This window comes from Thamnophis sirtalis, unplaced genomic scaffold (assembly GCF_051295495.1).
Source record: "Thamnophis sirtalis isolate CommonGarterSnake01/CBP01778 unplaced genomic scaffold, rThaSir2_p1.2 scaffold_7, whole genome shotgun sequence".
In the NCBI taxonomy this organism is placed as follows: domain Eukaryota; kingdom Metazoa; phylum Chordata; class Lepidosauria; order Squamata; family Natricidae; genus Thamnophis; species Thamnophis sirtalis.
The window spans coordinates 52386552-52527492 of NW_028261387.1; the positions used below are offsets into that span (position 1 = coordinate 52386552).

Below are 140941 nucleotides of genomic sequence, written 5' to 3' on the forward strand. Positions count from 1 at the left end.
AAAAGCTATTAGACTGAGTTATGAGCCAGGACGTTTCTAGTACAAATTCCACATCCGTTATGATTTTATTAAGTGGCATTAACCAAGCGGTAAAGGATATATACAGAAATTTTTATTTTGCTTAATCTAAAAAGTTTCATTAGCTTTGAACAAAAATGTAGAGGCAAGATTGCACACTTTTTGATAAATAGCTGTGGAGCCTAAGGAATCAATAAAGAACCTACTAAGCCCATGCTGGATGCAGGCTGCCCATTTGTTATATTTCTTGATTTTATGACTTCCACACTTACAATAATAATAATATTAATATAATTGCATGGGAAATAATTCATGCTCCTAGTTCATTACTTGCAAGTCACTCATTCATTGCCTTGTATGAGTGCTCTGCTGCTTAGAGACACATTCCATGACATTTTAAAGTCTAGAGAGTGGCAGAAAAACTCCAGTAATGAGAATTTGAGATTGGTGTTATTCAGACTTCACCCAAAAGATACCATGGACTTCAATAAAAAGAAGTGAGTGAGAGATATTTTTTAAAAAGAGAGATAAGTGAAACAATAAGGGAAGAGGGCATACCACTTCAACCTTCTTTTATGAAAATATCACACTGATTATTTTCTGTTATCCGATATACATATTGTTATCAACTTTTCATTCAGATGTGGCTGTTCTTGTGAGTGGAGGTAATTATAGAAATGTGAAATTTAGCATAATGGGAAAAAATATTGCTGAATTTCTGGCTTGTTTCTTATTTCAGGAAGACAAAGTTTCAATGTTTTTACAGACTCAGGCTTTCTGAAGTAAAATAAGTTAGGGTTGAAATCCCTTTTCTAGAATGTTTGCGTTTTTAATTCTAATCCTCCCCCAAATTGGGCTTCATTGAATCTATTTTGGTTCTTCTTGGTGATAATGGTGCAGTATTATTTTCTACAATAGTAGTAGGTTTAAGAAACTTTTAAGCCTTGTTTTACATTGTAAGGTGGAAAACTAGTCATCAGTTAAGCCAAAATCAAAATTTATTAAAAGGCATGTAAATTGTAATTACTGCTGATAGCCATAGAGATCATTGCAAGACAAATATTTAGGAGTCAATCATCTGCAGTGCAGAGTGAACAGGTTAAAGTTACTACCAGTTGGACATGCGGTCGTAGTACTACCAATGTAATTCATTGTTTTGCCAGCAACAGAATAACAATTGTTTCTGCTGTTGTAAGCAACTTTATAATAAAGGTAATTTGCCTCTTGCTTTACAGCTCATGGATTTATTACAACAAGATTTAAGATCCCTAAAAGAATTACAATCTCAATTTTTAAAAGCCAGTGCTACCTCTGAATTGTCTCGGGCTTCGATTTGTACCTAAACAATGGGATTAATCTCCCTAGAGGTCCATAATTTCTCCACCGTATCATTTCAGATTTTGGTTAAAGTATAATTTCTGTAATGGATTCCTAGCCCATCTGATCCTGGTAGAAAAGTTTTTATGGAAGAAAGGCCTTGTATTAAACCTTAGATACTGTGATATCTTTGCTCATTCTGGAGATGAAGCAACACATATTTTATTCTGACCTAGAGCAAGACCAAATTATTTTTGTCTGTTTAATTAATTTGTATACCATGCAGTAACTCCAGGAAATTCACAAAGTAAAAATAGCAATAAAACAAAACAATGCAACAGTAAATAGAAGAAACAAAAGAAAGCCCAATCCAGGAAAGGTCAGATCCTATTCTGAAGTGGCTTCAACCACTTCAATCCAGGACCCAAGCAAAGAGCCAGGTCTTCAAGGCTCTATAAAACACCAGTAGATTCCTGGGGGAACTTCAATCTAGAGAGCAGGTGCTGCAACAGAGAAGGTCTGGATGGATGGCATTTTTCAACTGAAGGAACCCATCTAATAGTTCCTCCATGCTCCAGCAGCTCAGAAAGATTATATTCAGTGCAGAGCTGGTATTAAGCAGGTTCTGACCAATTCTGGACAACCAATAGTGGAAATTTTGAGTAGTTTGGAGAACTGGGAAATACGACCTCTGATTGGCCCCGCCCTCATCTATTCTCTGCCTCCTGAGTCCCAGCTGATCATGAGGGGATGGGGATTTTGCAGTAACCTTCCCCTGCCATGCCCACCAAGCCATGCCCACTAAGCCATACTATACCACGCCCACCAAGCCACGCCCACAGAACCGGTAGTAAAAAAATTGAATCCCACCACTGGTTCAGTGGTTTCAAGATTACTTCAAACAGTTCCTTCAGAACTCTGGATGTAATCCATTTGGTCCTGGCAATTTGAACTCATCTAAAGTATTCTCTTACCATTCTCTTGCCTATCTTGACTTGAATTCCTAATCTATCTCCCACAGTACTGCTTTTGTTAGGTTGGACTATTTTTTTTTTCCTTCTGTGTGAAGAGAGATACAAAGAAGGAATTAATCAGTTCTGATTTCTCCCTGCCCCCCATCACCTCCTTGCCATCTTCTTCTATTAGTGAACTTATTTATTATTATTTTTATTAATTAATTTTTAAGATTTATTGCAAAATCTTGATTCTTGGGGACAATCTGCCCGGGTCTAATATTGTGTTTTTTGGCAACAACATGGAAATGGTTTTCTACTGACTTTTTCCAGAATTCTTTTTTAAAATTTCAATCTGATTTACAGCCCTAGAATTTCCTATTAGTCTTTAAGTTAAAGAAGTAGAGTCTGAACCTAAAACAATTACCTGCATTACAATTTAACACAAAGAATTCACCACTGAATGTATTTTGATATAAAGCCAGATGACAATGATCTCCTCCATTTCTACATTTCCTGATTTGACACAGCTGTGGGTCTTTTGTTTCCACTCCCATTCTCCCACTTTTACACCTCTGTAAAAGGTGTAAGGAATGCACACTAAAATGCACCCAACTGTTTGCAGTAGTACTTCCTGCACTGAGGGGGAAAAGTGGTGGCAGTGACGAAATTTACCTTGTCAAAAAGTGCATTTGCTTTTGTTTCTATTGTCAGGATGGCCGAACACATGTTGGAAACCACTGGCTACTATAATGCAAGGCCAGGCTCTGGTCATTCTTCATGATGACTGCTTAATGGCCTGATTCTTTGTGGTGATTGATGCAGTGATCACAGTTTGTTTCACTTTCCCGTACAGGAAAGTAATGCCTGCTGAACATTGCCAACCGCATATGTCACCACAAGTGGCTTGCTCCGGCCGGCAGTACTGCCAATTTCAAGTGGATGAAAGATGGCTGGTATACACAGTAGGGACTTTAAACAGCAGATATCCATGTTTCCTGCAACCAGCTGAAATCAGAAATAAAAAGATCTTTCCATGCAGAGCAAAATGTTCCCCATGAACAACTGGCCATAATAGGCTGTAGGTAAGCTTCAACTGCGATGATTGATTGATTATATGCCATCAAGTTCTTGTTGCCTCTTAGCAACCACATAAATAGAATTTCCCCAGAACAATCTGTTCCTGACCTGGTCTTTCAGGTCTCTCAATGCTGCACTAGTTGCTGCTGTAACTGAGTCCATCCACCTTGCTGTTGATTATCTTCTCTTTCTTTCCATCTTTCCCAGCATTAGAGACTTTTTCAGAAAGCTCTGTTTTCTCATAATATAGCAATAGCACTTAGACTTATACACTGCTTCACAGTACTTTACAGCCAGTGGTGGGTTTCAAAATTTTTTGGAACCTCTTCTGTAGGTGTGGCCTGCTTTCCGGGTCCACTGTTGGAACCTCTTCTAACCAATTCGGTAGATTTGACGAACCGGTTCTACCGAATAGGTGCGAACTGGTAGGAACCCACCTCTGTTTACAGCCCTCTCTAAGCGGTTTACAGAGTCAGCCTATTGCCCCCAACAATCTGGGTCCTCATTTTACCCACCTCGAAAGGATGGAAGGCTGAGTCAACTTTGAGCCTGGTGAGATTTGAACTGCTGAACTGCAGCTAGCATTCAGCTGAAGTAGCCTGCAGTACTGCACTCTAACCACTGCGCCTCGACTCTACATCCGAAGTAGGATAATTTGAGCCTGATCATTTTTGCCTTGCATAAGAACTCGGGGTTGATTTGTCTGGTGATCCATTGGTCTGTTTTCTTAGCTATTCACGGTATTGTCCAATAAAATTCTACTATATTCAGCCGAAGTTGCGCAGTGGTTAGAGTGCAGTACTGCAGCCACTTCAGCTGACTGTTAGCTGCAGTTCGGTGGTTCAAATCTCACTGGCTCAAGGTTGACTCAGCCTTCCATCCTTCCGAGGTGGGTAAAATGAGGACCTGGATTGTTGGGGGCAATATGCTGACTCTGTAAACCGCTTAGAGAGGGCTGAAAGCCCTATGAAGCGGTATATAAGTCTAACTGCTATTGCTATTGCTGTATGTCACACATAAGAGTCATCCTGAAAATTTCCTTCTTTTTTCCTTCAAATGACCCTGCCCTTTTTAAAAATAACCCATTAGTCTATTCAGCAGTTATGCGCATGGCAATCCTGAACTGCCCTTAATTGCTTTGTAATGTTCCCCTTGTTGGGCGTCACCTTAACTACAGGTAGTCCTCAACTTACAACAGTTCATTTAGTGACCGTTCAAAGTTACAACGGCACTGAAAAAAGTGACCTGTGACCATTTTTCACAGTTACAACTTTTTCAGCATCCCCATAGTCACATGATCAACATTCAGATGTTTGGCAATTGATTCATATTTATGACTGTTTGTTGCCGTGTCCCAGGGTTGTGCAATCCCCTTTTGTGATCTTCTGACAAGCAAAGTCAATGGGAAAACCACATTAATTTAACAACCAGGTTATTAACTTAATTGCAGTGATTCATTTAACAACTGTGGCAATAAATGTAAAATGGAGCAAACCTCACTTAACAAATGTCTCACTTAACAATATAAATGTTGGGCTCAATTGTACTCGTAAGTTGAGGACAACCTGTACTGATTTCTTTGGAAACAGAACAGATGCATTTGCCCTTGAATTGATTCTGGCTGTAAACCCAATCAATGGAGTCAATTTTTCTCACAGTCCAAGAAGAGGAACAGACCAAGCCCTGGGAAAGACGCTACCTTTTCTGTAATTTTATTTCTTCTTTGGAAAGCACACCTTTATTTTATGTGTTGTGATCTACGACTCCGTCATTTTGGCTCTTTTGTTAAAGGTTGTTATTATTAAAGAAATGAATTGGCAATGAGTTGACAAAAATATCTAATCAAAATTTAATATAAATGCAATTCATATCCATAGGCATTCATACATACATACCCAATGTGGTTTTCCTTTTCAAAGTAAGCAATGTGGAAATGCAGAAAGCAAGAAATAACAAGACAAATAAATTAAACATGAGATAAGCAAAAGAAACATCACTAATTCCAGACTATGCCAACACTATTCACTTCTCCTTATCTTTCTTTATCATTGAGAAGCATTCCTTGCTTTTATTGTGTCCATATTCAGTTTTGCTCACTGTTGATTGCTTTTTAAACTTCACATCTTTTTTCTCTGAAGATCTGATCAGCTCCATCTAACCACACTCTTAATCTATATCCTCTCAATTTATTTGCATGCCTTTAGATATTTGTTCCACAATTCAATCTTCATTCGTTTTCTATAAATCAACCAACTCCCATGTATCTTTTTTGTACGAGCTGGGAACAGGATGTTTAATCTACATAAATTCAGCATCTGTTCTCTTCTTGTTTTATCACATGAATTCCAAACATATTCAACTTTTGTTTCTCTGAACCTATCTACTCTCATTTCTATATAACTAAGTAGATACCACTCAACCTCTTGACACATTTACGCTGATTAATATTTTTCCATCTATTTACCCTGTTGCTGTAGTTTTTTTATCTTTTATATATAACATGCAATTATTAACTCCATTTTCTTTGTCAAGTACAATCCTTTTAAGATTCATACTTCTCAGTGCATCATACAGTCCATTTAACAATCACTGTAAAACATTTAGGTTCTTTGCCAAGATGGTGACACTGGCATATAAAAGTACCGATGCATTCATATCCAAAAATGAGTTGTGATTAAGTGACCATGGAGGTGTTGCAATGGCCAGGAATTCAAGAGTTGGCTGTAAGCACTACTCATTCAGCCCCATCACTATTTCTGTTACTGAATGAGAAATTGTATGATTACTCATACAATCAGAATGCAATTTTGATAAGTTTACATGTTTTTTAAATGCTATAAATTGAATGCCATTACAAATTCTTCTTTGTATTCAACATTTCATTTATGAATCAGAATATCAAGATATTAATGTGATCTGAAAACTCACCTTCTTTCTCACACATACTGTCTTCATATAAAGCAATATAGTAATCTAAAACTAGACTTGACATAGGTGCTATCAGCTCAGAGCAAGTCCCACAGCATTCATTCTGCAAATGAACATTCAAGATCGACGCTATATTCTTTCCAGCTAGATTTCTCCAACTGGTACTTTTCAGGTGAGTTGAACTTCAAACTCCCATAATTTCAAGTTTTTGAATTATAGATCCTTAAATTTCAACAAACTTGGTGGAAAGTAGATTGAGGAAGCCACTTTAAAACAGTAGCACACATTTGGTTCAGCCCACTTTGGTTGACAGAGAGTGATACATTTACACACAACAACATGGATATTTTACATATCCAGGATAATTCCAACCTGCCTGATTACGTCATGTCCACCCAACAATGCTTAATAGGAAATTGAATATATCATTTTAAAAGAAGATTGAGCAAAAAAGAAGGAAAGACTGAAGAAAAGATAATTAGGTAATTAGAACAGAAAAAGTGATGTACTTGAAACAATGCAGCAAATTTCTATCCATCAAAGGCAGTAAACAACGCCAGGAGTATGACAGGCAGAGGAAGGCAAATAGGAAATTAACTACAACAAATAATTATCCTTTGGCAAGATGACTTTCATATACTTAAGATCACCCTCTGGTAGTAAAAGAATCCTGTGTCTTTACAATCAATACAGGGCTAATAGGATTATATGAGACCAATATATTAATTACAGTACTTTCCATACCGACTAATCTCTTAGAGTAGCCAAATGTCCCCACTGATCTCTCTACATTATTAATAGCCTGTCAATGGTGCTGTGAGGTTGGGTCAGATGCAATGGATGGCAAATGATAAGTGGTGTCTTTTACAGCATTCTTCCTATTGCCTACTCCAGTTAATTCTCACAAATAAGGGAAGACATCTCAGATTTACTGCTTGTATGACTGGATATTGGTGGAAGCTCTCTGACAAGGAATGCATTGGATCATCCACCTTTTTGCAGTTCACCCTGAAGGCTGTTGAGTTCATGGAAAGAGAAAAACCCCATCTGGGAACAGCATTAAGTTTCACTGCTTTGGGGACCATTTGCTGCGACAGGATCATTAGGAGAAGGGAGTAAATGAAGGAAGCTGGGTTAGATGGCATGGTTCAGAGAAGTCAAAATTTGTGACTGACTCTAGAAAGAAGCTCCAGCAGGAAAAATACCATACAAATCGGACCTGCCAGCTACTTGTGACAGATTTTCCCCTACGTATACCATCAGTGCTGACAGAAAAGCTGAATAACTCATTTCTGAAGGATCCTTGTAGCAATTAAATGAAATCAAGACTGTGGAAAAGAGGACAGATTTCCCAAACCAGACACTGCTTTTGACAGCCTGTTTTCATATTTTTACTATGTTTATATTTCACTTTTCTTCTACAAAGCTCAAATTTTTTCTCTACCACCATTTTTTCCATACTACATAATTTGATTTAAAAAAAGTTAGCAGAAAAAGTATGGCAGACTCACCTAAGAAGACTCCCATGGATTTGAATTTGTGACTCCTCTGTCATTATCCAATAGATACGAATAATATCCATCCTCCATAACAAATATTGTTTCTCTGCTGATTGTGAATGATAGCAGGTGCAGTTCAACAGATTAGTGAAATTTGTGGAAATTGTTATAACCACTATATCATTCCAGCTGTAGTTCTAACCCATGTGCCTATATTTAGCATGTTGTTCATAGGATTCTTTAATAAGATATGAAGGCTATAGAGTCCTTGGGTTATGACAGCAACTGAGACTGAAATGTCCACTCCTAAGCAATGCAGTTGTAAAGAGCAACATCAAATGGCCTCCTCACTTAGCAATGGCAATCCTGGCAGTCTTGCATGAGTTGTTAAGCAAGAATTCACATGATCATAACATGGGAAGTTCCAGGCAAACAGGAAGGGGGCACTACCAGCGGATGCTGGGACCTGCAGATGGGGGGCTGAAAAAGGGGCGGGAGTGAGAGCAACTTGCAGAAATGACTTCCAGTTTCCTGCTGGCTTCCCCATTTACTTTGCTTGTGGGAAGACCGCAGGGAACATTGGAAATCATGATCACATGACCACAGCTTATTCTGATGTTGATCCTGAGCTGGATGCTAAATACCAAGATGGAAATCTCATGACCATGGGGATGCTGCAACCGAACCAGTAATAAATTCCTCTCCTTCAGTGCCATTGTAACTTTGGATGGTCACTAAACAAATGGTTCTGATCCAAAGACAACCTGTATAGGCACAATGAACATACAGAAAATGTTTCTCCTTTTATGTATAGTGAAAATATGGGAGGTAAATAACTTTTAGCATTTTAAGTTACTTCATCGCTTTTTCAATATTGTAGTTCACAGATTTTTGATTCTCCTCCTTTAGCACCTTCATTGTACCTGAAACTCTTCACTGATAAAAGTAAAATTTAATAACAAAAGCAGTCATTTCACTACTGAGTACTTCTATCTAAATTTCAATAATTGCAAGGGGGGAAATAGGCAGGATACAATAAAGATGAAGTGAACATCCTTAGAGACAATGCTGCTTCTGCAGAAGATGGAGGGTAACATAACCATCTTCCAGTTGTCATTGCATTTAGTTATGATCATTTATAGTCCCAGTGATTAGTGGTTATGAGAAGTGAACTCAAATGCAGTTTGGAGGGGTGACTCTTGTAATAGGATAAGATGAGATGCAAAGCACTGATGCAAAGTAGATGTGCACTAAAATGAAATAAACTGAATTAAAGTGTAGATGGACAAAAGCTTCCAATACATGAAAGGGGAAAAAAGCCTTGAGAGAAATCTATACTTTAATATGGTGATGAATATTGGAATCAAAGTACAGAAATCCAATAAGAGAACTCCAAAGTTACAAAAATATTTTCCCCATAGATTACCTGTTAAAAGCCAAAAAAGTATAGTTTGTTAAACTTTACCATAAAGTTTATTCAGAAATAAATCCCAATGAGTTTCATGGGACAGCATCTCCCTCTTTCTCTCTCCCATCTATGGGTGATCTGCAACCTTTGAAATGTACATTCTCATTGGGCAGAGATGAAAATGAGGCCAAAGTAGACTTTGCGCCAACCTGATCAAAGGCTTTGGTAGCATAGGGATGCAGTGGCTCAGTGGCTAGGATGCTCAGCTTGTTGATCAGAAAGATTGGCAGTTCACAGTTTGAATCCCTAGCGCTGCGTAATGGAGTGAGCTCCCATTACTAGTTTCTGCCAACCTAGCAGTTCGAAAGCATGTTAAAAATACAAGTAGAAAAATAGGAACCACCTTTGGTGAGAAGGTAACAGCATGTTGCGTGCCTTTGGTGTTTAGTCACGCTGGCCACATGACCATGGAGACATCTTTGGACAGTGCTGGCTCTTCAGCTTTGAAACGGAGATGAGCACCACCCCCTAGAGTTGGGAGCAACTAGCACATTTGTGCGAGGGAAGCCTTTACCTTTACCTTAGCATAGGAGATGCCCACCTGGAAATATTCAGAATTACAAAAAAAAATCCTGATGGTAATGTACAAACCAAATCCCTACTGTGACCGACCCCAGAAGCAACAATTTGCTCACTGATATATTCTCTGCTATGTGCTAACCTTTTTTCTTTCTTTCATATTTTTAGCTTTTAAAAAAATGTATGGGCAATTAGTATGTTGCAAAGCAAAGTACCAGCCTCAAGCATAACCTGAATTTCCAAAAATATCCTATCAGGAGCAATCTTAGAAAATAAAATGGCAGATGGCAGCTGCCCACTATTTGGCTTGCCTTCTGGCAAATGGGTGTTTTGTGACAGCCCACACACCATTATATCCATTTTGTGAGATACTGTAACAGGCTCTCATGTTCTAAAAGTGCCTAATGGCTCCCAAAGGTCAAGGACCTTGCGGTAGAACGCTGTCTACAGGGGCAATCCCATTTGGCATAAGGATTTTATCATCCTGGCTCTCAAATATCAAAGAAGAAATGGTAAAGCTTGGAAACATGCAGGGTTTTTTCTTAAAAAGCATCCAAAATAATTGAGGAATCAGCGCAACATGTCTACGTTTAGAAGATATTCAGGCCAGATAGGAGGATGTAGCTCACTGTGCACCACCAGCTTATGAAAGCCAAAGCTATACCTGGCAATGGCCACCAGGTTTGGCAGCTTTAATTTGGGTCCAGACATGTTAATGAGGAATAAGACAGTCACTGGCTGCTAGTCTTGGTGTTGATGTATTATTTCCATCATCAGGTGATGAATGTATGTTAATTCTCTGCTTTCCTTTCTTGCTGGGAACTTTTTGTCACAACCGGGCTGTGGAAAAACAGTATTCGTTTGTTTCTTAACAGATTTAAGAAGCGGCCACCTCCCAAAGAAACACTGGGGACTACCAAATTGAAGACAGGCCATATCATACTTTCACTGAATTTCCACAGAAATGAAATTTTGTATGTAAAACTGACATAATTCATAGCAGTATTTTAATAGCTATCTAAAACAAATATCCATAGTTTACTAATAAGATACTAAATTAAAAATTTTATAGGATTTTTCTTAAACATCTGTGGTTTATGACTTCTAGAATTTAAAAAAATGGAATAAATTCACATTTTAATAAAACATTCAGAAATAAAAGTTGAGTATTTTTATTTCTCAGATTCCGGAACTGAATTACCCGTTTAGAATCTCTTTGGAAAGTCTTGCTCTGAATAAATTCAATCCTTTTTCTTTCTTTCTTTTTTTTCCTTTTCTTTTCTTTCTTTAAAGATGCATGGAATTGCTTCTCTTTTAAATTGTTTGGAAACGGTGTGCAATAAATGTCCATTGGGTCTTCTGCATTTTGGTTTTTACATTTCTAACGAACATGATATTTTGTTTTTTAAATTAAGAAAAATCTTCTGGATATAAATATTCAATATTTATGTTGAAAATATTCTCCACATTATTGTTGATGTTCAACCTGCATGAGCTAAGCTAAGGCATAATAGACATCAGTTATACAATATAAAACTTAAATGCAAGTCTCAAAATGTGAGCAGTCAATGAACAATTTTCACAGAATATAACAAAAGCTGTTGTTAGTAATAGCAATAGGGTTAAGCAGTGTGACAACATTTCTAAACAAGTAACTAAATCTCCAATAGAATAGAAAAAAGAATACTTGCCATATTTTGGAATGACTGAGTCAAAAATCAAATCCTAAACTTCAATCCAGCTGAAATCTTGTAACCCAACCTAGAAAAATCAGTTTGCCTCCAAAATATCAGTGAGTTGAAACAATTTGATAAATTAGAATGAGCCAAAATACCACTTAACCAATGGATAGAATTGATCTACGGGTACAGGAAAACTTTAGTTGAATTTACCACTGCTTAAGAAGACCCTATTGATTACTAAGTCTTAAACTTCATGCATTTTTTTTTCCAACAAAGAAAATGAATGCTGGCTTAATGTACTCAACAAGGACATGCCACAATACATATACTATTTTGTTGCTTCTTTAATCCGTATCTCTTGATTTTGTATACAGGACTTAGATACATCTCATACCACAGGTAGGTGACAGGATCCCACAGGATTATGGAAAGTTTTAGAGTTCACAATCTTCTTTCACCCTGATACATGTGAACAGAATATTAAGAAAACCTTCTATTAATATGCCATATTTTCCCATCCTTAGACATCCCCATGTATAAGATACATACCAACACCAACTTTTCTTACCCAAAATTCAGAAATCAATATTTTAAGCAATCAGAAATCATGAGGCTACTTTGCAGACATAAGGTATCAGTAGTTTTGCAACTGCAGTCCTCCCCCCCTTCCCCTGTGTTATAAGAGGCCCCTTCATTTTTAGGTAAATATTTTTAAGAAAAAGTGTCATCTTATACACGGAAAAATGCAGTGTGTGTTATTACAACAATATGAATCATAAAAAAGCTAATCATAAATGACATCCTTGGATCATTCATCCATTGAGAGTTGACAGGTATCTTTTGAACACTACATTTTCTCGGCAATAAAACAGCATGTCCTGTCAGCCAGGCATTCTGGCACTTGTCTTATCAGTATTTAATTGTGTTTTGAACTGAAAACAATCAAAAGGTATCCCACCCCACTCTTTCCTAAAGTTTTTTTTAAAAAATAATCAGAAAGAATAGGATAAATTCTCTTCCAAATCTACCACCATTCATGTTTAATAAAGTTTTATAGATATAAATGAAAACTTTTGCTCTAATCTATTGTCTTCCTCATATATTGTACTATAATTTTCATCACGACAGGGCTGGATGTGAATGACGGGAGATGTTATACGAAGAACATATTGGGGAAAGGTATGAATTAAGAGAGAATATTCTTTGTCAATGACCAAGTAGAAAGGCAGGACACTGAAAATCACTGAAAAAGTTTCCGCCATTGTTGGAAAAGCAGAGATGTACAGGGTTGTCTTTGTTTAGCAGTCACAATTTGGACCAGAAACTTGGTCATTAAGCAAAGAAGAGAAATTATGTGATGGCAAGTCTTTAGTTTTCCTTTGCTTTACAGCATCAGAAAGGTACAATCTTGCACAGCTGGTGAGTCCAAATGACAAGGAACTTTTCATGAAAGTACTCACTTTTTCCCCATTGTCAAACCTGCAGTCGCTGTTGGAGGCAGTTGCTAAATGAAGATTTGATGTATGCAATTCCTCCTCTAACTAGATTTTAGCTTACAACTTGATAGTTGATTGCATATATCAGTGGTAGTCAACCTGGTCCCTACCACCCACTAGTGGGTGTTCCAGTTTTCATGGTGGGCGGTAGGGGTTTGCTATAACTCTGCTTTATAAATTTTATAAAGTAAAGTTACTTCCCTGCTTTATAAATTACCATTAATATGGAACCGGTGGGCGGTTAGAAAATTTTACTACTAACAGAGTTACAAAAGTGGGTGGTAGGTATAAAAAGGTTGACTACCCTTGGCATATATTATATGCATACATTGGATTACTAAATGGCAAAAATTAATGTTTAAAGTTTGGGATGACAAAATAAAGCCCCAATGAAATTCAGAAAACCCATCCAATACTAACCCATATTTTAGGGAGAAGATCCAGATGTTCAGATTTTTTTTAGTTCATTACATTTTGAATAGCTTTTTAAGAGCATTCTGAACCATAATCAATCAAAAGATCAGTTTGATTTTGAGTATTCTTTTTTTCTCTTGGAGCAGTGTATCTAAATATTTAAACTTGTTCTCAGCGTCTATCTGCATTTGGATGTCTCCTATCTCCTCCATCTATCTGACGCCGTTTCTTCAAAACCATTTCCCATTTTTAGCCAAATCATTGCTTCTGCATTATCCTTTAAAAGCAGTAGCCAAGAAGATCACTGCAAAAAGATAAGAGTGCCAAGTCTGTTTTCTGTAACAAAGCACTAATACAAAATCTCTTGTTTTGTTCATAGGTGGCCCTTTCATATAATGAAAATTGTAGCTGTCATGATCATCTCTACTTAACTAAACCATGATTTAATCAGTTAATCAAAATACCTAACTTCATATGATAACCTAAGTCATTAACTAACCAGGCAAAATCCCCACAACACATCAAGATAAATGTAGCTTGTGAGTTTGTAATGTGGGGTATCATGTGGAACCAGATCATGTGCCCCTTTTTAGCCTGTGATTTTATAGCGTAGTACAGGGGTATAAAACTCATGTCATCACGGCAGCATCACATGACATATCGGGACTTTCCCCCCCTTTGTTAAACCAGTGTGGGCGTAGGCAGTGCATGATGCATCGGGCCTGCAGGCCATGAGTTTGACAGCCCTGGCATAGTGAATCAACCAGCTCATGTGCTCCTTTTGCACTTATCCTCAGCATTCAATACAATCTATATACCATATTTTCTGGCATATAACACAGCTTTTTAACCCCCCAAAATTATTTAAAAATTGGGGGTCATCTTATACATCAGGTATAAGAAAGGTCATACCAAAAAGCCAAAACAAAAGAAAAAGCAATGCTGCCAAGCAAAAAGCCGTGTCGCCACCAGCGCAGACGCCGGCCTTTCAATCGATAACCACGGTGCTCCTTGCCTGGGCACGTGGATGGATGAGCACTGGGATGGCTTAGTAAGGTCTGGTTGGCGGTCTGGAGACGGAAGGTGCTGAGCTCAAACTATGAAAGCCCGGCAGCGGGGAGGCCTTAAGCCGGCTTGCGGGCACCTGAAAGTAGGGGGTCGTCTTATATGCCCAGTAGCCTTATACGGCAGAATATACGGTATATATATAAAAATTGTTCTGTGTGTGTGTGTGTGTGTGTGTATGTAAAGTCTCCCTTTATTTCTTTATCAGCACAAATACAACATATATGTGTGTGTGTGTGTGTGTGTGTGTGTGTGTGTGTGTGTGTGTGTTGTATTTGTGCTGATAAATAAATAAAGGGAGACTAGTATAGATCTATTTCAAGCTATTTAGCTCTCATCAGCTAGCCATACCCTTACTGGGAATCAAACCTGTGCTGTATTGCATCTTAGGCAGATGTGTTAACCACTAAGCCACAGAGCTCGACTCCTTATCAGCCAAACCAGGGTGAAAGGTATCTATTTAGATTTTACAACCCCCGGTATGCCCAAATATGGGAGGAAGATCTCTACTTCCATTCTCTGTCCTTCGGCTCGTCACAAGAGACCATCCAGACAGAAACCCAATATTTTTACTGTTGCCTTTTTGTTACATTTGTTGTATTTGTGCTGATAAATAAATAAAGGGAGACTAGTATAGATCTATTTCAAGCTATTTAGCTCTCATCAGCTAGCCATACCCTTACTGGGAATCGAACCTGTGCTGTATTGCCCAGTATATATATATTCATAATTCTGGAATGCTTCCAGCAATTTCAACCAAACTTGGTTCAAAGATGACTTACTCTCTGGAAAAAAAAATACTGTGGGGGTAAGACACCCCTAACAGCCCTCTCTGTGTGTGTTCTGTTAAGATATAGCCTGTTGCGCCCTAAAATGGCTTCTACTGTACAGCACAGTGGAGTTGCAATGGTAATGGCTTCACAGTACTCCACAAGGGGGCTCCCTAAGTAAGGGGGAAAACTCAACATTAGAAATTACATTTGGTCAAGACATTTCCCCCCTATAAATAAATAACAGAACAACACTGGGTTATCAGCCAGTCTAGTATAATTCTCTTCCCTGCTATCATCTACCCTGACTTAGGTTGTGATACTTTAGCAGTGAGGACAGTGATCTGCACAGGCTCAGAAATACATACATATGAATACTGGCATTAGAAAAGAGACAGCAAGAGACCTCCAGTGAGAAAATGGCAAACTGAGACCCTAGAGACACAGGAAACAATTGCAAATGATGGCTGGATACTGGATCTTGACTGCCAAACTCTCTCCAAACAAAGGAGAGATCTCGAGATTGTCGATATGTACTCTGGATAGCTGTTTTTTGTGAACAGATGGCAGGAACTAAAATTTTCACAGCAGCTTGCAAATAGCTGGGAGACACTGAACTCACTGCTATCAATGTAGCCTTTATGAACTCAAGATTCAACCAAACCTCACTTCTAAATAATTTTAGATTTTCCTTTTAAAAAAATTGCTTTTCGAAAATTCTTCAGAAGCTCATCAAATTCATTGGGTGAGTTTTTCTTCAATTGTTTCATACATTTTAATTATGAATTTAAGGTTTTGTAGGGGGAAAAGTGACTATACAATAAAGGGTTATCATAGTGTTGATTTTATACATTTTTAACTAGATTAAAGTTCTAAATGAACTTGCATTAAGATTTTGAAATTAATTATAAGAATCCTTCCCATGGGAAACTTCATATGTTTACATGTTGAAAAAAAGAAAGATGACTTTGAAGGTTGATCAGTAGAGGGCATCAGAGGGAAATAAATATATCAATGTATCTTTTGAGAGAAATCTGTGACTACAGGTAGTCCTCAACTTAGAACCATTCAGTTAGTAATCATTCAGTTTCAATGGCAGGGGGGGGAAGTGACTTAGGACCTTTTTTCACACTTATGACCATTTGCAGCCTTCCCATGGTCATGTGATCAAAATTTGGATGCTTGGCAGTTGGCATGTATTTAAGTTAGTTACACTATTCTGGGGTCATCTAATCACTTTTCTGTGACCTGACAAACAAAGTCAATGGGGAAGCCAGATTCATTTAACAACTGTGTTACTAACTTAGCAACTGCAGTGACTCATTTAATAATTATGGCAAGAAATGTCATAAAATGGGTCAAAATTCACTTAGCAACTACCTTGCTTACTAAAGGAAATTTTTAGCTCAATAGTGGTCGTAAATTAAGGACTATCTATATTGGATTCAGAAAAATAATTTTAAAGATATCTGCTATTACTGATATACTAACTAGATGGTCTAAAGGAACGTGGTGGCTCAGTGACTAAGATGCTGAGCTTGTTGATCAGAAACGTCAGCAGTTCAGCTGTTCGAATCCCTAGTGCCGTGTAAAGAAGTGAGCTCCCGTTACTTGTCCCAGCTTCTGCCAACCTAGCAGTTCGAAAGCACATAAAAAATGCAAGTAGAAAAATAGGGACCACCTTGGTGGGAAGATAACATCATTTAGTAATGCCAGCCAAATGACCACGGAGACATCTTCGGACAGCACTGGCTTTTCAGCTTTGAAATGGAGATGAGCACCGCTCTGTAGAATGAGAACGACTAGTACAGATGTGCCTGTACTACCTTTAAACTAGATGATATCATGGAAAAAGAAGAATTTCCACCAACTAAAGCTGAAATTGATTTAAATGTGGATTTTACAACAACAGCTTATAAGGAGATAGAAAAAGATTGAATAGACAATACACAAACGTATTAATTGTTGGATATACATATGACACTGTATGATTTTAATGATCAAAATGACATATAAATACTAAATCAGAATAGTGATGCGGATGACCTTTTTATATTGGATTTATAAAAAGAAAGTGTTGAAGTTGTCAATGATTTCTTGAGACAGAAAATATGAAAAGTGATGTGGATAATCTCCTCACATTTGATGTACAAAATGAACTTGTTAAAAATTGTCAATGATTTAGGGAGAAGAGGCAAATAGAGCATGAAAAGGAAACAGATGTTGGACAATATATGAGGAGACTAAAATTGTGAGAAAGGGGAAAGTATATGAAGTTGATATATTTGATCAAGGCTAAAATTAATTGGTTGTTATTTCTAGTAATGTTTATAGATTTACACTAACTAGAACCAGATGACAGTGTTTTAAGGATTTTTTTGGTCAGATTAAGGGGATTTGATTAAATACAAAAATAAAATAAAAATGTAAAAGGAAAGATTCAAAGTGATTCAAACCCTTCGGTTTTGTTAGCCGCCCTGAGTCCCTCAGGAATAGGGCGGCATACAAGTTGAATAAAACCTCAAACCTCAAATATAATTAGAAATAATTACACGGTTGCATCTTCTAACCCTTCAGGAACTGTTGCTAATGTAGGATGGAGTAAAGAGGCTTTGAAGATTTGTTTAAATCTTTGAATGGGGAAAAATATGGGATGAAGAGATGCTGGTTGGTTGCATTTAAGAGATGATAATAAGCTGTTAATGCTAACTATACTTGCTGGAGATGAGCAAGAATATCTTTTCTTTTTTTCGTCATTCCTGCACATTTTAATTTTTCTAATTTTTAAATACTTTATCTTTTGTTGTCTGTATTACTTTTATCTGTGTAATATAAATCCAATCCTTAATAAAAACTGATGTATGTATGTATGTATGTATGTATATAAAAAGCGTGACCCGTCAAAACCGCGGAGGATAAAATCGTGATCGACGAAAGCGCGCATGTGACGTCATCACAGCGCGACGAAAAAAATTAAAAATTGAAATAAAATTAAAATTAAAGCAAGCCGATTCACATAAAGGTAAGGGTTAGGTTAAGGGTTAGGGTTAGGTTTAGAGCGTTAGCGTTACGTTTAGCGTTAGGTTAAGGGTTAGCGTTAGGTTTAGCGTTACGTTAACGGTTAGGTTTAGGGTTAGATTTAGGGTTAGGTTTAGGGTTAGGTTTGGGGTTAGGTTTGGTGGGAATAGGGTAAGGTTTTCGCTTTATTTTTACATTTTTCGATCACAGCGCGATGTTTTTGTCACGCTGTGATGACGTCAAATGCGTGCTTTCGTCGAGCGCGATTTTGTACTCCGCGGTTTTGTGGTGGAACCTATAAAAAGAACCAGGCAGCTAAAGTTATAAGGGGAAGAGCAACATTAACATTTCAAATGAAATTATGTTTTCAGACAGAGTGCTTTCGTTTCAGCTTTTAACATATTCCGGCCAAGAACATGTAACCAGGGATTGTCCATCTTGCTGTGAATCATAGCAATTAGGAGCAGCAGCATTTGCACACACACAAAAAAGGAAGACGCTGGTCAAACTCCTTCAGCAAGACCTTGCTCGGTGGTCGCAATTTCGAAATCAAATATTCGACCAGCCAGGAGCAGGTTCGAAGCCGGAATTTCCTTGCTTGAGACGGGATTGGGGACAGAGATCGGCTTCATAACGATAACTACTACTAACCCGTTTTGTTTTCCCCGGAGGGACCCAAAGACCCGCCGTTGAGTGAAGTGTTAAAAGGGAGACGGTCTCCCTGAAGCGAGAAGGGCGCCAAAAGAGACGGGTGGCAGCCGCGCAGCTGAAGCCCCTGAATTATGGATGGAGCTGCAAGTCACTCTGCCTCCAGCGCTGCCTGGTGCCGGCAAAGGAGGGAAAGGCAGAGTGGGAAAGGTGGGGGGGATCCCTTCTTTAAGCCCCTTGGACGCTGCTGGAGGGCGGACGCGCGCAGGGAAGAGGGAGGGGAAGGGAGGAGCACATCCTAATGCAGAGATGCTGCAGTGGCTCAGGGCGCGCACACACCACACGGGCAAGCGGGCAGCAGCGGCGACAGTTGCAACAGCAGGAGGAGGTGGTGGAGGAGGAGGAGAAATAGGGAAAGGCTCACCTGCAAAAGGAGGACCGGCAAGCAGAGCAAGAGGCGTTTGCTGCTGCGCCGGAGCTTCTGAGGCGTTCCTTTGCCCCGGCGCGCCACGCACAAACACGTGCCGATCCAGCCACTCTGTGCCCGAGGTAAGAGGGCGGGCGGCTTGTTTATTCTCCAGACTTTGGCTTCCCGGAAGCCATGGAGGCTGTCGGCTAACTTTCAAGACCCCTCTTGGCGGAGCCGGTTCTTGAGAGGGAGGGAGAGGGAGAGGGAGGGAGGCCGGGCGGGTGTGCAGGCAGCCGAGCGAGAGCATGACATCAGCGGAGCATCCCACGCAGGAAGAGATGGCCGGGGCGGGCTCAAGAGCCCCGCTCGTGCCGAAATCCTGTGGCGGGGCGTCCTGGAAACGGACAGAGGCGCGGCTGCGAAAAGAGGAGAAGCCAGGAGACCAGGGGAGAGAGGAAGGGAAGGGTCCTGGAAAAAGTATTTGCTCAGCCAGAAGCGGTGGTGGGATGGGGGAGAAAGTGAGGGCTCTTGGCTGGGACCCTTGACTGGCATACGTCGAGGGGGACCTAGGAGGACCCCTTTTGCACCTTGGGAGAACCCCACGAGTTCTCAGGATACGAGAAGAGCAGAGTCTGTCTTCCTCTCCTGGCTAAGGTTGAAAAGCCAGGGGAGTGCAGGTTTCTGAGAAGTGCGGGTGTCCCCCTTTTTTTGTGTGTGCGTGTGGTGTCTTGTTAAGCCCTCCTGCAGAGGGCAACTGGAAATGTGGGCAGTGGCTGTGGAAGGAGTTTGCGGGAAGAGGCATTTTGTGATGAGGCGGCTTTTGTGTAGCGGAGTGGTGAAAAGGGCTCTAGTGCCAAATTGCCTTTCATCCATCGATTGCCTGTTTATTTCAGTCCTTCTTAAACCAGACTTGCACTTCTTGTGATCTGCCAAGCTGAAGACTCCATCAGGGTTTGAAGGAGATCAACCAAAAGCTAGGAAAACTTCTGGGTTTGGTGCCCAGAACTTCTAAGCACTGGGGAAGGGGTGATGGTTAGGTCTAGACAGAGAAAGGGAGCAATCTTTGGTCACTATATACATTTGGCATGGGAGGTCATAAACTGTACAGGTTGTCCGTCAGTTTTGAAGATTAAGTGTATTAAAATGAGAAAGAAAGTGTCCCTCTCCACCTTGAGCTCCTTCTCATTTTGCTTTTCTGACCTGAAAGCTCTTGTTTGTTGAAAATAATTTATCAACCATGATGTCCACACATCTGTTATCACTTTATTCCAAGAATAAGATATGTTTACCTCTTTACGTTTAATATCTTTGGAGTGCTGTTCTTTACAAAATATTTTTTTCAATTTATCTCTTGTTAAATCTACATATTTGTGCCAGATACTAGATGTATCCTAGTGCCTAATGATAAGACAACAGGCTTCCAAAACTGAGATTTGTCTTTAAAACTTAAAAGCTGGTTTAAATGGAAGAGATTCCTTCCATAATTGGTTCCCATCTTTTCCTTTCCTGTTGGTTACAGTAGGAGGGAATTTTCCTTAGCTGGAAAGAGGACTTTAATTGGATCATGCCAGGAAGCCCATGTGTAGCATTTCACTATTAGAAACTTCATGTATCATGTGTTTCAATGATATTTTCCTGCTGATTGAGCTTCCCTATATCAATGGGGATTGACAAAATATCTTCCTCTATAAGATCCTACCTTCCAATAATAAATGTAAAAATTTATCTTAGCATTTAAGGTGCCATAGAACTCTTACTTATTCTAAATGGGCTAACAGAAGCTTGGAGGTATGAAGGTTCAACCAATTTGTGGATAAACCAGATAAAGACATTTGCTTAAGCATAAGCCTCTAAAGCTTCACAATATCTGATTCTGATTTATTTATTTATTGATAACTCAAGATGGCAAACATATTTCTTCTTCCTCTTCCTCCAAAGCCAGCCAGCCAGCTTTCATGCCTGAGACAGGAAGAGAACTCATAGTCTCCTGGTTTTTAGCCTTGTGCCTCAATCACTAGACCAAACTAGCTCTATACATGATGTACTTTACATTTTCCTTAAGTCCAATTTTAGTTTTATATATTTTAATTCAAAAATGTCAGTGTGTAAGATTTTAATCTAGCAAATATCAGCAAATGGATAAATATTGCTTGCTTATAAAGCATTATTTATAAAAAGCAAATTCCAAAATCTCCAGGCCGTTTGGAACTCATCTTACTGTATATCATCCACCACACACACTGAAAGAGCAGGCTTTATTATGACATCCTCATCTTCCAAGCAATGCTCTGCTTATTTAACCATTAGGTTTGATCTACAGTTGTTATCTGGATGACAGAATGAAGTGGTCTTGGGGTTTCACTCTGTTACATTCCTCTAAGCATCATTTAGCTGCCTGGCTACCAGCAAAACCACTCGGCCCTTTTCCTTTATTAATGTACACGCAGCTACTAAAAATCCTGCTAAGAATGTGTAGCAAGAAGTGAACTAGAAACATACTAGAAATATGTAGCAAACAGCCTGAAACATGAATTAATGTGAGCAGAATGCAACTGCTGGATGAAAAATACATTACCTGATTAGGTAAGGTTGTATATAGAACCTTATAGTAGGGATATAGTTAGGAAAGTTCTACTATACCGGAGTCCTGAATCATAGATATTGATATCTTTATTGGTATAGCTAGTGATGATTCATTGGGATTTCAGGCAACTCAAAATACAGGAGAAATTTGAAAGTCGTCCATCTTTTTGTTTATTTCAACTCATTCCGCATCTACTACAGAGATACGCATGTGATTCAGGGGCTATTTAGGAATGGAAAATTATGTATTAGTTTGACTGCTATATATTTTTTAAAAAGCTTCTGACTCAGTAGGAGCAGCCTTTCCCAGCATGAAGACCTAATGACAAAAAATCATGCCCGAATGTAATTCTGTCAGAAGGTGGGCTCCTACCACATATAGTTAATTTGCTCTATTTAAAAAATAGCACTTAACATGATGGAAAATCTGCAAGTTTTTTCCCATCTTAATATTCCTTTCCTTGATGTTCCTTAATTCTACAGTTTATGCCAAACTTGAACATTATTATTTTAACTTGTCCTGCATCTCTTGTGATCCTAATTTTTAATTTACTGAGACAATGATTTGGGATTTGTTAGTCGGAGAGTAGGTGAGAGATGATCCAGCAAATGTAAAAAGCTATCAGTTTAGAAAAGTTAGTCTAAGCAATCAACAGTATCTGTGATTGCTTGTGGAGTATAAAAACATGTTATTTTCTGTAGCAACCATATCTGACTGCCTTTCTTTTTCTTGAAATTGCCAGAAGCTATACTTTTTATGGAATCAAATGATCCCATCTGCTTTGTGCTTGTTGTGAAAATCACGGCTTTCTTTTCTGGTTGGATAGGGATGCAGCCCTGTTATTTTTAAGCAGCATTATATTTGTTTAGCAAAAAATAGCCTAAGTTAGAGAGATTTTAATGGAGAAAGAAATACTACTGAGTCCTGTAATAAAAAGGATTCTGTATTTCATAAAGTATAGCAATTATCCCTCCCCCCCTCAGAATGGCAAAGTCAAAACATGTTTGCACTTCGGTGAAACCTCTGTCTAGTAAGATCACGCCATTCATAAACACATGCAACTGAAGTATTTTTCAAACCTTGCTTGTTTGTATGTTCAGTCTTTGAAGCCAGATTTGGGGAAAGCTCTTGCCATAAAAGAGTTTCTGATGATCCAAAGGCAGGAATAGATGCCTAAACCAAATGTCAAAGCATTATTAACTTATGTGCTGAAGTTTAGTTAGCGAGAGTGGACAGTTCTTTTGAAAAGGGATTTTAGGAGAATCTTCCCTTACTGTGAACCAACAAGAACCATGACACTCTCCATTACTTATCTTGCTCTTCAGGCCCAAATCCTTTTTTAAAAGTATTGACTTTTGTGTATGTCATTTTGGTCTTCCTTTTCTGGAAATGTGATACTGTATGGCAGGAAATTATATTAGGGAAAGCCATAAAATGGTCATATAATAGAAACACGGGACTGCATTATATTGTTGAATTATCTGTGGGGGGAGCATTATACTTATTAGCAACTCACATATTATCAAAACAATATTTATTATTGAAAATGTTATCAAATCATTTTCATTGGTATGTTCTTGAAGCTGAGGATGCTCCCAGATAACAAATGTGGATAATGTTCTCTATAGTGTCCCTATCAACATGACTGTAACTAAGGAACAACATCAACAGAGCCATCTGTTTAAATGTGGTCATCAACAGAGGTCTTGAAAAGGAGATTAATTCTCTCTTTTTCTCCTCTTTTCTCCATGAGGTTTTTTTTTTTTTTTTGTAGTTTTTTCTGGAATTTGAAATAGCTCATCATTAGCTTAGCTATATACTTCATTATTTACTTTAGGGATGTAAAAAGAGATTGGATTTGAAAGCATTTTAGTTAAATCTCCCAAGCTGAAGTTGATCTTCCAAATTTCTCTTTTCTCATGGTCCTCATTCAGTTACATGTCCAGGCTAAACACAGTAAGGCAAAAGGAAGTGGTGGGAGAAACAGGTTTTATGTGCATGGCAATCTTGACTTCATTGACCAACTGTGCAGACATTCCTGAGTCAGTCAAACTCTTTGTATGGTGCCACATGTGGCTGCATCACATTCTATATTCTCCTGTCATTCTGAACAGTCTCTTAGGGCTTCCTTATTTCTTTTACTTCAAATCTCTTTTAGTCTGTATTCACTGCTCTTGCTTCTTAGAGTTGTTCTGTCCTCCTGTTGTCATTCAAGCAAATTTTCCTGAATTGTTTCATACTCTTTTCTACTTTTCACTCCCCATAAACCATCTCATCTGCTTACTGTAGCAGCAGCAATCTCAAATGTCTCAAATAATCTTAAAGTTTATTTATTTACTGATCTTTTATTTATTTACCGATTATTTTTTGCTGTCATCTTAAAACGTTACTTGCAGAGAAGAGCAGAAAGAAATAATTTAAATTTCGGAAGCCATATTTTCAAAGTAAGTAATAAAAAGCAGCATTTTAATTATTTAAAAGTTTATTTCTCTTACTATTTATTTAAAAAGAAATAAAATTGAGGGACCAGTGGTGTCAGAAATGTTCTTAGTCTTATGGATCTCTATCTTAACTCATGAAGTCAAATTCATTCTCTGAGAATAAATCATTTCCAGTCACTGTGTCAAATTGATTTTATTGACCTTTTTGTATCTTGTTCATAATCTAAAATTAGCTTCTATTTAATTTAATAATAGAAACAGTCTCCTTCTCCTGTCCACCTGTATGCATTGCTCTAAAGTGAATATGGATCCAAATAAAAGCTAGATTGTCTAATTTGAACAGAGGAGATCAAAGCAAACCCAAAGCTTCAGACTCTGCTAACCCCTTCTCCTTTCCACCCCCTTTGATTATCATTTTGCCATATTAAAGGTGGTAGGGAATTGAAAAGGTCCTCCACTCCTTGGTGACCTTGGATTGATCAATAAGGGCATTAGCCTACTATGAATGTTGTAATTATCTTGAAGCCTTTACAGCCTTAAAACAGATGAATGTTCCATGGCCTTTATGAAGGGAAGCCAACAGACATTAATCAGTATTTGATTTGGATCAGCAGTCAGCTTCCATTAAGAAAATAAAAAATAAAACCCCCCAGTGATCTGCAGCACACAATAAGTAGAGCCAAAGATAAATCATTGGTGCATTTTTGAACTATTTGAAAAGCAAGTAGGAGAATTAAACAGGTTTTGGTTCTGCTCTTTCAGCCAATGAGAAAATCTGTCACCAGAAGCATCCAAATGGCAAGGAACTGCTCTGGAAAGGAAATTGGTAGTGCAGCATCACATGAGGAAAAAATATTGAGGCTTTACCACCATCTGAATGATAGCAGCCTTCCCACATGCTCATGAAATAAAAAGATCCCTTCTTTGTTCTAGCTCACACTTACAAAAAAGACAAGAGGCCAAGATTGAGAATACATAACACAGTCCTCACAAAATCACTAAGTCCCCACAAGTATGATCCTGTCCAGGCTGAAAGTACAATACCATATCAATCAGAATAGAGCTGTAAGGGACCTTGGAGGTCTTCTAGTCCAACTCCCTGCTCAAGCGGGAGACCCTATACCAGGGGCCCCCACCTTTTGGGCACCAGGGACTGGTTCCATGGAGAGAGGTTTTTCCATGGCTTGGAGGGGGCATGGTTTTGCATACTGCCTGCATCCCACAGATGGGGCTTTGCTTGTTTGTATGGCCTGGTTTCTGGCATGCCGTAGCCCGGTGCTGGTCCACAGACCACAGGTTAGGAACCCCGGTCTTATACCATTTCAGACAGGTGGCTGTCCAGTCTTTTCTTAAAAACCTCTAAGGATGAAGCACCTGTAACATCTGAACCCAAGCTAGTTAATTATTCTCATTGTCATCAGCAGAAAGTTTAGTTGAAATGCAGTGGAGGGTTAAGAAATGCAGGTAAGCAAGGTAGGCTGTCACAAATGTTGGGGTTTTTTTTACAAGTAGAGAACTGTCCACACGGGGTTTTACACTTGGACCCAATTCAGCTGGTATTCTTTAGCATTTGGCATAGCAGCCACTCTCAAGAAAACAGTTGCTTCCAAATAACCTAGAATTGCTCTGCTTTACTCTCTGTTTTACTTTAGGAATCAGAGGCTAAAGAGTCAGTTAAGGAGCTTGAACAAAGGAGTTCATAAAGATAATAGTAGAAGATCCATTTTAGGTCCAAACCAAATGCTTACTCTCCAGTCAAGGGTGGGATGGAGGAGGGAGAGTTATTGTAGGTTCTGTTGCTATGCTTTCCACCAGGGCCCTTTTTCTTCTTTTGGGTCTGAGCTAATCACAGCATCATCCTTCAAATGCAACACATCATAAATGCAAATATTCCAAATGACCAAGTATAATATGTAGACTTTCTGATTTTAATCTCTCTCACACTTTGTTCAGAATGTATTATGTTAAACCTGTCAGCTATATTGTCAAACTCATGTGATATTCATTGCAAAACATTTTGTATCTACTAATCCTCTATGATGAATTATCTAACTAACTCATTGTTAGTTTGGTAAGCCACAGCTACAGTCTATCCTGAATAACATCTGCTTCATTTCACATTTAAATTGTAGGTAAGTCCTGTTGATGACAGCCCAGAATGATTTCCAAATGGTTATATGTGGTATGGAGTTGTTTTGCATGCTCTCCTATATTTTATTTCAATATAGCAATTAACATTTTAAAAATTAATCTATAGGAAAAGCCATTTCCATGTTTTTGGAATATTTTCAAAGATGAATTACCTGAATAGCTTAAACATTAAAGCGAATTGCAGTATGGAGGTGTTCAGAAATAGGCTTTATTTCATGATTATGAAATTAATCCCAATTTATTTTACAGAAAGCTCTTAGATTGAATTTCATGAATTTCATCTCATGTTAAGACCTGAGATGCATTTTAATGGTGTGCCTTTACTGTGGGTTACATATTCTAGGTGTGATTTTATATCCATGATTATGGGCTTAGAAAGATACTATTCAGGAAAGCATAACAGAATTGTTATTGCATCTTGCTTGCTTACTGTGAATTCCAATTTTTCTCTTTTTGTACAATACAATGCAATAACAGAGTTGGAGGTCTTCTAGTCCAACCCTCTGCCTAGGCAGGAAACCATTTCAGACAAATGGCTATCAAACATCTTCTTAAAGACTTCCAGTGTTGGGGCATTCACAACTTCTGGAGGCAAGCTGTTCCACTGATTAATTGTTCTAACTATCAGGAAATTTCTCCTCAGTTCTAAGTTGCTTCTCTCCTTGATTAGTTTCCATCCATTGCTTCTCGTTCTACCCTCAGGTGCCTTGGAGAATAGTTTGACTCCCTCTTCTTTGTGGCAACCCCTGAGATATTGGAACACTGCTATCATGTCTCCCCTAGTCCTTCTTTTCATTAAACTAGACATACCCAGTTCCTGCAACCGTTCTTCATATGTTTTAGTCTCCAGTCCCCTAATCATCTTTGTTTCTATTCTCTGCACTATTTCTAGAGTCTACACCTCTTTTCTACATTGTAGCGACCAAAATTGAATGCAGTATTCCAAGTATGGCCTTACCAAGGCATTATAAAGTGGTATTAACGCTTCACGTGATCTTGATTCTATCCCTCTGTTTATGTAGCCTAGAACTGTGTTGGCTTTTTTGACAGCTGCTGCACACTGTTGGCTCATATTTAAATGGTTGTCCACTAGGACTCCAAGATCCCTCTCACAGTTACTACTATTGAGCAAGATACCACCTATACTGTATCTGTGCATTTTGTTTTTCTTGCTTAAATGTAGAACCTTTACTGTACATTTGAGTTCTGCTTTGTTACCCAACTATTTATAAGAATTCTTTTATAAGAATTTTTCCATAGCATAGGATGGTATTGAACTCTGAAATCCCCAGTGATCTTTGGTACTGTCTTGATCATTCTGCAGATTGCTATTAAATCTGAATTGCAGATTGTGGAGATCAAGATGTTCAGATGATTTCTTAGAAGAAATACACAGCAATTATACAAGATCTTTAGCGCCAATGTTTTTTCCTGTTAATGGTCAGAAAAGAACATCCAGATTAGCTGTTTCTATATCCATATGAAACTAAAATGAAAACTCTATATATATATTTAAAAAAAATAACCAAATTTGAATACTACTCAAAGGGCTGCAGCATTGTTTTCATAACTCTATTCAGGAATTTATCTTCTGGATTCATCAGGGCACTCTCTCCTCTGAACAGATGAAAGACTGTGGGGTTTGTTTTAGAAATTAATCACTTTTATGCCAATCACTTGACTCTTGTACTCCATTTTCCAAACTGTGTAATTTAGTAATAATGAACACATTTGCATTTATGCATTTTTAATTCTACATCTGCTACAACTCTATTTTTCTGATTGTGTTTGTGTGCTTTATTTATTCCTAGAATGGAATAAATACAATTGGTTAATTTCTATGGATGCTGTTGTTAAAGATATAAGAGTAGGGTTAAGAAAAATGGAGAGTCCTTGATCTCTCTCTCTCTCTCTCTCTCTCTCTCTCTCTCTCTCTCTCTCTCACACACACACACACACACACACACACACACACACACTTTTACATTTACATAATGAATTAAAGTACATATAGCAGTGGTTAGGGTAAACTGCTCTGTTTGGACAAATCATTTTCCTTCAGCTGCTGATGTATTTGCTCATTTTTATAGGTAAACTTATCCACTGTCAAAAACTGCATCAAAATAGATTAAACTCTAAGCTACCTGAGAGTAGGTTTTCTCTTGATTTTTTGTTTTTGTTTTTAATTTAAATTAATTACATAGTTGTCCATGTCATAGCACTAACTCTCAGTAGTATTCAAAAATTCAAACACGGGTGACAGCATACAACCTATGATACCCATCGCAGCATACAAACCATGGCAAGGATAAAACAAATGTCTAGGGCAACAGCCAGATCTTAAACAACTTGTAAAAGACTAACAGAGTCCCTCTGGATATGCAGGGAGTGTTACTCCACAGCACAGCTGGTGCAACACACAACTCCAGATCCAAAAAGTGACATTGTTTGAGAGGCCCAGAATATCGCTCTCTGCTACATTTTGTGAGCTAAACAGAGACAATGGGAGAAAGGCAGCACTGCAAATATCCTAACCTATGCCATTTATTTAGGTGATAACTAGTACTTGAATTACATCCAGAAGCCTATTGGCACCATTGTAAGTCATGGGCGAGTGGTGTTCTATAAAAAAATAACATCAAACGCCCCAAACTCTCCATACCAAATACAGATAACAGCTTTCAAGCACTTTTCAGAGGCAATCCTTGAAACCTAAGCATGAGTCACTAATAGAATAGATAAACTGTATAAAGCCAAAGCTACCACCTGCTCTTTGACTAAGGGTTGTGAGTTCAAGAGGATCCACAAATTGTGCATGAACTTTGATTTGGGAATGCACCCCCACACCCTCCAGACAGATTTTAATATGAAAAGAAGAGCTTTACAACTTGTTAGAGTCTTGCCAGGGTTGAGCTCGAGGCTCTTCTCACTAAGCCACTGGGAGAGCAGCTCAACAGTTATTTTTGGTTTTCTCTGAGACACAACCATTTTCTCCTTTTTAACACTCATTCCTCACAACAGGCAACAGACCATCTACAAATTTTCTGTTGGGCTCTGGTTATTGTAATATTGGTCAATCCAATAAACATTCTACCTACATACATAATTTTATAGCTCCACCATTTATACATTACTACCAAATATAATTATTGGTCCTTGATATAAAATTCTTCAGATCTATATACCTTTTTGTGTCATATAAATTAATATTAATTATATGTTACTCAGGATCTCAACCAAGAACATGATTACATTTCTTATACAATTAAAGCACATTAAACAGCTCATATATCCTTGATTTTTTCCCTAACTGTTGAGTCATTTATTATGCATTCTGTTTATTCTTATACATAGCAATTGCATATTATTTTCAGCATATATTACTTTTGTCACATTCAGTCATCAATCCATAATTGATTTTCCACAATGAAAACCTATTCACTTTATCCAATGTTTTCTCTACATCAACTAGAATGCAGTACACTTTTTCACAATCATATGCTTCTCACTAAGTTGCTGAAAAGAACAAAAATCTCTCTGTACTTGCTTTCTACTCTGTAAAATCACACTGCACTTTTGAGATTTTGACCATCAAGACCAATGATGGATTCCTACCGGTTCAGCCGAACCAGTAATGGTTTGGCAGCCTGGAACCAGCAGTGACCCACGCCTGCCACTCCTCTGAACCGGTTCTCATACAGCGGTGCCATCTTGATTTTCAGTTCTGCACATGCACAGAACAATTTTCATTGCATACATTTAATTTTTTTTTCATTTGTTAACATTTTATGCATGCACAGACCTATTTATGTGAAAATTTTGCACGCATTGAACTGGCAGTAATGTCAGCAGCAACCTGCCTTTGATCATGACCTCTTATAGAGATCTATTCCAAACACTTTCCCAAAGGATACTTAAAAAGTAATCTCCCTGAGATGCGTGTGTGTATGTGTGTGTGTGTGTGTGTGTTTATGCAGCCAGAAATCTTTCAATTGATGATGAATCATTCAAAAATATATGTTTGTACAATGCAGAAAAAATGTGTCAAAACAAAGATGGTTTTCAATTAAAACCATGCTTCTACAGTATATGTAGCATTGGTTTTAACTATGATTTGAGGGAGTGTTTTTAATTGAACAAGAAGCATCCTATAAACATCTTGATACCAGTAATCATGGTTGAATAGTTGGAACAAATTTAGAAAATACATTCTAATTTCTTTGGGTTAAAAAGGTTTGTGAAGCATAAAGTGGCCCAGTTATTTCGTACACAACTGAAAGACTTCAATAAAACATTTTAAAACCTTGAAGATAATTCTATTTTTGTACTCCAGTGTTTTTTCCCCGTGTTTTCTTTCATAGCATCATCACATGTATATTAAGACTGATGATATAAGCAAAGCAAACAAACAAAAAACTGTTGAGATATTTTTTGATCCAAGAATAAAGATTGAAGATTTTTGTAAGTTTCTGGCTGGAAAGGGCCTTTTGGGTTATTGAATACAATTCTATTCTCAGTGCAGGAACCTAAATTAAACTGTCCCTGATAGAAGGCTCTTTACCCTCTGTTTGAACAAACCCAGAGAGTTTTTATGTCTGAACAATCAGTTCCATTGTCAAACTACTGTTATTGTTAGGATTTTTTCCATTGGAATTTGCCATCATGCATTTAATCATGCCTGGAACAGGCCCAAAACTTCAGCTGGCACTGGCTATTACCTCAGTTCCTTGATCATCATAGACCCTTCCTGTATCCCATCGGTGCTCCTTAAACAGCTAATCTTCTTTGACCGTTAGTGGAACTCTCCTACATTTTCCTAAACTGTCATTTGTTAATCCAGAGAATGGAAGCATTAGCATTGGCATTCATCAGTCCATCTCATTTCTCACAAGATGAAGACCAGTTAAGACCATACCTGTTGCCGTGTGGCATTTTGAAAAAAAAATGCCCTCCAAACCCAGGGTATTTTGAAAAGAATGAAGTGAATGCCTTGAGACTTCAAAAAAAAAATTATGGGATCTATTGTGCCACTTAAAGACCACCACCCTTTCCCCAAATGATCAAAATGCTTTCTGTTATGTATTGAATATATAAGTTGTGTTAAGCCCTGCTAAAGTGAAACTACCCTTTAGATGACACTGTTAACTTCAACTATTTTGGAGGGAAACTTAGAACATTCATATTTGGGCAGGCTTTTTCAAGTATTATGATTGGTTAAGGCCAGGCATGAAATCCTCTTACCTTCACTATGGGTTCAGAACCAGGAGCATGCGCAGAGCATGCGTAATGATGTCTGGGCAGATGGTCGGAACCTCCGGTCGCCACCATTACTGGTTCACCCGAACTGGTGTGAACCAGCAGAATACCATCTCTGGTTAAGGCCCTATGGGCCCAGAGTAAAAGTTACAGGGATTTGCCTGCAGTTCCTCAGTTCCAGTTTTAAGTCAATAAATGCTGTTGTATCTATTCTGGTCTGTTCTTGCCTACTGAAGCTCACTACACAATACTGTCTTCCATCCCTCGAAGCCACACAACTGCTAGACTGTACGTGCCCCATTTGACTGCACACTTTCCTTATCACAGAAATCATTCTGGTATGATCTCTCAGGGGAGGAAGAAATGAAGTGACTTCTTCCAGCTTTAGAAAACAAGTATTTCATTTGCTTCAGCATGCTAAAGCACATCATTTGCCATCCACAAAACAAATTTCATTGCAATATTCAGAGACTGTAGGCATCTTCACATCTTGAAGTTTTTATTTTAAATATTTTAAATATTATCTGTGAGTGTGACAACCTTATGTTTGAAAGCTTATATGAAGAGCTAGACCAGTGGTTCCCAAAGTGGGTGGTACTGCCCCCTGGGGGGCGGTGAGATGACTTAGGGGGGCTCTAAGAGGCAAAGGAGGTGGCCAGGGGGGCGCTAAGAGGCAAGGGGGTGGCAGGGGGCGCTAAGAGGCAAGGGAGGTGGCAGAGGAGTGCTGGAGGTGGTCCCCTCGCAGGGCGCAATTCTGCTTGGGGTTCTGTTGGCCATCAGTCAGCTGAGCACTTCCGGCAGGGGTGAAATTCAGTCTAACGTCCCAAAGACTGGAAGGATTTTTCACTCGCTCGCTCATTCAGGAAGCATACAAGCATGTCAGGCCAGGGGCGGGCAAAGCAGGGGCAGAGAAAGAAGAGAAGAGCCTTTTGCCTGCATTTCTCCTCTGATATGACTCTGCATGTGCTGTGCACGGAGAAGAGATGCGGGACTGAAGGGGGCTGTCCTTGGGCCTGCATTTCAGGGATTGGGAATTGGCGCTGCATTACGCAGCGAGTCCGATGTCACTGCACAAGAGCGCTCGCCTACCTGCCTGCCTGCCTCTTGCGCTTTTATAAACGGCTTTACTTCTAATTCTCTTTCAGGGGCTGCACTACGAGCCGCCTCTGCAAGGATTGCGCCATGGCCCGCCTGTGCAATGGAGTCCCCCCAATCCCTCTTGCACCCACTCCACACGGGCGCGCCACTCTCGCCTACCTCTATCCCTCCCACCTTAGAAATGCAACACAGGTAAACATACGGCAGCAGGGCGGGGGAGAGGCTAGCCCCCCTCTGCCTCCTCCCTCCATTCATAGAGGTAGCCTTAAAAAGCGAGGAGTGGGAGGAAGGGCACTTGGGTGGTTTCTCAAACTTTGAGTTGCAAAGTAATCTTATTGAAGGCTGAAATATACGGGATATTGTGGAAAAGGGATAAACATTTCCAACATATATTAAAAAAGTGGTCTAAATACTGTTTACAGTTGGATATTGTCACATACAGGAAAAAGCAAAGCAAAACAAAACAAAATTATGATAGAACAACGTCCCATATTAGAAGAAAATGCTGTCCAAATGTTCCAGTATGCCAAACAAGATGTTTTATAACCAAATGGAGTCAAAACACTGCAGTTTTTTTAATAAAGTGCCCTTCCTATCTTGATATTTATGCACAGTGAGACCTTTGTTACAGATAAATCTGGATACTGGCATCACTCTTATGTTGTATAAGTATACCTGAGCTGCAAGGCTTGTATTTTGCCATAGTATCATCTACAGCTCCATAAGTACTACTAGGGTTTTGACCAGCTGCTGGGCACCAATGTATTGAGGAATATGGAAAGACTGATCATGTGGGGCAGTGTAATGTGCATTTCTGAAATGGCAGATACCACAGAACAAAGTCTTCTTCCATATCTACCCCCACACTATCCTGTTATTTTGAAGAAAAAAAATGGCAGCAGTGTGTGTGTGAATGATCAAGCATGTACTGTATTACACAGAATTTACTGAACAGTGAAGTAGTTACTAAATTTTACTGAGTTTACTAAGTTACTAGTTACTAAGGTTCTTGATAAATGACTTTGAAAACGTGGTATCACTGGATCATGTTCAACAATTTTGTTGAATTAACGTTAAATAAAAATGTTTTTAAATTGGATTTTGAATAAATGTGCAATTAATTGTTATAGTTTTGAATTTTACTGTTACTATCTTCCTTCCGTTGTGCAAACCGCCCAGTCACATGATCCCCCCAGCCACGCCCACAGAACTGGTAGTAAAAAAAATTAATTCCACCACTGGGTGGGGGGCACTGAGGATCAGTTTGTAGCACCAAGGGGGCAGTGGACTGAAAAGGTTTGGGAACCACTGAGCTAGACTGTCCAGAAAGCTAAACTGACTGCTGATTTTTCCTCAGCTTTATGAAACAACCTTAAAAACTGATACAAGAAAATGGCTTCTTTGTAGGAAAATTGTATTCACTTGTTAAAGTGAGGGTGTTTTGTCTTCTCCCTTTTAGGACAGACACTAAGCTATCATTCATATGACATATGGATGTGTTTATCCAATTGAAGTTTAGCTGCTTCCCTTACAGAGATGATGTGGCTCTTGTCAGCCCTGAGTGAGTCCACATTCCCACATTCTCCTTTGTGGTTATAAGAGTTATGGGAATATCTCTTAATTGGATTTAGCAGCACTTTTTTTCCCCTCCTGCTTAACACATTAATTTAGGTTGGATGATTTTTATCCACTTGACTTATGGGGCCACAGCTGGCAGAAAGTTCACACATCTTAGCTGTTACTTAATTTAGTTGTTAAACATCCTGAGGCACCAAAGGTTGGCAGATGACTGCACGCATTTACCCTCATTGCCAACCAACTATGAACAGATGGGACCAATGCCACCCTGGGACTATATAGCAAACATTGACCAGTGAGGCAGAGCCAAGCAAACAGGGGTGTCTAGCCTGACTTTAAGTCAAGATGACAATGTTTACAGATGACTCAGGGGAAACTATGTCCATCATAGGCCAAAATACCTGCTACATTTTAGTTAGTCTCTTATGTTTTCAGGTAGATAATCCTACACTGATCTATAACATGGAGGAAAATAGAGATTTTGAAGGAAAAGGATGCCGATTTAAGTATCATTTTAGAAATCATTAACCTTGAGTACTAGGGCCATTTCTTACCCCAGAAAGCAAAGGAAACTAAATTCAGGGTCTGGACTTTCAGAACAACAAGTCTGACAGTTCAAACTATTGTCAGCCATGGCCCACTGACAGGCAGGAAAAAGACAGGATGGTTAACAATCTGAAAATCATTGCAGTTCTACTGTTTTCTTTATGATGTGATTGACTATTCAGCCACTTACTCCCTTGGCACTATAGTCTGTTTACCTATATATACCCAGGGAGAGAAGAGACAAAATTCACTCTAATTCATGCACAACATCTATATTTTATAAAGCAAACAAGTGAGAGACAGAAAGAACATAATTATATACTTGCTCTCTTTGGATTTAAATTTCACTAGCTAAATGCAGTTATTTCTTTACTGATTTGACCTTCTGAGCTAAAACAGGCAAGATTCTGATTTTTTAAAAAGTCTTTTAAATAAAAAAAATGTGGAAGGATGCATGATGAAATATTGTCTATTCACAGATACCCTACCTTTTGAATATCTTAGCTCTGTTTTATTCAATTCATAGCTGTTCACAAACTGTATAAAGGTACAGTTTTAAGATAACATTAGAAGAATTTCTAATCAGATCACATTTTAAGAGCACACAAACATACACAAACAGAGATAGAGAGTGAGAGTAAAGATTTTGTTGCTATGGTGGAGATAAGTCAGTAGGGCTCAGGTGGCTGATTCTGCTAATCCCACAACAGTCACTCTGTAATATTGTCTTTCCACAATGTAAACCAAGCATATTGAGCGTGACAACGCACTAGAAGTAAACAAATTGTATTCCATCTTTCATTTGTGGCTCATTCCATAGTCACTGCTTGTTTTCTTTTACAGGGCTTATAATAGGATTATTCACATGGCTAAGTATAATTTCTACATTACAGTTTAAAATAATGTGCTAAAGAGTTAAAGCAAAACATCTCAGAATTAACCCATTGATGTGCAAAAGGCAAGAACATTTTCAAATTGCCCTTTCTTTCCCCTCTCTCCTGATTGCAGCTTCAAATTTGCTTGCCTTAACATTGAGCAAGTGTTTTTGCTTACTTTTCTTTTATAAGAAAGAGCTGAGTGAGAAAATGCTAAGCAGGTGGTAAGTGTAGCCCTGGACATTGTGGATTCAGCAAGCCTTTCTTGCATAATATACACAGAGGAAGGCAAATAATGATGTAAATACAAAGTAACATTTAAATTAAAAAATTAAAATTTGGAGAGCTGCTTCAAGTAGGTGAGTTGGGTGTTAATTAAGGTGACCAGATTTTCAGATTGGTAAAGAGGGACACCATTGACCGGGGGGGGGGGGGGGGGGGGGCTTGTTTAAAAATTTTATATTTTGTCAAACATGACCCCAGGACACTGAAACCATCATAAATACAAATCTGTTGCCAAACATCAAAATTTTGATCACGTGACCATGAGGATGCTGCAACGGTCGCTAAGTGTGAAAATGGTCATCAGACACTTTTTTCAATGCCATTGTAACTTTGGTCACTAAATGAACTGTTTGAGGCTTGCATTATAATGCCTTATGCCAGCTTACATTTTCAAGAGAGAGAAGCTAAACTCCTTGTTAGAATTGAAATAGAAATGAATAGAGTAGAGTAAAATAGAATAGAATAGTTTATTAGCCAAGTCTGATTGGACACACAAGGAATTTGTCTTTGGTGAATATGCTCTCAGTGTACATAAAGAAAAATAAAATAGTAAGATAGTGGGATCCTTGCTGCACCAAGCCTTCACTAATCCTCTCACTTTCATCAAAAACAGTAAAAATCAATCATGCTTTTTTATTTCTATTTATTATTTTGCTATGGCCACATATGAATGTATATGCACATTCCAAACAGATTTTCTTACTAAACAGCCACCATTCTCATCCATAGGCCACTAAATGCCTCACCAACCTTTTCTGTATTCTTTCATTTCCTTCCATCCATTTTATTTATTTAATACAGAGTAGATTAGGCTGTCAGACTTAGTCATTCTTCTAACATGACAACAATTCTTACCAACAAGGATGGTATTGGCACATTTTAGCTAATGCAACCTAAACATAACCAAAGCCTATTTCACTTCAAGTATGCTAACTTTATTCTATGCCTTCCCACGCATTACATGGCTTGAACGTTCGCGGATCACCACCAAATTGCACAGGTGGTTGTTCTACCAGATGGACATCCTTACTTTTTCTCGCAAACGGGAGAGAGGCTGCCTTTCCTAGTCTAGCCCCGTAACAACAACCCTACGAGGTAGGCTGGGTTAAAAAAAGCGAGTGTCAGGGAATTCTGTGACTGCACCACCTCTTCGCTGCTCTCGCTTCTCAGGGAGCCCCCTTTCCTCTTGCCGAGCAGCCCGTTCTCGGAACAAAATGCCTCCCCGCCACCGCTGTCCTTACACCAAAACGGAGGGAGAGAGCTTGCACAGTCCGCCGCACGCCGCCCTTTCCCAGCGCAACCCCTCTCGGCACCGTCCCCACCGACTGCCAGGTGTATCCACCTCTGAGCCTCTCTGCGCAGTCACCCCCTTCCCCGTTGCACCCCCCACCCCAAAAACAAACCACCAGTGCTCCTCCCGCTCTCCAGGCCTGCAGCGCCCTTAAGCGCGCCTCGCTCTTCAGCTGGCCGCCGCCACGCATTTCCCCCCGAAGTTCTGCACGCTAGGGCTCCACCCAGTTTCTAGCGCCGGAGACTGCCGGAGCCCAAGAGCCGAGAAAGAAAAGACCGGAGGGAAGCGCGCTCCGCCTCCAAGCCCGAGACTTCTCAGCAGCTGCCCGCCTCTGAGTTCTCGGCGGCAGATGGGCAAGAGGAAGCGGGCAGGCTAGCTCGAAGCGCAAGAACCACCCTCCGCGCCACAGCCGTGTCTGGATCAGCCCTCTGGAATTCTGCTCACTTTCTGCCTACTTTCTCCTCCGCTGGACCCCAAAGTTCAAATCCTCCCTGCTGGAGGAATTCCACTTATGACCTCAGGTCTATTTACCAGTTAGAGGGTCTGGAATTGACCGTTGCCAGTTGGGGGGCGCAGAGGAACCCAGCAGACAGACAGGAGACCGTGGGAGGAGGGAAGGAAGAGATCCCATCCAGGGTAAAAAGAGGGAAAAGCGGAGAGCCTACCCTGGACGGGATCTCTTCCTCCCCCACCCCCCGGTCTCCCGTCTATCTGCTGGGTTCGTCTGCGCCCTGCGATGCCCGTCTGGGTTGGCTTCCTTGGACACTCAGCCTCCACCACCACCACCACCTTCCCTCCGACCAACTGTCAGTTTATTCTTCACTACAAACAAAACACAGGAAAGCCGGCATCGAGTTTTCGGTGACTCCGAGGTGCGCTAACTGAAATGCGGTCTTCCTTCAGTCTCTGCTTGGAGCCTCTGGGATGATCGTTGGCGGGTGGGGGAAGCGAGGGCGCAGCTGAGCCGGGGAGGCAGAGATGAGAAGTGAGGGCTAAATGCAAAGCGCGCCGAAGAGAGCAAGCGAAGCATCCCCAAAGCGAAGGACGGGCGGGAAGCGCTTGGCCAGTATGTGAGAAGGCAGGCTGGAAGTGGCTGCGGAAGGGAAAAGAGGCAGCCACGTGTATCGGTTCTCCTTGCGGTAGATAAGGGAGGTTCGTAGCAAGGGTCCGCCGGCAGGTAGGCTTGGCGGGGAGGAAACAGAGATGGCCGAGCCTGGGGAAAGCACCGGGAAAGAAGAGATTCCGTCCAGGGTAGGCTCTCCGCTTTTCCCTCCTTTTACCCTGGACGGGTTCGCTTCCTTCCCCCCCCCCCCGGTCTCCCATCTGTCTGCTGGGTTCCTCTGTTCCCTGCGATGCCTGGCACCTCGTGAACATGGGTGGTGGCGATGTGACGCCTTTGCAGGTGCCTCAGTTGCCCCTGATCGTGGGCGGATCTCAATTGACGAGGAACTCAATAATCCTGGCACATAAAGCTTTTTCCCCCCCCCTCGGAAACTGAAGCTCGTTTAAAGAAAAAGGGAAGGGCGGGCAGCTTCACGTGAGTGAGTAACTCCGGTGGTGGGAATCGGGAGGCTTCGGGTGGGCGGCGGCGCTTCCCTTGCAAATGGGGATCAGCGCACTCACCACCTCCACCTCCCCCGGGAGGAGCTCTGCAGCGGGACAGACGAATGGAGGGGGAGATCGCCCCTTCCTCCTCCGAGCCCCCAAACCCCGTCTTCCCTGGCCTGCACCCCTGCGCCCAGGCTCCTTTGGGTTTGGGGATAATCCGAATGGGTGGAGCGTGGGATCCCCGGGGCGGAGGCCTCCCGGTGCAACGGTCATCCGCAGCTCCAGAACGAACCTTCGCCTTCCCTGCCCAGGATTGCAAGGCTGGAGGCCTTGGCAGCAGCCACCCCCACCCAGCCAACCCTCGCCTGTACCATGAGTTTACCAGCCAGGTATCCATTGAGCTGGAGGGCAGGCACCGTGTCTTCCTCGTGGCTAGTCTCGCTGCTTTCCCTGGGCTCGGCTCCGTTTCCTCCCCGCCCATTCTCGCTCCCCCGACCTGAGGCCTTCGCCCCGCCCAAGCCTACCTGCCGGCGGACCCTTGCTACGAACCTCCCTTATCTACCGCAAGGAGAACCGATACACATGGCTGCCTCTTTTCCCTTCCGCAGCCACTTCCAGCCTGCCTTCTCACATACTGGCCAAGCGCTTCCCGCCCGTCCTTCGCTTTGGGGATGCTTCGCTTGCTCTCTTCGGTGCCCTTTGCATTTAGCCCTCACTTCTCATCTCTGCCTCCCCAGCTCAGCTGCGCCCTCGCTTCCCCCACCCACCAACGATCATCCCAGAGGCTCCAAGCAGAGACTGAAGGAAGACCGCATTTCAGTTAGCGCACCTCGGAGTCACCGAAAACTTGATGCCGGCTTCCCCGCTGCGACTGGCGGGGACGGCGATGAAAGCTCGGGCTCCGCTCCTCTGTCTGGGGCTGCGGCTAACAGGGACGGCCAAGCGCTTTCCTCAAAAACCCCGCCTTCCACACACACACGGCTTCCAAAATCCGGGGAGTTGCGGGGAGGGATGATCTTCTTCCCCTCTCTCAGGTTGCCCGGTTCCCCCCCCCAGTTCCTCTCATGAGTAGCTTGCAAGGGAAGGCCTTCCCTTCCCTTGCTAAAGGCCGCCGCCGCCCACCCGAAGTGGCGAAGCCTCCTGATTCCCAACGGCACCGAAGTTACTCACCAGGGCAGTGCAGCAAAAACAAACGGTGAAGGCGAAATGAAATGGAGACTCGTGAGAGTCACGACTCGCGTGGCGTGCTTAAGCGGACTCCAGCCAATCAGTGAGCTGACTGGGATGGAAAATTTTAAGCACGCCTCGTGCGTGCTTAAAGTTTTCCATCCCAGCCAGCTCACTGATTGGCTGGAGTCCAGGCCAATCAGTGAGTGGCAGGCTGGGCTGGCTTAGATTTTTAGTGTAGATAGAATAGATGGGGGAACGGAACGAGCGAGCTAGCGGCAGCTGATGATGGGCGGGGAAGCCAGCGAGCGCCAAAATAAAGCGGGGGTTTTTGAGAAGCGGGCGGGACACGGGAAAATTATGAAAATGCGTGCCTGTCCCGCCAAAAGCGGGACGTCTGGTCACCCTAGTGTTAATATACCTGTACACTCTAAATTCAGATAGCAGATTTTTGAAAGTTAAAATGCACCTGCTTTTTTGGAATTGTCATGCTTCTTTCCATCTTGCATTGGCAACTTTTACATTATAAGAAAGGTCACGTTATTGTAGTTCATGAGGGAAAACATCTTTAAATTTCCAGACAGCATAACTTACCCATTGTTTGAGCTGACAGAAAGCTTCACATCTAAAAACAACAGAAAAATATACCATACTATAACATATATGGTATGTCTTTGCAGTCACCCTATAACTGAACCTCTGAAACAAAAGGTAGAATATAATTCTAATAAATAATAATTAAATGGTTAAGATAGTCTCCAAATTGAATTCATCTCTGGGCATGGCTGCCATGAAGTACTGTATATACTCGAGTATAAGCCTAGTTTTTCAGCCCACTTTTTGGGCTGAAAAAAGCCGCCTCGGCTTATACTCGAGTCAGTGAAAAATTTGCCCGAAATGGAGGAGAAAAAGAGGCGGGGCCATGCCGCTGGGTGACACTCGTGAATGGCCCAGTACCCCTGTGAGTTTCCCCTCCCTCTGTGTCAGTTTGCCGCGCAGCGCGCACCGCACCATCCCCCCTCCTCACGTTCTAATGTAATGCAGGGCTGTCTTACGATTCCCCTTCCTCCCCCTCCTGCCACTCTGCAACGATGTCCCACCTCCTCCTTGTTATGGCAAGCAGCCACATAGCGATGTCCCACCTCCTCTGGTACAGTGATCCAATGATAGGAATCACTGTGCCGTGTGTCATAGGAGGCGGGACATCGCTCCCGCGGCTGCACGGGACATCATCATCACAGCGGGACATCAGCATCATGAGGTGAGTGAAGTATTTCATTGAATACACCGCTAGTTTACTGTTTTTCTTTGAAATAAATATTCAAAAACATTATTGGTATCTATTTTTATTTTTGAAATTTACCGGTAGCTGCTGCATTTCCCACCCTAGGCTTATACTCGAGTCAATAACTTTTCCAGTTTTTTGTGGTAAAATTAGGTGCCTCGGCTTATATTCGGGTCGGCCTATACTCGAGTATATACGGTAGGCAAGGGGAATGGTTGTTGGCCTATGTGAGATGACATCATGTCATAAATGACACATTTCCCATACTCCCATCAGTCAGTATGACACACATTTGTAATTGTACCATTTACTTGATTTATACATGTTGTTTGATGTCATCACTGTTTGTTGTAGACAGTGCTATGTTCTGGTGATTGTGAGATATTGTTCTCAACACAGTTAGAGAACAATCTTATATCCTATCTGAACATGATCAAAGCCAGATCTCATGGCCAAAAGAGAGAGGCTTACCTATCATTGCATAGCATGGGTGGAAAGAAGAGATGCCAAAGCTAAATCACAAGTTTACTATACATTGAACTTGCTTTCAATTCATAATAATTACTGGAATTCTTTGTAGTGGCTTTTTAGTTCTTCTACAATAACCTTTCTTCTCAGAGCCTGGTGTGAGAAATTATTAGGAAGCTGGGAAACCCGTGGAAGAGAAGACAGTCATAAACAGTAAAGAGATAGTGGGCACACCAATTGATAGTGTATCTCACAAAAGGCGACTTAGCCCAGGAGGAGAGAAATCTGGGAAACTGAATGTTAAATCACTCTGCTCTAATTAATTCATGGTAATTGAGTTGTGAATTTCCTCTTACACTTTTTCAAGATTTGATATCTACCCCAGACTCACATTAAAGATATCTTGCTGAAATGTATGTAATTCTTCTTCCTTGAACTTTCCCAGCTGCGTGGGAAACATCTGGATGTTGACATCTGGATTCTTATATGCCTATTAAATGTTTATAGTCCACTGTGCTTGGGAGAAACCAGGAAATGGCTTCATGAATATATCCATCTAGCTTATTTGGTAATAATAATGCGGAAGTTACCCTGCAATTTTTTTGCAACTTTTCAGTTTCTCTCATCACCTGTTATTTCCATATGGTCTCCAAATCCAATCCAAGTAGTAATTAGATGTAGCCCTGCTTAGCTTTCAAAGATCAACTCCATTGTTATGGTTGCCCATCTTGCTGGAAGAGGAGATTCCAGGAGCCTGAAAAAGCAACTGATCTTTCTACTTCATAAGAAGCTAGGCCTGGATTCCATAACCTGGATAATTTCCATCTTATCACCAGCTCCCCTTTCCAGGGAAGGTTGCTGAGAAAGTGCTAAGGCTGCAACAACAGAAGGTTCTACAGATAGGAATCTGATTTGAAATGAGGCATGAGATAAAGACAGAGATATTTAGTGCCTTTTCTCATGGATGACTTGTGGTTGGACTTGCACATATGGAACATGGTCATCCGTGTCCTTCTACACTTCCTAGAATAAGGTGACCAGATTTTCAGATTGGTAAAGAGAGACACCATTGACCGGGGGTGGGGGGCTTGATTAAAATTTTACATTTTGTCAAACATGACCCCAGGACACTGAAACCATCATAAATACGAATCTGTTGCCAAACATCAAAATTTTGATCACGTGACCACGAGGATGCTGCAACGGTCACTAAGTGTGAAAATGGTCGCTAAGTGTGAAAATGGTCATCAGTCACTTTTTTCAATGCCATTGTAACTTTGGTCACTAAATGAACTGTTTGAAAGTTAAGGCTAGCTTGCATTATAATGCCTTATGCTAGCTTACATTTTCAAGAAAGAGAAGCTAAACTCCTTGTTAGAATTGAAATAGAAATGAATAGAGTAGAGTAGAGTAAAGTAGAATAGAATAGTTTATTAGCCAAGTGTGATTGGACACACAAGGAATTTGTCTTTGGTGAACATGCTCTCAGTGTACATAAAGAAAAATAAAATAGTAGGATAGTGGGATCCTTGCTCACCAAGCTCAGAAATCAGCGATCCCAACATCTCCCCCACACCTCCTCTTTCTGGAAGAGGAGGTGGGGTGGGGGATCCTTGCTTACCAAGCTCAGAAAGCAGCGATCCCAACATCTCCCCCACACCTCCTCTTTCTGGAAGAGGAGGTGGTGTGGGGGATCCTTGCTCACCAAGCTCAGAAAACCTCCTCTTTCTCCCTCTCATTCTCTTTTTGGGGGGAAAGGAGGAGAAAGGACAAAAAGGAGAAAGAGGGAGAAATGGCTGCAGGGAGAGTGGCACCCAAGGGAAGCGGGCAAAAAAAATAAAAACCTTCCAACGGCTGAGCCGCTTGGCCCGGGACCGAGCCTCCTCCTTGCCGCGCTGCCAGAAAAATGGCATGCGTCGGCGCGCTCACACACAGGAGGGGAGGGAGCTTCGCCCCTCATCGGGCGCTGCGAGCGAGCCGAGCAGAGAGAGGGTTAGGTTAGGTTAGGTTAGGTTTATTTATAGGCCGCCCTTTTCCCTGAGGGGACTCAGGGCGGCTTACAACTTATATAGGAAGGGGAAACATACAAAGACATATAGGACAATACATAATTAAAAGAGTAAAGCAACATTCATTCAACATTCAGGCGGGGATGGAATATAATCTTTAACCCCAGGCCTGACGGGATAGCCAGGTCTTGAGGGCTGTGCGGAAGGTCTGGAGGGTGGTGAGGGTACGAATCTCCATGGGGAGATCGTTCCAAAGGGTCGGAGCTGCTACTGAAAAGGCTCTCCTCCGCGTAGTTGCCAGTCGACACTGACTGGCAGATGGAACTCGGAGGAGGCCCAATCTATGCGATCTAATGGGTCGTGAGGAGGTAATTGGCAGGAGGCGGTCTCTCAAGTACCTAGATCCACTACCATGAAGGGCTTTGTAGGTGGTAAGTAGCACCTTGAAGCGCACCCGGAGATCAACAGGTAGCCAGCGCAGCTCGTGGAGGATAGGTGTTATGTGGGCGAACCGAGGTGCACCCACAATCACTCGCGCGGCCGCATTCTGGACTAGCTGAAGTCGCTGGATGCTCTTCAAGGGCAGCCCCATGTAGAACACAGAGGGAAACCACTGCCCTTTAAAGCCCACATCGGGAACGACACTTCAGAGAAATAAAAACTTTTTTTTAACGGCATCCTTTTTAAAATTGTTTTCTTTCTTTTGGAAAATCAGGACTTTTTGAACACGCTGAGGGACACGGGACAAATTATTAAAAATCGTGACTGTCCCGCCAAAAGCGGGACATCTGGTCACCTTATCCTAGTAGCTTTAATTATTGTCAATTACAGCATTCTACTGGACTTCCTACAAAAATGGCAGGTGGAATTAACACATCAGTTGTTCCATTTCTACTTGAGTTGGTGGCTAAAGTTATTAGGGCAGTCAGCTATGGATCTAACCATCTGGCATTCTGCTATGGACTTTGTGGGCAAAGATTGATCCTATAAGGGGAGACAATCGAAATCAGTCTCCAAAGGAAATACATGGGAAAGTATAGCTGTTAATGATCAAGGCTGTCTGTCAAGGACATGAAAGATCCATCTAGACTAGAATAGTGTCTTATCAATTAGCTTTTTCTTCTGTCCCTGGGCTATATTAAGATATTAGAACAAAGGAAGGAAAACAATCTCAAATAGCATCAATGATTGCCTTTTGTTAGCTATATTCCCTGAGTATTTGTATTTGCTTCTGATATGGCTTTGTTCCAATTAAATTACATTAATTAATTAACTAATTAATTAAATTACTTTATTTTGTGCCTTTTCCCTTTATAAAAACTTTCTATTCCTTTTTATTGTCAGTATATTACTGAATTTAATTTTTTTTTTATTCCTTGTATATTGTTTTGCTTACAGGAATAAATTGTTCCCTTAATAAAAAAAAAATATGGTTTATGTTTTGGAAATATATAAGCATTTAGCAACAAAAACAAAAGCTGCAGATTTTGAATATATGTCTTATTGTAAGCATTTGATATATCCATGCTATTCAAGGATAGCATTTTGTTGTGGACTTTAACTATTTAGATATTTACAACAACTATCCCAAATCATAATTTGAATAGGGCTATTTTTGATTTTCTCTTAAAAAGAAATTGTGATCCATAAGCACATTCAGAGCAGTTTTTGGAATCACTTTATTTAGCTCCAGAAGCACCTGCAATTTCTTAAAAATAATAGTCTTTCATTGAAGACTATTTTAAGAGCTGAGTTATCTGAACAGCAACATCATGCACCTCATCTCTTGCTAAACTGCACCACTGTGGTATACTTTTTGGGTTATGCAAGGGTCTCTCTCGCTCTCTCCCTCCCTCTCTCTCTCTCCCTCCCTCCCTCCCTCTCTCTCCCTCCCTCCCTCCCTCCCTCTCACTCTCTCTCTCTCTCATTTTCCAGTGAGAAAACATTACAAATGCATCTCTTTATTTACAGGCTAAAGTAATAGTCAGACAACTGATATAAGGATGCTGATTGTGTTTTCTGTAATTTCATTAGAAGATGGGCAGGAGATGAGGTTGAATACTTTCCAGTTTTTGGGGAAAAACTAGCAGTGCCTGCTAATATAAATAACAGGATATTTACTGAAACAATCATTTTCTTTCTTATATTGTCCTGTATATGAATATTTTAATAGCCTAGCTTGATTTGTGGAAATAGCTATTCCATTTAACAGAGTAAGGGATTATGCTGCTGGATGGTACGAAATTTTGAAAATATAGCTTCAATGGCTTGGTCAGTTGAATTATCAACAATTGCACACATGTTTTCTTATAGACTCACACTCTATTCCTCTGTTTGCGGAATTGTCTTCACCTCCTGAAGCCTACAAATGGGAAAGTCTGCAGAACTTCTCTTATTTTCATTAGTAACTATCTGTTCTACAGGTAAGAGTTTCTTTGATCATCCAGATCTAGATAGGCATAAGGACTGGTCTAATGAATGCTAGTTAACAAAATTATTTGTATTTTCATCTTATTATTCAGGACATTAAGTTATATAAGAAAGACAACTCAACTAATATGAACTTTCACATGTGTACCTTTCAAATCATATACTTATAATGAAGCTTAGATATGTCTGCATGCAGAATTTATAAAGCCATTTATAATGATTTTTTTTTACTAGGGAGGAAAACGAAAATGAAAGAATCATACATATGGTTTTTTACTACATTGTACTGTATGTCAACCTTACTAGAAAAAATGTCTTTATTTTTTGGGGGGTTACATAGAATTTTTCTTAAAATGCCATTATTTATCTGTTCATGATATTATAAATATCAGAATCATTTTGCATTTTCTGTCCTTCACCTAATGCACAAATCTTTGCTTTTTAATTGAATTCAAACAACAGTATTCCTGATAGAAGCTTCACGCTATGCTTTAAAAGGTTGATCTCTCAATGGGAAGGCATTTCATTTCAGATGGCTGAGAATTAGATAATGCTTTGGCGCTAATTCGTCATCTTGGGAGAGGCAACTTCTCTGTCGCTTATAAATATCTAATTACATTTTAATGTTTTGGGGTCTCTTGGGAAGGTAGTTGGCCTAGATCAGGAGGCAATTAGCTTGCGTAGAAGCTAGTCTGGCCCACATATGTCAATGACATCAAGGCAATGCTAGGAGGTTTCTCTGTTAACCAGCTAAATTTAGGAGGCTTCTTTTTTTGTATTCAAGCAGAGACCATAAGGATTAATTCATTTACAAAGCCCTACAGGAGCACTTTCTAATGGTTGATAATGTATGATATAAAAGATTAGTATAATGATGGCCAGAAGGCTGGAAATACAGGGAGCATGAAAAGGAGCCAGTCAGAAGAAAAGCCACCGATTGATCCCATTGGGAGATCAACCTTTTTGAGAATAAAAATATGGATTTCTAAAAATACCTAGATATTTTCATCAATGTCAATATTATTTTCTATACGTGAGCCCAGGTCTTCTACAAAGCTGAGTTGCTCCAGAAGCCTTCTTCCTTTCCTATCCTAAGCATATATACAAGGCTATCCCAGCTGCAGAAAATAAAAGATGAACTGTTCTAAAAAGCGTGGTGCTGACTCTCTTCATCACTTGCTTGGCAGCATCTGGAACTGAAGGGACTGTTGCTCAGATCTGGCTAACCACAAATTTCTCTGCAGTGCTATATAATGCCCCAAAACTGAAGCAATAGGACCATTATTCTTATGTAATACATTGACAACACTATCTAATAAACCTCATGCGAAATAATTATTAAAAGACCTTATAAATAGATCTGAATAAGTGTCTCAGAAAAATGTTGAAGGCAAAGCTAATTTAAGTTATCCCCATCCTTGTGTACTTTACTGAAGCTCAATATGCTCTATTCTGATTTTCTGCTTTCTTTGCCATCTGGAGGTAGGCCAACCTACCTATGATCAATTGGAATTGTGTGTAGTATAGGATTTGTTTCCAAAGAAATACCTTGCAGCCATATAGCACAATCCTAATGAGGCTTCCTCAGCTGCACAGACCTCTGGTTTCAGCAGGACTTGTTCTTATTTAACTGCATAGCATTGTAGTCTTAACTACTGAATATACTTTCCTGTTTTTGGTACTAGGATTTCTGCTATTACTATTTTAAAATAGCATAGTTAGTGGCAGCACCTATTTTGTATATTAACACTTACGTATTAGAAACTTTATATATGCTTGAATGATTCAGTTTGATGAAGAGAAAATGCTTTGTCTGCAGCTCCTTTATTTTTAAGCAACCAGGACTAGTTGATGGAATTGTTTCATGCAGATAGATAAGAGCCTTCTTCCCCAATGTATCAGATTCCTGAAGTTTTTCACTACGTAGGAAGACATTAACAAATACATCTCATTAACTCATTTAGTTCTAAGTTTTATGTTACTTGCTAATTGTTTTTTTAATTGAGATACTACTAAAACAGGGCTGAAAAATTTCTATCCCTCCAGATGTTACTGTACAATTTCTAACATTCCAATTTCCCAGCTGGAGCTGCTGAAAACTGCAATTCAGCAACATCTGAAGCACACCAGCAAAACTATTTCATCTTCTGTACTTAGATAGAAGTACTCTACATACTCTTCCTCATTCACAGCATATGTTAGCCTTTAGTAGTGCCACAGATCTGAGTTTATGCTTTAACGATACAATGGATATAACTAGAAAAAACAAGACATGACCATGAGAGATTTCTGCCATACCATCTCAATATTTGCTCTATAACAGGGGTGTCAAACTCATGTCACAGCATCATGTGATGTATCAGAACTTTTTCTTCCTTCGCTAAACCCGGTGTGGGCGTGGCCAGCATATGATGCATCTGGCCCACGGGCCCAGGAGTTTGACAGCCCTGCTCTATAAGAACCTAATAACATCACAAGTGCTTCATAAAGATAACAAGCATTACATTCTTAACCAAATGCATGTTATTTTGGCATTTTATTTAATGCCTTGAAATCTCAGCTACAAATCCTAGTCTTTCTGCCCTTTTCACAACTCCAATTCATAGAAATTATAGGAAAAGATGAGGCCAGTAGCACAAAAAAAAAAAAAAAAACAGGGAGGAAAAGTAGAGCTTGGTTTTTCTTGCTTAACAAATATACCATTGATATTTAGAGGCAGAAATCTGAGTTTAACAAAAATGGCTTTTGAATGTGCAATTATCATGAATTATTTATTGAATTCTATGTACTCTTTAGCCAGTCCTCCCCCACAACCAAAAAAACTTGAGTACATCTGCTTTTAGCTTTTGAAATGTCATTAGAAGATGACAATCTTCCTAAGCCAATATCCCATCCTTTGTTCCATCAGCGTCAAGGACAAGACCATTTCCAGCTGAGATAGGATAAGTATGCTTAAGAGGGAGCAAAAGGTCCTGCAATTATTTTAATTAACCCAGCAATGCTTTATTATCAGCATGTGGATGTATATATCTTGCTAACTTACGAGAAGACAGATTGCTCAGGTTGATATGCAGAAGGCCCCACTTAGTGAGATGTATGTCTGATGTATTCCACACTGTCAAAGCACTTTCATTTACACATAAACATAAATGCATGAGATTTTTTCCTATATTCTTCATGGATGTAAGTGGAAGAGTAAAATAAAATAAGAATAAAATAAGTAGCTGTATCCTTCTGGATTCCCCCAATTTGGAAGTCACTTTTGCATAAGATGCTATGGTTTATTGTTGGAAGTAAGAAGATGCAAACAACCAATTGGAGAATGGAATTTTAAATTTTTTAAAATTTCATTTCTCTGATGTTTTCTGTTCTGTGTGAATCAGGGAATCCCACATGGAACACATGAACATTTAACAGAAATTGGCTTCCAGTTGTTAATTCCAAAGGACAGAAAATACAAAATACAAAGAACAGCCATCTGATGAGATACAATTATGCAAGAGCTTGTGCTTCCTCATAATTTTTCCTTTTTCATGAAAGAAAAGTGGGGGATTATTAACAAATGCAGGTAGCTTTGTATGAAGTGCTCATTATTATCTTCTGTATTTGATTAAACTGTGTATAAATTAAAGAGGATTTTTTATATCTTCCTATATAGTCTGGATGTCAGCTGAGCCTATGATGAGAAGCTATGGGCCTGTCTTCGAAGAGCAGCCACACAATGTCCTTTTTCCAGAACGGTCAACAGAGGAGCAAATTTTGTTGGTGTGTCGAGCACGAGCGACTCCGCCTGCAAATTATAGGTGATGTCACTTCCAGCAGCTGCTTTGTTTAATGGAAAGAATAATTGCAAAGTCAGAGGGCATATTTTGTGTCAAATGGCACTATGTATCTTTGCCTAGGCTGCTAATAATGTGGACAAAGGCAAACATTTCATATTCCATTCAATTAAATGAAGAACTGAATATATCGGTAAAGCATACAGTTAATTCTTTTTAGTTCATACCCAGGGGGATTTAATTACATTTAACATATAAGTAGTGCAAGTTTGTTCATTCCTCTGTAGAAGTAAACCAAATGTAGATTAATTGTGCTCGCTTCCAAGTAACTGAATCTGATGCTGCCTCTTTTATTTTAATTTGGCCCTGGCTTATTTTTTTTTAAATATATTTTTGCTTAAGAACGTTCATTATAATACTAAAAACTAATTTATTTATTTTTTTGTATATCCAGTAAATTGCCCTTTTTCTCTTGGTTTGTCATTTGTATTTTCTGTACCTTGTCAGAGAAATCTCTTTTAAAGGACACTATGTTCGCAAACCTCATTTTCAAATCACTTTCAGAAATTGCCTGTTAAGTATTAGAAATCACCCGTGTTGACCTCTCATCATGTTTTGCAAAAGTATCACCTTTTGAACTAATATGTTTAATTTTATTTTTATACAGTATACATAATATAGTGTATGTAATAATCATAAAGCATTTTAAGCATATGGATGATTTACCAAGGTCTGCAAACACACTATTTGAAATGATGGTTTTCTGATCTGTGTGTGTGTGTGTGTGCATGCGTGCATGCACATATTCATGCACACAGACACACACACACACACACACACACACACACACACACACACACAAAATGTGTCTATATATATAAGCTAACAACCAACTTCCCTTTCTGGACATCCTAATCTACAAAAAACCCAATGGCTCCCTAGGACACACCATCTACTGGAAAAAAACACACACCAACCGCTACTTAAACGCACAATCCCATCACCACCCTGCACAGATCAACTCTGTAGCCAAGGCTCTCATCTCCAGAACCAAACGCCTAGCTGACAAAGACCACCTGAAAACTGAATTGCACACTCTCACAAACGTATTAATCTCCAACGGATTCCAAAGAAAAACAATTACCAACCTAATCCAAAGGGAGACTCCCCCCAAAAACTGAGAGACAGAACAGGACAACGGCATCACCCTCCTCCCTTACATCAAAGGCACTACAGATAAAATCAGCAAAATTCTCCACAAACACAATATCAACACAGCCTTCAACACTGACCAAAAAATAGCCAACATCTTAAGAAACCCCAAAGACAAGATCCATCTAGAAAACCAAGGAGTCTATGAAATACCATGCAAAATTTGCCCAGCCACATACATTGAACAAACTAATAGGAGAATAAATACACGCATCGCAGAACACAAGAAGTCAGAAAAAAAGAAAAAACTTCCCCCTTTTCCAGCACCTTAAAGCAACAGGACATGAAATTGATTTTGAAGGAACCAAATTACTCTTCAAAACTGAACACTTCAACAAGAGAATAATTATGGAAGCTCTCAAAATAGAGAAACACCCCCACAACATGAATAAACGTGATGATACCTCCCACCTACCAGACATCTGGAAACTAGCCCAAGTCAATAAATGAGTCCCAGCCACAAAAACCAACACAGGACCCAGAACAACACAGGACACCATCACCAATCACCCTCATCAAACATCAATTCCATCAACCAATGAAGATGTGACAACACAGTCAATCAATCTGTTTAAAGCAACAAAGCCAACATTCTACACACCCCTACCGATATTTGTAGAAAAACGGCAACTCCGATCATGCTTTGCTCACACAAGCATGAAGCCAAAGGCACCAGCCTGAAGATGACGAGTGTGACCTCGTCGAAACGTTGCCAAGATACTGTCAATCTTACATGGGAAAATACCTGAATACGCCAAGAACAGTGTGTGTGTGTGTGTGTGTGTGTGTGTGTGTGTGTGTGTGTGTGTGTGTATTCATAGATTTTCACGGGTGTAGGTCTGCTGGTCTTATTGTATTTGGGTTTTTTCCCATGTAAGAGTGAGATTGTCTTGATAATGTTTCGACGAGGTCTCACTCGCCATCTTCAGGCTGGGTTTTGGGTTTAAAGTGTGGTCGGAGCTGCCGTCTTTCTATAAATCTTGGTGGGAGTGTGTGGAGTGCTGGCTTTGTTTCAGTAAGGGGCCTGGGTGGTGGGTGGGGCTCGTTTGTTGACTAGGGCTGGTTTCCAGATGTCTGGTAGGTAGGAGGTATCATCACGTTTATTCATGTTGTGGGGGTGTTTCTCTATTTTGATAGCTTCCATAATTTTATTCTCTTGTTGAAGTGGTCAGTTTTGAAGAGCAATTTGGTTGTGTGTGTGTGTATGTGTGCGCGCACGTGTGCGCACGCATGCACAAACACACACGTACACACATATATATGGTCTTGTTGTATTCCTGTGTAAGATTGAGATTGTTCTGGCAACATTTCGGTGAGGTCTCACTCGCCATCTTCAGGGTGGTGTTTTCAGCTTCGTGTTTGTGTGAGTAAAGCGTGGTCGGAGCTGCCGTCTTTCTATAAATCTTGGTGGGAGTGTGTGGAGTGCTGCCTTTGTTTCAGTAAGTGGATTGATTGGCTGTATGGTAGTATCATGATTAGTAAATTTGTGCTGATTGGTTCTGGCTGTGTGTCCATTGTTGTTTTGGGTTGTAATGGCCTGGGTGGTGGGTGGGACTCATTTGTTGACTAGGGCTGGTTTCTATACATACATACATACATACATACATACATACATACATACATTGATCTTTTGAATGAATATGTGCTTGTATGTATATGTATGTATATGTACATGTACACACACACACACACACACATTTATTGCTCAAGTTTTGCTCACCAATTGCAAGTCTAAGCAGCTTCCACAAGATTACAGCAAACAAGGAAAGAATCAACACCAATACCCAAATCAGTAGAAAGCAGAAAAACCTAGGTAGCAGAAAAAAATTGGAACCAGTGTGAATTTTCAGATATTCTAGCTTTGCTATTTATGAACAATGATGGATCCCAATCCCAATCTTGGTGCCAAATATGCTTCTGGTTATGCTTAAATATTATTTAAGCACTGAGTTGGCGATCTTTCATATTAAGAAAGTGCAAACATAACTTGTCCAGTGTTTGACTGGGGTTTGATAGAAATAGACAAACAATATTTCCCATTCAACAACTATCTAACAATAGGCTCTATTGACCATTCAGGATAGAGCTAACATGCAACTGTGAGTCTTCTACTGTGTTCCCACTCCATCCCAATATTATTGTTTTTGGCAGGTGGAAGATGAATGGAACAGAGATCAAAATAGAGCCAGATTCACGATACAGGTTAAATGGTGGCAACTTGGTAATAAGAAATCCAGTGAAAGCTAAAGATGCTGGGTCCTACCAGTGCATAGCATCCAACTCAATGGGCAAAGTAATAAGTAGAGAAGCTTCTGTTCACTTCAGCTGTAAGTAATTTGTCCCATTTTGAATACATTCTCTGTACAAGAAGGAGAACAGTGTCAAGAACTCTGCCACTTTATTTTACAGTTCCTCTTACAACCATGATATTAAATTTTTAGTCAAGATGCTGGAGACCTCACCTATTTTAAAGAATATGTAGATATAAATAAATCTCTTTTGGGGTACATGATTCTGAATATCAATGTAAAAATGTTGGGGGACTAGGAGACTACATGATGGCAGTTGCTGCCTTTTGCCATAAACAGGGTAAATACCAGTAGTACCGTAGTTAGATCTAAGGACTGTCTTCTTCCACATTGTTTTCTTTCTTTCGTAAAATCATGAGATGACACTGTGCATGAATTCTAACTATACATGAGTTTTCTAGCATGGGAGTAGGCCCTATTTAATGCTTATCTTTGCTGCCTAGTATTTCTGATCCAAAACGTTTTCAGATTAAACTAATTTACTGAAAGTTCAAGAAGAGTTGCAAAATTATTAATCATATCACAAATTTTCCAACTCCAGCTTACTCATTTACTTTTCTCCGCATGGAAAGCTTGCTGCTGTTTTTTATATTTTACTGCTCAACATTGAGATTATATTTGTATTGATTGCAACTCGTTTTAAAGAGCTGCTTAGAATTGGAATTACTAATAAGTAAAAAGGATAGAAAGCATTGACTTCTCTAATCCAAAATAGCAGACTCTCTAAGGACTGCTCTTGAAGACATCTGCTGTTGCTTCCACAATTTCCTTTTGATAGGATGGGAACATGATTATCTGTAGCAAGCAATATTTCTCCTAAGAACCAATTTGTAAAAAGTGCTAGCCATCCTAACTCACATCTGAAATGCTGGGCTGTTTGTATGTCTTAGATCTGCAGGAATTCTCTACGGAAGAAAGAGATCCAGTGCGTGCTACGGAGGGCTGGGGGGTGATGTTGACCTGCAGCCCACCACCACACTATCCAGGTGAGGAAACAGCAATGCATTAGAAGTGAGACTTTCACTTAAAGTGAACAAAGCATTCATATTTGAGGAATGATATATCAGAAATTGGTGTTAGACCATAACATTTGACCTGCTAGAATGTTAATATTTGGTTGCTGTTATTCATTTGCTGTTGTTTTTATTGACAGTATTGTTGCTTCTTATTGTATGACAATAAAGTCTGAAAAATAAATAATTGTTTTTATTTATTTAAAACCTACCTTGCAATTATACACCAGCAACATGTTATACTTATTCTTTAGAATTTGTTCCTGTTTCAGAATAATTTGGGCCTAATTAGCAGTGTAGAGCAGTGTTGCCAAATATTAATAGAAGTTTTATTTATTTATTTATTTTATTTATTTCATCAAGCATGTATTAGATAACGTATATAAGTATAAACATGATTTTGGACACATGAAATGGATACGAATAAAAAGAAATATTAGGACAGGGATGGTAGGCACATTGGTGCGCTTATACATGCCTCTTACAGACTTCTTAGGAATGGGGTGAGGTCGACAGTAGACAGTCTAAGGTGAAAGTTTTGGGGGTTTGGGAAAGAAACCACAGAGTCAGGTAGTGCATTTCAGGCGCTGACCACTCTGTTGTTGAAGTCATATTTTTGGCAGTCAAGTTTGGAGTGGTTTACCTTAAGCTTGTATCTATTGTGTGCTTTTCTATTGTTGTGGTTGAAGCTGAAGTAGTCATTGACAGGAAGGGCATTGTAGCGGATAATTTTATGTACTACGCTTAGGTCAGACCAAAGATGCTGTAGTTCTAAATTGTCTAAACCCAAAATTTCAAATCTGGTGGCATAAGGTATTTTGTTGCGAGCATTGGAGAGGAGGACTCTTCTCGTGAAATATCTCTGGACTCACTCAATTGTATTAATGTCCGATATGCAGTGCAGGTTCCAGACAGATGAGCTGCATTCGAGAATTGGTCTAGCAAATGTTTTGTATGCTCTACTTAGCAGTATAATATTACCAGAGAAGAAACTACTCAAGATTAAGTTAACAACTATTAATGACTTTGACAATGTTATTACAGTTGGCTCTGGCACTTAGATCATTAATAGGATAACCTGTTTAGGATAACCCGCTCCCTCCTAAATAGGAGGGAGACGGAGAACCCCTTACAGGGTAAGGCTGAGGAGTATGTACAGTTCTTGGCGGACAAAGTTGCTCGGTTTCGATCGGACCTGGCCTCCACTCTTGCAGATCCAGCCGAGACACAAGGGAATGATCTGGCAGACCATCTCTGGGTTGAGTTTCAGGATGTTGCCTCCGGGGATGTGGACAAGGCTATGCGAGCTGTGAGCGCCTCCACCTGTATACTGGACCCGTGTCCCTCCTGGCTGGTTGCCAACAGCAGTGAGGTGACACGAGGCTGGATCCAGGCGGTTGTTACTACCTCTCTTTGGGAGGGACACCTCCCCACCGCGCTTAAGGCGGCGGTGGTGAGGCCCCTCCTGAAGAAACCGTCCTTGGATCCAGCAATTCTTAACAACTACCGTCCAGTCTCCAACCTCCCCTTTGTTGGGAAGGTTGTTGAGAAGGTGGTGGCCTTCCAGCTTCAGCGTACCTTGGAGGAAGCTAACTATCTTGACCCCTTCCAGTCTGGCTTCAGGCCCGGTTACAGCACAGAAACCGCTTTGGTCGCATTGACCGATGATCTCTGGAGAGCCAGAGATGGAGGCCATGCCTCCATCCTGGTTCTCCTTGACCTCTCAGCGGCTTTCGATACCATCGACCATGGTATCCTTCTGCGACGACTGCGGGAGGTGGGAGTGGGAGGCACTGTTCTGCAGTGGTTCTCCTCCTACCTCTCGGACAGGTCGCAGTCGGTGTTGGTGGGGGGGCAGAGATCGTCCCCGAGGCCCCTTACTTGTGGGGTGCTGCAGGGTTCGGTCTTATCCCCCCTACTATTTAACATATACATGAAACCGCTGGGCGAGATCATTCGGAGGCACGGGATAAAATACCACCAATATGCGGACGATACACAGTTGTATCTGTCCGCCCCGTGCCAACTCAATGAAGCGGTGGAAGTGATGAACCGGGGCCTTGAGGCTGTTAAAGACTGGATGAGAGCTAACAAACTGGTGCTCAACCCGGAAAAGACCGAGTGGCTGTTGTGTTTTCCTCCCAAAAATTTGGTTAATGTTCCATCAATCAGGCTGGGGGGACAAAATTTATACCCCTCAGACAGGGTCCGCAACTTGGGAGTCCTCCTGGACCCACAGCTGAGTTTCGACCATCATTTGTCAGCTGTGACCAGGGGGGCATTTGCTCAGGTTTGCCTGATGCGCCAGTTGCGGCCCTACCTGAACCGGGAGGCCCTCACAACAGTCACTCGAGCCCTTGTGATCTCTAGGCTGGAATACTGCAACGTGCTCTACATGGGGCTGCCCTTGAAGAGCATCCGGCGACTTCAGCTAGTCCAGAGTGCGGCCGCGCGAGTGATCGTGGGCGCACCACGGTTCGCCCACATAACACCGATCCTCCGTGAGCTGCGCTGGCTACCTGTTGATCTCCAGGTGCACTTCAAGGTCCTACTTACCACTCATAAAGCACTCCATGGTAGTGGATCTGGCTATTTGAGAGACCGCCTTCTGCCAATTACCTCCCTGCGTCCCATCAGATCGCACAGGGTAGGCCTCCTCCGAATTCCATCCGCCAGTCAGTGCCGACTGGCGACTACGCGGAGGAGAGCCTTCTCAGTTGCAGCTCCGACGCTATGGAACAATCTCCCCGTGGAGATCCGCACCCTCACCACCGCCCAGGCCTTCCGCACGGCCCTTAAGATCTGGCTATCCCGTCAGGCCTGGGGATAAAAATTCTTAGTTTGTCCCCTCCCGAATGATGAATGATTGTTGTGTTCCATTTTTTTTAATATTATGTATTGTTTTATGTTTTTTGTCTTTGTACCCCCTTTCCCGTGTTTTGTAAGCCGCCCTGAGTCCCCTCAGGGAAAAGGGCGGCCTATAAATTATAATAAACATTCCAAACATTCCAATATGAGTACTCCATCCTTGTAGTTAAAGTTAAAGTTGCTACACTTTCTGTTAAGTACAGACAATTACAGTGAGAAAGGCTTTGAGAAGTTATAAAATTTTCAAATTATTACAGACCTCATCCCCATAATTCCTAGTTCTTAAGTGAAGTCTGAAATTCTTCCTGAAAAACAGGAATTGGATGCTAATTGCTGCTGCAAGTTTCATGTCAAAACTTAGAGTTTTGGTATAGTTAGAAATTGTATTTATTATTGCCAGTGACGTGCAGTCACTAGAGGCAGGGGAGGCGGGGCCTCACCAGTCTCAGGAAGAAAAGGAAAGAATTTTTTTAAATAATTAAAAAGGCCAGGGTAGTTGCTCCCAGACTCCAAGTCACAGTGACTCTGAGTCTGCTTAGTGCTAACTGTAGGAGGAGGCTAGAGAACTATGGGCTTCCTTTGCATAAGGAATTTTTCGCCTTTTAAGAGTTAACCAAGGGTTAAAAAGCGAAAAATTCCTTATGCAAATGAGGCAGGTGATTCTCCCGCCTCCTCCTGCAGAGGGCACTTTGTTTAGAGGCTATTTTAAAACATTTTAGCAGAGTCATCCACGTGGTGACTCTTGCAGCAACTATCCTAGCCTGCCTGGCCCTGGCTAGACCAAATCTTACATTTTTGATGCAGCTGGAAGGTATGTGGGTCAGAGGGAGGGGGCAGGGTGGAGGAATTCAATTTATTTGTAATGTAAGTAATTGTAGTTTGTTTTTATTATGTGTGTGTGTGTGTTGTGCGTGGGCTGGCACATCTATTTTTATTTTTCATTTTTTTTCTTTTTTCATTTTTCATTTTTCATTTTTTTATTTTTTATTTTATTTTTTTATTTTTTTAAGCCATGCCGCCTCGGCGCGCCATACAGCGAAACATGTCCTGGTTTGTGGCTGGGCGGCATGCACTTTAAAGTGCAAGCGTGCCGCCCGGCCACAAACCAGGACATGTTTCGCTGAATGGCGGCCGAGCCAGCTGGCACTCTAAAGTGCCAGCATGCCTTCCGGGCTGGCCATTCAGCGGGACATGCTGAATGGCTGGCCCGGAAGGCATGCTGGCACTTTAGAGTGCCGGCTGGCTCGGCCGCCATTCAGTGCTCGCACCCAGCGCTCGCACGCCCACCAGATGGCGCCGGGGAGGAGAGGAACCATGGGGGTCCTGCCGCTGATGGTATGGGCGAGGGTTGGCCGGCTGGGGGTGGGGGTGGCTGCTGCCGAGGCCTCCAGCTTTGCAATCCTGGGCGGGGAAGGCGAAGGTTCGCTCCGGAGCTGCGGAAGACCGTTGCACCGGGAGGCCTCCGCATTCGGATCATCCCCGAACCCAAAGGAGCCTGGGTGGGTTGCATTGCATTGCATTGCATCACTTGCATTGCACAGCATAGCATCGAGTTGCGCATTTTGCTCGCCTTTCCAGCGCAGGGGTGCAGGCCAGGGAAGACGGGGTTTGGGGGCGTGGAGGAGGAAGGGGCGATCTCCCCCTCCATCCTTCTGTCGCGCTGCAGAGCTGCTCCCGGGGGAAGGTGAGGCGGGCGAGTGCGCTGATCCCCTTTTGCAAGACCAGCCCTCCACCTTCTTGTCCCGTTGGGAAGAGGGGGTGGGAGACAAGAAGGGGGCAGGCTGGCCTTGCCACTTGCATTTCCCCTATTCCCCCCCTCCCAATATAGGTGCAGAGAAAGAGCCAGGCTTCAGAAAGGAAAGGATATTTTTAATAATTTTGTTTTTCTGAATATGATTTCCCATTGAGGAAAAGGGAGTTTTAATTCCCCACCAGTAAAAAAAAAGTTTAGTCTTTGAAGGGCCCCTGTGTGACTTCTGCCTCTGTGTGTGTGTGTCTGTGTCTGTGTCTGTGTGACATCAGTGCCTCACCAGCCATAAACCTCACAGCACGTCACTGATTATCGCTATTTAGTAAGACAAATCTATGTGTGAATATTTCTCTGACTGTCCTTTTGAATAGTAAGATACTTTATTGCATTTCATGAAAAGAGATTGCAGTAAATATTTCCAACAAGAAATAAAGGAGTTTCTAATTTAATATATTGGATTCAGCTCTTTTTAAACAATGTTGTGGAACAATTATACATCATCTCTAAAAGGACAAATATGCTCATTTCATTCTTCATAAGACACAAATATATATCACTGATATATACCAGGCATTGAGATAGATAGAGAGACAGATAAAGAGGCAGACAGATAGATGGATAGGCAGACGGATGCTGAATAAATTCATAGCAATTTGATTTAGTAGTAGGACTGTCTAGAAAATAATTGGCTGGGGTCAAGCTTCTACTGTAACTATCATATGATATAAACAAGCATTTCCCCCTTCCCCTCTGTTTCTTTTTCTCTCTATTTATGCATATACAGGACTTGAATATCGCTGGTTTGTGAATGAATTCCCAAACTTCATTCCAGCAGATGGCAGGCACTTTGTCTCTCAGACAACCGGAAACCTTTACATTGCTAAGACTGAGTCTTCTGATCATGGCAGCTACTCCTGTTTCGCTACCGGCCATATTGGCTCTGTTAAAAGGAATGTTTTTAGCACGTCTTCTCAACTCATTCTTGTGAGAGAAGGTCAGCATTTAAAGGCTCTTACTGTATCTGTCTGTCTCTCTGTCTAAAATGGATATCCACTAAGCAAATACTCTTCAGGGGTTTATAAGGCGGTTTTTCTCTAACTGTGTGTATCTCTAAAGTTATTATTATTGTACAAAGTATGTCCCACTTAATCAAATATAATTTGCTAGCCATGTACCTACACCAGTTTAATGTGCTTGATTAATGTTTGCTAAGGGGGCGTCGGTTTTTGTTTTTGTCTCTGCACCATTCACACTGAGTTTGGGTGGGGGACAAGCATTTTTCTTGTAAGACATGTTAAGATATAATCTACTAAAATAATCAAGTAAAAGCCATATTTTTACAGAAACATGAAGCTAAATGTCTGTCAGCTTACTTTAGGTTCTTGACTTCTTTAGTTTATGTCTCTAAACATCAATTAGCTTAATTTTTACAAAATTCCCATTACCCGCATTTGTCTTATTACCTTTTTACTACCTTTGGATTGAAGAAGAGCTGAGATTAGGAAAGGACTGCAGCTTACTTGTTGGGCACACCAAAAAGCTTAATTCAATCCTTGGTACCTTTCAATAAGGCTGGCAAAGCTTGCTTTAGAAATTTTAGAGAGTTTGTGCTTACACATTGTAGATAATGTTGAACTAGAATGCCAGGGTTGGTTCAGCTGAAAGTAGATTGCTATATTGTGAGCAACTTGACATTACAGCTGAATCAAGACTTTTTGGTTGAAAAATTTACAAGAAGAGGGGGTCTTGGACCATATGGTAGCTCCAGTAACATATTGAGTCTGCTGTAACAGTCATTCAAAGTTTTGCAGTTATTGTACTTTTTTGAGTTTGAAGTTGAAGATGAATTAGCAATTAAAGAGAAAGAGCAAACTGAATATTATATGATTTGGGAAGTATTTTACCAATGGTTGGACAATAAAAAAGGAGTTTGGAAATGAAGAAGGCTAATAAATAAGTAGAAAAAATATTAAGATAGAGATATAAATAAAATGAAAAGTGTTAGTATGTGTATGATGAGAATAATGATGTTTAATGTTATGGTATAATCACTAGAAGATATTAAGAAGAAAAATGGAGAGTTTTGTAAAGTTAAATGTTTAATATATTATAATATTAAGCTTAAGGTAATAATGTTAATATGAATGTGAAAGATGTGGCAAATGAGGAAAATGTGCACAGAAATGTTTGCACCTAGACGACACACTGCATAAGGAAAGATGGAATGTTTTTTTTTTGTAATTGGAAAAAAATAAAATTGTTTCTAAGAAAAAAATAATTGTAAAACTTTGAATTAATCTCTGCTTTATAGTGACCTCTTTTTCATGACTAACATCTTTGCAGTCACCTCTCTTTCTCTCCTCAGATACCAGACCTCATGCCCCAATCATTAAAGCCAAGTTTCCTTCTGATACCTACGCTCTGACTGGACAAATGGTGGCTTTGGAGTGTTTTGCCTTTGGGAAGTGAGTAGCTGTATCAGTGCATTTAATTCCATGCTGTTGACAACATAAAAATTGCCAACCCTCGTTGTCACTGGTTACATATCATGGTGCATATTTAAAAGAAAGTATAGTTTTATGGAAGGGAAGTATGAGTAGAGTTAATGCAGAGTTTTGTGCTCTGTTTGCCTACTTAATGAACTAGGGTTTTACTATTTGCTCTCTATTTTTATCATTTGACTAAAACAATAAATAAATGTCAACTGGATTGAATTAGAGCTCACAAAGGTTTGTTTTAGTCTGTTAATGGTACATTTGGCCCTGCACTGGGTGATATAATAAGGATGTTTTGAAGCAAGTACAAAATCCACACAAACAAGAGGGGGGGATAACAGAAGATGTGACAATTTGCCTGCCAGTCTGCTGTATATTTTTATATATTAGTAAGAGAAAGAATGAACATTGAGAAGGTTAAAAGTTGGTCATGCAGTGGTTTGGAATATGCTTCAGAAAGCACATGGACACTTACATATCATGTTTCCTCGAAAATAAGACAGGGTCTTATTTTCTTTTGACCCCTGAAATAAGCGCTTGGCTTATTTTTGGGGAGGTCTTATTATTTTTGAGGTGCAGGAGGCAGCAAGTGTGGTCACCTCATGGCTGCTGCTGTGTTGTTTCAGGGAGGGCTTATTTTCAGAGGAGGGCTTATTTTAAGCACATGCGCTCAAACTCCCGATTGGGCTTCTTATATGGGAGCTCTTATTTTCAGGGAAACAGGGTAGTACTGTTAGCAATTCCTTAAACCAGCTTTCTATTTTTCTAGCATCCTGTGATTTCCCTCTGTACAGTAACCGCATCTCTACGACACACACAGGATAGCCCTATATAAAAGTAATGTACAAAATGCTACACATAACAAGGAAAGGGGAAAGTACCCATGTGCCACATGTTGCATTGCCCCTGATGCTTGAGCGGAAGGAACCCTGCTTGACTACCCTTTGACAGATGTTTCTTTCACAATCTAGCCCTGTCCCTCAAATAAAATGGCGAAAGGTGGATGGTAGCCAGTCCTCCAGATGGATCTCAACTGAACCTGTCCTGCAGTTTCAAGAGGCTGGCTTTGACGATGAAGGCACTTATGAGTGTGAAGCTGAGAATGGCCAAGGAAAAGACACTTTCAAGGGCCGCCTCATTATCCAAGGTAAAGAATCCGAGCAGATTCATTTACAAGTCACAGCTTTTAATTTGTTATATTTTTTGAATTTATTAGAGCTGCCATATTTATTTAAAACATTTATATTTGTTTACCTTTAACAAAAACTGCATCATTAAATAGGGAAAAAAACATTTCCTGGCTTGTTTCAGATTGACTTTACTTAATGCAATGACAGTATGCCTGTGAACATAATCTGAGTTTTGTATTCTCAATCCCAGAAATGAATTGAGCAAACAATCCATCTGATTTTCACATTGGTGAAGATCCCCCCCCCCATTTTATTTCATTAGTAAAACTAACATTTTATTGTTGTGATAACACCTAAGCTGTTTGCTTGGTAAGTGAATCAAGGAGATGAAACTATCCTTTCTTAGTAGAGAGGCACATGCTTATGCACAGGTGCTGTCATTTGGGTTTTTAGAAATGAAAGGTACAACAAGGGAGTTGTAGAAAATCTTCACTAGATCATCATCATCATCATCATCATCATCATCATCATCATCATCTTGCACTGCTTGAAATGCATGAAATCCACTCCTTTTTTTACTCTTTTTTTTTAGCTCAGCCAGAATGGCTAAAAGTCATCACAGACAAAGAAGCTGATATTGGATCAAATATCCACTGGAGCTGTGCTGCAGCTGGCAAACCAAGGCCTACATTAACGTGGCTACGGAATGGGCAACCATTAACTTCCCAGGTACATATGACAAATGAACAAGTTCTATCTGTATGATTGACCTTGGTGTCAACATCCTGAAGACTATGTAACATGTAATTTTATGTTACATATGAAGACTATTTAATACATGGGTGCCTTAGATTTTTTTCTTCCATTGAACAAAACCCAGGAGTAGTTTTTTTTTTTAATCTGTACAAGTAGTCCTCATATAGTGACTACTATTGGGACCAACAAGTTGGTTACTAAGTGGAAAATCACATGACTGTGACTGTGCTTACAATTTTATTTCAACTTTCCTCTTCAGTGATGTAGTGGAGTTGCTTATGTTTAATAAGATGCAAAAGTTTTTTCTTCTATAGTTACTTGGTTTAATTATAACTTTAGAGTATTTAAAATGGTTTTGCATTTAATTGTTTCTTTTTATTTCTTCGAAATAAGGAATTTCAAGTTCAACTCCTTACTTGGATAACTTGTTTTTTTAAAGGAGGAATTATTTCCCTTTTAAACGTTAGTTTCTGGTTTATATTAGAATACTGGGATTTCTTTATATTTCTGAAATGTGACTTTGCTAATGAGTTACAGTGGAGATAAGAAATGCGTATTTGAATGAAATAAGTTGCTATTTAAAATTCTATTTTCCAGCTTGTCTTTTTTAAAGGTGAAAAAGTCTCTGTCACATTAAAGTGAGGTATTCTTTTAGTCCATTTATATTAGGATATTGAGGATATTTATATGGGATTTTTTTGTACTTAAGTTGAGGTATGGAATTTTGAGTTTGTATATGTCCATTAATGTTAAAAACTTAGATATTTGTTTGGATCTTTTGCTGATAACTGGATTGAAGAATGACATTACTTATTTGATTTGCTCATTATTAACAGATGGCTGATGGGATTAAAATGTTTTATATTTATTACCTAAAATAAAGTAAAGAGATTCTGAAATTGTTTTTCATTGCCATGATGAGGGTGCGAAATTGCTTTTTGGGGAACTAGGGATAATTTTATATATTTTTTCATATTTTTCTTGCAATTTTTCTATTTTTCTTATAATTTGCATTCTTTTATTGTTCTATACAAAAAATTAATAACATTATTTTTGATAATAATGTTATTTTTGACATTTCCTTGTCTAAACAGAATCGCATTGAAGTGAATGGTGGAAATTTAAAGATATCAAAGTTAACAGTGGAAGACTCAGGGATGTACCAGTGTATAGGAGAGAACAAACATGGCAAAATCTATGCAAGTGCAGAATTGTATGTCCAAGGTAATTTCTTGCTTTCCCAGAATTAAATGAGAATTGCTTATCAATAAGGTCGGGAAATTAATTTTCCCAGCCCTAATAAGTTGTCCTGAATTGAACATGGCATTGTTTTGTTTTGCTGGTTTCGGGTGTGGCTAGAAGGATTGAAATGGCACACTCCACCCAGACAAGTTGGCACCCTCTAGATAAAATAAAGAAATACAGAAATAGTCAGCTACCTCTCTCGGAGGTTCTCCAAGGACATTGGGTGTCTCACCTCAGGTGTTTCCTGAGGAATTTTCCATGACCTTGAAGGCGTACAGAGGCATTGGTGACATCAGCACATATGCTTCCTCAAGACCTGTCAATAGAAACATTAGATTCCTGGTCAACAGTGTGGTTTTGTGATAGTGTGGTTTTGAAAACTGCAGGTTGCTTAAAAAGCTGGATAGAGTAGTGGCTTGGCACTTAGCCTAAATTGCTTAACAGATGCTGTAGATTTTTATATAGAAAAGCATGTTTAAAAATCACTTGCAAAAGGCAGAAATTTTGGGAAGAATTGGGCAGCTTTTCAGGATCTTCATGCTAACCAGATTGATTTTTACACTATTATAATATTTACAATTATTCAATTAACCGTAGGCAATGCATTTAAAGTGGTTGTTCTTGCATGGTACATTAGGTCATCTTAATGCAAATTATTTTTAATGACCAAGAAACAATTACTTTGTAAAAGCTCATTAATTGTATTTTCTATTTAGCCTTTGCTCCAGATTTTCGACTAAACCCTGTTAGACAATTGATACCAGCAGCTCGAGGTGGAGAAATTATTATTCACTGTCAGCCCAGAGCTGCCCCAAAGGCTCTAATACTTTGGACCAAAGGCACTGAACTGCTGAGGAACAGTTCCAGGTAAGAGAAACCCATTTCTATTTTTAGCTTAGTGTCAATAGCTTTATAAATATTCTAGTTAATGCAAGCTCTATTAGTTAGTCTAAATGTGGGTCTGATTTTAATGCAAGTTTTGTCTGATCCCATCCATGCTTCCTTGAAATTGTCTTCTGTTAGCCTTACTTCCAGTTAAGGATGATTGTTCAAAGACATATAATCTGTTGTGGCTTTGCTTGAAGCCCATTAATTGATTTGAATGTGCAGTGATGTCCAGATTTTCAATTATAATATAATAGAATATAGAGTTGATCTGAGTATAGAATAGAACAGAAAATAGAATAAAACTGAACAGAATAGAGAATAAAAAATAGAGAATAGAATAGAATATAGGATAGAATATTGAAGGGGTTTTTTTGGTTAGCTATGGCAGACCATTTGAACTGACTGAGTGCACATCTTTTTGTGACAGAGATAAAGACATAAAGAGATAGAGCGAGAGAGACACACACAGAGAGAAGAAAGAGAAAGAGACAGAGAGACAAGAAGAGAAAGAATATGCAAAGTCAGCTTTGTGGTTGGGTGGACTTGAGTGTCCTGAGTCTTAATATAGCACTGTAACTGAAATGTACACTGGTTCTACCCTTTCAGATCACTTCAAAGTAAGCCAGTGAGCAGAGGGTATTTTACAGGATTTAATTTAATTGGCCTTCCATCAGTTATCCTCTTTACTTTCTTTTTGTCTCTTAAAAATGACACCCTAACCACAATAGTATTGCAGTCTTACTGATGAGAAGATGCAAGCCACCAGTAACTCCATCCATTTCATCAAAGTTCTATTTTATATGGAATATTGTTCTTGACACCTTCCTTATTCTACGGGGCAAAACTCATCTGTGTCTTGATGCTTTGCCTCCAGTTCTTTAACCCAGGCTTCTGTGACTGTCATATCTATGTGTTTACTGTTGCAGCATAACTATTACTCCAGATGGCACCCTGATCATTCGAAATATTAGCAAGCCCGATGAAGGGAAATACACTTGCTTTGCTGAGAATTTCATGGGCAAAGCAAACAGCACAGGAATTCTGTCAGTCCGTGGTAAGGATACATGTTTTATTTCTATGGGGACAAATACAACAACAATGGAAAAGGTAGTAGTACATTTTGTCAATAAAAATTCTCCTCTGGAAGAAAACACGTCATTAATTTACTATCCACACTGTCCTGTGGAATCTAAAAGACCTTCCAGGAATCATGGGATTTTTAAAATTCCTTTTCCCCTCTAAGAGTAGAAGGAGATATCAGAAACCTCAGCTCCCATGCATGTTCCCAAGGTTTTTTTTTAATCTTCATATACATACAAATGGCTTTCCATTGGGAATTATCATTTTGCTTACCTTTTTGCAGATGCTACTAAAATCACTCTTGCACCATCCAGTGCTGACATCAACTTAGGTGAAGATATTACCCTCCAGTGCCATGCCGCCCATGACCCAACAATGGACCTCACTTTTACTTGGTCCCTGGATGACATTTTAATTGACTTCAGCAAGTCTGAAGGCCATTACAAACGAGCTAGTAGAGTGAGTACTTTATGCTACTTCCCCTGCTTCCCCCAGAAAATAAATTGTAAGGTATGATGGTCTTAAGTCTTTTTGCCAAAGATATGTCTACTTCCAAGGTAATGCACTCTTTTTAAAACATCCTTTTAAATGTATGCATTGCAAACTTTTTTTATTCTAACACCGTTGCTAATGGTTTGCTTCTCCCATGGACAGAAAGAGAATATTGGAGATCTCGTGGTCTTGAATGCTCAACTGAAACATGCTGGCCGATATACTTGCACAGCCCAGACAGTGGTGGACAGTGCCTCTGAATCAGCTATGCTAGTTGTAAGAGGTATTTTTTTTCTTGATTCCTTTTTCTTGAAATAACGGTTTCCCTTTTTAATTGCTTCTGTTTTGTCTACCTGAGAGATAGCTGACTTCTGTGATTTGAAATTGCCTCTTATTTCTGTGTTCATCAATACAAGAGATAGAAGTATATTTTGTTGCATGTATACAAATTCTTATGAGCACACCAGCACAGCACTTGAAGTAAACATAGTCATTTAAATGTGCATTGCACTCGAAAGTAAAATAAGAGGCATGTGGAGATTCTTTCTTACAATGTGAATAATAAGTTTTGAAATAGTTTTGCTCTACCTCAAATTTGTGAAGCACTGGTAAATAAAATGTACATGGAACTGGTGTACTAATGTTGGGCTTTTGATTGAGTTTAAGTTTATAAGATTGTTTGGCTATTACTGAGTATTTATTTTGCTTTTTGGATACTTTGTACTGTGTTTGTGATAACTGTCCTTCATCTATTGGGAGGACATTGATGGATTGTGACAACCTATGTCCTCTTTTTTCCTGTTAAAACCATATTGTCTGTGCTTATAACTTAAATCTATGATATATCTTCCTGCTTTTTTATTTCATACATTTAGTGTATGCAGAGAATTGCAATATACTCATTTTTTCCTGTACTATAACTTAGGCTGTTTTTTGGAGGGCATTACATTGTGTAGCAAATCAAAGGTGCCTGCCATGTTACCCATTCCAGTTCAGTTTCATGCTTCTTTCTTGCTATCAGTTTCCATATTTTGGTGTTTAGTTTCTCTTTTCTCTTTTATTTTTAGCTTGTTTTTATCCTTGTTTCAATGGCTGTAGTTTACATTGTTACATGCTCTGGTTTTAAGATTTATTCCTATTTTTGGTGGGTATGGTTGATGTTCGGTTTGTATTTGTTTAGTCTAAGGCAGGGGTCTCCAACCTTGGCAGCTTTAAGCCTAGCAAATTTTGCCAAGGTTGGAGACCCCTGGTCAAAGGCATACACTAAATATATAATCTGTCATATTTAGGTGCTATTTTCCATCTGATTATTTATTTTTCTATGAAATCTGCACCTAACTACTGTGGCCAAAGTAAAACATGTATTGTGTTATCTCTTTTTGTTGTTGCAGCTTTGAAAATTGTACGTTAAAGGGCAATTTGAACATTATCATTTGAATTCAGAGTAGGACTGCCATTATGGCAGGGAAAGACAATGCAATAGTGATCTTCCCATTTGGTCCTTCCTCCAGCATGCCTATGGATCTCTTGAGCCAGACTTTTTAAATGCAATTTCTGTTATCTCTTTTTCGTAGGTCCTCCAGGCCCTCCTGGGGGATTGGTGGTGAGAGACATCAAGGACACCACAGTACAGCTAAGTTGGAGTCAAGGTTCTGCTAACCACAGCCCCATAGCTAAATATGTCATCCAGGCCCGCACCCCACTCTTTCCACAATGGAAGCAAATGCGTACCAGTAAGTTTCTTGAGGGCAGTTGCCTGCACTAAGTAGGTTTCAGTATAAAGATAACCATTTCTCCCTTTTAGAGCTGGTTGTTCTATTTATTCTGTTTTTGTGCTTTTGGGTTATAGATCCCATAAATATCGAAGGCAATGCGGAAACAGCCCAAGTTGTCAACCTTATACCATGGATGGATTATGAATTCCGTGTCCAGGCTAGCAACATCCTTGGTAGTGGAGAGCCCAGTGGGCCATCTACTAAAATTCGAACCAAAGAAGCTGGTGCGTATATATAAAACATAAAATAATGAAATGTCGGATCAGCTGCATAATGTTATTAGCATTCTCATAGCAAGGTAATGGCCGAGATGCATTATCTTCTTCTTTCTTGGGTTCGGCAGCCAGCTTGTGTTAAGGTTTATTATCATAATTTGTATTGTTTTCATACTTTCTGGGGATTAAAATTCTCTTTTTGAAAAATGCATATTAGTTTTAAAAAAATTTATTGTATGGTATTTTAGCTTCCTTGCCTAGATCTTTAAAAGAGTGGTTCACAAATTGTGACTCCACAACAGCTTAAAATTATGAATCACACTTTGTGTGATCCCACTTGTTAAATAATTATTGCATTAAGCTTAAGAAAGTTGAGAAGTCTAAGCTCAATTGCCATGCCTTGGGTGTCAATAAAAAGAGGGGACCTTCATCTAAATTGCTCATGAGCCCCAGAAGTTCCCAATCTGTAGTTTGAGAATCTCTTCTTTAAATATTCAGAAATAATAATCATGTTAAACAAGTCATAAAGCAGAAGAGCAGTCAATCCAAATCTCATTTATTTTATTTTATCTTTCACTTGGTAGAGTGAAAGGAAGAGGAAATGGTTCAGTAATAGAACAGATATTTTGAATATAGAAAGTTCCAACCACAGATCTGAACAATTGAAATGCTTTCTAAAATCATGACTATCAATTACCAATCAGCATTTACAGTATTGAGCTACAACATACAACATGATACCGAACAAGTGATCTGATATAGTGCTGATCAGCTGTTTATATTGCTATATCTTTATTAAATTATGGGGTATTTTCACTGATATTTGGCTTTCCCCCCTTAATTCAACTTGTATACTGTCTTCTTTACTGGGAACACAACAGCCCCTACTGTTGCACCATCAGGACTTAGTGGAGGAGGAGGAGCACCAGGGGAACTCATTATCAATTGGACAGTAAGTTGGCCACATAAGTATACATTTTCATAATTAATGTAGTACACTTTCTGTTTAACAGGAATGTTTAGGAACATGGAAGTAAAGCAGCTATTCAAAATACATGAATATTGTGAATATTACCTGGTATTACATTTCCTGTATTTTCTTGTGTAGTCATGGAGAAATCATTTTTTGTGTGCCAACATTTTCTTTATAAATGTTGCATGAATAACTATATAAAAATGCAAACATGGTTTAATGGACATTAAATATTATCTTAAAGCTACTGTGCATAATAGGCTTTCACCCACCTGTAACATTTTATAGAAATTGGATTAAAATACATAGATGCATTAAATTCCATTAAAATGTAGGATGTGGCAGATCAAACTGGATAGGAGAACATGCTAAAATTGTCTTGGTGAATTCCAAATTGAGTGTGAGGCAACAATGTGAAGGAGCTGCAGTATAATGACAATGTCAGTACTGTACCTAGAGAATAATTCCTATGGGAGGTGGGAGGTCTAGAAACATGAAATATAAATAAATAAAATAATTCCTCCCTGACTGACATTGGTGAGACCATACTAAAAATATGGGGTCCAGTTTTGAACATCAAATTTTAGAGAGGACAAAGATAAACATGTCAAGAAGACAAAAACCCAGTTTATTAAGGGGCTGGAAGAATGCCCCCAGTTATTTGAGGCATGACTTGAAGTACTGAATATACTTAACAAGGAAAAGGGAAGACCGGAATGACACATGATAGCAGTCTTCAAGAATCTGAAAAGTGTCATGAAAGGACAGAGCAAAATTTTTCAGAGCTGTCCCAGAAGACTGGACAAGAAAAAAGAAGTATTTAAATGACAAGAAAGTAAAATAGTTAGATGTTCTGACCCCCTCCTCCATCCAGTAACAAATGCCGAGACAAGCTTAACTGGAATTTCATAGCACTTTAATTAACAGGAAACATAAACTTCGGTGGCTGAAAGCCCAAGCATAAACAAACAGATAAGAACCTTGGCAGCAACTCAGACTCCGACATAGACAGATAACAGCTTCTCCAGCGTTATGAATGAAGTTGAATGCTGCAAATCAGACTCCTCCCTGAGTCCCTCCTTAAATACAATCTTGAGAGGAGCCTAATTACAACCAGCTGAGTCCAATTATCTTTTGTAACTGTGTAGCTGTTTTCTCCGTCGATCTGCGCAGCGTTGCCTGGCATCCAGGACCACCTCCCTTGTCTCCCGTCACTACTCCAAGGCCTGACATCATGAGCACACTCCCTTCGACTCTCACCGCTGCTCCATGCCTCAGGCGCCTCCTGGTGGCCAACCAGCCTCTCTGCGCCCTGCTCGGAGTCGGAACCCTGTCCAGGGTCCTCCACCTCTTCCAGAGCTGACTCATAAGACCCCTCGTTGTCGGAGTCTGTTTGCAGCTCCAACGGCTCCTGCTGGGCCACAACAGTTAGATATTTTTAAAAACAAATTCTCAGTATAAAGAGTGATTCAACAGTGGAATAGATTATCTCAGAAAATAGTACAGTGGAGTCTATCTAGATTGAGAGAGATATGTTGAGAATATTGTAGAGGTGAATTCTTACAATGAGCAGAGGAATAGATATGTACAATATATGCTGTATATACATGAAACATACTGTTACTGGGAACAGATTTTTACCTGGTATGGGTTGGTTTTTTGTTTTGTTTTTTGTTTTGCTAATTTGGATGTTTTGTATTATTATTGCATACATTAACCTGTAATATAATAGCATTATAAAATCTTAACTGCATAAGTATTTTTCAGTATTTCTGTTTTGATCACTGATTGTTAACCTACCCTCTCCTTTTTTCATGTCACAACTTTCATCTCAGCCGATGCAACGAGAATACCAAAATGGAGATGATTTTGGATATAGGCTTTATTTCCGGAAAGAAGATACCCAGTCCTGGAAGATTGCAACTGTGCCTCATGCAGAATCTGTACATTATGTTTTCCGCAATGAGAGCATTGCTCCCTATACACCATTTGAAGTGAAGATCAAGGCCTTCAATAGGAAGGGAGAGGGCCCAGAAAGCCTAGTATCTATTGTGCATTCTGCAGAAGAAGGTAAGCTGGGATTAAAAAGATTTTAAAAGATCTGTAGCAGAAGTTCTTGATTTCAAGATATACCACTATCTGACAGTTTCCTACACACAGTCTGGGAAAGTATATGAATTTCCTCTAATAGTTATAAAAGTAAAATTCGAAGTAATAATATATAGTCAGCTATCATTTTTTTCCTATAGATTCTAGCTTAGAATCAGTTTAATTTTCTTTTCTTTCTCCTAAAAGCACATTAATGAAGTTAATCAGTAGCATTTTTGATAAGATGTCTACTGCTTGGTCTTTTACATTTTGGTCCAGAGTGCTGATCTTGCTTCTGATCTTCATCTTTAAAGCTGGATTAGATGTGCCCTACATGTGAAGGAATTTTTCCTACTGAATTATTTTACTTTGACAGAACCAAGAGTGGCTCCCTCTAACGTTACAGTCAAGGCAGTAATGGCCACAGAAATGGATGTTTCCTGGAATTCTGTGGAACATCATGATATGAACGGAGTCCTCTTGGGTTATGAGGTAAGAGATGGGACTGAAACTAGAACAAGGTAGAACCTTGTAAAATATTACCTATAAGAATAAGAACCAGATTATTTGCTTTGAAGTCTCAACTTATGTTGAAGCCACTTCACTAAATCAGCAAATTGTCTTATAAAATGACACAGGCTGTTCTTATGGAATGGTAACATGGGCTATTCAGTTTATATTTATGTAATGGTAAATCAACAGAATTTATTCAATGCCTAAGAAGCCCGGATTGTTGCTTAGGATCAACTGAACCTTCCTCTGTATGGAAATGTATGTTACTATCTTCAGATCCGATACTGGAAACATGGTGACAAAGAAGAAGCTGCTGACAGAGTAAGAACAGCAGGTCTTGTCAACTTGGCACATGTGACTGACCTCCATCCCAATACAAATTACCATGTGTCAGTCAGAGCATACAATGGGGCAGGAACTGGGCCAGCAAGCTCCCCCACGAGTTTCTGGACAAAAAAGCCACGTAAGTGAACATTTGAATAAATAGCAATTATTCCTCTGTTTTTCATGTACTTTGCCTGCATGTAATATTCATGGGTATTATTTTCTATACCTATCATTTTGCAGTGGAGATCTGTTTTTTATATATATTATTTCTCTGTTGTTTCATCTTAGTGGGGCTATTTTTGAGTGCCTCTTAGAGCATGCAAACAATATCAGGGTCCTTCCCTTGTAAATGTAAAACAAGGGAGCATTTGGAACCAGAAGCACATGGCAAGAATATCTCCAGGAAAGGATGTCAAGATGAAGATGAATCTGTTCAAAGAGAGGGTAATGCATGCCAGGCAGAAATGTCAAAATCACGATTTATGCAGCCATTGTTTTTATTGGCTCTATAGGAAATATGGCATTTTGCCTTCTGAGAAAAGATGGATAAAATAGAATGTGTGGGCAGCCCAAGCCCACTGCAGTTTGCCCACCATGTTTTTTGCAGTTTACAAAAATCTCAGTAAATATCTGGGATTTAGACTTTTTGACATTTCCAAAGGAAAAGGACGTGGTATAGCAGTGGCTGTTTTTAGTGTGAAAGATCACAATTTACAGATAAAGGTAAAGGTTCCACTCGCACATATGTGCTAGTTGTTCCTGATTCTAAGGGGTGGTGCTCATCTCCATTTCTAAGCTGAAGAGCCAGCATTGTCCAAAGACGTCTCTGTGGTCATGTGGCCAACATGACTAAATGCCGAAGGTGCACGGAACACTGTTACCTTCCCACCAAAGGTGGTTCCTATTTTTCTACTTGCATTTTTACATGCTTTTGGACAGCTAGGTTGGCAGAAACTGGGACAAGTAATGGGAGCTCACTCAGTTAGGCAGCACTAGGGATTCAAACCACCAAACTATTGACCTTTCTGATCGACAAGCTCAGAGTCTTAGCCACTGAGCCATTCTCATTTGTGAAGTATCTAGGAATAAATACAATACAATAGAGATGTTTAAATTCTTCCATTTTTCAAATGAACCAGGAAAAGAAACTTGGTGCATCTATGAGTCACTAAAATAAAACATTAATAGCTTTTAGAGAGATGAAGAGGTTGGCTGTGGTATTCAGGCTACAGTTTGCCTTCTGTTCACTTTCTTTAAATATCTACTTTTTACATTTTCTAGCACCAAAAATGCTGCCTGGCAACATTACCTGGACATTTTCCAGCTCCAGCGTAAGCATTAAGTGGGATCCTGTGATTGCCAAAGCAGATGAATCTGTTGTCACTGGTTACAAGGTATTTATAATCTGTAGCATTTTCCCCATGAGTGAGTGATTCTTAATTTTTAAAGAGCAGTATAACATATCAGTGCACATGGTGGCATTACAAACAGTTCATGGAATGGCGGGATTACTGCATTAATCACTGAAAATCAGGTCCTGCAACCAAAGTCTTGGTTCTGTGTTTGTTGGCAGTTCCTTAGAATGTGTTTTCAACCTGCAGGCTATTGTCTGTAGACCTAAGGTTATATATTGTAAGTCCTCTTAAATTTGCATAGGTTGAAGATGGGTATATTTCATTGAAGAATATGTGCAGATTTTCGGGTTAGTAAAGAAGGAAGGGAAGAAATTGAAAACATAGGAGAGTCCAACAATAAACTCAAAAGTGCTTTCATCCACAGATGCTGTATCATCCTGATATACACTCAGCTCCTGTTCTATACATAGCCAATAATAATTGGATTGAGATCCCAATCCAAGAAGATTCAACTCATGCATTGGTGCAAATTAGGACAACAGGCCCAGGTGGAGATGGTGATCCAGCAGATGTACACATTCTGAGGAACAGTGGTGCGTTTGCCCTTTCCTGAATACAATTTTGCATTTTATTCATTTATTTAGAACATTTGTGTACTCCTTTCAGAAAAGAAACAAAATCTTGAACTGCTTGCATTATTTTGTTTTTCCAGTAGAGACAGCAATTCACCAGATCTCTAAAAACTCAAATTGTTGTCTTCCAGGGCAAGCACATTCATATTCCCCTTCTTGATTCTATTTTCCTTAATTTCCTACCTGGTGTGATATTAGGAAAACTAAGAATAAATGGTTTAGAAAAAAAATAACATTTCAGGGGTGACCAATCCCAGTTTTATTCCCTTCTATATTAAAGAATCAATAATAGCACAATTTTCAAACTTTCATTTCTGGACATAGTCCAATTTACTGTCCATGACTGCATCTCAAAAGTATCATGGTTGGTAGAAAAAGTGTTGAAATTATTATACATTCAGGGATATTAGATAATGAAACCATCTCATGAGCATCTGGTTATGTATCAAGAATTTAGAATTTATTGTTCCTTGGAACTAAATAATGGTAGGGTTGATGTTTCTCTCTCTTTAGATTAAAATCTAAGATGGAAAAGAATTATGGGGTTGTAGTTTTCAGCTAATATTTGAGATAAATATAACTAGCTTATGAATTTAATACATCTACCAGAAAATGTAAAATATGAATTCAATAACACATTTGATAAATCTCCTGTTTGTTAGAAAAGGGGATTGTTGGTTTTTTTGAAAGAAGAAATAAATCTGCACAACTATTATTATTTTTTGCAGGCACAAGTATGATGGTGGACAATTCTTCAGGTCACCCAGTGCTTCATACAATGGTTGCGCTAACTCATGCATTAATAATGTTTGCCCTGATTGGCTCCTCGGAGCTCTGATATTAACCACTAAAGTGGAAAGTTATTACATAAAATTTTTCATAATCTAGCAAATCCACAGTTCACCATTTGGACTACAAATTTCTACCACAACTATCTAATTATAGACAGTACTTAGTGGAAAAGAACTTGAGAAGAAAATATACTTTTTTCTTTCTTTTTTAAAGAATGTATAACATTTCATACAAGACCTGAGTCTTTGATCAATCAGATTTTTTAAAACTGACAAAACAAGAGGTGATTTCTGGAAACTGGATGTGTCTTTCATATTACTGTATTCAGTAGATTTTTCTGCCTTACAAAGCCATGTGCAAAAGTAATGACACTTAAAACTTGATCTTTTTTTTAAAGTACAAGAAACAAAGGACAAATGAGAATAAATGCATATCTTCCAAGAGAAGATGTCTCAAAGGATGAGCATGTTCTGTATCATTCCCAACTGCAGCCAGTATCGTGCCAAGGAATCCAGTATTTCATGTTCAAATGGAACTTATTGAGGGGCAATATTGTCTCAATAAACTTTTTTCAAGGCATCTGGCTGGAGGAGACAAGCCAATAGAAACTGTCAGATATCTCACACTGCACAGACTTTTGATGAACAAAAAAATGTTAAATCTAGTTTGCTGAAAGTGGGATATTGATGGCTCGCTGGTGAAACCAAAAAGTAATAATAATTTGCCTTGTACTTTGGCTTTTACTTTGCATTTCCTGTGATCATTCATCTGTGATTCTTGAAGAGGTACATTATTTATGCATTCAGACTCAAAAACAGTTCATTGGTTATTGCATTTTCTTATGGTTTCTCAATAGTGGGAGTTTTATGGCAGTAAGGAACGCTTTGGAAATGGATCATAAAGACATTTGAACAAGGAACTCTTACTCCCCCTTGCCAGGAGATACATGGTATCATTTATCCAAAGTTCCTCAACCCAATTTTAAGGTGAAAAAAATTGAGTTGACATGGTAGTTAAAAACAATGATTAACACTTTAACTTGAGTTTAATTTTGCCAAACGACAGTATTAATTTTTCAGATTGTTCTTCAGAAATTTAATTTTGCTAGCAATGGATTTATCTGCTCAGTTGTTTTTGGCATAAATTATATAAGGAAGGGGAGATTCCCAATATCAGTCTTGAAATACTACTATACTTTTCTAAAACACCATCCTGCTTTCCTGAATTCAGCAGAATAGACTGCTGAATTTTTTTCTGAATGGAAATTTTCCAACTACAGCAAAACCTTGATGTAGCAAACCATTTGGCAAGGCAGGGGTATCCTTTACCCATGCATGTTTGTTAAATCTGAATGTACATTATTTGAATCAATTTATGACAGTTTATAATATTTCATAATTATATGTTAAGTAATGGGAATAAATTGATAGAATGATGTAAACTGACAGTAGTTATAAATGTAAGTGAATTTAGCAGACTGCTTCAGATAGACTTAATGGACTTAATCTGCTTTGGAGAGATGTTTGGATGTTTGCAAATTTAAAGTTTGTTAAGTCCATTAAATCGAGGTTTTACTGTACAAAGAAGCTTCCTTTGTCTTTTCCCTTATCAAATCTTACGTGTAATAAAGGAACTGAAGGCTTAATGTTCCACATTTCTATTTAGGATAAGGTCCTATTATATATTCACAACTACATTTCCAAGGACTGTTTGGCCCTCAGAACAACCATAATTACCTAATAATAGCCAAAGCTCAGTGTGGTGTTGCCCATCATTTTTAAATGTGAAGCAATGGAAAACGTAGGGTCAAACCTAGACAAGATTTTTAAAATATAATTCTCTAAATTATATGCAGAAAATTTTATAAAGAGAAAGATCGAGGAAAAAGTAGAAGTTTGAACTTTGAACACATCCTTTTCTGCACATTCATCCTTTCTCATATGCAGCTTCTTGTCACTAGAAAATTACCAAACATTAACATAAAAGATGCATTCTGCAGATGAGGAAGATTATGTGCCATCTGGCCATTATCAACTCTTACTGGCAACAGTTTTCTCCAGGAGGAACTTGTCCTATCCTGGTCCTTCAGCTTTTCCAACAGTGCACTTTGCTCTCTTCATTTTCTTCTTCTCTTTCCTTCCACCTTTCCCAGTATTAGCGCCTTCTTCAGAGAGCTGGGTGTTAACATAATATGTCTGAAGTAGGACAGTTTGAGCCTGGATTAATTGATTTGTTTGATGACACATTGATTTGTTTTCCTGGCTGCCTACAATATAATGAGGCATCTTTTCCCACATCAAAGCTCAAAAGCGTCAATACTTTTGCTAGCTTGCTTCTTCAAAGTCCAACTTTTACTTCCATATAGAATCATAGATAATACCATGGCTTGCATGATTTTGATCATTGTAGATATAGGCATATCAAGCATTTGAATACCTTTTCAAATCTGCTATGAATGCTCTGCAAAGTGCTAGTCTGTGGCATATTTCTGGACTGTTTCTTTATTTTGATGGTTGATCTTAAAAAGCAGAAATTATCCACCACTTTGTTATCTTCGTTGTCAATAAGACTAACTGGTCTATTTATTGTATTTGATTGCATTTATTTATATTTTATTGTAGTCTCATTTTTCACTGTTCTCCTTGACTTTTATTACTAGGTCTTGCAAATCCTTTGCATTTTGGCTATTATTATCAGCATAGCACTGATTATTGATGTTTCTTCCACCAGTTTTGAATGTTAATCTTCTTCTTATCTAGCTGCTTAATATATATTTAGCTTATAGGTTAAATAAAGAAGGGAATACATAGAGCCTTGTTGCATTTAGTTGTCAACCTGGAGCCAGTCTGTTCCACTATATTCTGGCTGTACTGTGTCTTCCTGATCTTTCCATAAGTTTCTCATGAGAATAAGATGTTGTGAGGGCCGCATTTTTCTTAGCACTTTCTACAACTTGCTGTGACCAACACCATCAAAGGTTTTCTATGAAGCACATTGTGACTTCTTTTTGGTATTCTTTGGCTTTCTCAATTCTGCAGCATGAATCAGCAATAATGTTCCTTGGTCTTTTCTAAAACCAGCTTGGACATCTTTTTCAGTGTAGGGCTCGAATCTACAACAAATGATCCTAAGCACTATTTTGTTAGCATGTGAAATTAATGATATTGTATGATAGTATGCACTCTTTGTTAAGTCTCCCTTTTTTGGTATTGGAATGCAAATTGACTTATTCTAGTCTATTGGCCATGTTCAGGGTTTTTCCAGATACACATTTTCTATTCCCGTTCTTTCTCTGGGAACATCTTTTATTTTCTGTTATTAAAAACTAGAATTCATAAGATACCCATAGGGCAATCCAAGTAGAATTCCTCATGACTAAAACTGATTGTTCATATTATAAAGTAGCAAACTATTATTCCCTTGTTTCTAATAATCTTCTAATGCTTCACTAAACTGAGAGCTTAAAGGGCGGTTGGTAAAAATCCTACCTTAGTTTTGGATTTTGATGTGCTTGGGGAGTATTACATATCTATGCCATTATATATCTTGTTATCTTATGCATTGGCTGGCAGCATGAGGGCAGCAACTCATTCAGTTAAGAATATCTTAAGCATAATTATAATAGCTTGTGCTATTTTGCCAAGTTCTGGCTTTCAATTTCAAGGAGAACATTTAGCTCCATTAGAAAGCCTGCTCATGCCCCACTTTTTAAAATATTGACTTTGGCCCACAGTCACTCAGCTACTGTTACTGCACCATGAATGTAGGACACCTATTTTTTCAAGGTAGGCTTGCTGCCTTTAAAAAGTTATAAGAGGTGAAGTGGTGGTATGCAGTTCTTCATACCTAGAATGAGATACTTCATATGTGCCTGCATGTGCATTTCCAGTACCTAAGAATGTAGGAAATATTTCCTTCTGTTTGAGGGAGAGAAAAAAGATACAAGCACTTCAAGAAAGGAAGGGGAAAATTGATCATGGCTCACTGGCCTCATGTTTATTCAGATTCTTAGTTTTTGCCAGCAAGCTAGCCTCCAGGCTGGTGCTATAATAACAAGCCCAGCATTAATAGCACATTGACGAGAGTACCAAATTGATACCTAATGCTCCCTCAAACACCATTTCAATAGCTATACTTTCTTCAACCTATACAAATTAAGAGTTATTCCATTTTACTACAACCTCACCATATTTTGAAAAAAAAATAGTTGATCTAAAATAACCCCACCCGCATATATTCAGATTTTTTCAAAAACGTTAGAGAAATTGTTTATTTTGACACAAAACGCTGAGAGTTTAGCAAAGAATCTTGCCCCTTATTACAGTAACATCCTAACATGGTAATATGTATATTGTTTTGACATTTCAGACATTTTCCAGAATAGGCCTCTCCTGCCTATTAATCTTCAGAAACTATAAATAAATAAATCATGGAGTATAAGATGATAGAGGTGTTATAATTGGGGTGTAATTATGAGGCTATCAAGTTATGTAAAACACTGCCGAATCTAAGAAACAGTTCAATTCACTATTCCATACCCCTACTATTAGCATATAAGAAACAGCTTGCTGATTCAGATCAAGGTCCATCTTAATTCAATATTTTGTTTTCATGATGGCCAATTAGATACCTGGTAAGATAGTTTCTCACAAATAGCAGATGAGATATGCCCTTCTCCTAGAGTTGTTTCCCCTGCAGAATTCATGGACGAATCTTTCAATCACTCTTAATTTTTAAAAACTCAAGGTTACTTTTCAGATGTGGGGGGGGGCATTGAAAGATCTGTCCATCATGAATGTATGCAATACTTTTTAAAGGCTATCCAAAATAGTGGTCATCATCACACTTTATGGAGATTGTCTGACTAGCAACAACTCACTGGTGATGTGAAGCATTCTGCTAGTCCTTCAATTTAAAAAGTTTTCATAAACTAGAAACAACTGAGAATTAATTTGAGATTTCATGCAGGTGCCCTATCACAAAATATGATCACTTCAGAGCCATCATCAATAACTCTGCCCTGCAGATTAAGAAACCAAGATTAAAATAGACTTTAGCCAAAATTCAGTCTGGGAATTTAAATGTTTTTAACCTAACAGTCATATCTTGAACCTGTCAAATGCGTTAATATCTCTGCCATATAGTTATAGATTGCAGTCCAGAGGCATAAATGCAAAGAAAAAAGGGCAAAACTTATAAATTAAGCAGAGGTAGCAGAATTCAGAAGTTCTCTCCTTTCACTGTAAAATGTGAAACACTCTGAAATGATAGGCCATTCATTCACTATTTTATAAGAAAGCAGATGCTTCATTGCAAGGAGTTTACATCTGTCTTCCCTGGGCATCAAAATGGTTTTTGATGCCCAGGGTTCAGATTTTTAAAAAGGGGAAATGCAAAATAGTCCAGTTCCTAGTAATGCTAATGATTATTTATTTTCATCAAAAAAAATTCTGTTTGAATAACATGAAAATTAAAGAAACACAGAATAAGTTATCTAGTGTTGTGTATTAGTATTTTACCAATATTTTTCTACTTGTATTTTGTTCAAGAAGTCCTGTTGTCATCCAACTCTGTTGTGTTTGGTACAGTAGAGCTTTGCCACTTTTCAAGAACATGAAAAAGGTTTTCCTTGCTTGTAAAGGAGATACATATGAATGTATGTACATATGAATAATAGGAGGAGATGTGCTCTAATCCTGGCTTTAAAAATGCTAAGTTTTCAGATATTTGTATAATGTTCCTTCACTTATTATCTTATGAGGGTATATGGAATGCTCTTGTCTCTCTTCCATGTAAGGGATCAATAAAAAAAAATTAGATCAACTTTTTCTGATATAAATAAAATAGTATTCTCCATTTAGAAACTTCCTCCTTGAGAGCTAATGGAGTATAACAATAAGAGCCGTGGTGGCACAGTGGTTGGAATGCAGTACTGCAGGCTATTTCTGCTGTCTACCGGCTGACTGCAATTTAGCAATTCAAATCCCACCAGGCTCAAGGTTGACTCAGCCTTCCATCCTTTCAGGGTAGCTAAAATGAGGACCCAGATTGTTGGGGGCAATATGCCGACTCTGTAAACTGCTTAGAGAGGGCTGTAAAGCACTGTAAAGCAGTATATAGGTCTAAGTGCTATTATGAATGACTCAGAGATTTGACCTCTGAACCATGCCCCCTTATATATGTCACAGACATTGCAGGTAGCTTTAGACAAATCACAGCCTCTTGACTCCAGTGCCTGACCTGTATGAGGGAGAGCATACCAATGCTGACTTACAATACAGGGTTACTTATGAATTCCAAGACATTGTCTGAGGAGCACCCTGAAGTCTGAAAAGTGCTATAAAGCTATGGTAGATTTTCCAATTTCTTATATTGTTTTACTGCAGTTTACTTTCCCATTTGTGTTGATCTGAAAAAAACATTTTGGATAGCAGTAAGAGAACTGAATCAGTGTAGAAAGAAAAGTTGGAAAAAAATAGGCTGGACTACTGCAGTGCTCAGATAACAATGAGAAAGGCAAATTTTATCCCTAGAACAGTTTGGTTTCATGCTTTTATTTAAAAGCATGCAGAAGATGGGCAGTTGTATGGTGTGTAAATATGTCATGGTAGAATGTATTTTAAGACTGTTGTAAACAGCTCCAAAAGAATTTCTCCAGGTAGCAAAGCACTCTTTTTCGGATTCTAACATTCAACCCAGAATATTTTGCTTGTGCTTGGATTTAAAGAAACCAACTTTGTGTCAAACCCGTGGCTATGTTCATAAAATAGATTGTTAACACCCAAGCAACATACAGATGGGATAAAAATTGGATAAACAAAATCCATAGCTTTTTTTAAACATTTACAAATTTTAGCATTTTTTGGGGGTGAAAGGCGGATAAATCTATATATTTCCTATACTTTTTGCCCCAGTTCTCAACTATTTCTATCAAATACTACAGGTAACCCTTGACTTATAACCACAATTGAATGGAAAATTTCTGTTGGTAAGCAACAGTTGCTAAAGGAATTTTGCCACATTTTACGACCTTTCTTGCCACAGTTGTTAGGTGAATTCCTGCAGTTGCTAAGTTAGTGACATAGTTGTTAAGTGAATCTGGCTTACCCATTGACTTTGCTTGTCAGAAATTTGCAAAAGGTGATCACATGACCTTGGGATTCTGCAACCTTCATAAATATGAGTCAATGCCAGGCGTCTGAATTTTGATCACATGACTCATGGGGCTACTCCAACTGTCATCAGTGTGAACAACGGTCACAAATCATTTTTTTTCAGTGCCTTTGTAACTTTGAATGGTCATTAAATGAACTGTTTTAAGTCAAGGACTACATGTATTGGCAAAATTTAAGTGACACATTGAATGGAAAGCATATTTCAGTTCACATTTTTCCATGAGTGTCACTCACAACTTCATACAGTCTAATATAAGTTAAAAATGAACAGCATTTTGCAATATAAAATTATACTATGTGTTATTATGGCCCTATGTAATTACTTTGTGTGCCTGTATGTTTGTATATATTTATATGTACATTTGTTTTGTAATTTGTATTGTTTTGCCTCATTCATTAAAATACATTCGTTCTGTTTCATTTACATCTACATCCCAGCTTTTCACATATAAATAAAAATGCAGTTTGTATTCAGATTTTAAGCTGTATCAGTATTTTAAGCCAAAGACAAGTAGGCCCTTCATACATTTCTTAGAGGTTAGCAGATTTATAAGGGTCATTAAAGGTTTTGTTCTTTTGTTTTGATCTATAAGCTGGCTATAAGTAGCAAGAAAATCTAAAGGTAAACAAATTTCTCTATTCAAAGACGTTTTGAAGGAAGGTGTGATTTTTTTCGTCTATTTTTATCTTGGCATCTCACTATCTCATACCATTTGAACAATTTTTATTCTATTGCAAGAATGGGGGGGGTCATTTTGTAAGCCACTCAGAGGCACTTCAACAGTGAGATGGGTTTCATATACATATTTACTAAATAAATAAATATATCGTATTTTCCCAATATGGATAATCTCTAGTGGTATGGTCTTCGATTCCTGTAATTCTCAGCAATGGCCATGGTTACTCAGCAATTTCTAAAAGTAACAACTACATGGCTGGAAGGAACCCATATTGAGGAAGGTTGGCATATATATCCATTCATGGCGTAAGACTACACTTGAAATCTCATCCCGTTCTCCATCTTTTCAAATATGCCATGTTGGAAAAGATTTCCAGATGAATGATCAGAAGAAATTCAAGAATTGGAATATATAAGACAAGACAGACCTCTTTCTCATCCTCAGAAGATCCAAACTGTCCTAACCATGGTCCTAAACGTAACCTTCAATTATATGATTGTAAAAGGTAAAGGAGTCCCTCTGGATTTAACTCTGCTAGTTGTTAATTATGAGGGTGTTCATCTCTTTTTCAAAGCCATTGAGCCAGCACTGTCCAAAAACATTTCTATGGTCATGTGGATAACATGATATCACAGAGCACTATTACCTTCTGACAGAAGTGGTACCTATTTATCTACTTACATTTGCATGCTTTCAAACTGCTAGATTGGCAGGCGCTGGGATGAGGACAGGAGCTCACCCCATTGAATGCTGCTTGGATTTTGAACCTGGGCTGCCAGCGTTCCAGCTGACAAGCCCAGCGTCTTAACCACTGAGCCACAGCGATGCCCCATATGTTTATGGCCAAGGCTAAGACCCCTTTTGGAAAGACATGAGCATACTCTACTCAGATAAGACTGATTTTGAATATCAAAAATGTGTGTTTAAGAGAAGAAGAAAATGTGGCAATCTCATTCCATAACAATCTCATCCACTTGATGAACAGATGAAGGTTACTAAGTTTATCAAACATTGTTTTGTGTGATTTTTTTTTTAAACTTTGGGTCATGTTTATGTATCACAGCACTTATTTCAATGAAGATTCTTAGTCATCTAGATAGAATTGCCTGGAAGTTGAGTCACGGCAATTGGATTTTTCTTTTTTGGTTTGAAATGTTTTATTACATATCTAAGTAGCTTCTTCAATCTGAGCAAAGTGGTTAGGAGGATCTCATATATGTGCTCCAGGGTGGTTTCATTGTTCACCTAATCTTAAATAAAGTTCTACAAACACTCTAGCAAATTTATCCAAATGTGATTATTTTAAAGAAATAGAAGCACTATTTGAATAGATGATGGAAATGTAATCACTTGACTCCAATTGCCCACCTTCTCAATTATTAAATGGGGCAGTTACCTATTTCCCTTCCTTCTTTCTAATCTCAGGGCTTAAATTGCCAATTGTTTCCTATATCTGTGCCCATTTTGAAATGATATATGAACTTATGTATACATTAATGTGGGGGTTTACAAGTAATACTCTGCTTTTTTTTATTCTTACTTAACCAAGTCTTTCAAAAGCCTTCAATCTGCAGTTCATGTGTCAGCCCTTCTTCATTCAAAAATCAGGAAAGAAAACCACAGGACTCCATTGGTAGAAATCAAGTGTACTTTTACTAATTATAAATGAATCAAAGCGAAGCTAAGCGAAGTCTGGTTATTTAGGCGCGAAAGCGAATAATATATTGTATATTTCATTCCCCTCCCCTTGGCATCCCGTGCACAGTCCAATCATAAAACTCCCAAATGTCAGGTGTGAGATAACTTCGAGAGGCATCACCAGGATGGAATGCTGATCCGTTGGCCTTGGTGGGAAACCTCCTCCTCCACATGCGCAGTAAGATGGACAGTTCAAAATCCAGAATCTTCCTCCAGCACAACAATGAATCCCCTCCCAAATACCATGCCCCCCCTCCCCGTTTCAATGGCAGCCGAAGCAGCAGCAAAGCAGAGGCCGACATCATGGTTAGTTGTCTGCATCTTACAAATCCAAATATTGACAGGAAAACAAAGAGTGCTTGTTTCACTCTGATGTCAGTTCACATTCCCCAGTTCTCATTCTTATGATTTCAAATAAAAGATGCAGTATCAAGACATTTTTAAAAAATAAAGAAATCATTGGAAAAATTATTTTCAATCATTACAGCTTATAAAAGGAAGAGTCATGATGTACTTAGGTTAAGATATAATTGTACTTAAATTTGCTGAGATTGGAAGCTCTTTTTTATATCTTTCTTTGTATCTTATTTCTTTCTCTACTTTTCTTCTATTTTTTTCTTTTTACACTTTTTATTTCTTTTCTCTTTTTTGTTCTACCATAGTTTGTTTTACTTATTGTAGTTAAAGTTTTCGATATTTTATATATGCACAATATATGCGTACACATGTATATGTGTGTGTATGTATATATGTACATGTTTAAGGTTAATTGGACTCTTGTTGATTGATGCCTGGGACATAACATTATCATTAAACAGTATTTTATGCTTGAAGGCCATGGGTGCTCTCCTGTCATTAGGAAAGTTCAGGCAAGGAAAAGGCAGGGATTCAGTAACTGAATAAACGAAAGCAACAGTGAGGACAGTACAAATAACCTTGAGGAAGAGTAGCAAGAACTACAACCAAGACTGGGCAAATTAAAGAAATGAATTCAAGACAGAAATGTAATTGGTTTTACTCTTCCTAGCTCTCTAGAAAATAAACGGAGGGACTTGTAAGATTGATGCCAGGCCTTTAAGGTAACTCAGGTTTGGAAACTGAAGTCATGAGTACTATGTTTATTATGCAGTTACAGTAACAGAATCTTGCCTGTGTAGATGAACCTCTCTCCTCTCTTCCTTTATCTGCTGGAGAATTCTGGGAACTGAAGTCCACATGTCTTAAATTGCCTAATCTGAGAAATGCTGCATTAGAATGTGAAATGGGTTGTTTGAATCTCATCTTCAATACTCATCTCTAGCTCACACGGTTCTTCCCAAACTGGGTGAGATTACCATTCTTACTGAGCCTAGTTGTTGACTAACCTGCTAGGAATTCTGAGATATGTATTCCCAAGATATTGGGAGAGTATCCATTTCTAAAAAAAAACTGATCTATGTTGACTTGGAAGATATTTCAATGTTGTAGGGATTCTTTCCGGCCCTAAAAACTGAATTTAAGATTTTCTATATGAAAGCATGTACTGAACTCACATCAAAAGATGTACTGATTTACATGTTTTGTACTGTCTTTAAAGTTTTATGAAATACAATTAAGGAACAAGATATATTATTGCTTTCTAAATACATTAAGTGACACTATGTGATTTTACAATCTAATCTTAATAACTGTAAACAATACAGCAAAATGATTAAATACAGCAATCAGCATACACCACGACTACAAGAAAAAACATTTTTATTCTTCCACATATCCATAATTATTGGGAACTTTCACTAAATAGTAGAAAATGTTGTGCAACAAGATTCCTCCTACTACACCACTTCCAATGCCTATTGAAAATACAAAAAGAGTTCTTCGGCGCCAAAGGTGATGCTGGTTCTGGACAGGAACACCAGTGGCATTCTGCTGGCTTTCTTCCTTCTCACCTTCCAAGTGCTGTTCCAGAGTCAAGGATTTGTCAAAGTTCAGATCCACCAAGTGACCAGGGATCACACGAATTCCAAAGTAGATTCTTTTGACAATCTTATAGCTTCTCATGAACTGCACGTCACACCTGTATGTCCCTGCATCGTATTCTTTGGCTGGGGAAAGCTTAATGACAAAGCCAGCAGTCTTGAATGGTTTAAAGAGAACATCATCAGTGGTAATGATACCTCTGGCTATCCTCCATGAACAACTGAAGCTGTTACTTTCAGGGCCAATTTCAGTAGAGGACAAGCACTGGAATTCAAAAGGCTTACCTACAAGAATAGTGAAATGGAGCATCCCACAGAGCCAGTTGGTCAAGCACTCCACTTTCTGAATATCACAGTACCTCCTTTCACCATTAGGCCCAATCTGACATGTTTCTTCAACTTTGTAACCCATGCCACAGGTCACGCTGCAGCTGGTGGAACTGATTGAAATTCTGGCAGTAGCAGTTCTCATTTTGACGGGAATAGTAATTGTTCCAATAGAAGCCATGGAAACAGGTTATCAGAAAGCAAATGCTAACAACAATTTAACAATAAAATAGGCTTCTGCCATCGTGATACCTGAAGAGACCTTTTAGGATCCATTCCATTGTCTGTTCAAATGATCTAATTGTCATTCATTTAAAATATCAACAAAGTCCCTGGACATGAGGAATCCACAAAGACTGCTCCTTGACATACTGCCAAAAGAAAGCAGCTTATTAACATGGTAAAATGTGTTTTTTTTAAAATAAAAATCAGACTGCAGGTGATACAGATAAAGTACAACTCCTATTGTATATTAAAAATCAATTTATTATGAACTTTTTAAAAATGCTTGAAATTGAAAGTTTTATATAAATATTTAAATAAAGTTATTTCCTTAGTAAAATATAAGAGGAATGTAATAAGCTTCCATATACATATTGATATTTTTTCATATTTTCAAACATATATATGGGTCCTTAATTGATCATGTGATACCTGAAGCAGCCAAGCCAGGAAAATCAGTTACAGCTATCTTTATGAGCAACTACCAGTACATCTTTTCTGTCTCAGCTTATAAATGGACCATTATAAATAAAGATATGCATTGAAAGCACTGCTCCATACCAGTGTCTCAGATTTAATACTACTACTAGTCTTAGCATCAGTATCCTATGAACTAGTGAACTCCAACAACAGGCTGCCATAACCCTTTTTTCCTTCAAAATTATCTGATTTGGCCTAGAAATACAGAAACTCCTAAGGCCTATTTATGCTATAATTATGTTTTCTCAGTTCCGTGAACAAATGAGATTGCCTTAAATTGAAATAGACCATTTCAATAGCTTGCCAAATCTTTTTTGTTTAAATACCAATATTTATGTAGAAGCTTATTACAGTCTTATTATATTTTACTAAGAGAATAATTTTATTTAAATATTTATATAAAACTTTCCATTTCAAGTATTTAAAAAAAATACTGTCTGAGGGATTTAAACTAGGAACCTTGATAGGCAATGAACATTGTCCACCTGCAATGTACTGCAGTAAGTCACCAGGTATAGGTGAGAAAGGGGAAACACCTACTACTGATTTAAGGCATTCAGAGAATGATGGGGTTGGATAACTGACATGCTTTTACCCCAATTCTTTCGTGAAGATACGGCTGCCCTTCCCATAAAACACTTTTATTCCAAAAATCCACTAATGTAGAAAATATTGGATTCAGACAAGGGGGGAGAGTAAAAGCAATACTTACCTAAAGTTGAAATCCACATTATATACTCAAATTTAAACCAATTGGAATAATAAAACTTTGTATTTGTGATGAAAAAGACATACCCTATATTAAGGGTATTAGAAACATGTAAATTGGGCTGTTATTTTCCATGGTAAGCATAAACTATTAAGAAAGAAATTTGTCTGGCTCTTTTCTTCACGGTGCTCATGCAACAACATATGCCATTGCAGAATGCAGTCAGTTTTAAAACTGTGATGTCACAAAGAACCATTCTATAATAAAACTATACATCTGAAAAGCCAAAGCATTCCACTCATGTCATTGAGTAGTGCTTCCAGTTACAGAAAGGTAATATGAGTAATTTAAACTTATCTGATGCGTACCTAAAATATATATTAAAAGAATCACAGATTACATAATTATCAAGGCAGAAACTGAATATTCATTGTGACTCTCCAGCATGGTTTGGAGCATGATAGCCAAGGAATTGAATGACTGGAATGGTTTAAATCCAGAATTGGCCTTTCTAGGATCTTGTCTTACTGCTCCCTTTCCCATCTTGGGTCTCCAAAATATCAGAAGAGGATTTTGTGAGTTTCCAACATGTTTTCCCAATCACAGCAGTGCTCTCACTCAGGAATGGCAATTTCAACAACAGTTTTGTCTTTCAGTAGCTGCCAATAATATGGCAGTGAAGCAATAATGTTATAGTATAGGGAAATTATTTAAACCTATTTTTTCTTGAGTACATGGAGCTTTTATAAAATTGTTAAAAAGACCAACAATCCTGCTGTATCCTGCTTGCAGTACTGTGTTCTTTTTTCTTCTGAATTTCAGCAGCATGACTGCAATGGGCTGGACCTAAAAAAGAGATGGGGATGGGGTAAATAGCTTTTATTGTAATTCAACAACACACAGTTAGGAATTAGTTGCACACTTAGTACATCTGGACTGCAATGGCAATTGTGTGGTACGGTGTACTGTATGTGTATACTTAAAACCCAAATAAAAAGGAATGGTAGTAGAAATGCAGTAAGATGAATGGAATTGATGGTAATAAGATGAACTCATTAAAACAAGACTTACATATACTGAAAATACTGGCAATGTATATATAGAGCAATGCTATGAAGAGACAGAAATAGAGAATGTGCACTTGAATTCTTCATAACATTTTTGGGAGTTACTGAAGTACGGCATCAACGCTAGAAAAAATATATCAGAAAACAGAGGATTAGCTTTTCTGACTGATCTTTTATGAAATGCTGGGAAAAAGGGAGCACTGCTTGAACACTGTCAGACTTTAGATCATATTACTGCTCCATAATAATTGATGCTTTGTGTGAATGGTCTTCAGAATGAAATTTATGGTGGAAGGTTGCTACGGTAATGATAGTCATTCTTTTATCATCCCTGGATGTTAAAATATTATTTTACTAATCACTGCATGATTCTGATGTGGCATGACGTGGCCATCATGTACATGACAAACTTCTTGCTCAAATTAAGTTATAAAAGTACATGTATCATGGAAGCTGTCCTTCATTACTCTTCCTCTTTGTTCTTATTATAATTTTATATTACATTTAATAGCCTTATGTAATAAGCTTCTTATGATACTTCTCACTCTTTAGTTTGCAATTTTTTTCTCAGTTCTGAAAAGGACAGTTACAATCCATTAGTTTCTTCAGAATAATGTTTGCACTTCAATTAAAATGACCAGAGTACATCACAAATTACCCTAATAGCATGTACTTGTTAGGAGCTGAACGTGACTTGATGGCACATGTAGTAGTTGAGTTTATTTATAGGCCGCCCTTTTCCCTGAGGGGACTCAGGGCGGCTAACAACTTGTATGTCAATCGATTTATCAATTAAGGGCTAGATTAAAGAAACTATTCTACAACTTGTTTGAATAAAACTAGTACAAAAAAAAAGCAGATTACAATATTTAAGAAATAAAATGTACCTCTTTATTTACAAATAGAGACGCTAACATCACAACAGTACTTTACAGTAGCTACAAAGCAATTATTTTTCAGGTTATGTACAAACTACAATAGTAACAAATAATAATAATAGAAAACTAAAAAATAAAGCACACTAAACTGTAGAAAACAGATCTGATTTGAATTCACAATACCACATAAACAATACAACAGTCATTATCCAACCAGCTTTTCTATTATTCTTCATATGCACTGGAAAGCTCTGTAGGTGACTAGATTTTATAAGGAAACGTTGCATAAATTTCTAAAAGTGAGGATGGCATAAATAATAATATACAAAATATGAGATTTCAACTCAGGATATAATTAGAAAAAACATACCACAGGACATTATGCAGAAAACAAAAGAAACTAAAAGGCATATTTAAAACACATTTATTCTTTCTATAGATCAGGGGTGTGAAATTCACATCATCATGGTGGCATCATGTGATGTAAAGGGACTTTCCCCTTCCCCCCTGTCTAAACCGGGCATGGGCGTGGCCAGCATGTGACACATCTGGCCGGGAGTTTGTCAACCCTGCTATAGATAGATGTTAAGTATGTAAATCACCTGTATATCCTTTAGCTTTGCACTTTGAAGACATCGCTGTCATCATTTAAATATCTCCTGAAGAAAGGCCTGTTTTGTAAAATAGACCCAGGACCAGCAGTCACACCCTCAAATTGTTTTCAGAGCATATGAACAAAATGAATCCATTTAATATACTGGAAGTCCGTGTTTTCCATTTCTATACACTTCCTCTATGGAGTCTAGGGAAAGTTTGTTCTCCCTAGAACATTAAAAGGTTTGGAAAACAAGCATCTCTGGATGTGTTTAAAACATGGTGAGAAGAAACAAGAGTCTCTCATGCTTTTTACTCACTCTGCTTACTTTTTTATATGCTCCTTTTCTCCCTTGGAAAAATAGTTCTTGTTCTTATACATCAGAGACCTCTGGATTTTAACAGCCCGTTTGAAAACTAGATCAATTTACAATATCTCATTGCTGTAGGATAGTAAGCTAAGCACTAACTGCATTTACAATTCAATGTAGTTGAAAAATAAACAACAAGAAGGCTCAGAGTAATTTGCTTTAGCCAGTCACAAGCCTGTTGGAGGAATTCAATGAGATTCCAGCATTTTTCTCTCTCAAGAAAAGCCATGTAACATAAAGTAACCAAGACTCATGTACATGCTTCTTAGCTTGTTCCATACTTTGTACTCTAGGGAACTCTAAGAATATTATGGGCAAAAACCAGTTCTTTCCCATCAGATTTTATATAAATCTTTCCTTGTCCATTTACTATTAGTAAAAAGAAATCTCTAGGGACAAAAATGTTCCTCTTCCATAATTTGCATAAAAATTGTTCCCTGGAGATGCAGGCAGTTAAGTCAGATTTTTTTTCCCCCACATGAAGGCAGTCCATTATCTGACTTAACATTTGTCCTTATTCCATGTAATGACGTCAAAGTAAGAAAAAAGAATGAGGAGGGAAGCTTTCATAACAACTCCGAGATTCCACCACCTGCTAAAAATCAAAACCAAAAGAAAAGAAGAATCAAGTATTACTGATATTCTCAATAGAATTCAGACAGTTTGCAGAAAATATAAACACTACAAAAATCATCCACACCTGGTGTAGAAACAAAGGGAGGTACTATTTGCTTCCTGATTTTAGCTTTTTTTCCCCAAACGGTTGCAAAAGTAAGTAAATTTCAGAAAAATTCAGGACTTCCCCTCACTGCTACTGGACTGCCATTTGTCAGAAATGGTGTAGGGTCTCCTGCTTGGGCGGGGACTTGGACTAGATGACCTACAAGATCCCTTCCAACTCTGTGGATCTAATCTACACTGTCAGAGTGCTCTCTGTAGTAAAGAAATTGAGGATCAAAACCTCAAGTAACAAACGCAGGACCTATATAGCAAACTTATCTCAAGATCAGTTTATAAATTAAACTCTACACAGGGCACACAGTTTCTTGTTTGTCTGACAAGGAAGCAGTATTCTTTCCCACGAAATTCAATTTGCCAGGATGTTTTCACAATTTCAAAAATAGTTCACACAATTATGGTCTCATAAACTGATTTATAATCGTACAGAGCAGGCTTATATAACATATGGCACACAGGACACATATGGCCCAACACAAAGTCTGTGTGGACCACTGGTATTTTTAAAAATTAATTTGCCAAGCACCAGGTACCACTGCCAGCTCTATCACTGCTGTCACTTTGCCAACCACTAAACAGTTTAAAAGTACACCAGATATTCCTTTGCAATTATTTCTAATTTATGAATGTGCCTTTTTCCTGTACCTTTTATATGGGTCTGGCATAGAGGGAGCCAACCCATTTCTACTATATTTTCCTAAATCGTGACCACTGTATCTTAAAATCAAGTTCAAGGTTGGAATGAACTATAGTTAGAATATCAACAAGCCAGCCAATAACCTAGCATCCCAAACCTGAAATTAATGAAGCCTACCCAATCTGGTATTATAAAATAGTGGGTCTCTCATAACCCAAAGCCAATTTTGGCCAAGCTGATAGAAATAGTGAAAAGTACCAAGTTCAAGAAGGCAAGATGTCCTAGACCAGGGCTGTCAAACTCAATTTCATTGAGAGCCACATCAGGGTTGTGTTTGACCTCAGGGGGCTGGGTGGGTGTGGTTGGAATGGGTATGGCCTGCTCACCGTCACTCCTTCAGCTCTCTGCCAGCGTATCGCTGCCCCAGGCTCCATTTCTGGCCGCGATGGCCTCCTGCAACCTTCTGCCAGCGAAAATAGAGCTGGCAGAGGGCTGCAGGAGGCCATTGCGGCCAAAAACATATTCCGGGGGAGCTGCACGCTGGGACACGACCCTCCTGAGCTCCGTTTTTGCTGGCAGAGGCACAGCAAGCTAATTCTTCGCTGTTTCCAGCGTAGCCCCACAGGCAAGTTCTAAGCACCTTGCAGGCCGATTTGGCCTGCGGGCCTTGAGTTTGACACCCCTGTCCTAGACAATAAAGCATGAATTCTATATGGAATCAGGAGGAAGTGTTGTATGACTAAGACGTGGCTGACCAAGGGCAACATTGTAGTCTTTTTGGAGATCTGCCCTGCCACTTATCAGTTGCTTCAGTATGCTCAAGATGGGAATCAGGATGACTTTGATAATCAGAAATACTTTACCTAAATCCAGGAAATGTACCTTGAAGACTCTGGGCTATGAGTGCGGATCCTGCTGATTTATTGACTACCCTGCAGGATCCGTCTCCAACTTCCTGGAGCTGATCTCTGTGCTGGTTCCAATGAAACTCAGGGATTAATAATCCCATAGAGACCATTAGAAAATTTAATGTCATTTAATTGCACTTTTATTTCTGCCTAGGAATAGGATAGCTTTTACCGTATACAGACACACAACTTCTGATTATTGTTAAACAAATGTTGAACAGTTAAAACATAAAATTAGCTCTCAGGAAAAAAAATATGGAATCAAGTTTATGACTTGGAAGGCTGCAAAGCTTCCTAATCCTCATTTGTAAGCAACAATTCAGGGGATAATATCATCATAAAAGCAACAAAACAGGAGCAGAGCAGGAAGGACAATGAGCAAGCTGGTAACAGTGGGCCAGCAATGAGGAAAATAAGGGTTACGGAAATTATAAAATTCACAGCAGTAGCTACTGAGCTTCAAGGACATACAAAATATTTTAGGCTGAGTTACCTGTGAATATCTACTTAACAGCTGTTATAAAAAAACTTGCAAAAATCACTTAATGTTTCACCCATACCCATTTCTTTTATCATTGAGCCTCATCAAGGAATTGAGCAGAAAATAGTTTGTCATCTGTATACAGATTGGAAAGATGAAAATGATTCCACTCAGTTGGAACTACAGGTCATTCTCGACTTACAGCAGTTCATTTAGTGACCATTCAAAGTTACAACAGGGCTGAAAAAAAGTGATTTGTGACCCTTTTTTCACACTTACAAGCATTGCAGCATCTCCATGCTCATGTGATCAAAATTCAGATGCTTTGACAACAGACTCATATTTATATCGGCTGCAGTGTCCCAAGGTCATGTGATCACCTTTTGTAACCTTCTGACAAGCAAAGTCAATGGGGAAGCCAGATTCACTTCTCAACGGTGTTACTAACTGAACAACTGCAGTGATTCACGGTGGCAAGAAAGGTCGTAAAATGGGGCAGCAACAGATGTTTCACTTAGCAATAGAAACGTTGGGCTCAATTTTGGCTGTAGGTTGTGGACTGCCTATACAGAATTCTAAAAAAATTCAGTGTAATGGAACGAGTTGCAACCTTGCGCCTTGTCAATTAATATCATGGAACTTGATAAAAGCAAACGTCTTAGCACTGAGGTTCTCTGCTGGTAGCACAGTTGCTCAAAAGATTATTTCCTCCCTAAGAGTTTAGAGTGGAACCTGAAGGTTTTCCACAGGAATAGTGAGCTGCTCCTCCCACTTGCTCCAATTTTTCTAGGAATATTTTGAACAATCCCCAGCATGAGGGAAAGCATTTCCTCCCTCCCAGTAATAACACTGAAAAACAACAGGAACATCAAAGCAAATTGTAGGGTTAAAGATCAGAGAGAACGAAAAGTCCACTGGAGAGTCATTATCTCATCAGGGAAGGATGACTGCATCCTAGCCATTAAAAAGAAGATCTTTCATGGCAAATCTAATGCTCCAATTTTTAACACTGGAGAAAAGAATCTTGAAAACTGGGGCATACAAAAATAATTGCTAAGGGGATGCTATAAGAACTTCAGAAATTCCTTTCACAAAGGAAGTAATAACAGTGTTGGAAGGGACCTTGGAGGTCCTCTAGTTTAACCCCCTGCTTAGCAGGAAACCCTATACCATTTCAGACAAATGGTTGTCCAACATCATCTTAAAAACTTCCAGTGTTGGTGCATTCACAACTTCTGGAGGGATAATAAATGCCCATGCAGTAACTTTATATATAGGGAGTCATAGAGGGGAGGGAGGAAACTGGCTCCATTGGTCACAAAAATCATCTAGCATCTTCAAAGGGTATAACATTAAAAAAAGAAGATAACAGTTGCATTCTGAAAAGAATTTTAGTTTCCACTATTTCTTATCACTTTATTTTCAGCTTCTGGGATTTTCTGTAACAGCTAATTTAGATTGTGAAATTATAATGGTATAAACTAAAGAGAATCAACATCAACAGCTTGCTTCTCCTTGTGGTAAAATTACATTCTTCTTTTAGGGCTTACATTCTTGAAGAATGAGCGTTACAGAACTTACCAATATTTGTGATGAAGACTAAATGTTACAATTCAGAAAGTACAATTCTGTCTATCCTTGAGCGCACAGCAACTAAACATTTAGCAAGCATGTAGTGTTTGAGAAGTTCAACTGCTCAGATTAGGCCATTTCTGTACAAAGCAAGGTCACCAAGCAAGCAGAGGCTCACGGTGGGTCCTTACCTGGCAAAGGCTGTCCCAGCTCCGCCTGCACTTTACCCTTCGCTGCTCCTTCCAGAGGTAAAGAACCTCTGTCCCCTTTGTAGAGTTTCGGTTTAAATGGAGAATCTTTCTCTTTACCTTTTGATCCTTTAGGTCTCCCTGCTTGCTTCTTCTTGGATTTACCATCTCCTTTTACACCCAGCAGTGGATGGACTTCTGTAAAAGTTTAGAACAGAAAGTGTGTAGTTTCTTTTTTTTTAAAAAAAAGAGAAAACCTATATATTCACTCTGTTGTTTATTTTCCAAATCTGTGCAGATCACAGGAACACAGTTGTATGTAAAAGTTTAGGTGTCTCAGGTCAAATTTCAATGAATTGAACTAAAGGAGCAAAAACTGACATCGTGGTACAAAGTCAAACACATGTTTCTGCAAACATACATACATATAACTGGTGTATGGTTCTTTATACATTCAAAATAAGTAAACAGTGAATGTGCCAGTGGCAAAACTTTGGACAGTGTCTGTAATATTTTCATTGGCTGAATTAGTAGCTGTCAAACATTTCTTGTAATCAGCTAAGAGGTTTTTCCTTCTTGCTTTTCGATTCTTTTTCTGTCAATTATCCTTGCAGGAACGTTCACAAGTCTTCTTGTATGCACTGCATTTTTAAATTCTCCCCACAAATCTGCAACAATAGTCAATATTTATAGGCTCTGAAGACCACTCCAAAACCTTTTCATTTCTTTCTTGTAAGTATTTCTCAGGTGAATTAGAACTATATTTGATTTGAGAGCACTGTCTTCCTGAAACAGCCACCTCTTTTCAGCTTCATTTTTTTACTGTGGGACAATCAGGATACGATTTTAATTGAAGCCATGCTTCCTTTCTCCTGTAACTAATCTATCCCTGAAAAGAAGATAGGCATTTCAGCAACTTTATCACCACCTTAAGATGAGATGAGCTGATTCACTCCACTGAAACAATGAGACAATGCAATTTGCTTTGAAAAAAAAAAAGCTTTGTCCATCAGTCAATCACATTCAGGGAATTCTGAATATGATTATTTTCTGGCAAGGCCTGCTGCATACCTTCAATGACTCATGCTAGAGGCACTGTTCACTCCCCAAGGTTTTGGCAAATAATCCAGATGAATTAAATGGCATACCCTCCAAAGCACAATATTCTTGCAATGCATGATCTGTGCCATGCACTGAAAAATTCTCACAGATGTAGTGAGTGCTGTGGAGGATGAGCCATTTGTATCCACTGAAGCACTCGTGCAGCCTTTTGGTAATCCAGAGGAGGCATTATATGCCTGCATTGGTCAATATTTAGGGAGATGAGTTTTTTCCAAAAGCTTTTGATGAACAATCTGGAGAAGGCAAACAGAGTGCTCCCACAATGCTTGCTAAAAGCTGTGTAAAACAGGAACTTTAAAATTTGTGTAATGAGGTAAAGGGTAGAGAAGATGTCCAATTCAAAAGTATTCTTTTCTATACAGGAATGAAAAGGAAACTCTACCCACCATCATTAGGTACTCCCTGCAGTTCTATGTTGGTGGTTTTAGGTTTCTTCTTTGGAGGTTGAGGTCCATCGGACAAAGATGGCCGCTTCTTCTCAGAGCCTATCCCATCATCGGGTAAAGCAGTCTGAACTGCATCTGGTGGAGGTCCATATGGATTTTCCTCTGGGTCTTCCACCTCAGGAGCAATAGGCAAGTAGAGTAAAGCTTTAGAGTCTTCCAGTTCTTCATCACTGTCAGAGAAATCATTTATTTTTTTCATTAGCAACACACAGCTCATGAGGGAAGGAAAGAATGTTTCTTTATTTGATTTTGTACTCTTGTGTTCTCCTAGAGGGTATTATCATGACCCCTACCTTAACCATTCAAGTGCATGCTGTGAAGGCATCTCACATATGGCAAAAAGAATACATTCTCAACAACAGTCCTGGTTTCCTAATAAGTTTCACCACAAATTACATTAACCACACAACTGTTATAAGAGAAAAGCATCCTTCAAAAATTTGGAAGAGGGATATTTACATTTCTTGGTTTAAATTAGATGTTATTTATAACAGACCCTTGCACAAGGGTATTTTTGATCAGTGCTAGCATCCTAATCACATCACAGATATTTTAAAGCTTCAAGGTTAATCTGATTTAACAAGCAGTAAAGATTACTGAATGGGCAGGACTTGGTTCTGAAGTATACACACACAAATAATTCATACTCATAATCTGAATCAACTAAAATTTATTTATAGCCTTGTAATAGCTGGGCCATTACCAATTACCTGCTACAAAAAGCTGCAATAGGGTCTACACTAGTTACATCCACTTCCTCATCTTCTGCAGCATCAGCACCTGTCAAGTAACGAAAGTCAGAATCAAAAATTAGGAGACCATTAGCATTTATTTACTTGATAAGTGCTGTTCTGCATTAGCAAATTAATGGAGATAAAATGATAGTAAACCATAATGTTAAATACATACTATTCTTACTTCTAGTTAATAGAATGCCCTCCTAAGAGATGCACTATTAATTCAGATGCTATTCTGTTTCAAATATCATTAACAGACTCGCTCATGTAAACATCCGCAAGGTAACAGGGAGTCCCGAATTAAATGTTATTTAATTGAATGCTCTTTTAAATTAGAGCATTCAAAATGTTTTACTCTTTTTTAATGGAAATTTGTTACTAGATTTTATTTCTTTTATCATTCTTTATTACTTTATAATAAAGTATATATACTTTATACTGCTTTGGGCTCTCTTGGGTGCAAAAGCAACAAAAAAAAACTTACAATAAAAATAGGCATTGACAATGTTCGCTATCCTCTAGCAATCTCCTGGAGAGATTTATTAGATTATTTAAACAACAGCTGTATTCTTAAGTAACACATTCAATTTTATTATGCTTTTAATAGAAGTTTCATGTAATGTGGCTTAGTTCATACATAATCATTAACAGAATAATTCTATATTTGTATACGCATCATACTTTTTATGTGCCAATAAAATAATAAACTTTTAAACATTAAACATTTCTATAATCATTTTTAAAAAACGAAACAACAAATGCAATGAAACAATCACAACAAAAGTCGTAACGTCCATTATTCCAAAGTAAAGAAGGCACTTAATTGTTTAGCTTAAAAAACTCCTGCACACTGTAGGCTCAGAAATGATAAATAATAGAGAAAGGAAAAGGAAAGAAAGAAAGAGTGAGCCCTGGGATAAGGTATACATTTTCAGTTAGAAGGATGAAGTCATGAGTATTGTTAGAAATAAGTCCCATCAATGTTTCTGGTTCCCCAGAAAGGATTGTTACAGATAAACCATCCTAATATACAGCTTACAAGAGGGTATTTAAATGTGTGTTCAAATATACCCAAGAACAATTTATTCTGCCAGGACTACAACAATTAATACTAAGATAGTTATCAGTAATTACATATTGTAATTATACATATTGTGATCAGCCGAGTAACAAGGCTGTACTCCATATTTCTGATTTGAATGTGGGATATCAGTCAGTCAGAAAAACATGTTAAAGGCACTAGGCCATTAAAGTTTTTAGTCTGGTGTTAGTTCTATATTAGTAAACGTATAAAATGAAATAAAACAACAAACAAAGCAGACATGTAGATGCCATGCTTTATAGAGGTTTTTTTAAAAAAAATCATCTTAATGCAAGCTAAGTATATATACGTATAAATATAATTAATATAATATACAATATAATTATGATTATAATATATAACTGGGATTTGCTATATCCTCTATAGGCAAAGATATCTTTTATTTTATAGAGTATAAATTCTTATAAAGTATTTTATAAAGTATAAATTCTGACAATTTAACATATTAACAAAAAGACATTAAGCTGCACTACTTTTAAATGTGAGATAACTCATACCATACATTCTTTAAACAGCAGTGCAGCGCTTCAAAAGGATCTCTTTAATTTTACACTAACTTTACTATTTTAAAGATTAAGGTTAGGTCACATACATTTACTTAGCATGGACCCCAGTTCTGAAGCTTCACATGGCTTTCTTATGGCAGCTGGCCTCCAGTCATACTGCTGGCAACTGGCTGTCAGCAGGTGAAGACAACCATCATCTGTTGATTGGACGATTCAAAGAAAGCAGTATGTTTTAATCTCCTGCCACAAAGGTATCCAATTTGCCATGATAAGAAAAAAAAATTGCTGGATTCAAATGGGCATTGACATCTCCAGCAGGGTAGTTCTTCTTTTAAAATAAATTTAAAATAATACATTCTTTACCTGTCTGTTCTGGCTCACTTTTATCTTCATCTTCTATGTCAAATTCAGACTCCCGTTCTTCATATTCTACATTTTCATCCAGCTCTTTAAAATCAGGTGCAAAGGCACTCCAGTTTTCCTAAACCATAAATTCCCCCCCACCCAAAAACATTTCAAACTTGTGACGCCATGTAGCAGATAAGCACCTTGCAAACAATGAGCAACAGCTTTTCAATCACACCATGCTATATACTGAGCAGCAAAATCACTCTATGGCCCTCCTCGCCCAACAAGTGTGTTTCCAGTGTTAGAACTTAGAATAACTTTATTGTCACTTTGAACATACATTGATCAGCATACATTAAAATGAAAATTCGTTGCGTACAGCTCTCAAAGGTGTTGATTGTGATCCACCTCATAAAGGTTCCACTTAAAAGCCAATTTGGGGACAACCCTTCTATCCTGATCTTTGCCCCAAAAGCCTAGAATCTCCTGCTTCATAAAACTGTCACTCTCTCATAACCTAATAATATCTTCACCTGCTGCTTTGGACTCTTGTAATTTGAATTTGTTTGATTAAACTTGTGTATGCTTGCACAAAACGCTGCCTGCTAGTGTTTGTTTTTGCTTAAATATGAAGTGAAAATTTAGTGCCTCAACTTCTCGGGGTGCCCTTGATTGATCTGGAACAGGAGAGGTCATCTAAGTCATCACGGCTAAGTTTCCCTTCAGTGCAAAAAATCAAAATTAAAGCAACAAGACAAATAGCTCTCGAGCACATCCAACGAAGGAGAGTATCGCCTTTGGGTGTAATTGCTTCTCATGTCTAACTGCTTTCCATATTAGGATTTTCAAAAACATTTGGATGGTTTTTGCATTCTTTTATATTATTCTATATTTTGTATTTATTTAGAATACAACCCCTAGTAAAGTTTATGCAAATGCTGTATTCCGAATAGATGAAAAGAGAGCCGCCACTCAAAATCAAAATGTAGAAGGCTAATAAAATACAGCAGAATTCTACCTACCACTTGATTCTGGGCCCATATAGATACCACTCCACTGGAAATAGAAGCAATGATTGGTCGGACAGGATGCCACTAGAATTGCAGCAGGAAGAGGGAGAAAAGTAGCAGCTTTATTAAAACAAATCAGGTCCATTATTGTGACAAAATAGAACAGAGAGAAAGATGGAGCACTTACTGCCACATCCAGCAACAGCTCTCCCCTGGTGCCATGCAGGATTTTCACAAGATTGCCAATACTTTTCTCCCATATGTACAGAGCATGCTGACGGGCTGACCCTGCAACAATATACTCTCCATCACCAGAGAAACAGCATTTCTTCCAAGGTGTCCTACAAGAAAGGTATTAGCAGAAAAAGTTAACCAATTTTTTTTCAAGGGCAGGAAAAATAAAAAGATTAAAAAAAAAACAACCCAACAACCCCAAACTCTAAAAATGCTTTATCTGGAAAGAAGGACATATTATTCAAAAAAAAAAATGCAAATTGCAAATTCTGCTATATAAATGTAAGTATTCAGGTCAAGCTATATTTCCCAAACTGATTAACCACATCATCGATCCTTGGGTGATTATTTAGAATAGCTATTGCAAAATGTAATAGAAAATATAAAAATAAAGTGCAGCACAACAATAGCCTTTCAAATGTACTTTTCCAGACTCTTAAAATTCTGTTCAGGACAAAACTTGGCTTGCACAAGCATAACAGAAGGAAGATTCTACTTCTACAGATGTATGCCTTTAAAAATATATGAATGAAAATGGACAGGAAAATGAACAACTCTGCAAATCTGGCTAAAATCATTTGTTGGCTCATCTTGTCCCAGAATTGTCTGCATCAATAATTTATCTAAATTAAATAGGCAGGTGCAGCGAGAAAGTTCTCTTCTTAACCAAGATAGGATCATCTGTCTCTCTTTGCTCCTTACAGAATGGTCTTGTATAGGTGCCTGGTCTATCATTTTCCATTTATTTTACTCTGTTCAGTTTTTATATCACATGATTTTAATTTATGATGCTACTTTAAAGACTCTGGTAGGAAGGATGTATGCATTTATGCATGCATGCATGCATGCATGCGAGTGCGCGCGCGCACACACACACACACACACACACACACAAAATCTGGCCAATGTAATAGCAATATTTTAAATGACAGAATGCTATATTAAGGAATATACTGTACAAAATTATCCATTATCAAGCTGCCCAGTTTGTTGCAGGGTGGGCATTATATAAATGTTTCAAACAAAGCAATAGCTAACAGGAGGATCCAGGTGACTGGCCAATCTCAAAATGCCTAACCAGAAATTCACCTAATTAGGACTAGAATAGATAGACCAGCAGCAAATTCTAGGACTGTTAACCAAACCAGGAAGTTGGAAAAAAAGATAAAATCATTTCATTTTATTGTTAAAAAAACAACATGGATATACCCATGTAATTATTAGGAGCTGAGCCTGACTTAAAGGGAACGTACATTTATAAATTTACAACTTGATCCTATGAAGATAACTCAAAGTAATTTTTAAAAGGGTGTTACTACCCTTTAGCCATATAGACTGAGGTCTTCTTTTGTTAAGTGGGGGATCTGTGGTGAGAGATCAATAATCAAGGAAGTCTGTCATATAAGACAAGTTGAATGTTTGAATGAATAGTTATTGTTTTGGAAGGTCACAAAGCAAACAGCTATGTAACAGGATTAACTATTACTAATTATTCAATTAATTATTGAATATTGCAAAGAAAACATATTCTTATGCCTTACAATACTTAGTTACTTTACATATTTACCTGTTCACCAAATCCTGTAGTTTTTGCATTGGTTCTGGTTCCCCATCTCTACCACAAGTCAAGATTTCCCGGCCATCATAAACTCTGATTATGCGATCAGCAGTATTTATGAGGAAGCAACTGGAAGATTGAAATATATTAACATGCTACAATGATACTAGCTTTCTGAAATGAATTGCTGATCCACCATTTTACAATACAGGTAGTCATTGCTTAATGACCATTCATTTAGTGACCATTCAAAACTATGACAGCCCTGAATGAATAAGACTTATAACCGATCCTTGAAGTTCTGGTCATTTGCAGCGTATCCACAGCCATATTATGATCACAATTCGAGTGCTTATGGACCAGCACACAACTATAACGGTTCGAGCAATCTGTGGTCATATGATCATAATTTGCAATCTTTGCTGCTGGCTTCCCACAAGCAAAGTGAACGGGGAAGCCAGCAGGAAGTTGCAATTGCATCACACTTAATGACCATGTGTAATTTGCTTAATTAAGGCAAACAGTGAAATGGGTGGTATATAAATTTAATAAAAGGGATTAATGCTGTAAATTGACTCGATTATATGATTTTCTGCTTTATGTCTCTGCCATTTAGCACAGAATTGCATGTCCCAATTACCATTGTTAAGTAATAATATGAAAGTCAGAAAGACTTCCTTTAGATGCACCCAAAGATTCAAGTACAGCAGAATATATTTTGTTTTGGAAGGCTGCTTTTTATGTCAGGGTGTAAGCTGCTTTTTCAAAACTTCTTCAGTTTCAAGAACAAATTACCATGTGAACCTGAGAACTACGCTAAAGCTTCTTTAGGGGTGTGCAATTACATTTAGATGTTTTATTTGCTTAGATTTCTATCATAATATTTAACCAACAATTATTTTTATCATGACTGCTGCTTTTTAAATTAGCTAATGTTAAACTATCTGCCTAATTTCAAATACTTGATTTAAAAAATATCACTTTAAAAAACAACAGTCACCAGGCCAAACTTCCAATTAGCCTAATATGAACAAATTTGGCTGAAGATCATACAATCTAATGCAAACCCAAAAATTCTAAAATTGCCCTTACCTAAAAGCACATTTCAAAACATTTCCAAAGGTAAAAGAAAGTCATTCTGAAAAATAAGCCCAAATATTAATCCATTGATAAAAGTGGCCATTTGGCAACTCTAATGAAATTAAATAGTGCACTTTAGCTGCTTGTGGTACCAATCAGGACATATGGGGAACTAACATACTTAGGGAAGGAACATAGCTCTGTTCTACATTACATCTTTGTGTGAAGAAGCCTTCAAACGCAAGTCCCTGTTAAAAGGTAAGGAACTAAGTGATAGGAAATACTACTGCATGAGTTTGACCAGAACGAATAATACTAGCCTAGAAAAACAAGATCTGACATGCTTGGCAATTTCCCTGCTTGTCTGATAAATCCAGATACTCCCACCATTTAACTTCATTTTGAAATGAATAATTGCCATCATTGAAGAACACTCACAGAATGTGTGTTGAGAGGAACAGGATTATATTCAGTAACTCCACTCCAAATCACAAGTGGCAAGAATTTAAAATTGTCTATACAAATGGTACTTGAGGGAGGGGGGGCAGCTTTTCACTATTATGCTTTCAGTGAATAAATTCTGAAGCTGACTTCAACTTAAAAGAGAATTTGACAACTAGACAGATTTTTGGGGTATTAAAAGTTTCTTTACCATGTGGAATGGGAAAAAGGAATGATTACCCTTAAGATTAATTGTTCTGGTTGCTTCACCTAACTAAAATGAAACAGGATATTGGTATCAATACCCCCCGTGGGGAGGTAAATGAGTAATGAATGTCATGTCTCTGTTTTGGGAGATTGTGTATGAGGTCTACATGACACAGCAAAGGGGTCTACATGACACAGGAAGGCCAGGTATTTGAGGATGATCGATAAGCTGGCTAAGAGTATAAAATACTGTAAACAACTGCCCTTCGGGGTTCAGATTTTTGCTTGACCAACTGCTCCTGAACCTTTGCGCAAATAAACCTCTCCCTCTGACAAAGAGCTGGTCTTGTCTCATTTTCTGCTACAAACTCACCTTCCTTTTCGAGCAAATTCTATAGATTTAATAGCAGTAGTGTTGCTGGTTCCTGTTGTCACTCTGAAGGAAGCAACAAGATCCTGGGTGTCTGTCTTTAACACCAAGATCTAAAAAAAGCAAGAAAAAAATGTCTTTCTGGGTACAATCTTTCTACCTAAAACTTGTAAGAAAAAAATCAATGAATTGTAATTCATTTATGGTATGCAATTCACCCAATTATATTTTACTCTATAACTTATGAAACTCTAAGCAGGGTCTTAAAATATGTATGTTATCATTTAAAAATGAAACAAAGCTTTACATTTAACATTACAATATTACAGTAGGTGTTAAAACTCAATGTATGCTGCCAACAGTATATATTTCATTTTGTATATTAATATCTTTCCAAATGAGAACAGAAACATTTTATAACTACTACCACATATGAAATTTCAATTGAATATTGATCTTAACGTTCTTTGTATCACTGTATATATATTTGAACCCAAAACATTCTGGCTTTTTTACAAGTCCACCAGGAATGATAACATGACTTTCATGTTGTCCAATGTCAGTTATCTTTACCAGTCACATGTCAACAAGCATCCTCACTTCTGAATAAGAATGTTTTCTGCATGATATATTACCTTTTATATCATAAAACTCAATTGTTAAAAGCTTCAAGCATCATCAGACTGAAATAAATGTTGCTTAGAAGCATGAACTTTAACATGCCATAAATCCATAGGACATGGGGTGATTCCAAAATAACAAAAAAACATTTTCTGAGACATTATTTTTACATACAAATGTATCTCTATATTCTCTTTTATCACCCACAGAATGAAATTCAATATTAAAAGCATACCTAAAAAAGCTAAATATGAATAGATTATGTAATCTATTTTCAAATCTGCTTATTTTATACCAGGTTAATATTTCCTGTTCCTCTAATAAGAGAAAGTTGTAAGAGAAAAAATGGGGAGGAAAAAAAATTCTGCTTCTGCCAAACAGCATCCATGATATTCATCTGGCTATATAATGTTGTGTTTGTGCTAACAAAGGCAACAATAAAAATATTGGATTTTTGTCTGGATGGTCTCTTGTGACGAGCCGATGGACAGAGAATGGAAGCAGGTTTAGGTAGGTTTGTAGGTTTATTAACATTTATAGGCCGCCCTTTTCCCTGAGGGGACTCAAGGCGGCTTACATAAAATCAAGGGAGGGATATACAAACAATAACGCAGACAAACATAGAATAAAATAATGAGCAACATTCATTCATCATTCGGGAGGGGCAATTATCTTTGTCCCCAGGCCTGACGGGCTAGCCAGTTCTTAAGGGCTATGCGGAAGGCCTGGACGGTGGTGAGAGTACGAATCTCCACGGGGAGATCGTTCCAAAGGGTCGGAGCTACTACTGAGAAGGCTCTCCTCCTTGTAATTGCCAGCCGGCACTGGCTGGCAGATGGAACTCGGAGGAGGCCCAATCTATGAGATCTAATTGGTCGCAGGGAGGTAATTGGCAGAAGGCGGTCTCTCAAGTACGCAGACCCACTACCATGGAGGGCTTTATGGGTGACTAATAGCACCTTGAAGCGCACCCGGAGATCAACAGGTAGCCAGCGCAGCTCGCGGAGGATAGGTGTTATGTGGGTGAACCGAGGTGCACCCACGATCACTCGCGCGGCCGCGTTCTGGACTAGCTGAAGTCGCCGGATGCTCTTCAAGGGCAGCCCCATGTAGAGCACATTGCAGTATTCCAGCCTAGAGGTCACAAGGGCCCGAGTGACTGTTGTGAGAGCCTCCCGATTCAGGTAGGGTCGCAACTGGCGCACCAGGCGAACCTGGGCAAATGCCCCCCTGGTCACAGCCGTCAGATGGTGGTCAAAGGACAGCTGCGGATCCAGGAAGACTCCCAAGTTGCGAACCCTCTCTGAGGGGTGTAGAATTTGACCCCCCAGCCTGATCGATGGAGTACTGGTCGAATTGTTGGGAGGGAAGCACAACAGCCACTCGGTCTTTTCCGGGTTGAGTACAAGCTTGTTAGCCCTCATCCAGTCCATAACGGCCTCAAGACCTCGGTTCATCACGTCCACCGCTTCATTGAGTTGGCACGGGGTGGACAGATACAACTGGGTATCGTCCGCATATTGATGGTATCTTATCCCGTGCCTGCGAATGATCTCACCCAGCGGTTTCATGTAGATGTTGAATAGTAGGGGGGATAAGACCGAACCCTGCGGCACCCCATATGTTAGGGGCCTAGGGGTCGATCTCTGCCCCCCCACTAACACCGACTGCGACCTGTCCGAGAGGTAGGAGGAGAACCACCGCAGCACAGTGCCTCCCACTCCCACCTCCCGCAGTCGTCGCAGAAGGATACCATGGTCGATGGTATCGAAAGCCGCTGAGAGGTCGAGGAGAACCAGGATGGAGGGATGACCTCCATCTCTGGCTCTCCAAAGATCATCAGTCAATGCGACCAAAGCGGTTTCTGTGCTGTAACCGGGTCTGAAGCCTGACTGGAAGGGGTCGAGATAGTGAACTTCCTCCCATATTTGAGCATACCGGGGGTTGTAACTCTAATAGATATATATAATGTTATATATAAAGAGAAGTTATTGAATCCTGCTAAATCAGTTACTTGTGTCTGCTTTTTGAATAAGATTGCTGCTGTAAATTGTGACATATCCTTGCAGCGAATAGGCAACAGCCAGGTCAGCTTCAGCACATTATTGCAGTCTTATTCAGCATGAGCAGCTGATTGGTGGGTGAATCCACCTCCCCAATCAGCTGTTCCAGGCAAGGATTGCCACAGACCATCGCCTCCTCCGTGCCTTGCAGTTTTGGCTACATTCGGTGTATAAGAGGGGGTGGGGGGGGAGAAGTGTGTACTGCGAAAAATATGGTAATCAATATTTTGCTTCAAAGCCAGTAAATAATACTATTTGCAAGTTTGGTAACAATTTTCAACTGGACTAACACTTCATATATATTTGATCTTCAAATCAGTTTAAGAATACTGATCAATATCTGGTTCAAAAGTGCAAGATATCTTGATCTAATATATTACCAAGTGAAGATGAATCTTACTTGGAACTGATGTTTCTACTGTATCACAATGTGACACTATACCTTTTCTCAATATTACTATTCCTCCCTTCCTCTCTTCTTGTCATTTTAAATATAATCATGTATTTTCCCATGAAAGCCTGAAGCAAGAGTTCTCTTGGTCCGTGTCTGTGGTAAAGAGGAGCAGAGCTTAGACAATGCAAATCGAAAATTAAAAGCTACATCCTAAGACCAAAATAACTCTTAACTCTGATTCTAAACATATAATTGACTGTCCAGACCATGAGAACATGTGATGGCAACAGATCAAGAATCAAAAGACCAAAGGGCAGAGGATTTCCAAGTTGCCTCAAAAAGCAATCTTTAATTATTTTTACAGGGCGGGGCATAACCTTTTCCTAGGGGGTCACAGCAACACTTGTAATAACAACACAAATAATTCATACACCATTCGAAAGCCCATCAAAAACTGAGTTTATTGACACGATTTAATAGTCAGTATGACCACCATTAGCCCTTCGAACAGCATTCAAACGAGGTGGATAAGAACACAACAAATCTTCAAACAGTTCCGTTCGATTTTCCAGATTTTCCAGAGGGCGGGGCATAACCTTTTCCTAGGGGGTCACAGCAAGATCGACAGCAGTTTACAACTTCCGTGACACCTCATTTTAAAGCCCATAAAAAACTGAATTGAATGAGCTATTAAATGTTAAATTTGTTTCGGTTGAAACTTTGAGAATGAATTTGGAAACTGTGTTGAAAAATCTGGAAAATCAAACGGAACTGTTTGAAGATTTGTTGTGTTCTTATCCACCTCGTTTGAATGCTGTTCAAAGAGCTAATGGTGGTCATACTGACTGAATACTGAATCGTGTCAATAAACTCAGTTTTTGATGGGCTTTCGAATGGTGTATGAATTATTTGTGTTGTTATTACAAGTGTTGCTGTGACCCCCTAGGAAAAGGTTATGCCCCGCCCTGTAATTATAATAATCTTTGTGTAAAGTGCTAAAAATACTTCAATTAATAGTCTGCCCTTGTATCTTCTGTGTTCTGACTCTAAGCCATACCTGACTTTTTGCAAAGCTTGACTGTTATCCTATGCCACCATACTCACTACCCTTTAAACTCTTGAACTGCTGATATACTGTACATATCTGTTTTGGACCAGGCTGTAACTGTACCTTCATGTAATGATTCTACTATAGAGGTCACAAGTAACAGACTGATTAACTGTTTTGTGAATTCTCTGGAACAAGACATAGCCCAACCTAAACATTTGAGATAGTAGTCATGCAGAATCCTTGATCAACGTAAAGGGCAGTATATGTGTTCTGCATGTGATCTATTGTTCATGAATGTGTGTTATCTCTTTGAGCAATAAAATATTCATTGTGTGACATCTAGTGGATATATTGCAAATGCAACAAACCTTCAAACAAACTGGTGAATAGTGTGGCTAAAGACATGGAATGATTATCGGTCATCAACTCAATGCTGACTTTTGACAGATAGATCTGTCCCCAACAGATAGATCTGTCCCCAAGGTTTACCCATCACTGCTGTAAAGAAGTCCAACCACCTAATTGCTTATGATCCCTTTCTTCTCTTTCCTTCCATCTTTCCCAGCATTATAGACTTCTCCAGAGGGTTAAGTCTATGCATAATGTGGCCAAAGTATGATCATTGAGCCTCATCATTGAAGCAGAATCCTCTGTGATTATTGAAAAGCTCCACTGAATTCAATGGGATTTAATACGAGATAAATGAGTAAGGACTACATCCCTGCTACGGAACTATTTTTTACTTACCAGATAAAAATCTCATTTGCATCCATGAGGTTTACCTTTGAGACAGGTTTAGGTATAGAACAAACAATACAATATAATTATTTCTCACCTTTCCTTTAGCATTCCCTGTGTAGATATATTCCCCTCGTCGATCAAAAGAAGCTACCACATTAAGATCAGAATCATCATCTACTGGTAGGACAACATGCTTTGAATCAGACAATGTTAGCATTACTGGGGCAGATTTCATCGGACATACTAACACCTTGTTTCTAAAGAAATAGAAAAATAGAAAACAAATAAATTCTCAAACATCAAGCAATGCATCATCAAAGACATGAAAAACACAACAAGGGAAGTATGTTTTCCCCCCTAAAAATGAATCGTATTTTGTACTCATAAACAAGGATAAGCAGGATTAAAAAATTAATTTAGTATCATTCATATTCTAAACAATTAATATATTTGGTAAATTTGTTCTCGCTCTCCCATACACAGTTATTCAATCATTTAACTTTTATTCCACCTGTCATCCAAGAAACCAATCAAACAAAAGGACAAAGATGACATTCTCTAATGAGGAAAGTTTCTGAATAATCTTCCAGGCCAGACTCCCATGAAATGTAACAGTGATTATTCAGCAGAATAGTGACCCAGTAAAGATATTTGATATGATCTGGCTAGGGGATGAGAAGAAATGGATTCAGAAACAATTAAGTGATAGTTCTGTCATTCATGATTCTAACAATATTGAAACTAGTGAGCCTGTTCTTAGAGAAACTCAGTAAATTCACAGAATCCTTTGCCTGTATCTGTTGACAATAACTAAAAATCATAGATTTAGCTATTTAATCATAGGAAGAGGTGCTTAATGAAAATCCAGGACTAGGGATTGAACTTCACAGATGTGAGAGACTAGTCAAAAAGCATGTAAGTGTTAAGAGGAGAGCAAACTCTGCAGCGATTCTTTAATGAATCTCCGCTGTTCACTGAATGGAGGTTCAGCAAAGTTTATTTAATGTGCTCATTCCTTTTGGGCAGAGTTAAGAACAGTTTATCAATAAATCGTATGAATAACTGGCATTGCTGCATCTTGATTTCTTTTGCATCTTCTGAATCCAAATTTTGTGAACTTACTACCTACTGGTAACTTATCACTTTCAAACCCTGCTTTCCTGTTTGACCATGAGTCTGACCTCAAAAATGCAAAAGGATTTTTTTCAAAGGTTGTATTTTTACAATTTGCTGTTATAGTCTGAGCCTATTTATCTCAGATCTAAGGAAGACTTCACACCTTCTAATTTGCCTCCTAGTAATTTGCATGCCAGCACAGGAAACAATTATAATTAATAATGTATGTATTAAATATAATAAGCAGAATTGACAGCTATTTATTATACACTATATTGCCAAAAGTATTCTCTCACCTGCCTTTACTTGCATATGAACTTACTGTAAGTGACATCCCATTCCTAATCCAGAGGGTTCAATATGACGTCGGTCCACCCTTTGCAGCTATAACAGCTTCAACTCTTCTGGGAAGGCTGTCCACAAGGTTTAGGAGTATGTTTATGGGAATTTTTGACCATTGTTCCAGACGCACATTTGTGAGGTCACACACTGATGTTGGATGAATTTATGTGGCCTACCACTTCGTGGCTGAGTTGCTGTCGTTCCCAAACACTTCCACTTTCTTATAATACATCTGACAGTTGACTATGGAATATTTAGGAGCGAGGAAATTTCACGACTGGATTTGTTGCATAGGTGGCATCCTATCACAGTTCCACGCTAGAATTCACAGAGCTCCTGAGAGCGACCCATTCTTTCACAAATGTTTGTACAGTCTGCATGCCTAGGTACTTGATTTTATACACCTGTGGGCATGGAAGTGATTGGAACACCTGATTCTGATTATTTGGATGGGTGAGCAAATACTTTTGGCAATATAGTGTAATTTTAAAACATATGCTGCCCAACTCTCAATTCTAGATGGCTCACTACAATCAAAGAAATCACAAAACATTTAATGAACTATAAATACAAAAGGTGACAAGCGAACAAACCAACTGGAATGAAGCAGTGACTCTCACTTTCTCTCATCAAAGGCCTAGATGAAGACCCAGGCTTTCATGGCTGTTCTAAACACCACCAAATGAGGGCTACTTGAACCTTGCAGGGAATCTCATCTCTCCTCCAAGTGCCAGATTCAGAGACTTTGTATTTTGTATATTTGTATTTCCGTATGTAGTTAGGAAAATGTATATGGAAGGAAAATTCCTAGGAAAATTCCACACAAAGTTTAGAACAAAAGCTAGACTCAGGACCAAGAGAAAAACAGATATTGACAGTGGGAATGAAAGGCAAGATCTTTCTCTATCCCCAAACATGTATTTTGCATGTGCTTGGAAACAATACTGAATTCTGAGAACCTTAGATCTCAATGCTATCAACCTGTTGATGTATTGAGTCACAGTTTTTCAGACTTTCTTATTTCTGGAGCCAATATATCTACAGTGGTGACAAAACTGTATGCCCAACCTAGCCATTTTTTGTTTTTGTTCAGTTGTTAAGCTGCATAGTTAAGAAAAAAAACTGTTTGACTACTACAACCCATGAAAAGGTATTATAATTTGAATATACTTCAAAGAAATTATCTAGATTACTACTGTTTTTAAACTGTGTTAATATTACTTACTGATCACGAGGATGATACTGGACTTTCAGAATAGGAGAAGGAAAACGAAACCTCTGATCACAATCACCAGTCAAAACATCCCACTGAGACACCATATTATCAGTTGATGCACTCACTAACTTGTGACCATCTCGACTCCAACTGAAACAGAAAGATCTAAATAGCCTCTCAGCACAGCTCTCACTGTCCCCATCAAATATCATGTTGACAAGCGTTCTGCAGCACTCCAACTTTAAATCTGATTTCCAAAAACATTTAAAGAATCAAATGCCTTATAAGTTCAATGGAAAAATCACACACTACAGCTTTAACACATCTTTTACGTATCACATATTAGCTGTTATCAAAACAAACTACTGCATATGTGTTTGAGATTCAAATTGCAGCTGAAGTGATCCCTGGACACTTCATTCCAATTCATTTTTCTGGTGCAGCTGCTGATGTGTCACACAAAGTTTTGAGTGGCCTAGCTATCAACTATGCACATCCCTGAATGGTAGCTTCCAGTAATAAAAATTAGTAAGTATTATCTAATAAAATGTCCAAAGTTGAAATGCATGAACATTGTACAATAAATGCATGCAGAATTCTTTTTTCTGAACTCAACTGCAGGCATATAATCCACAAAGCAAATTAAATTTGTATTAGGATAATTCCTTACCATAATGAACAAACTGGGTGAATATGGGCACTTATTATTTTTGCAATGCCCCTTGTCAAGAAATCCCAAATGACAATTCGGCCATCATTACAACCCACTGCTAGAAGAGTGCCCCATCTGTTAAAAGTACATGTAAGAGCCATACTAATACAATCCAATGTGCCATCAGCTTCCTGAAAACAAAAAGGGGATAAAAAATGGAGAGGTTTCATGTGTAGGTTACATAACTATGTTACTTCACTCCATGAAATGTCTCATGCAAATAAATAACTTGTTGCAATGTTCATATAATAAGTTGAATATTTAAGACCCACAATCTATTTCATGTGTATGAGCATATACCAAAAGTTCTCCTTCGCCCAGTAAAATAGTCACAAACAATCATGCAAAATATTTATACAAGGGTAAATACATATACATATATACCTCTGGATAGTTCTGCCCAAAGGATTCTGGAAAAAAAGAAGAAGGAAATATGAAGGAAATTCAAAAATGCCACACTCATTTTTGTTTCATGTTGCATTACTGAAGATCGAATGATAGGGGTATGTACTGAAAAAATAAATCTGACCTATGAATCAGTAGCATACTTTACAATATTATATATGCGATCCAGAAACTGAAGGAAGTTTTAGCAACGAGGTTCAAGTAACTTAATGTATTTCTAATTGAAAATCTGAAAATCTTCTCTTTTACTGGTAAAATTAAACAATATTTACTATTTTTGGAAGAGCAAAATATAAATTCCTTGCTGCAGGAATCTCAAAACTGTATTCAAAATTACTCTTTGGATTCCAATAACCATATAATCATCAAAATTAAAGTATTTCTTAAAGTTAGAAATCTTCAAAAATAAGATGTTGCTATGCCTTAAAGGGAAGCAATTAATAATTTTTTTAAAAAAAAAAAATCTAGAAACATACAAAGGGTTTTTTTGACAGGCTATTTTGGAAATAATTATTTGGTCCATTAATTCTCATTTATCATCCAAATTCATTAACTGTAACTTCATCTCAAGTGAAATAGGCATGTACAGTAGGATTGCCTTAACTAGACTAGAAAAAGATGTACTGTATGTCTCAAAATGTTAGGAAGCTGAGGCTTTTACCAGATATTTCTTTATCACATAATTTAGAATAGAATTACAGAGTTGGAAGGGACCTTGGAGGTCTTCTAGTCCAACCCCCTGCTTAGGCAAGAAACCTTATACCATTTCAGACAAATGGCTGTCCAATCTTAAAAACTTCCAAATGTTGGAGCATTCACAACTTCTGGAGGCAAGCTGTTCCACTGATTAATTGTTTTAACTGTTGGGAATTTCTCCTCAGCTCTAAGTTGCTTCTCTCCTTGATTAGTTTCCACCCATTGCTTCTTGTCCTCCCCTCAGGTGCTTTGGAAAATAGCTTGACTCCCTCTTCTTTGTGGCAGCCCCTGAGATATTGGAACACTGATATCATATCATCCTTAGTCCTTCTTTTCATTAAACTAGACATACCCAGTTCCTGCAACCGTTCTTCATATGTTTTAGCCTCCAGTCCCCCAATCATCTTTATTGCTCTTCTCTGCACTCTTTATAGAGCCTCAACATCTTGTGGCAACCAAAATGTATACTATTCAATTCATTTCTAACTCACACACACAATTTAAAGCATAGTAATGAAGTAATCTGACATTACATTAAGGGTGGGTGTCCTCCTACCCATAATAGATTTTTCTGGATATGTGTGTGTAAGCAGCAAAAGGGAAAAGACGAAATCGCCGGGCCCATCCACAACAATTGCAATAATACACGAGCACACAATATATGCAAACTCAAGGTAAACCGCACCTAACTCGATTGCAGAAAATATGACTTCAGCAACAGAGTTGTCAATGCCTGGAATGCACTACCTGACTCTGTTGTCACATCCTCAACCCCCCAAAACTTTAACCTTAAACTGTCTACTGTTCCTAAGTGGTCAATAGAGGCGTGCATAAGCGCACCAGGGTGCCTACCGTCCCTGTCCAACTGTCCCGATTTATTCGTACCCATTTCCCGTGTTCTTATTCATGTTTATTCTTATTCCTGTTATCTTGTAAATGAGTGACAAACTAAATGAATAATAAAATCCCCCAAATTCACAACCAATGAAAACCGGGTCCGTCAAGGTCCCATGTAGGCGTCCGCTGCATAAATCTGCCTGGACTCTTGCATTTCAATCAAAACAAATGGGATTTTTCTTTCTTCGAAGCGACGGGGAGACAGCCTTCCGCCGTTTCCCCATCGCTGGACAGCTGTGCCCCCTTTTTGCAAACGGGAGGAGGGAAAATGCGCCCCCCCCAAACCCCGAAGCTTCCCGCGTTCCAGTACAAGGAGCAACCCAGCGGCCCTTCCCCAGCATTGCCTTGCTTGACCACTCACAAACGCGCCTCCCCGGGTTTATCCCACGGTCCGGTCTACCCATCGCCTCCCCCCCCCATTTCCCCGTCCACGCACCCCCGGCCCCAAATAAAGAGCAACGATCGAATCGCCTTTCCCCCACGCCCCCCACGCACCGAGCAGCTCCAGGTTCATCTTGCTCACACTCTCCTTCCGTCCGATCCCGCTTCGGACGCAAAGACCCAAAAGGCCCCCAACCCGAAGGCGTTGCCGCCGTAATTCTGCCTGATGAAAACGTTTTCGATTTCCGGGCGGCTTCGATCTCTCGCTGCGTCACACGAAATAATCGTTCGTCGTTTTCATATCCAACATTTCCTAAAAACGGGGAACAACGTGGCGAGAAGCCATTTGGGATGTAAGGAGAAAACAGGCAGCGCCGTGAACAGCCCGGTGTCCACAAAATCCAATAAATATAAACCGGGTTGAAACAAAGTGTGGTGAGAGGAGTTCCGATAATACAGATTCGCAAGAGCCGGGGGGAATGTCATTTTGCAAGTAAATCGCTGTACAATATTAGAAATGTTAGTTTGTGCAGAACAGTGTTGGGTATGCTTTGGTTAAACGTGGGATTGTGCCACTCTTGTGATTTACTTTCCAAACGGGCCAATAATGTGGATTTAGCAAGAAATGCTACATGTGACATTGCTACAGACAATGCTGAAAACCTGGTGTATTGTTTAATAGTTTAATTAATGAAAAGCGCTATAAGGAAACTTCATCATCATCCCCTTTCCCAGCCAGGTTTGAATTTTTCTTAATATTTGCAAATGTATTCAACAACTTCCATAATATGCTCGCTGTTGTTTAGATTATAGGCTAGTTTTTACATATAAGAAATGCTTTGGCTTTTTTAGCTTTGGCTAAAAAGAAAACATGGTTTTTTGAATTTCAAAAGGAGGCATGGGTGCCATGTTAAATATATCTTTATTAAAAAGCTAGTATTGAAGCTTGAAATTCCAAGTAACAGTCCCACAAAGTATACATCTTTTCTGTCCGAATTAGTGTTTCTAATCAATTCTGGAGTCATCAAGGGAAACAGAATGTGTTTTGGGATTCAGCTTAAGCCTGTTCTCTTCTGATGATACACTCACTGGTTCCAAACACTGGGACAACAGCCCAACCATAGAACCTCCCGCTCCAGTCATGAGAAACAACGTTCAGGTAAGCACCAATGTTTGTTTTCCCTTACATTCCTCAGAAGAGTCCTGAAACATAGAATCCGAAGGCTGAAAGGGACCTCAGAGGAGTGGGGTGGGAATGGAGATTTTATAGTATCCTTCCCCTGCCATGCCCACCAAGCCACGCTCACAAAAGGAGTAGTAAAAACTTTTGAATCCCACCATTGTATTAGACCACCCTAGTCAAATGGTTATCCAATTTTTTTTGTAAATAGTTTTTTATTTTTATTTTCAAATTCATTTAGATATACTTTCTTATAATTGCTATTTAACATGTCAATTTCTATTATTTTTCTGCCTGTATATTTACATTTTGATATTTTCTTATTTCCCCTCCCAATTTAATCATGTGTCATCTGAGATATTTATTTCATGTTTTGCTCCTTTTTCTATCTTTTTTCAAGCCACTCATAAAATCGCTCCCATGTCCTGTAGTAGATTCCTCTTTGTCCTTTATTCTCAATGTCAACCTGTTCATTTCTGCACAGTCTAATATCTTCTTTATTACTCCCCCTTCCGATGGGATTTTGTCTGCTTTCCAATTATGTGCAAATACAGTTCTAGCTGCTGTTACTATTTGTACAATCTTTATTTTACTTTCAAACTTTAATGGAATTTGTATGCCGCCCACTCCCTAGGGACTCTGGGCAGCTCACAACAAATAAAAGCATTTAAAACATTTAAAATTACAGAATTAAAATCAACACAACATCCATTTCATCAAATGGGGCTGGAATAATCAACAGCCCCAGGGTTGCTGGAACAGCCAGGTCTTGGTTGCTTTACGGAAGGCCGGGAGAGTGGTGAGGGTCCGGATCTCAGCAGGTAGCTCGTTCCACAAGGCCGGTGCAGCTACAGAGAAGGCCCTCCCTCGGGGAGCCGCCAACCGGCATTGTCCGGTCGACGGCACCCGGAGGAGGCCCATCCTGTGTGATCTTATTGGTCGTTGGGAGGTAAATGGCAGGAGGCAGTCTCTCAGGTAGCCAGGTCCAATACCATGTAGGGCTTTAAAAGTAACGACTAGCACCTTGAAGGGGGTCCGGAGACCAATAGGAAGCCAGTGCAGCTCGCGGAGGATAGGTGTAACATGGGTGTACCTCGGTACACCCATTATCTCTCACGTGGCTGCATTCTGGACCAGCTGTAGTCTTCGGACACTCTTCAGGGGCAGCCCCATGTAGAGCGTGTTACAGTAATCCAGTCAATCAAATATGAATCTTCTTTACTATATTTCTCTGGTAGAATACCCAATAAAAATACCTCTGGCTTAAACTCTACGGGTTGATGTATCATTTTCTCTAACCATGTTTGTATTTTAACCCAATAGTTTTTTGCATCCCTACACATCCACTACATATGATAATATGTTCCTGGCAATTGGTGACATTTCCAACATTTAGCTGATTTATACTTAAACATTTTTGCTAATCTTTCAGATGTCATGTGCCATCTCTTTGTATGCTATCGCCATTGTCAATTTATAATTTCTTTCCCATAGTTGTTGCCATTTTTCTAGTTCTATTGTCTATCCAGTTTTTTGCCCATCTTATCATTGTTTCTTTAATCTCTTTTTCTAAATTTATTCTAAGTAGATAACTGTACAATTTTTTAATCATTTTTTCATCTGTTCCCATGAGTATCCTATCTAATTCTGAATTTTCCATATTAAAGCCATACTATTTAACATCTTTCTCATATGGTTGTCCAATATATTAACAAAAGTCCACCTCCATATTGCCTCACTATGTTATTGATGGTTAACTTTGCCATTAATTTATGTTTTTATGCCTTTCTGAGCTGCCCAGAATCTCTCTGGATACTGAGATGGGTGGCATATAGTGAAGCCTCCTTCTCCTCCTCTTCCTTGTAGAACTTCCTGCCACCTTGCTGGGGGGAGGGGAACAAAGACTAGACCACTGCACCCCCACTTCCCATTACAGTATGTCTCCAAGGACCTCCAGGGAGGAAGAGCTCACGTGTTGCCTCCCTTTGGTCAGCCATTCAAGTTGCTCTTTTGTCTTTCTTCATTCCATGATTCCATATATTCCTCATTCCATATATAGCCTTATATTCTTTCCCTTCCCCTTATAATTCTCAGGAGAGCAGCAGTGAAGCTGCCTCATCCTCCTCTGCTTAGTCTTCCAGGGAACTGCTTGCCACTTTACTGGGGGAGGGGGGAGGAACAAACCGAGGAAAAGCTGCACACCCACTTCCCATTCCAATGTTTCCCCAAGGAAGAGGGCTCACCTTTCAACCACCCACCCCCACCCCCAGTCATCTCTACTTTGCCAGCAGGCATCCAAATAATTAGTCATTCTTCTCTCACTTGACTGTCATCACTGTTAAGAGATTTCAATTTGGCATCTTCGTTACAAAGCAATTAATGTCCATTCATCTATTGGGACTTGCTACCATTCCTCTGTCAGGGAACTGACAGAGGGAAGCAAAAATGAGGGTGGACAGATTTTGGACACATTCTGTAAATTAGCCCACTTGAGATATGTTGATTCAAAAAATGTTGCTCTATGATGCACCATTTCACCCAATTTAAGGTTACAAAGTATCAAACAGACACAACAGTTTTAATAGATAAACAGCACCTTAAATTGCATTCAGAAAGAAACTGGAAGCTACTGCAGCTGGTGCAACAGGGGTGTAATAGATGAACCTAGAAGTGCCCAAAACTGTGTGCTGCTGCATTTGGGACTTGTTATAGTTTCTGGATTGTCTTCAAGGGCTGTTCCATTAATTTTTATTAATTAGGGAATTTATATTGCCGCTTATTTGCACATGGTGACTCAAGGTGGCTTGCAGAATATAAAACCCTATATAAAACAATAAACTTAATAAAAGTCATATAACGTAGACCATGTTGTAATAATCCAATGGGAAGCAACCAAGGCATCAGTGACCATGAACAAGGCCTCCCAATCTAGCCAAAGATGCAACTGGAACACAAGAATTTTCCTAGCAATGGCTGCCACCTGGTCATTGGGCAGGAGTTGTGAGTGTAGAAGGATCCTCAGATTGCATACCCTATCCATCCAAGCAAGTGTCACTTTGTCCAGAATCAAAACTGGCATGTCACCAGACTCTGGGACCAGAAACCCTAAGCCACTCCATTTTGCCAGAGTTGAGTCCAAATAAGCTCCTTCCTTATCCAGACCCTCACAGCCTCCAGACACAGTCGGCATCTCAATGGGATCACTTGCCCAACCAGGGATGAGGTATAAGTATTATCACCATATTGATGATACCGTAGCCCCTGCTAGCAAATGACCTCACCCAAGATTTCAAACCGATGTTAAAAAGGAAGAGGCAGCTCTGAGACACCTCATATTGTACGACCTAGATTATGAACTCTTGTCTTCCCTGCAATTCCAAAAAACTGGCCCTGAAGAAAAGAGAATATTGCAAAATAGTGTCTCCCAAACCCAGTCCTTAAAGCCTGATCAGAAGGATACCAAGGTTAGCAGAGTCAATGACATTCACAACCTGGAGATCCAGGGGGAGGTGGGCAGGATGGTTGTACCCAAGCCTTCCAGAGGTTACTGGCAAGCACAGCCAATGTCATCTCAGTACTGGACTTTGGCTTGAATCAGACTTAAAAGGATCCAGTTAATCAGCTTCATCCAGAACTCTCTGCAGCTGAGCTCCAATGTCATCTTCACTTTCCCCCCAAAAAAGAAGGCTGGAGACCAGACAAAAATGGCTGAAACAGTTCATCCAATGGTATCTTTAAAAGGGTTCACATCACCTCGTCCTTCAGAGTAGGCAGAATCATTTCCTCCTGCAAATAGCAACCACTTCTTGGACCCATCCACAAGCCACCTCCCAAGAAGCCTCAACTCTTAAGTGTGGGTCCATAAAACAGCCACAAACTACAGCCACAAGGAATTTGTCCACTTCCATAGAAACAAGATATGTCAATACCAGCAGTCAAGTGGAAAAATGCTATTAATGGAAGCAACAAAGCTTAAGTAAATAAAATGTCAATTTAGTCATCGGTGTTACTGCAATTTGTCTCATTCCTCACCACAGCTAGTGATGTCACAGATAAACTTGTAACACTTCTTGAAAGAATAAACCATACCAGTAACATAAAATGTTAATGAAATCTTTATTATATAACAGCACTTCAGTGCATTCTATCACCTATTAAAACACAGCTTCATTATGGCATTAAATGAAGTTTTAACCAATTCTCACACTGTTTAAAAACACATGTTATGGAGGGGGGCAGCAGTGGAAAAGTAATTAGTATTACACAATACAAGGAAAATACTTGTCCTTAAATCTTGAATTTCCATGTTATTGCACTTTTCCTATATAATTGGTAAATTGGTTATCTTTGCTTTAACACTATAATACATCAGTTTTTTAAAAAAATAAAATAAAAAGTAGTACAAAATCTACAGGCATTACAGTGGAACTATACAATTCTCTCATGTTTCATCTGCTCCTGATCAAGTGTAATAGTTGACCATCAATTTAACAGGCCTAAATGAAAATGGTAAAGAAATGCAGTGCTGTTTAGGCCTCTAAGAGAGTTTTATATGCAAATATGCTCTTCTCTCCCTGGAGTAAAATAAACCAATAATAATATTTTTAAAAGGATAACATCTGACTTAAGAGATAGTGGATATAGACAAAGCATTATATACATCTCTAAAAGGGCTCAGCACAAAAACACATTAAATAAAGAAGCAGTGCTGATGTTCCTCTCATTAAGTCTATCACTCTGGAAATAATAAGAAAATGATGATTCAAGTATCTCTCCTGACTTTCCAAATCCTTGTAACAGGAGAGGAAGGAACAGAAAAAAGAACTAACAAAAAGGAAGTGCTTATAAAAACTGTTAAATGGTAGAGCTTGTTTTTTAATTAGAAAAGCTAGAACAGTGTGCATTGCACAATCAAGCCATAAGCAATAGAAGTTTGAGGTGATACAAAAAAAAAAGTCAGTTGCCACAATCCATGTAAATAGCAATGTGACTGGTAGGAGCAATGCACCAGCAAGCTAAGGCTGCGACTTCAGCACTACAACAATGCAGTCTTAATCTGAATTTAAGGCTTGCTTTGTAAGCTAAAATGTAGCTCGTGTAACTCCTATGTAGTGTTTGTCCAGAACTTGTAAGGCCAGTTCCCAAATCAAAACGGACAATCTAAGCAATGAAAAATCTTCAATATTCACCTATGAAACATCAATTACTAGCACCAATGTCAATAATTTAATCCTGCCAGGTGTAATTTCTGCAGTTACATCTGTTTTGTAAACTAGCTGGATTTCCTTTGATCTGCATACATAGCAAGCTATTCTTCTGGAGCACCTGCTTTAACTATTCAGTTGGCAGTAACATGTAAACCTTGCGTAGTACAGTTCAATAAATAAAGTATCATTCTGAGCATGGAATAATTGGGATAAAATTAACCAAGTTTTAATGGAAGTAGGGAGAGAGTTATAGGCAATCATAACTGGGAGATTTTAGAGAGATCTGATGTTATACTTTTGTCAAATCTCTTTGATTCTTGGTTTGACAGCTGGTATCCATCGCAATATTATGGATAATACCACATTTTGCTCCTATGCCTTCATCTTTGAAAATATTTAGTGTTTACAATTTATGCTGCATTTTTCATGCTACAGTCGGTAATAATAACACTAGGAAAACTCACAACTTTATAATAAATGGAATGTATCTTTTAAATTCAAACCTAATGTATTTTACTAGCAGCATCTTTAGGAACAAAAACATCCATCTGTTTTTTGCCGCTATGACATCTGTTTGTGCGGGCTGATAACAGCACAAATAAAAATAAATTCCCAGCAGAAAAGTGCAAGCATGTTTTATACTGAGAAGTGATACAGCCAATTTTATGTCAATGGGGAAGACAGCTCCAAAAGAGCATGGTTTGACAACTATTCTTTTTTAAAGGCACAAGATAACCAGTGAAAAAGTAGCTGATTGGTAAAAGCTATACACAATGTGTTCAAAAACAGCTTCATTTTATATTACATAAACTATTTTTATACTTCCAAAAATATACTGACCAAGGTGCTCCCAATTCTAAACAAGGTCACTAGCCACCATAGCACAAACAAAAGATATAAAATAATACTGTCAAGTGACTGGAATGATCGTCCAAAAATACATCTGTGGCAATATTAGAACTTCTTATTCGAGAAAAGGTGCTTTTGTGTAATGTTCACAGCTATGGCTGCCTATTTTGGTAAATTTGCCAAATACTACAATTTTTGGACAGAAGTGCCAAAACAACTTTAGACTGCAACAGAACAATAAATGCAACTAAGTAAGAAGCAGTCATTTTAAAAGCATGATATCTTATTTTATTGCACACACACAAAGGTTTATTTTGGTAATGAGTAACACTGTGGGGCTACTTTTGTTTTTAGTGATCTACATAAGTAGGGTTAAGAGGCCCCGTTTCTGCTTTGTACAAGAGAAGGTGCCTCCTAGAAAAAAAGGTGATGCAGTTTGCACAGGGAAGGAAAATGGTATTTCTCATTCTCCAAACAGCTGAGGGAACACTGGTAGTTGGTCCCATTCTACATCCATGGCAGACACATTGTATTTCAGCCTACACGTTCTTAAAATTATTGTGCTATGAAACGAAATTGTGTATAAACAAATGAAAAGCAAAGTTTGTGTTAGAGTATGTAAATTACATGGGAAATATTAAATGATAAAGCCCAAAGAAGAAAATGATGGTCAGACACATCCATAGAAAAGTGACAGGTTTCTCTTAAATAGTCTTCAAAGGAATGACTTAAAAATACAAAGCTAACAAAATCTTTTAAAATAGCCAGTTGACATTAAGAGTTTAAAACAGTCATTGCCTTTCTTTAGATTCAAAGGGAAAAAAGAAAAGCAAAATCTGCCACAATTAAAAACATTTGGTTGTCCATTGGGTACAGACAATAATTGTTACTTGTCTTTTTATTTCAATATATCAACAACCTTTGGGTGAAGTATTGTCTTAAAGTTTGTAAAGTAATGGTAATAATAAAATCAGGCCATTGTCACCTATTTGTCAATTTCCCCAAAAGTAATTTGGTTCATAAATGACAGTGAGCTTATACTTTGGGATATTCTTGCAGTGAGACTTCCCCATTATGAGCTTTGATCCCATTGTGCAAACAATAACAGATATTATCAAAAGTCCAAATTAGTTCACAGCTCTCTGCACTGCAAAAATTAGAAGACTACCCTCCCTTTGGAAGGGACACCATCTTATTTCTTCCAATCATCCACATTCATATGTGTAACATTCAGAAAGGCTGATGTACATGCATCTAGTTAGCAGGAACTGTAGCTTAAGATGCAGTTGCATTGACTGCCAGACTTCCCAACTTAACAGTACTTTCTGCCTTCATCTGAATGGATAAGTAAAACCCCTTACGGACTAGGGTCTAAGTTCCCAGGCTCCTAATTTATTTTTAAGAAAGAAGGAAGCACTGTCAAGCTACATTAGTAGTGTGTATTGAAAACAGAAGTCTCTGGCTACTATATAAAGGTGGGATTTCAATAATCTCACCTGAACCCTCAATTTTTGGCTGGTTTGTTCCAGACAGCCACTGAGTTGTCAGTGGCAAAGTGGTGACCCAGGTTCTTACATAACTGAACAAATTCACAATATCTTCAAGTGGAATCATCGAGTCCTTTGTTTAACTGCTCAGAGTACAATTTGCAAAGTCTATCCATTATTCCCTGCAACATAGGTTGGACAATGCCCAAGAGAGGGCGCTGAGAAGAGTCTCCATCCCAACAGGCTTCCATCAACTGCCAACATTCCTCATCAAAAATGGGAAGACGTTCAGGGCGAACACCTAAAAGAGAATAAAGAATGTGATAACATAATAAAGGTGCAAAGTTAATTCTTTGATCCCTATCAACTTTCATTACAATGGTAAAAATTGCAGCAGTTTTCTTCTGTTATTTCTAGAAATAAATTTCATCCAAAGTTTTATAATAAAAGGCTTTGAGATAATAAATTATTTAGGATTTGTGGAAATCTGGATGGAGAATAAAAGACTGAGGTTCAACGATAACAAAACTGAGAGGCTGTGGATTTGGGAGCGACTGTGTTCTAGAGAGCTTCCACTGTTAATCCTGGACTGGGTTGCACTTCCCCAGAAAACTAATGCAGAATGTCAAAGTCCTTTACTCTTGTGGCTCCTGCTCAGAGACCAAGTGGCAGCCATTGTTAGTTGGGCCTTTGCACAAATTCATCTTCCGTACCAACTCTTCCTATTTCTGGATTAGGAGGTCTTACTTTCAGTCACTGATGTCTCTGTCACCTCTCACCTGGCCTATGACTATATGCTCTACATGGGGCTTCCCTTGAAGACTAGGAAGTTTCGGTTAGGCAAAACTGCAGCAATACAAGTTGTTAAACATATAGCTTAGTTGGCCTGTGTGACACTGCCACCTTTGACTTGCATTTCTGGGTACAATCCAAATTGCTGGTGGTTAGACCTACATGGCACAATATTTGACTGCCCTACGAATAACATTTCCCTGCTCCCAAAATTCAGGTGGCCCTGATCCTATCTGGTTTTAGTTTTTTTTTCTCCCTTAGGCATTGAAACAGTATATTTTAGATGCCCATTTTAGTATATGCTATGTGAAGTGTTTATTTATTTATTTATTAGATTGGTGTGCCAGCCATGTCATCTATTTACCCCAGTGGTGTCAGTTTTTATTGATTCTTACTTGTATTTTTATGTTTTTAATCCTCTATTAGCAGCCCAGATTTGTTTGACAAGTAATTAACCATAAATATTGGGAGAAAGAGAAAAACATAAATAAATATTATGAATATTCTCAAGTATGTATGAATAAAGACTTACACAAGTAGTCTACTTAAAATTACAGTAACAATTTGCATAGACAAAATGCAAAAGGAAACAGAATTTTCCTAGTGCATAGAAATGTATACATAGATTTATACATACAGCTGCTGATGCTCTGATTAAGTAGCCTATTTCAGTGTTATATTGTACATATTAGTGGACCATTTACATGAGTAAATGTTACTGTGATTCACTTTTAATGTATTTAGTTCATATTTAGTACATGTGTCCCTGTCTATATCTCTGTCTTCAGAAACATGACACAGCTGCCATCCTGAACATGCAACAGAAGCAAATTTCTCTGGCCATTGTACAGATATACAGGATAGTATTTAAGAATGGCAATCTAAACCCTATCTAATGTCAGGCACAAGCGACCAGATCCAAATGTGTAGGGTTCAAGCTAACTATTTTATTGTATTCTGCTTGTAACACAGGAATCTCTCCAAACTGCTTGTTTCCTTTGGAAACAAATAAATGATGTTCCCTGGAGCTTGGGGTGGGAGGGAGAGGGCAGAGATTAATCCTGGATCTTAACTCAAGGTTATTTTCCTGCTTGATTCTTCTTCCCTGTCTAGTTGGCATTTTCCAACACTTCAGAATGCTTCAGATTCAAAGTTCCTGAGGAACTGGATGCCAGAAGGATACAATGAGATTTGAATGACATTTCCCTCATTTTCTAAAGAGAATTTTATGTGGCTTGTCTGAATTATTCCCAAATTTAGGGTCCTGATGGAAGGTTGAAAGACCAACAGGTAGCATTATCAAGAAATGCAAGAACATTCTATTACTCCAGCATTGTTTAAAACATTTTACAGATTTACAAACTTGGTACAAATTTCTAGAAGAATGATAAAACAATCTACCTGGTTTGTTCCTATAAACATCAAGACACTAAAATGAAGTATACAATATTATATAACATATTGAAAGTTGCTATCATATTGAGTGCTATGGAGCCTTCTGTTCCATTCTTTGTGTTTGTTAAAATAGGCTTCTATTAAGATAACATAAGTTGTATAAGTTGATGTAAGGAAAGAGATCTCCATACTTAAAAATACTTACCCACTAATCTTTTTCTGTGGACTTCATTCACATTCTGAAACACTATGAGGGTCAAATCTGGTCAGCAGACTGCCACTTTAGGAAATTCTGTGTATTCACCATCATTTCACAATTTGATATAATCTATTTGTGTTGCAACTATGCCTACCTCTTCGTACATTGTTCCAAAGATGATCCTTGCTTGCACATCTCTCGAAAGCCTCTGGTAATTTCACATGTCCTGAACAGATGTACCAGAATAGGATGCCGAATGCGTACACATCCACAGAGTTATCATATTTCCCTACAAAATATGAACAAGAAATATTGGTTGAAATCTACTTACATGTATTAATCCTCCACTACTAGATACTCTAGTAGGGCAAAAGCAGCACAAAGAATGGAAGCTAACACAAACCATTGTATCACAAATGTGACAACTTGGCCCACACACATATTTAAATATTTTTATATTGCTCTCTTGGATCAAGTAATAATCAACCAATCAGAAATGCTCTTTTTTAGATCATGAAGCACTAACTGTATTAATCATGTGATTTCATGGATTTGTATACTGAGAATCTACATACTATATTCAGAGATATAAATCTTATAATATTCTGGCTATAAAGTAGGAAACATTTCCTCCAAAAAAGTTCAGTTGAACCAGAAACCAGGAAATGTTACACTGAAGTTCAAATTGGTTTATTATAGTGCTGGAAGTAAAGACAAGCCTAAAGAGAGATGGAGCTACAGACCATATTTATAGACTTTTACAAATTAGAATTTATATGGAATTGGATTTGGCAACCAGGTATTTCATTGAATATAACCAATCATGTGCCCAGTAAAGTGAGAAAGACTATTAGGTTATAACTATGAGGTAATGGGAGAAGACTACAAAGATGGAGGTGGGTAGTAAGTAGCCTAAAACTACCAAAAAAAGTATGTTGTGAACATAGTTTATTTCTAAGGAATTACTTTGCTTTCCTAGTATTCTGCATTCCTTAGCTTCCTAAATGACTAAGCAGTGTAGTTTTCCTAAGAAAGTGTTTTTATAATGAGATAGTTGCCTACTTTGATGCTGGTTAACTGAGTCAGTGTTTTCCCTGGGAGAACTGCATTTGGGTTAAGAGCTTTTAACTTGCCCTCCCCCCAACTCCTTATACCCACAGTATTCATAAACAGTCGGAACACAATGAAAATTAGATTAACAATACTATTCAGGGATTATATTTTCACATTCTGATGCATTGCTAACATTAAACTCTTTCATAATTGTACCAGGGATTACTCCATCTTGGTGGAGATAGCATCCATGATTGGGTTGACTTCATCTGTACACCCAATTATTTCATTCATTTAGTAGTTTTAGAGAGCAAAGGAAAGAATCTCTCTAATGGCCCCAAATTATGAAATTTTGTTGTTCTTGAAATTAATTCCTTTTTTAAAAGTTTTGCAAGACTGAGATCTATGAAACACAAAGTTAAATTGTTTGACTTCTCCTTATCATAAACACATGAACTTTCCTGAAAGAAACAGTACTTTTTCTGGTTTTCTTAGATGCAGACTATTTTACTGAGATTTGACTTTATGGCTAACAATCAATAAGATTTTCAAGGTAAATTCACCTGTGAAGAGTTCAGGAGCCATATGTATAGGTGTCCCAACAATACTTCCAGACATCATTGCTTCAGGTTTACAAAATCCCAGGTCAGTGATTTTAGCTCTATTGTTTTTATCAAGCTATAAAGAATATAAAATGTAACATACAATGACTGCACAACACACAATGCAATGATTATCAAAAACATCCTGTTATCAAATCTCTTTATTAAGCAGCTATAAACAATCCCTATTTTCAAAAGTGTCTTTGCTGAACAACGTTAACGAAGTCTGATACTTTGTCCAGTGGCATTGGATACATTGTCGTAGAAATAATTAGCTAGGATATTTTTTTAAAGTAGCCATCATTGTTGTTCCTATTATAATCTAATCTAGATCAGATCACATTTGATACTGGAGCTTCTGCTTTTATTAACTACATAGAGTCTCATACTTCATTAAGTTATTCAAAGAAAATTCAACACAAGGTGATATACAGTTGTAATCTTAACCATTGATTAGACAGAATTTTCTTATGAAATAAAAAAGTATCATATCAAATGCATTCAATTTTACTACTAGTACAACCAAAAAGATAAATTGATTTAGATATTGGAGATCCATGTATAGCAACATTAAAATATATATTCAACCATTGAAATTTATTGGTTGACGATAGCCTAGTCACTGTCTCTGTACTCAATCTACCAAAGAGTGTTATTTGGGGGGGGGGGGGGGAAATGAATGAAGGAGCTCTATGGATCTTACTTGGGAGAAAATAATACATTAATAAATAAAAGCATCAGGTAAATTTGATACAATTGTTTTTATTTTACATGAAAGTGATTGTGGGCTGTTACTCTTCCTGAGGAAACAGGATATAGTGATAGTTTATTCATTACTTAGTTATATCAAGTATTGGTTATTGCAACATGTTGTTCATAGTTTCTCTTAATAATTATATTACAAATTGTAATTGTAATTACCCAGTGCAAAATACAGATATCGCAAATCTGAAAAGGTTACCACCTGCTTATTGGTCACAAAATGTTAGTATTAACCTTTAAAAAAATAGGGTAGGGTATCTATCTATCTATCATCTATCTATCTATCTATCTATCTATCTATCTATCTATCTATCTATCTATCATCTATCTAAATGTTATATCTTCAGTTATGACTTTGTCTAGGAATTAAGATCTATAGGAAAGGTCCACCATCACAGGGTGCTCTTATCGGAAAAGAGTAGAGAGTATTCTCATTATGGAATGCATTTCCTTAGAAATTATATTTAGCTCTCACTCTCTCAGCTTTTATAAAATCTTTAAAAGCTCATTTCTTCCACCAGATTTTAAACGTTAATCATTTTCATATTATATTCAATTAATAAATATTGTATTAGTTGTTTTAATCATTTGAAAACCAGATATTTTCTGTTTAGCATGAAGGTCAAAAGTGTTAGGAAATTACCTCTCTTGTTCTTTAATTTTCTATATATAGAAAACTTATGTTTTTTGCTTCAGCAGAACAAGATGACCTTCCTGCATTTTACAATCACAATCATTTCTGTTTGTGTATTTGTAAAAGCAGAGGCATCTTTTTAGAGAATGACTTAAATAAAGCTCTTATTTTACCTATTGATGTTTAATTTCACTTGAGCAAATGATATAAAATTACAGCCACAAAGCTATCTCTTACCAGTACATTTTTAAGTTTGATGTCTCTATGAACAAGCCCCTGGCTATGAAGAAAACGGATCCCTTCAACTACATCCAGTGCAATCTGTAATCTTGTCTCCAGTGTCAAACCAGCCTAAGACAAAAGAAAACTTCCTTTTATCAATCTTTTAATGTGATTAGTAGTTCCAAGTATTAAGAAGTGAGTCTTGTATATGTCGAGATATTTTCTCAGGAAAAAGTTTCTTGGAGAAATGGTTCCTCTTAGAAGATTAGTTGAAAAGGTCACGGCATAGTTCTGCTTGTTCAATTCTATTTCATTCTGCTAGGCTGAATATGAGAATATTTACTGGAATACACCCACCCCCACACATACACATGGAAGTCTATATTTGTAATAAAAGGAGGAAGGAAAATGTTTCCAAGGCAGCCCAATGAGAACTCGGCATTCTCAACGCCATCTGAAGCAACTGAATATTGAGCATGGCAACTGAATAAGTTAGAATTAATTGTTCTTTTGGAATCCCTGAGACAATAGTGTGGGGAAAATTACGGTCTCCTCCTTGCGCTTAGCAGAAAGTTCCAGCGATAAAGAAAGTCATTTTTTTCCCTCTGTGTACCGTTTCTCAATATAATAATAATATCTATTTAGCAAAATGTGGTGGGGAAATATAGAAACTAGCAAATAAAAATACTGCTTTGTCACTCCTCACATGAGACCTAAATAGCATTATTAAATGCCCATTTTCTTATTGGCTGGACATAAGCAGGAAACACAGAGATACTAACCTAATGTGATGTAATCTAATCTAAATTAAACCAAATCATACCATCAGAATCACACTTGAGTGGAAAGTGGAAATGGTTACAAAGAGCTACCACACAGGGCCACTAGTCACATAGGCATTTCATTTTCTTTAAAATAGTTTTTCCTGTTTTTTAAAAAGGTTTCTCCTTACCTTTAATCCAGTATAGAGGTCTCTGTGTAACTGTTCCATTATCAGTAGAACAGCAATGCTGGAACCTCCTCCATAACTGTAATCTATCACGGATCCATGAAGGTCTACCAACCGCTCATGCTTTGGCAGTGACCTAGATGGTGTGTCAAAAGTAAGACCCAAGTGGTCATTCTGCCTATTCGGTTTCTTAGGAAAAGACAATTACTATCAAAAGAAGCAAAGCAGTTTTTCTAATCTAGAAAATTTCAAAATTATTATATTTTAACCTATACTTCTGGAAATATGCAATTAGTTTAAAATATTGTTTTTAATCAGTGTTAAGATAAAAAGATTACAGGTAAATATTCTAACTATATAAATATGCAAACTACAGCAAATCTGCTAAAAGGTGTGATGCCTCTTTTTGCCATGTTCTATTGATTTGATATAAATAGTCCTTGAGATGAGACCATAATGGGTCTTGTTCATTAGTCACGACAGAGGTTAAATAAAATGGGCTCACCTACTGACCCTCACTCCCTGCTCTTCTTGATGTGGCCATTAAATGAACAATCAGGTCATTATATGGAGCGTAAGGTAGGTGAGGGAGGTGTTTGTAGGCCTAGTGCAAGCCAAGGTCCACCCACCCCAGGACTCCCAAAGTCTCCCCCATCCTCCTGAAACACCTGTGCTCCACTTCTCACCCATTGGGTCCCCACAGGACTTTTCTCACTCCCTCTATGATCCCACAGGCCTTAGGCCTAATTCCTACCTTTCCAGGACAAACACTTTCCTCATCACTAACCTTTTGAAGAGCTCAGAGGCCTTTCAGAGACTGGAACGGATTGCTTCATTGTGCAGCCACGTAGAATTGTGGCATGATTCTGGAAGCAGCAACAATATTTACAGCTATCAAAGTGTAATTCAGCTGCTGAAAATATAGTGGTCATCTCCTGAATCATGAAGTGGAGGGACAAAATGACCTTTGCTAATGTATTCTGCTTTTTGGAAACCTCTGGGGCATTCTGATATCACTGCCACTTTCAGAATCATGCTATGCAGCCAATGCATAAACTGCTCTGTTTTGCTGCCTTAACGCACACAGTCTGTACAGTTGGGATGGGGAGGAGAGAGGCAGGGAGTTCCTGGAGCGTACCTGCGATCAATGTTAAGGGCGAGTTAGTCCAGAGCACTGCAGTGGCCATAATTTCAAAACTAGGGTGTATGTAGTGGGTCTGTCATAACTTCAAATATCCATTGTTACTTTTCGTATCTCAAGGACTATCTGTAATTTGGCAGGCTTCCTGTTCATTAACAACAAAATGTAATTGCACCCACCTCATATAGTGAAATTCTAGTGCAAGATCATTCCAATGCTTTTCATCTGGTGGAACGACAGATTTGAGCGCACATGGGAAGTGTCCCCCCCAGGCATTACATAGGTACACCACTCCATATTGCCCTCGGCCCAATTCACGTCCTAGTTTTGGTTTGCCTGAAACAAATATTAACTTTATCAGAGTAAAGCATTTTCCATGGTCCTTTTTGATAGTATGTATTTTTCAAGTTTTATTAACTCTATTAACTTTAATCCCATGACTATGATACTAATTAATTGTATAAGTTCAATAATACAATGAATTTCTTCATTGTATAATGTATGCAATTTATAATACCATACTGAATCAGATTTAGTTAAATATTATATTGATATAATGTAAAAGATATCTGCTTCCTGGCAGTTGCCATATTATTTGCTTTGAATTTTAAATGTATCTCCTGTTTTATCAAGTCAGGCTGTATTTTTAGATTTATTACATTTTAAGTAGCTGCTCTGTAACTTAGTAAAACTATATCAAGCTATATGTACAATATTTCAGCTCTTTTTCTTGCCTTCACTATTATTTTCAGGTCTTAGGACAGTAAAGTACTAGTATTAAGTCTAGAGTTCTCCTTTTACAAACTAAAGGGATCTTTTGTGTTGCACAATGCAGCCTACTAAAGGAAGAGGGGTTAAGTGATGTTTCTGATTTCTGCCAGTACCTTTCCAGAATTTATTTTCAGATGAAACAGTAGACTGCAGAAAAAGCACAATCTCCCTAATCCTGTAGAAAGAAACCTAAGAGTTAAAGTTTCATTAATAAACACTCTATATTAGAAACTAAGCATTTTATTTGCTGCTTGTTCTAAAACCTTATTCTCTGGTCACTTGATTTGGGGGAAATTGTTGTCATAGGAATAAGCTACAGGTACATAACTTATTCTACCTGCAACTTCCACCTAATCACACAGTTGATTTATTTTTCTTCAATCTTTTCAAACATTAAAGAATTTTGTTCTGTTAATGTTGCTTCATACTATGTCTACCGAGTTATATGAAGTTTTGACTCTGTCTTTGACTCCAATTGTATAGCTCATCTGAATGCTGTATACTGTCCTCAACTTACGAATGGTCGCTTAGCCACCATTTGAAGTACTGATGGAACTACCTGAGGAATATGTACAACCTGCATTCAAAATTCTGTTCAGGGTCCCATGCGGTCCCATGATCACACTTCAGGCACTCATCAACCAGGCTGCATTTATGGCTATTTGCAGAGTCCTACAATCATGTAACCACATTTTACAACTGTATTTCCTTCTAGTTTTTGGCAAACCCATGACCATAGTGATCCATTGGTTCACTTAATGACTGCCCTTCCCAAAAAAGATGGTAAAATTGGGTCTTTCATATGACTGACCCATTTTACAACCATCACAAGTTATAATCATGATGGGCAGGCTCTTTATTAAGGGACTTAGTTGCTCAACACAAATAGCTACTACTGGCAAACATAGATTAAAGCAACTATGCAAACCGTGGGCTCACCTTAGATCACAATTTGGGATATGGTTTATTTAAACTATACTAATTGCATGAATGCTATTATCGTGAGCCGTGGTGCTGCAGTGATTAGAATGCAGTACTGCAGGCTACTTCTGCTGACAGCCAGCTGCCTGCTATTCGGCAAATCGACTCTGACTGGCTCAAGGTTGACTCAGCCTTCCATCCTTCAGAGGTCAATAACATGAGGACTCAGATTGTTGGGAGCAATATGCTGACTCTGCAAATCGCTTAGAAGGGCTGTAAAGCATTGTGAAGCTGTATATAAGTCTAAGTGCTATTGCTATTATTGTCTAGAGTTAGAATTAAAACATTAGCCTTCTAAATTATGATGACCTATAACTTTTCCAATCATATTAGTCACAATGCGTACATAATATAATTGAAGCACCATCTACTTGTAAAATTGAAAATATTGCAGGAGAAAATGAAGCCAAGGCATTAATTAATAAATAAGAAAAGAGACGTGGCAATGCTCACCATGTAACAAAACATCTTGCAAGGACCTGCTTTCCAGTGACAGACGGGCAAGGCGAGGGGCATGGTCTTTCCGCACCTTCAACCAAAGATCTTCTGTTTTTTCAAGCCTACCTGAATGGCCAGCCTCTAGCTAATACAAAATTGATAAAATATAAGTAGATCTGTGCCATCCTTTGGATAATATCCAGATAGATTACTGACACAATATTCTACTTTCTTCCATTTTAAAAAATTAAATAGGACCAATCAAAAAACTTTTTCTTCAGTGCCGCTGTAACTTCAGTCACTGAAAGAATGTTTGTAACTTGAGGACTATCTATACTTATCCCTTGAGTAGGAAATCAGCAGCATCTGCTGTTTTCAGTTTGATTTCTAGCTTCTGCCCATGTCTAACAGTTGTAGCTAGTTTATCTACTCTTTTAATGTAGCTCCAGATTCAATCCATAATATCAAATGCAACAATGTTTATTCCTCAGTAATATTTAAGAGTTGGAATATGATCACTACGGTATCATCACTTCCATTTCACCCATTTTAATGGTTAGAATAGCTGTAACACAATGCAGTCCTCCAGTTCAATAGAATTAGCACATGTGTTTTTATAGCTGTATCTCCAATTGTTAAAAGGACAATGAGAGATAAAATGGTATCCAAATGTTATTTCCATTACCAAAGAGTAAAGAGATAAGCAATAGATACTCATATTATTTGAAAATTTGAGATTAAATTTGCTAATTTATGTTCTTTGCGGTTCCTTTTACATCAAACTGACCTGTCGCAAAGAAGCAGCAAAAGCTTCATGAGAGCTATTTAGCCTTGTTCGGAACTGGCTGCAGATGCTCTTTGCCAATCTGGATGCACTAAGACTCTCAATGGCATCCTGAGCTATCTCCCTTTTCCACTCCCTGGTGATAGCAGGTGGGCTCACCCAAGAGATCCGTTGTATTATCTAAAGAAGAAAAAATACATATATCATTGTTAGAACTCAAGTATTAAAGTGCTGCTTTCATCTTAGCCAACATTAACTTTGGATCTGGGAAGCATAAATAAATTAGGATAATGGATGAGACTAGATAAATGTTATTGTTGTTGTTATATGGTGTTATATCCAACACACTTGCCATATTTTATCTCTGCATTTTTAAAATCAATTGCCTTTTATTCCAACATAAGATGCCTCTGAATCTTAATGCATAATAGAAGTAGCTATTTTCCAACTATGCAGATGGTGATATGAATTAATAAAAGACAATGTACTTAAGATAAATTTCATTAGAATGAATCAATGCTATTAAAATATTTAATACCTGCTTGATCTGTTCCCACAGCATCCGTGATACTGTTGAACCAGAGTGAAAAGTAACTTCTACATGGTAGGCTGCATTCAATATCTGCAAACAGAAAACAATTATTTACCTGCAAATTGAAATAATTTCCACTATTTTTAAAGAACTGAATACCTTGGGAAGAGATTCATAAATAAATTGCAATAAATCGACTCTTTATGCCAAAAAGCAAACTGTTTTAGTCTGTATATGAATTCAGTCCATTCCCAATTTACCCAAGGGGCAGAACAGCCTGAATTTAAGGCAACCCAGAGGACATGTAGTTCAAAACAATATACATACATAATCTTGTACATTGCCCAACTTCCTTAATACGTCAATTAGAATTGCCACCTCCAATTGAAATCAATTCTGCAGATTAACTGCTCACCCAACTGTATTATGCTGCAAACACAGCATGCATACAAATACAATGGCAAGAGGCCACTTTTAAAAAACCAATAAGATTGATTTTACTCAATATTAACTAATTGCTCATTAAATATGATGCACCCATATGTAAAATTAATTGGTCACAATCTACACACACATGCATAATTCTTTCATACACAAATGTTCACACAGAGAAAGTCTGAAGAAATCTGGATTTGGTAAGCATCATCTATAAATACTTACTCAGCATTAGATTCCATTAAGTCTAGTGGCTCATATTCCCAGGTAAGTATGCATAGACTTACTGTTATGTGTCTATGCATACTTACATAAGCATAATATATGCTGTTATGCTGATAGAATGATTTGTATACAATGGGGTGAAAATTGAGGAAAAAATACTTAGAATATGGAGTCCCCCCCCTTTTTTTTTTAACAAAGAGATAATAAATTGATACAGCCTTTGTGCTGGGCTTCAAGCACAAGGAAACCTGTGCATGCTTACTATATATTAAGTTTTGTTTATTTCAGTGGTTGATACTTCTAAGTAAATACATGTAGGACTTCATTCCTGCTCAATCACTGTCATTCCATTCCAGATGGTGAAGTCAAGTATCTGTACTGGGAAATCTCTTATCTATGGAGGTTATCTGCAGAGTGAGGATCCTATTATCTTACTGCTTACTATATTACACTCAGCTACAAAGACACTTTCTATGGCAAACAGATGCCACATATGAATAATCAAGGCAGTTCCACAATAGTCCCCTTTTCCCTTGAAGGAACAACTAATCCCTTTGCCATCCTTCTGCCATTTATTCATTTTCCACAGCATAATGTTCCAATAGCATTTTCTCAGCAAAAACAGGATGAAGCCTCCCAGTGGTTATTAGGAGAAAAACTCCAATTTTCTTTGTGTGTACACACTCCTTGTTTACTATGTTCCACATTTTCTCTATGTGATCAAAGAGGCTCTTTTTTTTCAACACTCTCCCAACAAACTTGTAAGGCAGATATTGGGATATTGGGATATCCACAGTCATACCCAAAGTGTTGTAGTTCAACCCAAGTTTCCCCAATCCAAATCAAATTGTTTTTGCATCACACTGCCTCTCAATCAGCTAATATCCTAGAAACAATTCTGTAAAATGATCTCAGTACTTTGTATTACTTTACCTGTTTTAAATAATTGCTTGTAATATGTACTGAAACATCCTGCTGAGATTTTTCCAGACTCTTCAGGCATCTTTCCAGAGTGCCTACAAAACTCTCTCGCAAGTAGTCCACAGAACTTATCAGTTTATTAGCTACTGCTTGGTTTAACCTTGAAATTATCAATTCCTGGATTTGCTTAATACAGCACTTAATGTCTTTAGAACTTATAGGCTCCCCATTCTCAGGAATAATTATATCTAGAAGAGATAGAGGGGGAAAATCAATATTAAAAGAAGTATAAGCAATTGATCAAAATAAATGTAAAGTTACATTTTGTGCCTGAGTGCAATTAAATATAAATGCTAGGGTTTTAGTAACATTCTTCTATCCAACCCCATCCCACAAATTAAGCATTTTGTCCCTTGAGGTTAGTAGGAAAGCTAAGGATTTATTTAACTCTCTTAATGATAGTAGGACTAGTTTAGATACTGTAAAATCAAACTCACCTAAAAATAAGCCTTTTAAGCTTTCTTATGGAGTAGAAATTTTCAAATCTGCACTTAAACTGTTCAGATTAATTTAGCTAGATTATTCCAATACTAGATTGTGAAATTTAAATTTAGCAAGCCTGATTTCATGAACTTTGAATGTAACAAAGAAGAAACAAGATTTCCATCCAGATATCCCTCAAAAACAATGTTCATTATATTCAAAATAAGAAGGTAATAAATTTAAAACATACACGCACAGACTTAATTGTGGTGGTATTCATCATTTGTATGATGTTATGCAGTATATCATTGCAATGATATACTTTTATGATTTAATAGACGTTTAGGAACAATGAACAAATGGTTCATAACTCTTAACTCTTTAAAAGTTTTGTTACTTACAAAACTGACTAACTTATTATTCAGTGAGGTTAATCACATCTAAGCATATTCAGTGTTTTTACAATATGCCAATGAATTCAAATTTTAGTATATTTGTTGCTGAATAGTATTTGAATAAAGCTGATTGGTGGTATTTATGTACATACTGATAGTCATTAAAAGGAGATTGGAGTTAAAACAAGGCATCAAATTAATGAATTTTAAGATCAACTACTATTGATTCCAACTTTATACATGAAATTTGCTTTTTTAATAAATAAAAACATGTAATCATAGCAGAACCCCTTCAAAAGTGATAAATCACTTCAGACTGCAGTATTAAGTACAGCTATCAAAAAGTGCTTTGTTCTGAATTAAACATTAATTATATTAGAATCATTCTGCAAATTGTTTTTATGAGTTAACTTTCATAACTGTAATCATACTGCTATACTTATACGTTTTCTATTTTTAAAAGTTGGTTAACTTTTTACTGCTGTTCTCATAGCTCCTGAAAACAAAGACAGCTTTATCTTTGAATTTTTCAAAACTAAAGACAGACCACATTTCATTTGCAGCTTTACTGCTCAGTAATTGTATTCTGCATAGATTATTTCAATAACTGCATGAAAATATTATTTCTCTCTATAGCCGTGATGGTGAACCGGTGGCACGCGTGCCACAGGTGGCATGCAGAGCCATTTGATAGGGCACCCCAGGTGTTGCCGTTAGGTTCAGTGCGCATGTGCATGCTGGCCAGCTGACTTTGGCCTTCTTTTTCAGTCGTTTTTTACCCTCCAGAGGCTTCCCTGGTGCATCAACCGGAGGTTCGGGAATGGACTCCAGTTTGCCCATAGGGCCATTTTTCACCCTCTGGAGGCTTCAGGGAAGCCTCCTGAGGGGGAGAAAAGGCCCTACAGGCAACTCGGAAGTGACTTCTGGTTTGTTCATAGGGCTGTTTTTCGCCCTCTGGAGGGTGAAAAATGGCCCTAAGGACAAACTGGAAGTCACTGTTCCCGAACTTCCAGGTTGCTTCTACAGCTGCTTTTTGGCCTTCCAGAGGCTTCAGGGAAGCTCCTGAAGCTTCCGGGGGGAGGGAGGCTTTTGTTTCCCTCCCCAAGCTCCTAGAAAAGCCTCTGGAGCCTGGGGAGGGTGAAAAAAGCTCACCCAAAGTGGGGGGAGTGCTGGTCGTGCGCTCATGCACGCTGGGGTTGTGCATGCATGTTGGGGTCATGAGCATAGTATGGGTGTGGGTATGCCCATGCACAACCCCGCTGTGCTCCCCTTGCTTTTGCAACACGATCCAAAAAAGGTGAGCCATCACTGCTCTACAGCATGTTGATTTTCATATAGTTAAAATTATATATATGTAAAAGAACCTTGTAATGGAGTTTAAGAAGCACAGATAAACATATATCTGGTTCTTAAGTAGTTGTTACACCTCCTCCCTTCCAAATAGCAGATTTGAAAAATGAACAGAATGTAATTCCTGGGGAAAAATTGTCTACCATCTTTTGGATCTTCTTAATTCTTGCATATTTTGCTACTCAATGTTATTAGAACTTCCTGTCTTGCCAATATAGAAAAGGAGTCTGACCACACTGAAATATTGTTATTATTTCATAACATCATCAAACATGTGATGTGCCCCTTAGATAATGCCCCTGGATACGCTATCTTTTATAGCAATAACTGCAACTAAATGCTTTCTATAAGTGAAAAGTCTGACTCACTCCTCCTTTGTAAACTGCTTCAGCTTTTCTAAAACTAGATAAACTTGGCATGGGGCCAGGTTATTTGAGGGACCCTATCTGATGAATCATATCTACTCATCCCATCAGGTTTGGTAAAGAAAGTCTCATCCACTAAGGAATATGTAACAAACCAAAGAAGAGAGTCTTTGGACCATTTCCCCAAGAACAGATTGGTCTTGACCTTGCTGCCCTTCCAAAGGGCATGAAAACATACCTTTGCCATCTGGATATCCTGTAATGTCAGTATGGAACGTGCAAAGTGCAAACTTAGTGGGCTCCCTTGCAGATTCTGTTTTTAATAGT

The 140941-nt window shown here is 38.5% G+C and overlaps 4 protein-coding genes across 12 annotated transcripts in view; 1 reads left to right on the top strand and 3 right to left on the bottom strand.

The window, feature by feature from the left end:
• Positions 1 to 19278: 19278 nt before the first annotated feature.
• CNTN2 (contactin 2) lies at positions 19279 to 77626 on the top strand. Its single transcript, XM_087720049.1, has 23 exons — positions 19279 to 19424; positions 46180 to 46289; positions 49955 to 50099; positions 53439 to 53614; positions 54487 to 54582; positions 60012 to 60221; positions 61593 to 61692; positions 62694 to 62869; positions 63445 to 63581; positions 64703 to 64832; positions 65570 to 65720; positions 66668 to 66795; positions 67105 to 67280; positions 67476 to 67596; positions 68888 to 69046; positions 69163 to 69312; positions 70185 to 70255; positions 72112 to 72346; positions 72741 to 72856; positions 73154 to 73340; positions 74486 to 74598; positions 74984 to 75152; positions 75920 to 77626. The coding sequence occupies exons 2-23, from the start codon at positions 46235 to 46237 to the stop codon at positions 76027 to 76029; spliced, it is 3111 nt and encodes a 1036-aa protein (XP_087576175.1). The 5' UTR covers positions 19279 to 19424; positions 46180 to 46234; the 3' UTR covers positions 76030 to 77626.
• Positions 77627 to 87256: 9630 nt separating this feature from the next.
• TMEM81 (transmembrane protein 81) lies at positions 87257 to 88801 on the bottom strand. The gene has a single exon (XM_014057413.2). The coding sequence runs from the start codon at positions 88000 to 88002 to the stop codon at positions 87274 to 87276; it is 729 nt and encodes a 242-aa protein (XP_013912888.1). The 5' UTR covers positions 88003 to 88801; the 3' UTR covers positions 87257 to 87273.
• Positions 88802 to 89835: 1034 nt separating this feature from the next.
• Positions 89836 to 116649, bottom strand: RBBP5 (RB binding protein 5, histone lysine methyltransferase complex subunit). 9 transcript variants are annotated; one of them, XM_087720052.1, is made up of 15 exons: positions 116577 to 116649; positions 114468 to 114493; positions 114042 to 114214; positions 113381 to 113521; positions 110792 to 110954; positions 105831 to 105940; positions 103739 to 103858; positions 102125 to 102278; positions 101950 to 102021; positions 100943 to 101060; positions 100666 to 100776; positions 98945 to 99014; positions 98175 to 98404; positions 96787 to 96864; positions 89836 to 90078 (listed from the first exon to the last, which is right to left on the bottom strand). In XM_087720052.1, the coding sequence occupies exons 1-15, from the start codon at positions 116593 to 116595 to the stop codon at positions 89987 to 89989; spliced, it is 1677 nt and encodes a 558-aa protein (XP_087576178.1). In that variant the 5' UTR covers positions 116596 to 116649; the 3' UTR covers positions 89836 to 89986. The 9 variants fall into 9 exon arrangements, with proteins under 9 accessions (XP_087576178.1, XP_087576182.1, XP_087576181.1 ...); XM_087720056.1 differs by lacking the exon at positions 89836 to 90078 and adding an exon at positions 91168 to 92734; XM_087720055.1 differs by lacking the exon at positions 89836 to 90078 and adding an exon at positions 91168 to 92737.
• A 5090-nt stretch (positions 116650 to 121739) lies between these two features.
• DSTYK (dual serine/threonine and tyrosine protein kinase) overlaps positions 121740 to 140941 on the bottom strand; it is a 47532-nt gene continuing 28330 nt past the window's right edge. The window contains exons 4-13 of the mRNA XM_087720059.1: positions 138034 to 138269; positions 136447 to 136530; positions 135912 to 136088; positions 135140 to 135269; positions 133114 to 133270; positions 131797 to 131929; positions 130860 to 130973; positions 129188 to 129302; positions 127726 to 127860; positions 121740 to 125486 (exon numbers count right to left, since the gene is read on the bottom strand). Of these exons, the coding sequence (XP_087576185.1) occupies positions 125299 to 125486; positions 127726 to 127860; positions 129188 to 129302; positions 130860 to 130973; positions 131797 to 131929; positions 133114 to 133270; positions 135140 to 135269; positions 135912 to 136088; positions 136447 to 136530; positions 138034 to 138269 (1469 nt within the window). The 3' untranslated portion in view covers positions 121740 to 125298. The remainder of the gene's footprint in view (positions 125487 to 127725; positions 127861 to 129187; positions 129303 to 130859; positions 130974 to 131796; positions 131930 to 133113; positions 133271 to 135139; positions 135270 to 135911; positions 136089 to 136446; positions 136531 to 138033; positions 138270 to 140941) is intronic.

Excerpts from the sequence above, each read along its gene's own strand:
- CNTN2 (XM_087720049.1), top strand. The coding sequence starts at position 46,235 with ATGGGAAAGTCTGCAGAACTTCTCTTATTTTCATTAGTAACTATCTGT. Across the intron at positions 46,290-49,954 it reads AGTAACTATCTGTTCTACAG|TCTGGATGTCAGCTGAGCCT; the intron begins GTAAGAGTTTCT and ends CTTCCTATATAG. Across the intron at positions 73,341-74,485 it reads TTTCTGGACAAAAAAGCCAC|CACCAAAAATGCTGCCTGGC; the intron begins GTAAGTGAACAT and ends TACATTTTCTAG.
- TMEM81 (XM_014057413.2), bottom strand. The coding sequence starts at position 88,002 with ATGGCTTCTATTGGAACAATTACTATTCCCGTCAAAATGAGAACTGCT.
- RBBP5 (XM_087720050.1), bottom strand. Across the intron at positions 100,777-100,942 it reads AAGTGAGCCAGAACAGACAG|ATGATGGTTGTCTTCACCTG; the intron begins GTAAAGAATGTA and ends TCCAATCAACAG. Across the intron at positions 99,015-100,665 it reads GGGGTCCATGCTAAGTAAAT|GTGCTGATGCTGCAGAAGAT; the intron begins GTATGTGACCTA and ends GTTACTTGACAG.